The sequence below is a fragment of the Telopea speciosissima genome, chromosome 9 (genome assembly GCF_018873765.1).
Source record: "Telopea speciosissima isolate NSW1024214 ecotype Mountain lineage chromosome 9, Tspe_v1, whole genome shotgun sequence".
In the NCBI taxonomy this organism is placed as follows: Eukaryota; Viridiplantae; Streptophyta; class Magnoliopsida; order Proteales; family Proteaceae; genus Telopea; species Telopea speciosissima.
Window position 1 is genome coordinate 774912 of NC_057924.1, and position 141321 is coordinate 916232.

At 39.6% G+C, this 141321-nt stretch overlaps 13 protein-coding genes and 2 long non-coding RNA genes across 19 annotated transcripts in view; 5 read left to right on the top strand and 10 right to left on the bottom strand.

Moving 5' to 3' along the window:
• The window catches only part of LOC122640212 (flowering time control protein FPA), a 24635-nt gene extending 12848 nt beyond the window's left edge, over window positions 1-11787 (bottom strand). Inside the window, exons 1-2 of the mRNA XM_043833367.1 lie at window positions 11699-11787; window positions 11189-11506 (exon numbers count right to left, since the gene is read on the bottom strand). Of these exons, the coding sequence (XP_043689302.1) occupies window positions 11189-11506; window positions 11699-11701 (321 nt within the window). The 5' untranslated portion in view covers window positions 11702-11787. The remainder of the gene's footprint in view (window positions 1-11188; window positions 11507-11698) is intronic.
• On the bottom strand, window positions 3611-4611 carry LOC122640214. The gene is made up of 2 exons (XR_006329634.1): window positions 4385-4611; window positions 3611-4264 (listed from the first exon to the last, which is right to left on the bottom strand). It is a non-coding gene; the product is annotated as an uncharacterized LOC122640214 (long non-coding RNA).
• Window positions 11788-15227: 3440 nt separating the features above from the next.
• Window positions 15228-48866, top strand: LOC122639448 (proteasome activator subunit 4). The gene is made up of 35 exons (XM_043832309.1): window positions 15228-15541; window positions 17200-17302; window positions 17413-17525; window positions 18024-18146; window positions 28365-28466; window positions 28565-28730; window positions 33415-33531; window positions 33684-33751; window positions 33846-33947; window positions 34052-34268; window positions 34521-34754; window positions 34847-34974; window positions 35061-35178; window positions 35322-35540; window positions 35621-35776; window positions 35922-35998; window positions 36094-36302; window positions 36796-37012; window positions 37098-37177; window positions 37302-37419; window positions 37515-37685; window positions 38142-38310; window positions 38404-38447; window positions 38568-38610; window positions 38687-38832; window positions 41122-41216; window positions 41373-42262; window positions 44074-44355; window positions 44453-44548; window positions 45371-45549; window positions 46047-46128; window positions 46872-46993; window positions 47710-47802; window positions 48522-48675; window positions 48789-48866. Exons 1-35 carry the CDS (start codon window positions 15381-15383, stop codon window positions 48828-48830), a joined length of 5436 nt encoding a protein of 1811 aa, XP_043688244.1. The 5' UTR covers window positions 15228-15380; the 3' UTR covers window positions 48831-48866.
• A 4211-nt stretch (window positions 48867-53077) lies between these two features.
• LOC122640190 (F-box/kelch-repeat protein At3g06240-like) lies at window positions 53078-54211 on the bottom strand. The gene has a single exon (XM_043833344.1). The coding sequence runs from the start codon at window positions 54209-54211 to the stop codon at window positions 53078-53080; it is 1134 nt and encodes a 377-aa protein (XP_043689279.1).
• Window positions 54212-56164: 1953 nt separating this feature from the next.
• Window positions 56165-59536, bottom strand: LOC122638572 (probable amino acid permease 7). 3 transcript variants are annotated; one of them, XM_043831432.1, is made up of 8 exons: window positions 59018-59532; window positions 58894-58968; window positions 58564-58797; window positions 58328-58421; window positions 57872-58086; window positions 57181-57314; window positions 56824-57051; window positions 56165-56682 (listed from the first exon to the last, which is right to left on the bottom strand). In XM_043831432.1, exons 2-8 carry the CDS (start codon window positions 58961-58963, stop codon window positions 56281-56283), a joined length of 1377 nt encoding a protein of 458 aa, XP_043687367.1. In that variant the 5' UTR covers window positions 58964-58968; window positions 59018-59532; the 3' UTR covers window positions 56165-56280. The 3 variants fall into 3 exon arrangements, with proteins under 3 accessions (XP_043687367.1, XP_043687366.1, XP_043687368.1); XM_043831431.1 differs by having other exon boundaries at window positions 58894-59531; XM_043831433.1 differs by lacking the exon at window positions 56824-57051 and having other exon boundaries at window positions 58894-59536.
• A 2220-nt stretch (window positions 59537-61756) lies between these two features.
• Window positions 61757-64588, bottom strand: LOC122640192 (F-box/kelch-repeat protein At3g23880-like). The gene is made up of 3 exons (XM_043833345.1): window positions 63468-64588; window positions 63020-63079; window positions 61757-61823 (listed from the first exon to the last, which is right to left on the bottom strand). The coding sequence occupies exons 1-3, from the start codon at window positions 64586-64588 to the stop codon at window positions 61757-61759; spliced, it is 1248 nt and encodes a 415-aa protein (XP_043689280.1).
• A 3978-nt stretch (window positions 64589-68566) lies between these two features.
• Window positions 68567-71232, top strand: LOC122640433 (disease resistance protein RPM1-like). The gene has a single exon (XM_043833626.1). It carries the CDS (start codon window positions 68624-68626, stop codon window positions 71171-71173), a length of 2550 nt encoding a protein of 849 aa, XP_043689561.1. The 5' UTR covers window positions 68567-68623; the 3' UTR covers window positions 71174-71232.
• A 1323-nt stretch (window positions 71233-72555) lies between these two features.
• LOC122640434 (vacuolar cation/proton exchanger 3) lies at window positions 72556-84650 on the bottom strand. 3 transcript variants are annotated; one of them, XM_043833629.1, is made up of 14 exons: window positions 84549-84650; window positions 83183-83255; window positions 82959-83062; window positions 82355-82615; window positions 82202-82269; window positions 82051-82079; window positions 78151-78347; window positions 77824-78036; window positions 77510-77641; window positions 76949-77065; window positions 76806-76859; window positions 74989-75105; window positions 73822-73918; window positions 72556-72776 (listed from the first exon to the last, which is right to left on the bottom strand). In XM_043833629.1, exons 3-14 carry the CDS (start codon window positions 82983-82985, stop codon window positions 72745-72747), a joined length of 1344 nt encoding a protein of 447 aa, XP_043689564.1. In that variant the 5' UTR covers window positions 82986-83062; window positions 83183-83255; window positions 84549-84650; the 3' UTR covers window positions 72556-72744. The 3 variants fall into 3 exon arrangements, with proteins under 3 accessions (XP_043689564.1, XP_043689562.1, XP_043689563.1); XM_043833627.1 differs by lacking the exon at window positions 83183-83255 and having other exon boundaries at window positions 82959-83094; window positions 84549-84643; XM_043833628.1 differs by lacking the exons at window positions 83183-83255; window positions 84549-84650 and having other exon boundaries at window positions 82959-83136.
• A 5333-nt stretch (window positions 84651-89983) lies between these two features.
• On the top strand, window positions 89984-94846 carry LOC122640466 (glucose-1-phosphate adenylyltransferase small subunit, chloroplastic/amyloplastic-like). The gene is made up of 9 exons (XM_043833672.1): window positions 89984-90256; window positions 90897-91193; window positions 91535-91804; window positions 91946-92125; window positions 93000-93103; window positions 93170-93281; window positions 93481-93579; window positions 93767-93886; window positions 94655-94846. Exons 1-9 carry the CDS (start codon window positions 90005-90007, stop codon window positions 94769-94771), a joined length of 1551 nt encoding a protein of 516 aa, XP_043689607.1. The 5' UTR covers window positions 89984-90004; the 3' UTR covers window positions 94772-94846.
• A 1336-nt stretch (window positions 94847-96182) lies between these two features.
• LOC122640472 lies at window positions 96183-101771 on the bottom strand. The gene is made up of 3 exons (XR_006329665.1): window positions 101695-101771; window positions 98963-99180; window positions 96183-96196 (listed from the first exon to the last, which is right to left on the bottom strand). It is a non-coding gene; the product is annotated as an uncharacterized LOC122640472 (long non-coding RNA).
• Window positions 96270-98155, top strand: LOC122640468. Its single transcript, XM_043833674.1, has 4 exons — window positions 96270-96745; window positions 96965-97152; window positions 97253-97325; window positions 97851-98155. The coding sequence occupies exons 1-4, from the start codon at window positions 96571-96573 to the stop codon at window positions 98018-98020; spliced, it is 606 nt and encodes a 201-aa protein (XP_043689609.1). The 5' UTR covers window positions 96270-96570; the 3' UTR covers window positions 98021-98155.
• Window positions 101772-106047: 4276 nt separating the features above from the next.
• Window positions 106048-110737, bottom strand: LOC122640471 (probable galacturonosyltransferase 4). The gene is made up of 9 exons (XM_043833676.1): window positions 110306-110737; window positions 110176-110210; window positions 110028-110069; window positions 109803-109926; window positions 109487-109671; window positions 108346-108617; window positions 107693-108050; window positions 107038-107613; window positions 106048-106589 (listed from the first exon to the last, which is right to left on the bottom strand). Exons 1-9 carry the CDS (start codon window positions 110403-110405, stop codon window positions 106314-106316), a joined length of 1968 nt encoding a protein of 655 aa, XP_043689611.1. The 5' UTR covers window positions 110406-110737; the 3' UTR covers window positions 106048-106313.
• Window positions 110738-114241: 3504 nt separating this feature from the next.
• Window positions 114242-114688, bottom strand: LOC122640193 (oleosin 5-like). The gene has a single exon (XM_043833346.1). It carries the CDS (start codon window positions 114686-114688, stop codon window positions 114242-114244), a length of 447 nt encoding a protein of 148 aa, XP_043689281.1.
• A 14443-nt stretch (window positions 114689-129131) lies between these two features.
• LOC122640470 (small nuclear ribonucleoprotein SmD1a) lies at window positions 129132-135196 on the top strand. Its single transcript, XM_043833675.1, has 5 exons — window positions 129132-129243; window positions 129354-129430; window positions 134572-134763; window positions 134868-135017; window positions 135056-135196. The coding sequence occupies exons 1-4, from the start codon at window positions 129230-129232 to the stop codon at window positions 134927-134929; spliced, it is 345 nt and encodes a 114-aa protein (XP_043689610.1). The 5' UTR covers window positions 129132-129229; the 3' UTR covers window positions 134930-135017; window positions 135056-135196.
• A 1488-nt stretch (window positions 135197-136684) lies between these two features.
• Window positions 136685-141321, bottom strand: part of LOC122640467 (UDP-glucose 4-epimerase GEPI48) — a 6151-nt gene continuing 1514 nt past the window's right edge. Inside the window, exons 3-9 of the mRNA XM_043833673.1 lie at window positions 140735-140870; window positions 140388-140489; window positions 139954-140181; window positions 138637-138715; window positions 137487-137569; window positions 137148-137239; window positions 136685-136837 (exon numbers count right to left, since the gene is read on the bottom strand). Of these exons, the coding sequence (XP_043689608.1) occupies window positions 136744-136837; window positions 137148-137239; window positions 137487-137569; window positions 138637-138715; window positions 139954-140181; window positions 140388-140489; window positions 140735-140870 (814 nt within the window). The 3' untranslated portion in view covers window positions 136685-136743. The remainder of the gene's footprint in view (window positions 136838-137147; window positions 137240-137486; window positions 137570-138636; window positions 138716-139953; window positions 140182-140387; window positions 140490-140734; window positions 140871-141321) is intronic.

The window sequence follows — 141321 nt, forward strand, 5'->3', positions numbered from 1 at the left end:
CATATTTTTTCATTATTTTTTAAACTTAAAACTCATATTTTTCCTTTTTTATTTCTATTTTTTTTATTTTTTTTTATATTTTTCTTAATTTTCGAAAATTAAAAGAATTATTTAAGAGCAGAAAAATAAATCCGACACTGTGAAGCCGTAGATCGGTCATTGGTGTCTAACATATATTTAATTCATTACCATCTAAGTCATATAACCCCTAATTATTTCCTATTTTAGTTGTAGGAAAATGAATTTTTAAAACCAGAAAAAAAATAAAAAAAATACATATGGGAAAAAAATTTCGACACCTTGAGGCTGTAGATCGGCCTCTGGTGTCTAACATATATTAATATCATCAACATCCAACAACATTTGTACAAAATTTTTTTTAAAAAAATAGTTTTAGAGAAATAGAATTTACCTTAAATAATGAAAATAGGCTTGGATGATGAGCTTAGATGACCCTCCGACGTCTTCCCGGCGACAAGGAGCTTCAACAATGCTTGGATGAGGCTTGGAAGGGAGGAAGAAGAGAGAAAATTTGAATTTCAGCAGCTCTCGGTCGAAATATCGACCAAGAGCTGCGAAATATGGAATTATAAGGCTCTTAATGTGACACTATTTGTCACTTTTACAATATCTCGCGATATATCGTGAGATCCACGATATATCGACGAGATATTGTATTTTTATGTTTCGGAAGTGTTTCGTATCTCGGACATATCGAGATTCACGAAATAAGGCGATATATCGCCGATATTTCGCGAGATTTTATACCATGCCAAAGAGCCAATTTATCACAAATCTAAAATAGAACAGAGCTACTATCACTGATCTGCACCTCAGTGACAACTTTTCTCAACACCATTACCATTTACTATTCTCCAACTCCATAAGGCAACATTTAGTAATTAGTATACTTCATCTAAACTTATAACAGAAAAAAGCCACTCCAATACATACACACAGACAGCAAGGAACACTCTTATACTGTTATACAAAGCGAACTTAACATGTAAAGACGACCTTAATATGCAACCACTACATATATATTGCCTGTTTCATTAATTGTTCTAAATGGCAATAAGAAATCTTAGAACTTCCAATTATTCAACAATTATTGGGTGTAAGAGGTAATCAAATACAAAAAGGACCAGATTGAGGAAACTAGATGTTTATTAGAATCTAAAATTCAGAATACAAATGAACCAATAATAAGTGAGAGAATTCCATATTCAAAAGCTTCTATACAATCACAAAAGCTAATGACTAGGAACTATGATAGTTAAAAGGAGAGAATGAAAGTATTCCCAAATCATTGACCCAAAATTTATTACTATAGGAATTTACCCACAAAAAAATATTCCCAAATCAAAATCTTCTATCCTATCAGATAAACTAATGAGTAGGAACTATCATATTGGGGGAGGGGTGGGGAAGAGAATTAAAAAAACGACAAGGTTGGATCATCATTCATCATGGCATCAGTGCCAATCAAAAGAAAGATAATATAGCATCCTGTGTTGAGGTAAGACAGCATAACTAGATCCCATTAGAACACTGGCATTACAGTTATAGCTGCCACCAATCATACTTCTTAAGCAACACTGATCCACACAAGGTTTTGCTTCTAAAGAAAACCTAGTAGTCACATCTGCATCTTTATCATCAGGAGCTCAAGTATCAAAATCGAGTAATAAAAGGCGTAGAAAAATTAAGCAATGAGGATAACCTTGCATGTTGCATTTGCATATGCACATATTAGTACTTGGGAACTTAGACTCTTAGAATTCCAACAGACTCACTGACACCATGCATCATCCCAAGGGGGGGGGGGGGCTTTAGAAAAGCTGATCAAGGGTAGGCACTGAACTTGTGGTCTTTAGTTCTGTATAGAAGTTCAATTCAGTTTATTGATTCAGTTCCAGACTGAATATCGATTTTGAGCCCATGGAGTTTCTCTTACAAAATGTACGCTGCTTCATCGCATAAAAGGTAAAAGCAAATCAATGCTTCTGATCAAGTTGGTGTGCCTGAACCTTGAAGATACTTGGATTCAGAAGAATATAACTTTTTAGAGAAATTGGCATGCGTGGATTAATTATTTGATATAGAATGTCCCAGAAATGGAACACATGGAGCATCTCCATCAAAATGGTTTCTAGAATAATGTAACCCCATAAATAATTGCTCCTATTTTTGGCAACAGCAAATTGACGCCTTACTTCCAGCACGAACACATGGAACATCTCCATCAATGACCATGAACCCATGTACAGTAATAAAGGTAACATCGAAAAAATCTCAAAACAGATATTCACAATCAGGTTAACCAGAGGAAAATGCTTCTAGAAATTCCATTCACCATGCAGAGATAGGTAATCCGTAACCACTTGCTGCATGCAATCATTTCATGGTAACGGAGGTAAGCCATGAAATAACCACTCAGACAACACACAGTTTAAACATAAGATAATGAGAACCTAAGAATGATATTTTCTTCGTTTACACTCATCCATACAGATATGATATTCCTCAATATTTTGTAGCTTGTAAATAGTGAAAGCACCTTTCCAGAATGTTACTGAAATAATTTAATTACTAGGAGTATAGATAAAAAAAAGGTAATGTAAAACCTTAAGCAAGTGACAAGAAAAACAAGCATATCCTAGATTAGTATAATCCTGTTTATTTTAAGCCAGCTTTCAGACAAATTGAATGTTTGCACGGATCTTTTAACGTAATAATTGATTGTTTTGCAAAGGAATTGGCAGGCACAGATATTGCCCATGCCCCTTAATTAGAGATGGTGAAAAGCAGACAGAAAATCAAAAAGAAATTTAATCTGTAAGTAAATAAGTCTCAGACCTCTTGGTTGACAACTTTCTTTCCATAAGTATGATTTCATTCTAGGCATTTGAGAACTCATAATCTATAGGGACATTAAAATCCAGATTTCTGATTTTCCACAACTGTTTTAATCTTGAGTAAAAAGCTCTAGAATGTGCATCATGCTTGTTTTGAATAGTCCCTCTCAAAATCATTACTCGAACAATGGGAAGCTGTTACATAATGATTGTTACTTGCTTTCTCTCAACTTACTGATTTAAATTAAGGCTGCTGGTAATAGGATGATGATTAAAGTGAGAGTCATGAAGCATCTTTCTAAATTTAAAATTGCATGTTATAATTGGATGGACTTCTGCATCTCACATTTGGCTAAGGGCACATGATTTTGAATATTTTGAACCTCTGGCTTCAAAAGATCAATTTGGCATGCCTGAAACAAGAGAAAGCCTGTTCCTTTAGGTATTATTGAGTTCTCAACCAAGATATATTAAATCATTTTCAAATGCATTCTGGTACTCAAGCCTGCAGTCAGTTTTGGATGAAGGACACTCAGCATGATGCAATAAGATCTTAAAAGAAATTGTGTGTTTTCTACTGTACATAAATTTCTGAAGTGCAAAAAGGACACAATCCATTGGTTGCAAACATGGAGTAGGACCACTTCAGATGCAGGTAAGGTATTTTGTCATTGGGTAATTCACATTTTAGAGAAAGATGATTCATGTCTTTCATATGTCTTGACATACTCTATCATTACTGATAACATCAATCAAAGAATGCTGTTAGATTATTGTACTTTAAAACATCAACTGACAAGATTGATTTATTCCATTGCAGGTCAACTAGCCAACAAATAACACCAGTTTAACAGAGAGAAATAAAACTAATAGACCAATAATATTTAGTTGGTAATATTTATTCCAATTGAAATTCTAAACAAAAAAAACATGATCTGGACTCTTTCCACATGTGCAACGTTGCTCCATAGTAGGCCGTTTGGGGCTAGTCATTTTAATTTCACTCACCCTACATCATCATAAGGGATATTTCAGAAAGGATGTAGACTCAAAGAACATAACAAGTTTAGTGGTTGGTTGCATCAATTTCTTTTCATGCTGTGCAAAAAGCTCATGTGATAACTTTCAGATCACGGTGCTCATCTAATGGCATTCAGCATTTGCAGCTCATTAATAACTTCAAATATCTGACAGTAAGCTTGAAAAGGTTCTTTGAACAAATCATCAATCATCAGTAAGAAGCAATCCTGACCTCAAATGCCACACATTTAGTGATGGCTCCACCGACAACAGAAACCCTCAGGTCTTCGGCATATGGTAGATACACCCACAAGAAGCCCATTTTAATCTTCATGGCTTACTATTGAATGATACACTCATAACCCACGTGGTAAGGCCAGTACTGTCTTAGCCACCCTCTCCAGTACTGATATCAGAGAAATTACTGGAGATGTTAAACCCCACTATAGGAGGTCCATATTTGTCATCTGATCTCTTCAAGGCTGCTGCTCCACCAAAATGAAAACTTATGAAGGGCCTTGAATATTGCACTGCAGTAGGTTGTGTCTTGCATGTTACAGCTCAATTAGATTATGGCATTGTCGACAAGCCCAGTGACCACAAGACAGCATGGCTCATAGGAATAATGTGTTTCAGTGGAGGGAGTTCAATGGGCATAGTAAAGGGCAATGAGAAGGTTGGGATCTTTGTTCTCTTTTTCTTTGCAAGTCTCTAACACTTTAACCTTTTGTTCAGTCCAATGACTGAAAGAAAGCAGGATTGTCACTGACATTATACTACCAACGGTTTTTTATTTTGAGGAAGAAGAAAGTACACTGGATGAGGGGTCCATCTCCAGGTAAACTGTTTTAGTTGTTGGAGATACATACGTAAGGTGATAGGCTTAGCCAAGTAAATTGGGATTTAATTGTTTTTCTTTCCTAATATAGTCATGTTTCAGTTTCCTACTGTAACTAGGTTCTAGGCTTAGCTAGGTAAGAGGTGTTAGAGTTATATTCCCTTTGTAACTCTTATTTGGTTTTCTATATATAAGGCTGGTACGATACACACACATTATCTATTGGCCAGCCCTCTTCTCATCTTCTCATCTCTCTCTCTTCTCAGTTCTCTTCTTCTTCTTCTATAGATTCTGGTTTGTTTTCTCTTTGGCTTTGTTACATGGTATCAAAGCAATGACAAAGAAGAAAGGAGAAAAAAAAAAAAAGAGTCAGCAAGTCTGAGAAGAGGGAAGGTTTCTTCAAGTCTTTAAAAAAAATGAGTTTTACTGTTTTAGTCGTACCTTGCTGTTTTTTTTTTTTCCCTGGTTGCGAGTCTCAGCCCATGGGCAAAACTGGTTACCGTGTGTTACTGCTGATTTTCTTAATCGAAAGTTGATGTTGCTAGAAATTCTCAGACAAGGGAAGGTCAGGTTTCCGCTTTTTTATCATACAAGCTACTTGGAGTCTTGTTGATTGGATGAGCTCATAGGCTAATAGCGATCCAAGCCAGGTTTTGGAATCCCGGATTACATAATTTGGTACATTTGCTTGGGTGGTCCCATAAGTGTGGCTAATATTTGAGTTTCAACCCTGGATTACATGTATTATTTATATAATTGTCATTGGTCATATATTTGCAATTTTATCGCTTTGGTGGACCCCAATTTGCATCAGTTTGGAATATGAATTTTTTTGGAGATTGGTATTTGCATGGAGATTATTTGCTACTATTAGGGGAAAATTGGAGATAACTTTATCGACTGCTCTTGATAATGCTGATTATTATATGATAGTTCCATATTATTTATTGCAACTGATGCATATTTGTCCACGTGTCATGCTACACGTGAGGGGGAGATTGGAGATTTTATCTGCTTAAGATTATTTCTATTGAAGATAATTATTCATTTGTTCGTGCCCTCAGCAACAATTTTAACTGCGAAGTATGATATTTAGCAACAAAGCAAATTTATTTGGTCTACAACAAGAAGTCTGATGCTGAGTTATTTGGTCTATGACAAACTTATGTTGTCTGGTCTCCAACAACTTGATAAAGCTACTTGGTTTGCAGTAACCTAGCCTGCCTATTTATCAGTAGAATTTTATTTGAGACCTTTGTTTGGGGCTCAAGAGTGAGTCCGATATTTACTAATCAGATCTCTAACCATGTGATCTTTGTTAATCACATCAATGTTACCATGTTGTTGAAGGGCCTTCTTTGAGAAGGGTTTATGTGTAGCTGTTGGATGTTGTACTTTTATCTGTCTTTGTTTGAGCAGGTTACTATTTACTACTTGCCTTCATCGGAAAAGGCTTATGATGTAACTGTTGGATGCTGCATTTTTATCTTTCTTTGGGAAGATTACTACTTACTACCTGCATGTTTATAATGTAGTTGCTGGATGTTGCATTTTTTTATCTTTGAGAAGATTACTACCTATTACCGGCCTTCTTTGAGAAGTGCCTTTGATATTGCTGATGCTGCTATGATATTATGGATTGCAGTTCGTGTTCACTACCGCTTATTTTGCTTGGTGTGAATTGGATTGATTCGACACAAGATGTTATCTATTGATGTTGCCGATGATTTGTGTGTTTTAGCTGATATTGTTACCTGAATGAAGTTCACTTTATGCTCATCGGCATCTCCAACTGCTATTCAATACCGGTGTTGTGTTTAGTTTCTATTCTTGTTGGTCCAAGCTAGAGCTTTCCCGACATACGTATACTCTAGATTGAGAGGGAGTGTTGGAGATACATATGTGGGGTGATAGGCTTAGCTAAGTAAATTGGGATTTAATTGTTCTCTTTCTTAGTATAGTTATGTTTCAGTTTCCTACTGTAACTAGGTACTAGGCTTAGCTAGGTAAGAGGTCTTAAGAGTTATATTCCCTTTGTAACTCCTATTTGGTTTTCTATATATAAAGACATGGAGGCTGGTACGATAGACACACTATCTATTGTCCAGCTCTCTTCCCATTTTTTCATCTCTCTCTCTCTCTCTCTCTTCTTATTCCTCTATAGATTCTGGTTTGTTTTCTCTTTGACTTCGTTACAGTGGTGATAGTTCAAAGGGATCACAAAAAGGGAAAAGATGACATATGATATCTTTATTTCTTCCCATTTCTCATCATACTAATTAGAACTTTAGAATTGAATTTTAGCCTCTCATAAGAAGCTCAATAAGCTTGTGAAATAACAGAAGTGCTCCTAATAGATGCAACAAAAGCATGGTGTCCAAAAGAATCCAAAAAACATTTACATTTTTATTCTTTTTAAGAAGTATATTTTACTGGTGATGAAGAAGGGGGACCCTGTGGAAAAGGAACTATCAACCATAGCCAGGTGAACTAGCATTTTCCAATTTGCCATGTTAAAAGTTAAATTACATAAGACATGATATTATTCTCACAAAAAGAAAACAGTGGAAACTGATAATAAGGTTGCTTGATTAACTGCTTGTATACCAATTTAGGTAGGTAAATTATACACTTATAACTGACTTAAGTGTTAATAGAGAATCCAATGGTGCAGTATTCCACGAACCTTTAGTGGAAACATTCGGTGCATTTAAGGAATAAGGGAGATAGATCGGTCATTGGTAACCTGTCCCACTTGGCTCAGTTCCACATCGACAACATTGTTAGAGCTATACCTGATGCAGGTGCACTCCCATGGATTGACCCAAAACCGTTTGAAAACCCAAACCAAGATGAACTGGGTCCCAATCTTGTTCTGGTTCAGTAGGATATTTAGGATTTATTTTATTTAGGAAAGATATGTAATCTTTTATTTTGGGTAGCTATTAGGGAAATTTCCAATTTGAGTTTAATTGAACTTCTATTTTTATTAGTCTAAGTTTTAGATTAGTATTCTTTATTTCTTCTTCAAATACAAGATTGCACCCTACGTAACACTCAGATTTGAGAATAATGAATGAGAATTTAGTTCGTTGGTTGTAGCCAAGAACCGGTGAGTGTGTGCTCCCTTCCCTCTCTCTCTTTACTTCTTCTCTTCTCTTCCTTCTCTCCCCTTCTTATTCCTGGTATTCTCTTATTTCTTCTTTCTTTATTTTCTGCCACTACCGAACCAGCAAGACTGATAGAGATTGATCCATCTCTGTCCCAAGTTCAATGTAGTGGTATTTACCCTTAGGGCGACCCACAGTCTGCAATATTGGCCCCAAACCTTCCCCTATTGTGGAGCATTCAACCTGAGATCAAATCTGATCTCTGTTCTATTGCCTGGACTGATTTCAGGAAGACCTTGTTGATTTCCAGATTGCTGTTTTGAATGATTCTTGCTTGGATATCGGATCTGCTATTTCATCTTGAATCTTGATTCGATCCGTGATCAAATGAGGGAGTTCTTTTGATTTTCCCCAAAACAGGATGTGTTTGTCTACCGAAGGTTAAAGAGGACCTCTTGTCTTTCCTCTTCCCTCATCCCACGATATCATATTTCATAACCTGTTTTGCCCCGCCCTTTTTAATTAAATTTTGTTCCAAGTATAACCTTTACCCATTAAGTGTCATCCCACTTCTTAGTTTGTTTTCTTTGTTAGGTTGAATCCCACTATTTACAGTATTGCCACCCTTTATTATAAACTTCAATTTATTTACATGTTAAGCAATCAATCCTTTTATTTGAGCCTTCTAATATTTAGGTGGGACCATAAGCAATCCAATTAGGGTTTCTGGACCCCGGATCCGCATCAATACCTTTAATGCAGTTCAAAACCAGTCCCTCCAGAATCCTCATAAGCATTCAGTCTCACACTTTAAACTTCTTTGAATTGCACTGGCTGTCTGGTTGTCAAAGAAGAATCTCAATAATCAAGAAGGTAACACAAGAACTTCCATTTCCCAAGTGATGCTACATGTTTGTGCTTTCTTTTTCTTGGTCAACGTTGACGCATCAAACATATCCAAAGTGAAAATAGCATCAGATGTCTTTAAGGTACCACAAGTATAATCCTTCTTTTTCTCAGCAAGCAAAAAGAAACATGACTCAGACAGCAAACTGTTTCCTACATGATCATTCATATTCGCCTCTTATGCTTCATTATTCTCAATAGAAGACATGGAAAAAAAATGCCATGTATGATTATTGATAAATAAGCCCAAGGGCAAGTATAATTAACCTAATAAATTTAGTCACCCCTGATCACCAACCCCCCCCCCCCCAAAAAAAAAGTACAAGGGGAAAAATAAGTGTACACAGGAAAATAGATTAAAGATGAGTGTTCATAGAATGTCGGTTTCTGCTTAACATAGTAAACATTCACCTGCTTAAAACCAAAAAAGGCTCTGAATTAAATTTCCATAATTGATGCAAACCATATAATGGACAGCCGGCAAAAGATTCACAATTTTTTTTATTATTTTCTTGACAGCTGCTTGATCTCAAGATCCTCTTAACAAATTTAAGCTACTCCTGATGATGGTCAACAAGTCCTCGATATTAAAAATGAAACAAGCTGTATGTCAGTTAGAACTGCGGCCCCTGAGTGGTATGACAGTTCTTTGGTGTGAATGGGCCACCCCAACTGCTTCTCCCTTTCTTCCCCATGTTTCATTTTCCAAGCATTTTGAAATACCAACTTTCCTAAGAAAGTTTTGTCTGCCCTATCCAGTATATATGTTAAACAAAATGATCTTTCTTTTATTGGCCATACTTTCCATTAATGTTTCAACGGTTTTCTCACTTAATGATGCAGGCAAATTAGATCAGATCAGATCAGATCTGCTTCTAGAACATATTCTGATCTGCAAACAGAATCAGGACAAGAGAAACAAAGAGAACTAAGGAGAGGAATTGGTAGGGGGAGAGAGAGAGAGAGAAAAACAAGAGGGGAGAGAATAACAGCCACGCAAGGCAGTTAGGACCAGGTCGAGTTTTCCGAGATCTCGGCGAGACAGTGCATTTTTTTTTTAAATGTTTCGGTGGGCATATGGCCATAGTTGGTTCCGAAACTTTAAGGTGCTTAATAAACATATTTAAAGGTTCAAATTGAAAAAAAAAAAAAAAACACTCAATTCTTAACTCCCAAGTCCCAACAATACAATACTATGACTCTATGAGTACTGAGGAGGTCGAGATTCTCGAAATATTCGAAATCTCAGTCGAGATTTTCGAGATTTGACTTTTTGTGTTTCGTATGCTATCTCGTCTCGACTAGCTCGGGTTTACCGAGATTTCTGAGATCTCAACAAGATTTTGAACTATGGTTAGGATGAGAGCCAAAAATCCATTCGACTCGATCTTGAAAGAATGTATTAAGAGAGGCTGAAAACATACGATGAGACGTAGAAAAGACATCATACGAAATAAGACGGCTATAAGGACATCGAGAAATACGAGAATGGTATGAAACAAACTTCTCAATGGGATACCTGCTTAAACGCCCTTATGAGAGCTGAATGGCATAAAAGAAACAGTGATAAAATTAGATTATGACTCTACTTTAGTAACGCTACAAACAAACTAACTTTACTTGGGTGTGACCCAGGACAACAACAAAAAAAAATATTTTTTAAAAGCTAAACTTCCTAATTAACACTAACTAGAAGGACCAGCTATGGACACCTTTTAAAATACAATGTTGCCCCCTGAAAAAAAAAATTTAAAAAAAATACCATTATGCTCCTGTATATAAAATCAGATCCATCAATCTGTGGAGCTAATCCTAGCCACCCTTTTGACATCTCGTATCACTCATGCATTACTTAAACTAATAATGGTTACTTCACTCAATTATCGGCCAAAGATGTGTAGTAATGAGTGCTTCCATGCATCCGATACTACATAGATACTATACCTACTCTGAGTAAAACCCCACTAAGGTGCACAGTAAGATAGAGAGCCCCATATCCCTCAAGCCAGAAACCAAAATCAAATGGAAGAACTTGTCTGATGTGTGATATCATACACATAGTATCAGCATTTAGAATGCAGGGGATATTTAAATTGAGCAACAGGACATTGATCTGTGCAGGTAATTATTAAGCATAATTGCAGAAATGCTATCGGTCTTTTGGTGTGGATGGCTGCCATAATTCAATAAGAGCCAATAACTTAGGGTAATGCATCAAGTTATTTAATACTGTTCAACCTTGTCACTGCTTTTCACGCTGGTTGCCATTTGTACTTTACGTTCAGAAAGTTAAGACTTTGAAGTAATGTGATGCGATAAAGGTTTTGAATGCTAGATTTGAAAGTACTCTAAACTCTATATGATTGGAGTTAAAAAAAAAACTTGCGTGAAGTACAAGAGGAATAAGAATAATTCATTGAAAACAAATTAGATAGAAGTCGTCGGCACGAACTAACCGCCTTCGCAAACTCGATTTTCAATGGCATGCCGGATACAACAAAACCTTGAAGTCCCCTTATTGCGAGGGTAGCATCTTCCTCTTTCCTGAAGGTAATGAAAGCATAACTACGACCCGGTTGAAAAGCTAGACCATCAAGCTCGCCAAACCGCAAAAACTGCTCTGAGAGAGCCTTCTCGGTTACGTGGTGAGATAAATTCCCCACCCAGAGGCATCGTGAAGGGGGGTTGGTGTTCTTCCCATGAAAACCCTTCTCTTCGAATCTCGGCAAGTAATCCCGGCGGAATCTATCCTTTCCTCCCCTACCAATCTGCGCCTACAGATGGCCAGAGGGATACACTCGTCACAACCAAAAAGATATGGGAAAACGAATCTCAAAACAAATAAGAAGAAAGGGAGGAAAAAATCAAATCCAATCCTTTAAAGCCAATAGACTCTAAATCAAAGCCCTAATCAATGAAACATATTTTACTAAAATTTCAGATATTTGAGACTTGACTGAACTAACCATCTCAGATTCGAAAGTATCGAGTGACCGAATAATGCGGCAGAGAAACTATTTTCGCACTTCGAAATCGCATCAAGAATTCAAGACAAGTATGCAACTATAAGTCTGGACTCTGTACTCTGCCGACTGCTTTCCGCTTTCCCTGAGAAGAGAGAATTTATTACTACTCTCCCACATCTATAATTACAGAACGAAGAAACACCCCCGCCCTCGTATTTTTGTTAAATCACTTTTTTGGGAACATTGAAAGCTGTCTGGTCGCATGAATCCTGTGCCAGACACAAGAGCATACGAAATTACCGCCCCAACCTCTTAAAATATAAAATCACCCATTATCCTTAAGTTACACCCTTATTTTAATGCAACCCCACTAAGTATCCAAATATTAAAATCAACCCAAAATCTATCAGGATTAACCTTTTAAATGTTAAGTAGTGATTTCAGCAGGTTAGGTTTTTTTAAAGACAATTCTACCCATATAATGACATGAAGTACCAATTCTACCCTTCTAGTTACAAGAATTAAACACCCATCTCTTCCTCACCTGACGAGATAAACGCCTTGTCAACCGACAAAGGTCTAGAAGACCCCAACCACCATGGTCCTCCGTCCAATGAGTATTGAAGACGCCCCACTACCTCCGTATACGCGTGAATGTAAGTGAACAAAACTTACGTTCGGGTGGCCAGACACTTGGGATGAAATTCTGCTGCTACACTAGTAGAAGGAATGTTCCTGCTACAAATACCCCCTTAAATTGCTCATTTGTACAAATACACCCCTAAAACTTTACTAATTCCAAACTCCCCTTACTTTCCAAACTTTGTAACACTTTAGTCAAATCCGTTAGTCTGGGACATTAGACGTTAGTTTTAGATAATCTAATGACCAAAATGCCCCCATGATAAAAATCCACCAAAATTATAGAGTAAAGTGCCCGAATTGCCCTCATCTTCCCCAAATCGTCTAGGGTTTGAAACTAAAAAATATATTTGAGGAAGATCCAGAAACGCACACTACTGTCGCTTTTCACTGAAACGAATTAAAACCCTACAAACACCACAGTAAACCCAATGGGACCCTAATGTTAGCTAACAAATGCGATAAACCCTTACTATGTACAAATCATCTGCAAGTTCCACTCCGATTTCTTGAATTTTCTTGAACAAATCCATTGGAAGCCAGCTTGGAATTTTCCATTCATGTCTTCTGACTAATTCCAAATCATTTTCCATTTATGAAAATCGTATAAACTTTACTGGATGATTTCATGTTTTATTTATGCAATTTTCCTGCATATCTTTTGGATGATTTTTCAGTTTCAAATCCTAAACGATTTGGAAAAGATGAGCGCAATTTGGTCACTTTACTCTTCAATTGTGGTGGTTTTTATCATGAGGGCATTTTGGTCATTAGATTACATAAAACTAAAGTCTAACGTCCCGGACTAACGGATTGGACTAAAGTGTTCCAAAGTTTGGAAAATAAGGGAGAGTTTAAAATTAGTAAAGTTTCAAAGGTGCATTTGTACAAATGGGCAATTTGAGGGGGGGCATTTAGGAAAAACCCATTTTTTTGTTTGGTAAATTATTGGGAAAATCTCACAGACACCCCTTGTAAATATTCAATATATCACGGACTTCCCAAACTTGGTCAAAATATCAACCTTCCCCCTGCCGTTAAGCAAGGTTAGTACCCAAAGGTGAAATATCCATTTTACCCCTTAGTTATTTAAATAAAAAAATTGTCATTTCATCTTTTTCCCTCTTCTTCCATGTTCTTTACGTTTTAGAGAACTGCTGCAAATCCATTTGGGCGACCATCACCTGCTCTGGCTCTGGCGACCATTACCAGAGGCAATTTCAACTCCAATGACCAGTACGACGGCCTTCCTGAGCCACATTGATTCCATCCCAAACCCATATGCCTTCCATTTTTCTAATCCAATCTATTATTCAGATTTCTTGATTTTCAAATGGAAAAAAAAAAATTGCAAACTTATATTAAATCATACACAACTTCGTCAGCAGAGCCAAGCACACCGAATCTCAACTAGCAACACCAGACAGTTGCAGCCATTGAAGCCTTCAAAGTTTCAAACCTCGGACTTTTGCAGAGGAATCTCTCCCTCTCTTTCTCTCACTTCCTCTCTTGAAATTTGACAGATCCATCGCGCCAATAGATCGTAAGGCCAAACAAAAGAAGTGAAACAAAACCAGGAATCCAAATCTTACCAAACGATTTGGGGGAAAGGATGTAATTAAAGAGACAAAAACCAGATTAATTAATGGGATCGATTTAGATTTTAGAAACATACTCTCTTAACATTTCCAATAAATCTTTCTTCTCAGATTGGCAACTGTTACAGTAAAATCGCCATGACCAATTCACTTCCTCCGTCGGAACCAAAGAGGGAAAAAGATAAAAAATCTACAATTTAAAAAAATAGAGAAGAAGAAAAACAGAAAGAATCGTAAATCTGTCTGTACAGGTATCGATCTTCGTTGTCCATCGATTTCCAACTTTATTCCTTCCTTCTTGGATGGTAGGAAAAATTGGGAGGGTTTTAACGGAACCACGACATTCATCTCACATGAAGGAAGGGGGTGAGAGGAGGAGACTCCTTGATCCTTCTTTCTTTGACAACTTCCATTTCTTGTCTAAGTAGAGCTGTGGAGCAGACGCTACAACTGCCATTTCTGTTCGCTCAAGAATTGAAGAGAACACAATAGAAGAGACACAGAGAGAGTAAGGTGAGAGGTTGCGAGATGGAAGAGGGAAGTGTGTTTCAGTTTTTGCATTTAGATGTAAGGGTATTATAGGGAGCGAACCCTGGGGTAAGGGTAATTTTGTCATTATAAAAAAACTAACAGCAACTTAACTGTCCAATGAATTAAGTAGAAATAAAAACATAAAATAAAGATAGTTTATGATATTTTTTCAAAATTTGGTATATATGTGATATTTCATATACTTATAGGGGGTGTCCGTAAAATTTTCCCTAAATTATTTGGATGTTTACTTATTGGGAGTTGGGAGTCCAAATATAGGATCCCACCCCAACAGGCTGTCCCACATCCATGAGAGTGGGCCATCTTTAAACAATCGGATGGATCCAATCTTCCTGGCCGTGCGTCTCTGATTACGTAATGCATTTCGGACTTTCCTATTGCCACTTGCAGTCTTGGATCATCCGTGTTGTATCAGACTGGTTTGCCCCTCAAAAGATAGATTACTTGGGGTTTTCTCGATATTGGGTACCGATCCGATACGATACAAATACCTTGAATCGTGCGATAAAGTTGAACATGAAGTCAGTAGAGTCACCTGAAACGTCCGATTCAATTTAGACCGCTAGATCGAGCGGTAGTTAAGTCATCGGACACCAAAGTCATCGTGCCGGTTGAAAATTCCCGCTTGCGGACGGGGGCATATGCCGCGTATCTCCCAAATCACTCTCTCTTTATTTCCCTCTGTACTGTATACACACAGTCTCTCTTGACTCTACCGGTCTTCCCTTCTATTTTCTTGTACGAAAAGAAAGCGAGGAGGTAACAAGGGAGGTATAAAAAATCACAGGCGCGGAAGTAGAAACAACAGCTGAGAAGAGGGCTTTCTTCATCTTCTCTCAGACCAGGCGCTCTATTTTCTTCGCGTTGGATTTCTAGCGGAGACTAGAGAAATGCATCTGTATAATGCTTGGCTTCCTCCACCAGTTGCCGAACAAACGAAGAAAGAGAAGGATTCATTCGCCTATGTTGTGAGGTCTGTGAAGGAATTATGGCGACCGGATGATCCCGACTCTGTGTATTCGACGCTCAAATGGATCTCAGTCATTGACCTGTGAGTTTCAAACACTTTCCTTTCCACTTTTAGCTGCCATTTTTGTTTCATTTCGGTTTTGAATTTTGCTGTCTTCACATTGTTCCAGCTTATTCTGTGGGGATGGTCCTGCTTCCGTCTTTGATTTTGTTAGCGAATTGGTTTAATTTGATTTCCTTCTCCTTTTCCTTTTAATTATGTGATCAATAATTTTGTTTGGGTAATTCTCCTTCAATGTTGGCTCTTTATTCTTATTAGCTTTTGTTTGTGTTTCACATCTTCGCAAGTTCGCAGTTGGTTGGTTTCGATTGTGTTATCTTACTTCTTCAAAGTCTAGGTTGATGTTCTTTCGCTTTGTTATCCATCTATAAATTTTTTTTTTGCTTTTATTTTGATTCTAGAAATCTTCAATATTTTTGAAGTAGCACCATCTTTCATATATAGTCAAAACTTAATCGAGTCTAAACTAGACCATATTCACGGAAGCTCCATAGAGTTAAAAAGCTCAGATTTATTCACTAACCCATCTGATGTCTTATTGCATTTGTAATCGAGTTGCCATTTGTCTAACTGAGTTTATGCTTTATATTTGGGGAAGGTCTTATATTTCATCCATTTCAGTGTATGAACTGTTGCAATTGGAGCTGGCCTACAGGCTCATGAGCTGCAACAAACGTTTAGAAACTCAGCCACCCACTTGAGGCTGGCTGCAAGGTCTTATATTTCTTTTAGGAGGGGGGTTGTTTGGGTGTGGGCAAGATGGTGATTTGTTAAAATAAAAGATTAAAAGAATGTAGAAGACAATCTGTCTAAGGCAGGAAACAAATTTCCTGTTCACAATTGCACTCTTAACAGGATTCATACTTGAACCTGATTCATTTTTGGCTTCCCCCTTGATCCGTTCATACTTAGATTGTTTCCGATGTCTCTTGAAACTAGGTCACGAAGGTCTTGGTAGCTATCTGGACATTCCACGTTGCTGTTTACTGTTACTTTTAGTTTGACTTGTATATGATGTCAATTCTGCTGCCATTTTCTTACTGTAGTTTATTTATTTCAGTGTTAGTCCATGTGTCAGCTTTATAGCTTTGGTGGATTTTCCATAATTAAAGTTTGATTATTTTCATTTTCCATTACACATCTGGTATGCAGAGGCGGAATATCAAAGTTCTCTTGTCATCTTTGTTGTTTTACTATCAAATGTGAGACATATTGTTCCAATGTCTGTTCCCAAGTTTGTATCCATTTTGTTTCGGGGTGATATTTAATCATCTTTTCCACTGCTTTGAGTATTGTGTTTTTATATTCTTTTTCTATTATCAAATAAAGGATTGTTTATCAGAAGAATGAAAAAAAAGAAAAATGTTATTGCAATGGCTTTATTTAGGAAACTAGGAGTCACTTCTTTTAAATAAATAGGATAAATGTAATGTGCATATTGCATGTATATATATCGATCATAATTCACAGTTGATTCCTTTTAGATTCATTGGTACAGTTCTATTATGCATGGGTGATGAATAAGTGCTATTCTGGATGATTAGGCTTCAATTGAACTGTATCATCCTCCTCTGAGACCTTATCACTCTCTGGGTTGATTTTGAATGGAATGGTAGCATACTAACTCTGCATATCATACGTACTAACTTATTTGTGGCCTCCCCACCCCTGAATTGCAGTTTCGTGAAGGCTAAAAGTGACTTGCCCTTAGAAGATGTGGGGATACTTGTGGATGTTGGTTTAGAACTGTTTCTTATATCACAAAGCAAGCTTTATGCCCAGGTAGGATTGAAATTTCATTTTATATATTAGACATATCACAGGTTCTGTTTCCTAAGTTTCTTTTATTGCTTTACCTGAGGAAGATTAAAAAACCCATTTACTTTGATTAGGTTAGATGGGGAAATATTCTTGTCAAATTACTGAATAAGTATGGAAAAAAATTGTCCTTGAAAGTTCAGTGGCGACCTTTCTACGATACATTAATACATACACACTTCACAAGGTGAGCTTTCATTTTTTTATCTTCCATTATTTTGCTTCAGATTCTTAAAAGATTAAATGCAGGTTTTCTATTTTCATCTGCACTCAACAGTGAAATATTTGTTTATTTTCTGCATTTAAAGCGTGACACCATCACCTGGTGGCCGGATTACTGAATGAAATATCAGTCAATGTGTATCTCTGCCACAGACACAGTTTGTCCTGACAAAATGCTTCACCCACAATTGGGCCTCCTGGATCTAGTACTCTAGAATCATAATGAGACCTTTATCTTTTCTCTTTTCTGTTCGTTTGTGGTGTTTTACTTATGAAATTTTGTTTCAAGAATTCACCTTGTTGTTATTGATGCACTACATATATCTAGTCTGTAGCAATGGTGCTGTTGTTCAAATGTACAAATGGTCATATCTTTAGGGTTTTTTTTTGGGGTGGGGGGTTGTGTGTGTTTCAGGAAGCCCTATATATGCTATTAACTTTGTTAGTTTCATCTGTGATACAGGGATACAGGTCCCGAAGGGTGGAGATTGAGACAACGACATTTTGAAACTGTGACTTCCCTGGTTAGAACATGCCGGAAGTTCTTTCCATCAGGCTCTGCAGCTGAAATATGGTCTGAGTTTAGGTCATATTCTCACTCCAGTTTCAATTAAATGCATTGTTGTGCAGGCATCAATTGTCAATTAGAATTTAGCAAGATCAGTTTGGAGGACTCTGATTTTATTTTTTCATCAGTTTTAGGGAATTATTTCTCATTTAATACTGCAGAAGAAAGTTTGGAGAAAGAATTTTGTTCTGCTGTATTTGTTTTTGGTCAGTTTTGGAGATTTATCCCCCCCCCCCTTTTCCTCATCATTGTCACATGGCTGAGATTACTTGTAGGGTTGGTGACAGTTTAGGTTCAATATGTTGGTCAGTAGGGGGGTGGGTCAGGAGATGGGAAAAAGGATCAGAGATATGAGATCTTAACCATTCAAAACTCTTTGAGAAAACCAAATGAAGCTACAGTTGGTTCTCCATCCAATACCTGAACTTGACTGAAAAGCCAAGTGAAGTTACAGGGTTTGGTGGTTAACCATTTAACTTGCTTCATTTCCATCCATGTTTCTTTGGTTTCCTTTTGATTCTGGTAGTCTTTGATCCCTTGAAGATCCATTGGAATATGTTTGGTTCCCTTCTTTATTCCATTGTGTATAGGGAGTTGTGTCAAAAGGGAAGGCCAAATGACTTATTATATGCCAACCTTCAGGTTGTTTTGATTTGTAAGGTTATGCTAATTTATAAGTTTGAATTTTTTCTTGCACTAATCATTAGCTGATATTATGTTATTTATTGTGAAAATCTAGCATAGTACTATTTCATATTTGTAGTCAAATGAATTACCATTTACCATTACATTTTTATGAGTTTGTCCTTGGACCACTCTCCATACCTGCACTTTAAGCTCTTTTTGTTCCCTGAACTTCAATTACAAGTTTGTTTTTGCCTTTAATTTTGCTACACCATTGTACTTTGGAATAACAGACGTGTCAATTCTCTTCTTTGTCCTCGACTCCTTGCACTAGCTTCCTGGTTGATTCCTCAAGTCTGTAGTTAACCTGATCTTCTCTTCTCTCAGAAATGTATCTTCTCTTTGCCCATCCTTACTCCATTCTGAAGCATGTACTTGTATTACGGTTAAACATTTCTGATTTCGGTGATTTCAACTCTAGTTGAAACCAAAATATTTTGGCCATTTGCCGAAAACCCACCGAAATTCGATTCTTTTCGGTGAAAATACAGAAATGGCTATTTCAGTGCCCAAAAAGTGGGATTTTGCCCTGAAACTTCAGTGAGTGCCTATTTAATCATGATTGCACATGTTTGAATCGTTAGATTGGGAAGAAGAAAAAAAAAAAACAACCAAAGTGGTAGTTTGGCTTCGGACCCTATAACATATGACGATCAAATCCTCTGCTTGAAGAATATCTCAAAATTCATCACAACAGCCCTATAGGTGGAAAAGTTGAAATTTGGGAAAATTTAGCCAATTGATGTTTCAAATCCACCCAAATGTTGAAGTGATGCTCCACAGTTGACCACCAAGTGTTGATTCAACAATAAAATGAAGGATTTTGCAAAAAACTGAGGGTTTCTAGCAATTTTAGAGCTCTTGGGTGAAAGTTCGAAATTTCATTGAAATCTTGCTTTTACATATGAGCAATATTTTAAAAATTTCACTGAAATTTGGAATTCCTTGTAAGCATGGAATAAGAACTCGGCGAGATCTTGCTAATATCTCGTTTTTTTGGAAAGGCGAGACGAGATAAGTGGCGAAATGGCTGGTTTACATTATCTCGTCTGAGATCTTGGTTCACTTAAGTTCTGGCCCATATAAAATGTGCAGATCTCGACTAAGACCGGTCGAGATTTCGCTACTCTCGACAGAGAACCCCCAGAAAACCCAATTTGCATGGTTTTGATTCCATTTTCCACCGAAAATTTGTCGGATTGCGCAAAGAAGCTTTATCCAACATAAAATTTGCTATATCTACAACAAATCCAAAGAAGCTCAGGACGAGGACATGAGTATCAAGACCATGCTTGAAAGTTTCGGAATCATGAGTATAGATACTACTAGTGAGCATTAGTCGTGGCATGCATCTCGACCTCAATATGACTATGAGTATGGCCATGAGACCACTGGTTCTGAATATAGTGGCTATGGTCAGTTTGGGCATTTGCAGTCAGTACACTCTGCATTTGAGTTCGACAATCGGAGCACTGAGTCAGGTTTTGTGGATGACATATTCACAATCCCAACCCAATCATACATGCCGATGGTAGTTCAACAGCCTGGTGGTAGTAGCAGTGGATCGATCTCATCGCAACGGCCTCTTCCATACTCTAGGGTAGGGTACCTTCCGTTAGTTGATGACAATACTTATATGAATTGTGTGGAAGACTATGTGCGATTCTTCAGTAGCACTATGACATGGGAATCCTATGTGGCACATTCAGAGGAATACTTGATTGGCAATATGGCTTGTATAGTTCGAGAACTCGCGAGATCTTGGCGAGTTTCTCGGTTTTTTGAGAAATCGAGACGAGATGGGGTACGATACAAAATAATACGATCTTGTCGAGGTCTCGGCGAGAACTCAGCAAGTTCGCAGATCTCGGGTCGAGATCTCGGGTTGACCCATGGAAATGACCCATCTACTATGTATTTACTTACCTAAGTCGTTTTATGTGATGATGGTTGTAACACTGTTAAACAGTTTGATGTATCACTTTAACATTTCTAATTCTTATTTAAGTTGTTTAGCTATTAATTGAATGTTTTGCTTGCTTTCTATTACTAAATTATGTGTAGAGTAGGGTATTTTAGTGCGTCATCGCCTATCAACCTATGGTCCAAATTGAAACTCATATTTGGACTTTGTTTTTACAAAATCTGATAATGCCATTGTGTTTAAATGGCCTAAAATAGGCTTAATACCAAGTTCAGACCCAAACTAGGTCTAAAACCCACCGAGTTGAGGCTTCGAGTCGGAAAAAAAAATGCACCAACTTGGCGAGATCTCGGCAAGATCTCGACTCGACTCGGTTTTCCCAAGGGCCGAGTTGGTACCGAGACCCGAGTTTTAGTACCTTGATGGCTTGGGATGATAGATGTATATGTTAAGATTGATGTATTTTACACTTTTACATTTCTAATGCTTATTTAAGTTGTTTTATATTAATTGTATGCTTTGATTGCTTTCTATTACTAAATTATGTGTAGAATAGGGCCTACTAGTATATCGTAGCCAACCAAACTAGGGTCTGAAGTCAAATTCCTATTTGGACAATCTGATAGTGCCATGTGTTTTAATGGCCCAAAATAGGCTGTGTACCAAGTTTCATGACCAAACTTGGTCAAAAACCCGCTGAAACCATCTATTGAGTTCAAAAAAAAAATAAATAAAAAAAATGCACCAACTCGTCGAGATCTCGGTCCAACTCAGTTTTCTGGCTGGGAGAAACCAGTACCGAAACCGAGTTCTCGAACATGGCTTATAAGTCGACTAGCATTTCATTTAGGTTTTTGTCGAAACTGAGATATTTTGGAAAATTTTGCGTAATATCGCCCAAATTTAGAACTATATGACTTGTCTAACCTTTTCTATTGGTGATAGGTAAATGGATCTGTCTCTCCTCCAGCCGTGGCGGGAGCTGGAGGGTCCAGTGCTCGAAAACCACCCCCAAAACAGGGGGGTGGTCATTTCACTGGTGGGCCCCAGGTGGACCCACCTGTGAAATGACCAGCCCACCCTTGTTTTTGCTGTTGTTTTGCGGGGCTGGATCCTCCAGCTCCCGCCACGGCTGGAGGAGAGCCAGATTCTAGGTAAATAAAGTTTTAACTAGTCTCACTTTGGTTAGTCATTGCCTCATATTCTACAGCTTCTGCATATAAAAGGCTGAGCCAACAATTGCCTAATTGTATATTGTTGTAAACAGCTTTGATATGAATGCTTGAGTGATTAGAATCGATTACCCAAGCCCCTTTATTTATAATAACTTGAAGTAAATCTGATCAAAGTACAAATAGGAATAATAACACCTTAGTCCTAGTCCTACTAGGAATTCCTAATACAACTAGGAATGCCAGAATAGGACTCGGCTGAGGGTAAAACAATAAAAATAAAATAAAAGAAAAGAATCTAATCTGACTAGTACTACTCCTAACATGACTAGGACTAATCCTAATCAACTAGGACTAGTAGGACTACTCCTAATCAAACTAGGACTGCTTACCTCAATCGTGTAAGCAGCCTATTTCAACACTCCCCCTCAAGTTGGAGCAAAGATGTCGATCATGCCCAACTTGACTAGATTGGGATGAAACAATTTTCCAAACAATCCCTTGGTGAAGATATCAACAAGTTGATCCGCAGATGTCACAAAGGGAATACAAATCAGCCCAGCTTCTAACTTCTCTTTGATGAAATGCCTATCCACCTCAACATGCTTGGTACGATCATGCTGTACTAGGTTGTGTACTATGCTGATGGCAGCCTTGTTGTCGCAGTACAACATCATAGGAAGACGAATAGGAACACCAAGATCTTGTAGCAAACCTTTAAGCCATAGTAACTCACAAATACCTTGTGCCATAGCTCGAAACTCAGCTTCGGCACTAGAACGAGCAACCACATTTTGCTTCTTGCTACGCCATGTGACAAGATTTCCACCTACAAAGGAGCAATACCCAGAAATAGACTTCCGATCTGCAGAACCAGTCCAATAAGCATCAGTGTATGCTTCTATCCGTAGATGACCATAAGTAGACAAAAGAATTCCTTTTCCAGGAGCTGACTTCAAATAGTGCAAGATACGAAGAACAGCCTGCATATGAGAAGAGTAGGGATCATGCATAAACTGGCTCACAGTACTCACGGTGACAGCAATGTCAGGACGCGTGTGTGAAAGATAAATCAGCTTCCCTACAAGTCTTTGGTATCGGCCTTTATCAACATGCTCACCCTCTTTCTCCTTGAGTCGAACAGTAGGGTCCATAGGAGTATCTGAAGGATGACAGCCTAGCAACCCGGTCTCAGCCAATAAGTCTAGGACATACTTCCTTTGGGAGAGAAAAATGCCTTTAGAAGATCTGGCTACTTCAATCCCAAGAAAGTATCGTATTTTCCCTAGATCTTTAATCTCAAATTCTTGTCCAAGGAAGGTCTTCAACAATCTGATCTCATCACCATCATTGCCAGTAACCACTATATCATCAACGTAGACTATAAGAACAGTGAGTTTTTCACCAACCCTCTTTATAAAGAGTGTGTGATCAGCATTACTTTGCTTATAGCCCACAGAAATCATGGCCTTGTGGAACCGGCCAAACCATGCTCGAGGTGACTGCTTAAGACCATAATGTGCACACTTCAGTCTACATACTTTTCCTTGGTTTCTGTCACAAGGGAACCCTGGTGGAATGTCCATATACACCTCCTCATCCAGTGTTCCATTTAGGAAGGCATTTTTTACATCTAGATGCTGCATATCCCATACAAGGTTGACTGCACAAGATAATAATACACGAACAGTATTTAACTTTGCAACAGGTGCAAAAGTTTCCTGGTAATCAATGCCGTATGTCGAGTGAACCCCTTGGCCACGAGTCGTGCCTTATACCTATCCACAGTGCCATCCACCCTTGTTTCACCACAAACACCCATTTACATCCAACGGTTTTCTTCCCAGGTGGAAGAACCACAAGCTCCCATGTGTTATTTTTCTTCAAGGCATCCATTTCTTCTAGCATAGCTGCCTTCCACTTTCCGTCTGATAAAGCTTCCTGCCAATTGTTAGGAATACGAACAGAAGAAAGAGAGGAAACAAAGGCACGAAAGGATGGGGAAAGGGAATCATAAGAAACAACATGAGATATGGGGTGCTGAGTGCAAGTTCTGACACCTTTGCGAAGAGCAATAGGTAAGTCAGGATCATTACCAGGTGGAGAGGCAGGTTCTGGATCCGGGTTCGGCAATTGGATGGGTACTGGAGTAACAGTTGATTGAATCTGCTTATGTTTCCTTGCATAGGTCTTCACATTACTGGCATCAATCCTCCTCTGAAATTCACTAATAGTCCTCTAGATAGGAGTCTGGACCGGGGTAGATTGCTCCCCCTGAATAGAAATGGTCTCCCCCTGTATAGGAACCTCTCCCACTGAATAGAAATGGTCTCCCCTTGTATAGGAACCTCTCCCCTTGACTCAGGGGGAGGACTAGGGGCAGGCTGAACTGGTTCAGACTCATGGTAAACAGACTGAAGTGGAGGTGGAGAGTCAATAGTCAGCACATCTTCACTAACACTCTCCCCCTGAAGAGGTGGGGACACATAATATGGAACATTTTTATGAAAGACAACATCCATGCTGACAAAAGTCCTGCGGGATGGAGGGTAGTAACATTTGTACCCCTTTTGGGTAGCAGAGTAACCCAAGAAAATGCAGCGGAGGCTACGTGGGTCAAGTTTACCAGGGCACCTTGTATCCCTAGCATAACAAACATAGCCAAACACCTTAGGTGGGACTATAAAGGAAAAAGAGCCAAGTAATAGCTCAATAGGGGCTTTTGAAAGAAGAACCCGACTAGGCAGTCTATTAATTAAATAGGTTGTAGTAAGGACAGCATCCCCCCAATAAAGGGAAGGGACATTGCGAGCAAACATAAGGGCCCTAGCCACCTCCAGGAGGTGGCGGTTTTTTGTCTCAGCCACACCATTTTGGGCTGGAGTGTCGACACAGCTTATCTGATGGAGGATTCCATGTGCAACTAGGTATTTTTGGAACTGACCTTCCATATACTCTTTCCCATTGTCACTCAAAATTTTAAGAGTGGCATTAAACTGGGTCTTAATCAGTTGATGAAAGTGTTGAAAACATAAAAAAACTTCACTCTTTGTGTGCATAAGGTATACCCAAGTGAACCTAGAATGGCAATCAATGAAAGTGACGTACCACCGATGGCCAATCAGGGAAGCTTTCCTACTAGGCCCCCACACATTAGTATGAACAATATGAAATAAGGAAAAGGATCTTTTATTAGAAATAGGATAAGTTGAACGCGTCTGTTTAGCCAAGACACAAGGCTCACAAAAAAATTCTTCCTTATTACAGTCTTTAACTAATGCTGGAAATAAATTTGATAAAGTACCTAAGGGGGGATGGCCTAGTCTAGAGTGCCATTTATGTAAATCAGAAGAGAAAGATGCCAAAGTTTAGCCCGAGTAGGATCGACATCAAGCAGGTACAATCCGCCATGCACTTTACCCGATCCAATTGTCTTCCTCGAGTCCAGTTCCTGAAAAACACAGTGAGTGGGAAAAAAGGTCACTTTACAATTCAGGGATTTAGTGATACTGCTAATGGAAAGAAGGTTAGTTGTAAATTTGGGAATATGCAACACAAATGACAGTGTAAGGGAAGGAGAACAACCAATGGATCCTTTCCCTGAGATGGAGGAGAGGGACCCATCAACAATTTTGACTTTATCCTTACCAGAGGCAGGAGAATATGTATTAAAAAGGCTAGAAGAACCTGTCATGTGATCGTAGCACGGAGTCTATGATCCATGGAGTGGATACTACCGATGCACAATGACCAAAGAAAAGAAATACATGACGGGCAAAGAAGGAACCTGAATTGGCAGCAGACGTAGTAGAGGCAGTTGATGTGTTCAACATACGACGCAAAGCCTGGAGTTCTTCCTGAGAGAAACCAATGTCAGCAGTGGGAGTTGGAGATACACTTTTAGTATGATTGGCTTTGCTTTTAGACTTAGCACGACCACGTTTGGCCTCAAAATCAGCTGGCTTTCCATGTAATTTCCAATACTGAGCCTTAGTGTGATATGGTTTGTGACCATGCTCACACTTAACAGGCTCTTTGGTAGTAGTAGTGGAAGCAGCAACACTATCATAAGAAGCAACAGGAGTGGGACCAGTAGTCTGTAAGGCTGATTTCTCAACTTTAGGAGTCATCATCATGGCAGCCCTTCGTGTCTCTTCACTGTGAACATAAGAAAAAGTCTCCTCTAAAGTGGGGAAAGGAACCCGTCCAAGGACTTGCACCCGAATAGGGTCATAGTCATCATTGAGGCCAGCCAGAAAATCATAGACACGGAATTGGTCTACATAGGTGTGGTAGGCAGTAATATCAACAGTAGTAGTAGGCTGGAATTGAGCATAATGATCCAATTGCTGCCATAAACACTTGAGGGCAGCATAGTATTTAGTAATAGACATCTCCTTCTGAGTAGTGGTTTGGAGTGTCTTCCTGATTTCATAAACCTGAGCACCACTTCCTGATCGACCATAAGTTCCCTTGACAGCAGTCCATATCTGAGTAGCAGTGTCAAGGAGGAGATATTGACTGGATAGATCAGTGGTCATAGAATTTAAAACAAATGACATCACCATAGCATCGTTCGCAGCCCATTTAGTACGGGCAGCACCTTCTTCAGCTGGTTGTTTGGTGGTGCCAGTAAGATGGTCAGTGAATCCCCTACCAGCCACAGTCAAGGATAGTGATCTGGCCTAGATTAAATAATTCGTATCATCAAGCTTGATGGCAGTAGCATAGGGAAGGAAGTAATTCCTAGTCTGACCATCCCCTCCAGAAGTAGCAGTAGTTGTCTCTGAATCTCCCATAGTTCAGGTAGAAACCGATCCACAAATTTGAACAAAAAAAAAATCTTCAAAAAACTGAATCAGATCTGAAGTATGGGTTTTGAAGTGGCAGCAATTGCAGCCGTCGGAATAGGCTGAAACTTGGATTGAATGCCCTGCAAGTGGTGGAGAATAAGCCTGCAAAAAATCAGAAAATTCTGATGATGCAATAAGAAACCCTAATAGGGCTGGTTATAGTATCGAGTGAAACCCTGGGTTTTGAAACTGTATGAGTTTCAGCCGTCAAAACAGGCTGAAACAAGGATCGAGTATCTCCCTTGTCGTGGAGAAGATTCCCTCCAAAACTTGGCCCCTTTGGATGAGCCAATAAAAAGCCCTAAATTTTTAAAAAATTTAGGTATATCTGAATATAGGTAATTGCAGGTTCGAATCAGATGTGGATTGGATTCAGATCTGCAATCTGAAATATGTAAGGTGTAGATCAGCAAGTGCAGGGATCAATCTCCAAAAAAAAAAACAGAAATCCAGCTTGAATAATATAGCAGCTTGATCTCGAAGGGTTGGAGGAAACCTGCGGCAGTTTCAGATCACACCAGTGTTTGTATAATCTTCAGTGAGGTGTCATTGAGGGCAGCAGCTAATTCTTCATTGAATCACCTCAAAGATGCTGCCCTGAATGAAATAGAGAGTCCGAGAGAGTTGGAGAAGAAGGAAACCAGTAGCCGAGAGAGTTGGAGAAGAAAACCAGAAAAAATCGAGGGGGAGGCTGCTCTTCAGATCAGAGATGGCTCTGATACCATGTAAACAGCTTTGATATGAATGCTTGAGTGATTAGAATCGATCACCCAAGCCCCTTTATTTATAATAACTTGAAGTAAATCTGATCAAAGTACAAATAGGAATAATAACACCGCAGTCCTAGTCCTACTAGGAATTCCTAATACAACTAGGAATGCCAGAATAGGACTCGGCTGAGGGTAAAACAATAAAAATAAAATAAAAGAAAAGAATCTAATCTGATTAGTACTACTCCTAACATGACTAGGACTAATCCTAATCAGCTAGGACTAGTAGGACTAATCCTAATCAAACTAGGACTGCTTACCCCAATCGTGTAAGCAGCCTATTTCAACAATTGTTGATCCATTTATGATGGGAACTTGAACAGGTTTAATGGCAAAGGAACTTTTGGGTTGTAAGAATACTTATTTTCATTGCATACATGCCTCGAGTATCTAATGGATGACATATCTTTTTGGCTACCAAATTTGTATATAATAGTGGTATGGATGCATTACAGCAACCAGATATAAGAAGCCTGATTATTTCTGCAGTCTTTCTGTAGCTGGATGTTGTTCTGTTTTTGTTCCCCTTCCCCTTTCTAATAACACCTTGCCCCTCCATATTTCTGATTTTTGTGAAGGCAAATTTTTGACTTTATTTGTTTTTTCGTTTGAGACTTCGCCCCCAAAAAAATAAATTAATAAATTAATTAAAAATAAAAATAAAAAGTTGGTGTTGAATTATAATGGGAATTGTTTTGTATTATATTCCAACCTTTGAACTATCATTTTGTAACTTTGTGCATTATTAAGAACTGAGTGTTGCTTGCATTAAACTTATGTAGTAGGTTGAATTGGTTTATATAGTTGACATCATTTAGTTAAAAACTTTGTAGATCACTGTTGGAAAATCCGTGGCATAACTCGTCCTTTGAAGGTGCTGGGTTTGTGAGATTGTTTCTTCCTACAAATTTGGACAACCAGGATTTCTTCACACAGTAAGAATATCAAACTTGTTCTTTTCAGGGAGTTGTTTTTCATTGTGAGTTTTGGTGTCTGAGTATCACTATCAACTGGCCTATGATTTCCATGACAGTGATTGGATCAAACAATGCATGGATCTGTGGGATTCCATACCAAATTGCCAATTCTGGGACAGCCAATGGGCTGCTGTTATTGCTCTTTGTATAAAGAACCACAACTTTATCAACTGGGAAAGTTTCTTACCAGTGCTTTTCACTCGATATTTGAATATGTTTGAGGTTAGTTTTATCTTCTTCCTTTGTACTCCACTATCATCACTTTACTTTGCCTGATCCAATTGGCTTTGTTTGATCTGCTGTATCATTGGTCTCAAAGCACATATGTTACACCTGACTTTATTCTTACTTATGATTAGAACCTTTTCATGTTGTCGATCTCTAGTGCCTTTATTTCTATCAGAACTTTTCATGTGGATACGTACCCTATGTGTTTGCGTGAGACGCCTTTTTCTGGCCCTCACGGATTTGCATCATGTTATGTGCTCTATTTAAAGTGCTGAGATTGTCTGTTTAATGCATTAAGTGCTCCTTTCATTTATTTATTTTTATTTTTATTATACACACACACACACACACACACACACACACACTCATAATTTTTTGGTCCGTCAGGTCGGCGGCCGGCACTGTAATATACTGAGCCAATCACCTTTTGTATGGATCCTATTTCTTGAGTACTTTAACTATTTTAGTATCATGTCCTATCGACCTTTTACTAGGGCGTCCCCTGTAAGCAACGCATTGCATCGTAGCCCAGATGCGGTGACAAGTAGGCAAGGGTTCTCATACAATGGACATGTGCGAGTTAAGAATATAGTCCATAAGCGTAGGATTAGATTAATATCTTGGAACATTGAATCCTTAACAGGCAAGAGTTTAGAGTTGATTGATGTTATGAGGAGAAGAAGGATTAACATAGCCTGTATCCAAGAGATTAGATGGAAGGGTAAAAAAGCTAAGGTGTTGGATGACTTTAAACTTTGGTATATGGGAAATCAAAGTAATAGAAGTGAAGTCAGTATAGTAGTGGACAAAGATCTAAAGAATGATGTGGTGGATGTTAAAAGAATTGTAGATAGGATTATATCCATCAAGCTTGTGTCCAAGAAAGAGGTTGTCAATATTAGTGCTTACGCACCTCAAGTAGGATTGGATGAAAGTAGTAAGTTACAATTTTGAAAGCACATGGATGGATTAGTACAAGGTTTTAGTTAGGGAGAAAGATTATTATAGGGGTGATTTGAGTAGACATGTTGGGAGAGATCGTAGAGGCTATGAAGGTGTACATGGAGGCTTTTGATTTGGAGAAAGGTATGAGGAGTGGGGGTCTCAGTTCTAGACTTTGTAGTAGCTTATGATTTATCCATTGTGAACACTTTCTTCGAAAAGAGAGAGGAGCATCTAGTTACTCACAAAAGTGGGCAGCATATCAGCCAAATAGACTTTTTCCTAACAAGAAAGTCCGACAAATTGTTTGTAAGGATTGTAAGGTTATACCTAGGGAGAGCCTAACCACTCAACATAGATTGGTGGTCCTGGATATGTGCCACATTGTGTAGAAGCGTAAGATGAGTGAGCCTATTTGCCTTGAGATAAGGTAGTGGAGATTAAAAGGAGACTCCTTGAATTCATTTACTGATAAAGTGGTCAAACAAGGAAAGTGGGACTTTGAGGCAGACACTAATACGATGTGGGATGAGATGACGATTTGTATTAAGAAGGCTGCTAAAGAGGTCCTAGAGGAATCAAAAGTTATACGTCATGCCCCTAGGAAGACTTGGTGGTGGGATAATGAAGTCCAAGCAGCCATTAAGACTAAGAAAGCTAGCTTAAGACATGGCAAAGGACTAAATAGGTGGAGGATCTAAAAAGATATACTGTCGCCAGAAACGATGCTAAGAAGATGATGGGGAAAACAAGGTTTAAGAAATATGAAGATCTTTATAATAATATGAACACAAAGGATGGGGAAAAAGCTATCTATAAGATAGCTAAACTGAGAGAAAGAAAGACTAGAGATTTCAACCATGTTGGATGTATTAAAAGTGAGGATGGTGGAGAACTAAAAAGAGATGATGACATTAAAGAGAGGTGGTAAAAGTATTTCTACGGTACTTCTCGAGTACTAGGGCTTTGGAAGGCTGCATTACTCACTATAACACCACATGACGTAGATATATATGCAAACTTAAGGTGCCAGAAGTAAAAAAAGCTTTAAGAAATATTAAGTAGGCAAGGCGCCAGGCCTAGACGGGGTACCTATAGAAGTGTGGAAGAGCGTAGGATTGTGTGGTTTATCTTGGCTAACCAAGATGTTTAACAAGATTATGATCACAAATAAAATGGCAGATGAATAGAGAAGCATTGTGGTCCTGATCATAAAAATAAAGGTGATATTCAGCGTTGTAATAACTATAGAGGCATAAAACTAATGAGTCATGAAGTTATGGGAGAGGGTCATTGAAAACCACCTAAGAAAGGAAACTACTATTTTGGAGAACCAATTTGTTTTTTTAATGCTAGGAAGATCCACGATGAAAGCTATTTCGTTACTTAGGAGACTCATGGAAAGATATAGAGAGGGCAAGGGGATCTCTGTATGATCTTTATTAACCTAGAAAAAGCCTATGACAGAGTCCCTAGAGAGTTAATCTAGAATTATACTGGAGAAGAGAAGGGTGTCATGTAAATATGTGGACATAATTAAAGATATGTATGATGGTGTGGTGACTAGCGTAAAAATTGTGGGGGGGGTCAAGGTAGTGAATTCCCAATTACAATTGGGTTACGTCAAGGATCAGCCTTAAGCCCTTATTTGTTTGTGTTTTTCATGGATGATTTAACTAGAGACATACAAGATGAGGTTCCTTGGTGTATGCTTTTTGCTGATGATATTGTTTTGGTGGATGAGACAAAAGCAAGGATTAACGCCAAGTTGGAGCTATGAAGATCAACATTGGAATCCAAAGGTTTTAAGATTAGTAGAACTAAGACGGAATATATGGTGCATAACTTTAGCCACACTAGGACTGATGCAGAAACAAGGGTGTATTCAAAGAAGAAGAAGAAGAAGGCTGCTGCCTACCTTGGCAGCCACCCACGATTTTGAGTAGGCTACTGTCCAGCAGTAGCCCACGATTTCACTGGGTTGTTTTATGTTTTAATTCTTGAGTCCTGTAATAAACCAGTGAACCGGTTGGTTCAGCTGGTCTAATTTAAGTGATGGTCACATAGACTAGTTAAGTCCTTTTATTTATTTAAGTTGTTAGTATAGAAGTCAGTCTCACATCAGCCATGAGTTATTTGGGTTGATAGTGTTTTGTAATTCAAGTAAGGTCCAAATTGGAAGTTTCTAATTTTGAGACTTTCCAATTTTGACCCCTTCCTCTTTTTGTTCTAGTTAATAAAAGCAACCCAGGAGGGCAATCAGCCCACAATTTTTGCCATTCAACATTGCTGTTAAGCTGCTGCTTCTTCTGAAGTAATTTCATGGTGTTCGATCCTTGGTGATGGAGCTAGTGTGTGATCCAAGTTGACTCCTTGTTGCGGTGGGAAGCCCAGGAGGTTACTCTTCAGTCATTTTTCTCATTCTTTTCAAGCGTTCCAGTCATTAGAAGACATCCCCACTCCAGCTGAGACTCACTGTTGCTGCCTGCTCTGCAATTCCTTGGTTAGTTTCTATTTTTGGATTACCTTCTAATTCCATTCCCTCTCTCTCCTGCCCTATCCAGCCATTAGTTTTCTTCAAGCTTTTCAGCAAATCTTCCCCCCTCTAAGACCTCCACTTGACCCCCCTTTTAGCCCCATCTGACCTGCAGATCACCTTCCTCAAGAAATCTCCCTAAAACCCATCAAAACCCACTTTCCCAGCCTGCAGACCAAATCGGCAGAGACAACTGCCCTGCTGCTAATCTGTTTGCCTAATCCCTTGACTTCCCTGTTATCCCAGACCTATTCCCTCTCCTTTACCTTTACCCTCAGCCTATCAATTAATACACCAATCCAACCCAACCTTAACCCCATCGAATTGAACCTTTTCCCTTGAATCAGATCCTGTTGTGGAACTAGTTGAACCTTCAATCCTGTCCTACATTAAGGGCGGATAATGAGGTGGTGAAAATCGATGAGAGGGAGATTCCACAAAGTGATTATTTTAGATAACTAGGCTCTATCGTAAATAAAGAAGATGACATAGATGATGGCGTTGCTCTAAAGATTAAAATAGGATGGATGTAGTGGAGAGGAGCATCCGTGTGTTATGTGATCAGTGTATTCCTTTAAAGCTTAAAGGAAATTTTGTAGAACTATCATATGACCGGCTATGATGTATGGTGCGGAATGTTGGGGAGTTAAGAAGTGTCATATGAATAAACTAAGTGTAGCGGAGATGAGGATGTTGAGATGGATGTGTGGCAAAAATAGGAAGGATAAAGTAAGGAATGATCATATTAGAGCTGGACTGGGATAGCTCCGATCCAAGATAAGCTTCAAGGGAGTCGTTTGAGGTGGCAATGTCATCAAATTTTTTTTTTGGGTTGAAATTTTACAGTATTTTGCAGCATTTACAGCCAACCAAACAGAGTCTTGGTGATAGTTTGGCATTCACCATGCTCAATCTGATGGTTGGAGACTAAGATCTTGATCAACATTGTATGACAAAATTCTGTGATACTTCACTTTTGTATAGAAGGAAATTTTTTTTTCGTTCAGTGGTGTGTTCTGGACCCCTGTTCCAGGCATATGGTATCACCATGTTTGTTTTTTCTTATTGTCTATGTTTTATATTATGGAGTCTCCCTATTGTTTTGATGATTCACTTTGTGGAGCCTCTCTTGGAATTGTCATCTGAATTCTCTTGAATATTTATTATAATAAGATACCAACCAGCCATCTTGTATTACAGGTTCCTGTTGCAAATGGAAGAGGTTCATACCCTTTCTCTGTTGATGTTCCAAGAAATACAAGGTTCTTATTTTCCAACAAAGCAGTTATTCCAGCCAAGGCCATTGCTAAATCAATTGTAAGAAAGATTGTTATCTGGTCTTTTCTATGCTTTCTAGTTTTTTTGTTCAGGAGAATTAAGAGGCTTGTAACTAGCTGTGTGTGCAATTATATGATACCTTAGATGGTTCTTGAGAAATTCATGATGGCTATAACTGGCAACTGCTACAGGTTTACTTACTAAAGCCCGGGAGTTCGGCACAAGAATATTTTGAGAAATTGGTCAACCTACTAGAACAGTTCGTCTCGCTGCATTTCTTCAGTTCTTGATTTCTTCCCAAAGCATTTGCATTTTCAATCAAGGTCATGTTTACTTCTGGTTTTATTGTGTAGGTATTACCATCCATCCAATGGTGGTCACTGGAGTTACTCATTAGAGCGTTTCTTGCGGTATTTAGTAATTACCTTCCAAAAACGTCTTACACATGAGCAACAGTGAGTACTTTATCTGGATAGAGAAATGAGATATGGGATGTTCAACATTCCTATGCTTTTTGGGAAAGTTTATGTTGTTCCTACTGAAGCATTAGTTGATACAGGAACATGGATGAAAAGAGACAGGCTGAACTGTATCTGGGAAGTTCAGAAAGAGCTTCTTTTGTTAAAGTGTTGTTGAAGTTAATTGATCGTGGTCAATACAGCAAAAATGAATCTCTTGCGGAGACTGTTGCTGCAGCAACATCTGTTTTATCATATGTAGAGCCCTCTTTGGTGCTGCCATTTATAGCATCTCGATTCCACATGGCCTTGGAGACAGTAAGTAGTATTGCTGCCTATGTTTTCTTACATTTATAATTGCTAGATTTTACTTTCATAAAAAAGATTTGATAGTATTTAATCTTATAAACTCTGGTTCTTCTGCATGGAGATTTAAGATTTTTACTCTTTTTCTTATTTTAGTACCACATATCTTGCTGGCACACCAATAAAACAACATGGTTTCATTTCTTTTTATTTTATTTGTCTTATTGCACCAACTCTTGTTCCTGTATTTTGTATGTTGGTCAGATGACAGCAACTCATCAGTTGAAGACTGCAGTCACATCAGTAGCATTTGCTGGGCGCGCACTGTTTCTTGCATCTTTTTCATCTTCTTCGTCAAAAACAGATGATCTTGGTAATATTGATATGTTCACTGATCTTCTACCGATTTCATTATCCAATGCCTTGCTTGGTATGGATGCTAATGATCCCCCGAAGACCTTGGCAACCATGCAATTGATAGGTTCTGTATTTTCCAATGTAAGTAAGGAGTAATATGATTGTCGCAAATGTATATTGCTCGTAATATGTAAGAAAGTTGTCTTCTTTTTATTACCTGTCTTATTTTGCAGATATATTCGCTGGATGATAATGAAAATGGGTCATCATTTATGTCAACGATCAGCTTTTCTGATTGGCTTGATGAGTTTTTGTGTCGTCTGTTTTCTTTACTTATGCACTTGGAGCCAGGCACTGTTCTGTAAGCAACATCGCTTTGGGGTTCTTCGTAGTTTCATTTACTGGGTTTATCTTCTCATTATTTCCGTTTTGTTCACCTGTATCCAGAACTGAAGGCATGCAGACATCGGCAACATCAGGAACCTTCTTGGTTGAAGATGGCCCCTCCTACTTTTGCATGCTAGAAATCTTACTTGGAAAACTTTCAAAGCCTTTATATAATCAGGTTTTGTCTTTTATCTGCTAGCCAATTCTTATACGTGATCACTAGGTTTTAGTTCTAAGACACTTCATCTCCCCCCTCCCAACTTCCCCTTTTCTTGGTTTTTGGACGCTCTTTGGCTGATCTTCCTGTCATAATATACACAGGCTTTAAAGAAAATTTCTAAGTTTGTGAAGACAAATATTCTTCCTGGAGCTATTTCAGAGGTTGGACTTCTTTGTTGTGCTTGTGTTCATGCGAACCCAGAAGAGGCAGCTATTCACCTTATTGAACCAATATTGGTGTCAATCATATCCTCTTTAAAAGGAACACCTGTTACAGGTTTTGGTGGAACAGGAATTTCTGATGCCTCAGTTTCGACCAAGGTTTATCTTCCAAACGTTGTTTGATCACCCACTTTCATGTCTTCCCTGGAATTCTTTAATGAACTTTAGATTATTTGCAGGCAAAACCTACACTTTCTCCAGCTCTGGAAACTGCTGTTGATTATCAATTAAAAATATTGTCAGTTGCCATCAGTTATGGAGGTCAGGTGCTTCTTCGATACAAGGATCAACTGAAAGAAGCAATTGTGTCTGCTTTTGAAGCACCATCTTGGAAGGTAGTGTACATGTGGCTATTTAGTGAAGTTAGAAGTCCTCTACATTCTTTCTCAGTAGGATACCTGCCAAATTGTAGCTGTTAAAATGATATTTTAGTTATTCTTGCACTTCATATTTCTGTAAGGATTTCATTTCATATTATAGGTTAATGGAGCTGGTGATCATGTTCTGCGGTCCCTCCTTGGAAGCCTGATCCTTTATTACCCAATTGACCAGTATAAGTATGTGCATCTCTTTCATATTATATTCTTCAGATTTCTTCATTCTCCTAGTTTTTTTAACTGCTTGTGTACCAAACAAATTCCTGGATTCCTAGGTGCATTTCACGTCATCCTGATGCTGCCATTTTAGAAGAATGGATCAGCACTAAAGGTTATCAGAATGAAGAACAGCTATTGAGCCCCCAGTGGCATGTCCCCAGTGATGATGAAATATTGTTTGCAAATGAACTCTTAAACCTGCATTTTCAATCAGCTTTAGATGATCTTCTTCAAATATGTCAGGCCAAAATTCATTCTGATCCAGGTGGAGGTCATATTTTCCCTTCTATTTGAGTTCCTTTTGTGGTAGAAACTGTTTCCTCATGAAAAGATGTAGTAATACTTGAATTTTGTGATGAAGTGATGTCTGATTTAGATGGGTATAGGTTCTAACAGAGTATGAAGACTGGGCCTATTATGAATTTGGTTTTTGGAATATAAATTTGCGTATAGGTTCTGATAGAGATCTGTGAAAGTTGAATACTCCAGAAGAACAGGGCCACATTTGACACACTGAGAAAATTTTGAGAAGTGTGGATAGATCAGACTGCATAACAGGATTCATGTAATCCTGTTGTTATGACTTGTCTTGATTTGATGTTGTTCTGTTATATGTGAGAAAAGACTTGAGGTAGAATGTGTTCTGAATAGGTTAATTTCCAATTTTTTTTTATTCCTATGGATATAATTTACTAGATATGGCTTTTCCCTCTTATGTAGTATCAGTATCTGATGATTAGATGGAACTTATTGTTCAGGAAATGAAAAAGAGCATTTGAAGGTGACTCTTCTACGTATTGATTCTTCACTGCAAGGTGTTGTGTCTTGCTTGCCTGATTTCTGCCCATCATTTAGGGATGGGGGGATTGAAGATCTAGGTTGTAGTTCTTTCTTAATTGCTGGAGCCTCAGGCTCAACTATTGGCAGCTCTGAACTTCGGGAGAAAGCTGCTGAGATAATACATGTGACTTGCAAGTAATGTTTAATGACCATCATCCTCTCTAGGTGACCTTCTGCCTCTTTTTACCAATTTACTGACATCATCCATGGATACTGGCAGATACTTATTGGAGGAAAGATCAGACGATAGCATTCTTTTGATACTCCTTATCCGTATAATGGATGCTTTGGGGAATTATGGTCTGTATACTGTATCTAAATAAAGTAGAATCATGGGTATAATGTCATACAGTTGCTGCTGATATTCAATGTGTTTCTCTTATTTTTCTTTCTCTTGTCATTCCTTTTGAAACCGATCATACAGGAAGCTTGGAATATGATGAATGGTCAAATCATAGGCAAGCCTGGAAATTGGAATCTGCTGCCATTATAGAGCCACCGACAAATTTTATTGTTTCATCACATTCTCAAGGAAAGAGAAGGTGAAGGGGCCCTTATACCATAATTTTGTATGTATAATTGAAGAACACATCAAATTCAATTGTTAACTCCTGCATGTGTTCCATCTCTTTTCCAGGCCAAGATGGGCACTTATTGACAAGACATACATGCATAATACATGGAGATCATCACAAGCATCATATCATCTGTATCGTACAAGAGGGAATATATCTCCATCAGATCATGTGGTTCTTCTGATGGATGATCTTCTGACTCTCTCATTGCATAGCTATGAAACTGTCCGGATGTGAGTTGACTAGTTCTCCTGTACCTGTTTTTTTTAACAAAATTTTTTTAGTGATAAGAAAGAGTATTCACTGACAAGGGGTATATCTTCTATGGGGTCAGGCATGGGTTGGGTGGTGCTCTTTTCTTGTTTTTTTTTTCTCTCTCCTTTTATGTTCCTTTTTCTTTTAAATATTATTAATAAAATTTTAATGGCCTAATAAAAGGGAGGGGGGGGGGGGGGGGAGGGAGAGGGAACTGCACATTAGAAAATGAAAATTTTATCTATAAGGGTGTTATTATTGTTATTGAGCCAAGTGATTTGCCCCATTTTACATGTTGAAGATTTAAATGTCTTTATCCCATGATTTTAAACTTTTTAATGATGGTGTGTCTTCTGAAGATTACTTGGTGGCTGCTCTTAGTTCTTACTGTCATTTGTTGTTTGATCTAATATAGCAGTTGAATTTGTCTCCAGATTTGCCGGGAAATCTCTCCTAAAGATTCTCAAGCGTTGGCCATCTTTGATCTCAAAGTGTGTTCTCACCCTTATTGAGAGCTTACGCAATCCAAGCTCACCGGAACATGCAGTATTGGGTTCTTGTTCAATCCTGGCCACACAAACTGTTCTCAAGCATTTGACAATGGTAGTTTTTTTTATAGGAAAAGTAAATATTGAAAACAAAAATCTTTAAGGGAGTGAGTATTTCTTACATTTCTTCTTTCTGGTCATGTATCAGGATGCAAAGGCCTTCTCCTCATTTCTTCTAGGTATCCTTGCAAGGTAACATAAACTGTTTGCAATCTGTCAGCTTGACACCCGTTTTAACCTCAATATATATCTATATGATGCATGCCCACAAAATCTTGATATTACTAATCGATTTTTATATAATCTTTGAAGCTCCCATCATGAATCACTGAAATCTCAGAAATCAATCAATGAGGTAATTCTTGAATAGGAAGATTGGATGCTGTCTGTGTTACATTTTCTGTGTTGTCTGACAGTGTTGATTGCAACAGCTTTTTGTCAAATACAACATCCATTTTGCTGGAGTTTCCAGGAGCATTTTTAGGACACCAGACATTCATTCAAATGAACCAAACTTTGCAGATTTGGTTTCTCAGATTGTTTCAATGAGCTTTGACACCACTGGCTTGCATTGGCGGTAATGGTTATTTTGTATTTGCTTTATTAACTTTTAGTTGCATATTTTTGTTACAGTTTGGTTAGCTGTCACACCCATGTTAACGAGCCATAGTTGAAGGCTAAAATGGGTACAAGAACAAATACACATATGGTGTGCAGGCAATGCATTTTCTTTTATTGAATAATAAGTACCTGTGAACTTTATTAGAATAGTGAGATAAAATGGGTACAAGAACAAATATACAATAACTCTCCAGTTGACAATACCCAAGAAATCCTCTTCCTCCATTCCATCCCCACCCTAGAGGTTCATGAGCTAACGTAGGCTCTAAAATCACATAAAAGACCTCCAAGCTCTAGCTTGGCTTACTCATGCACCAAGGAATTTACCAATCTGGGCTTCCAGTGGAATGAGATGTTCATGGAGGTTTTGAGCATTCAGGACTACCTCATGAGAGGTAAGCTAGTTTCCGAGAGCCATCTTTCTCCAGCATTTTCATCCTTTCACCGTTACCATCGAGTACTGAATCCTTAAAGAAAATGCCTAAGTCCAATTGTAATGCACTAATATCTGCTTACATTGAATCCTTTTTCAATAAATGCAGAGAAGGCCCAAGTCGCTCTTGTTTGGTCTCTAAATGTACCCTCGATGCCTGATTGCCTTTAAATCTCCCAAAGAGCATTTGTAGAAATAGGGGATGAGGGCCATAGTCTCACCATCTGCACCTACTGGGGTAACAATCTGCTGATTGGACTCCATGTGGGAATGCCTGAATGCATAAAGATTCCATGGAAGATATCAGCTGTAATTTCACATTTGACTGCAGAATCTCTAGAATTACTAGTATTCTGAAACACCCATCTGTTCTACACCTATTGGATATACCATGTTCTGCCACCAAGGTTCAAAATCCAAATATTTCAGGCTGATTGAGAATATAATTCAGAAGTACCCTGGTAAAACCAGTCTTTAGAAGTGGCATGGGTGCCTTTTGCAAAATGACTATCAACTATTGAAGTAATGAACAAAAAAGCTGGTTGACAGATTCATAATCTACCGTGCACATCATGCTACTGTGACAGAAGACATCCGAGACACCCTAGTTTATCCTTGGCTCATTTTGTAGGCTATGCTTTCCTTCTCTTTTTTAACCTATATGAGTCCTCTTCTAAGCTGTGTGTCCCACTCTTCCCTTGATTAAGAATCATCAGACACATGGATATGATGGTTCCTTTATTTTTTCTTTTGAAAATATTTTAGGGATAATGTGAATAGATCAGGAAATCTAGAGTTAGGAGATCACCATTCCACATGTCCTCTGATAGTCTGATATCTTGATTTTTTTCACCCTTTGCCATATTTAGCTGCACATGGGAATACAGTTGCACACCTGTTTTCCTTGTGCTCTCTTCTACGCACATAAGTGTAACTGACTTTATCTCCAAAATCCCACCCATTTTATTGAATGCTCTAATTAGCATGAAATCACTCTGTATCAAAAGCACCAAAAAGTGGTTCCTGTCAATGCTCTTCAAATAACTTGGCTTGGTTACTGGATCTCAAAACTCTCTTTAGTTTCAGATTTTCACCTTGTGTGAGACCACTATATATGAGTGGCCTCCCCTCAATCTCACATTGTAAATTCCCGATACACCAACTAATGCAAGGTGTCTTCCTCATTTAGATTGATACGTTTTTAATAAATAATGAAATTTAATAGAAGAAAATCAGGATATATGAAGAGGGACCAATCACAACAAAGAAAGAAGGGAATACATACTCTGCCCTATACATAAACAAGGATGAACTACTCCCTGACTAGCTAAGTTGTTGGTGACGTTATTAGCAGACCTTGCTCCATTAGAATGCTGTATTTTCTTGGGAAGCAAAGTGGTGCATGTGTCTAATGGCCTGTAAGTGATATCATGACCAATCAGACTGTTCCCAGAACCAACCAATAACAGTATCTCCTTCAATAATATGATAATGAGCTCTCATTGAAAGAACGGAGTCAAAACTTGTTATTACTTATTAACACCACTACACCAGTGATTTGGATTGATTCTTGCCTAATTGGTCTATAATCCTTTTGAGCTGTGAATCCTTCCCTTTATGGCATCACTTATGAGCATGTTAAAAGCCTTTTGAAGGTCTTCCTTCACGGCTTCACCACATCCTAGTGTTCTCAGAAAAACGCTTAGAGAATCCTTTTGGACTATGGTATTTATCCTTCTCCATGAGCATGCATATATAAACCTCTTTGTTTTGGAGGATTTTAAGAAACTAGAACTTTTTCTTTTTTCCTAGGTACAATCTGATGGCCAACAGAGTATTGTTATTGTTAACTATGGCTTCTAGAAGTGATGCAAATCTGTCATCAAAAATCCCGAGTGAAACTGCTGGTTAGTGTCCATCATTGTTTGGTAATGCGTGTGGTTGTAAGGATTACTGTATGTTGCTTTCTTTTCTGTTATTTCCTATATTTATTGAATGCTTTCTTTATTTGTGCGTGAATCCTGTGTTTGACTGCTTTCTATTTTGATTTAAAATCTTTCCAGGTCACTTCTTAAAAAATCTAAAGAGTCAGCTTCCACAGACTCGGATACTTGCAATCTCAGCTCTGAATACCTTATTGAAAGAATCACCATACAAACTGGCTGCTACAGAAGTGCATCATTCTTCAAAGGGAAATAATAAATCTTCCCTTGAAGAGGCTTTGAGTCAAATATTTCAGGAAGAGGGATTTTTTTATGATACATTGAACAGTCTTTCTCATGTCCACATAATCAATGATGCTGAAAGTTCATCCTCACGAGGAAATCATGGAACTTCCTTCCAAAGCCTAGCAGATAAATCGATCACCCGTTTCTACTTTGAGTTTACAGCTTTATGGCCTCGGACTCCTAGTTGGATCTCTTTATTTGGAAGTGATACTTTTTACTCAAACTTTGCACGGATTTTTAAACGGTTGATTCAAGAATGTGGCATGCCAGTTTTATTAGCGCTCAAAACTTCGCTGGAGGAGTTTTCAAATTCTACAGAGAGGTCAAAGCAATGTGTTGCTGCTGAAGCATTGGCTGGAGTATTGCATTCTGATATCAATGGACTTTTGGAAGCATGGGACAGTTGGATAATGATCCAACTGCAGAAGATCATTCAAGCACCATCTGTGGAATCTCTTCCTGAGTGGGCAGCTTGCATACGTTATGCAGTTACTGGAAAAGGAAAATATGGAACAGGAATTCCACTTCTAAGGCAAAAGATCATGGATTGCTTAATGAGTCCTTTGCCTCAAATGGTAGCTACCAATGTAGTTGCTAAGCGGTATGCTTTCCTATCAGCTGTTCTAATAGAAATCTCCCCTCCAAGGATGCCAGTGGCTGAAGTCGAGTTTCATGATAAACTTTTGGAGGAGTTGCTTAACAATATGAGCCATTCATCTGCACAAGTAAGCATAGATTTTTTGTCCCAAATCTTGGCTGGTGTTGAAACGTTTAATTTTTGTACTCTTTTTTTTTTTGGTAAATAGAGATTCTATTAGAAACAATAAAAGGCTACACAGATATAGTGTACAGAAACAAAAGAAAGGTCTGGTCCAAAGAAACAATCTAATAATCCAGGTAGCAATCCAAGGTCTTAACTAAGGCCTGCTGGTATGGGCTCAATATCAATAGAATTCAAGGAAAAAAGGGTAAGCTGATAAATAGAACCGTATTTAAGAATTGAAATTAGGAGTATAACTGAGAAATCAGATAAAAAAAGAACTCTAATTTCAAGACTATGTTTCATAGACTGATAATGATAAATCAATCGCATATTCACTGGTAGTTGCAGAATACAACAACAAACACAGCCTTTTCCCAACTTAATGAGGGTCTGCTACATGAATCCAGAACAAAAAAGAAAAAGGGTAAAGAGGAGATGGAGAAAAGGGGAGTTGGAAATGAGATGAGACATGCAAAATGGCAAAAGACAAACGAGAGATGGAAACTAGAAAAGAAAAAGGAAGAAAGGAAGAAAGACAGATAAAATAATGTGAAATTTAAATCAAAATAGAGAATCTGAATCATTAACAGAATGAGAAGATAGATAGCAGAGGAAAGACCTAAAAAAATGACAGATCTAAATATCTAAGAATTACAGAAAGAAAGTAGATGAAAAACCTGTCAGCACTTGAAAGAAGGTCTGATCTTGTACTTACAGATCTGATAAGTTGTAAATTAATGTCTCTCTGCAGATCCTTAAAGGAGGAGAAAATAAAGAAGAAATGTTAGAGAGAGAGAGAGAGAGAGAGTTTCATGATAGTGGAGATAAAAGGGGAGGAGAGAAATCAGTATGGAATAGACTGAATTGATGGGGAAGAAAGGGGAGAGGAAAAAAGGTTGGATAGGGATCTTGATTGAAGCTTTCCAGGTACTGCTGGATGGGGTTGATAAGCAAGGCATTAACCTTCAAAGGCTAAAATTTAACACTATATTTGACTCTATAAGAGACAATTGAAGTAGACTACCTTAACTAACTGATTGGGACCACACAACTTTAATAAAAAAAGGAACCTCAAAGACTTTAAAGGACCACACATCCGGACCACTTCTGAAATATAATTACAAGATGGTCTTCGTCAATTCAGTAAATAATTCACTCGACAACAACTCACATGTGAGTGCTTCAAAGAGCTTGTTTTTGGACCAAAGAGGCGTGGTTCTTGGGTTGGATTGGGCTGGCTGAACCTAGCTACCTTGAGCCTGGGCTTCCATCTTGGATCCAATTCTCCTACCATTGAGAGTCACTGCATCACAGCCAGAAACGATGAGGGCCATTCAGATTGTGTGAAAGCAAAGGCATTATGTGGGCTGATTACTGTTCCAATTCGGAGCTTGATCTTTTGGGGGCAATGATTCAGTTTTCTTTTCGCTGTATTGACAACTGGTTAAGCCTTCCACATCTTTGGTGGGGCTTCTTAACCAACTATTTTTTCTGATAATAAGATCGTCTCGAATATTCCTAAAGAAATTTGTGTTTAAAGTTCTTGTTAAATCAGAAATCTAAGCTAATGCTACATCCAGTATTTATTCAAACATGGAGACAATTCAGAAGCCATATTTATGAATTTCAAGTGTTTATGGGCCTTGTATGTCCTGTTTTCCAGTAAGTTTCTATTTGTTCTTAATAAGGAAATAAAAAAAAGTATTTTGAGTGTGAAATCTCTGTTAGGTACCCGTTCTTAATCTAATTCTGATGCACATTTTGTGTGGGCAGGTAAGAGAAGCTATTGGAGTTGCACTTTCTGTGTTATGCTCTAACATTCGCCTTTGTGAATCCTTTACACCTCTTCAGACTCATGAAGAGGCAAAAAATAATGTGGATAACTCACCTAAAAGGGAAAGTTGGCATAAGCTTCTAACAGAAAAAGCATCTGAAGTGGCTGTAAACATCCAGAATGCCAGTCAGTTTGACAATTTGGAAAACTCAATAGAGATAACTTATGAAAATGGAATTTCAAATGACGATTCATGGGAAGACATAAAGTGGATGGAAACGGTACTCTATTTTACTTGGATTTTAAGCTGAAACTTCATCTCTTCTGGACATTTCTCTAATAAATCTACTTTTTTTTTCTTTTCTAAATTATATGCAGATGTTCCATTTTGTTATCTCATCTTTGAAGTCTGGAAGGTCTTCTTGTTTATTAGACATAATTGTGGGTCTTCTTTATCCTATTCTTTCTTTAAAGGTATGTAAAAATTTAGTTTGATTGTGCCTTAGTTGGTTTATTGGTTTCTAGGTTTTTATCACACTTTAACATCCTTTTAATGCATTTTGGGTTTCTTCCGCATGGTTTTAATAATTAGTGTTAGATTGGTTGGATCACCTGTTCTAGGTTAGTAACAGGCTCACACACATCAGCTACCAATATGGGGCATTTGCTTGTTGAAGTTGCAGATCTTTTTTGATTGTCTGATCAATACCCATCTGGATCGGCATCTTAGGCCCACTGAAGCTCCAGTTTGAGGCCTATGAGGAAGTCCGTTTTGAAGCTTGATCAAACCCCCAAATTCAGGCTCTAAATATCTGTACTAGTGTGGGTTACTGGTCTGTCTCCTGGCTGATTTGCATGCACCTCTCCTGCGTCAATTCTTGTTTCCCATTCACTGCCAGTTCTGTTGAAGCACTGGTTTCATTATTATTTCTTCCATATTTTTATTTATTTCTAGTTGTTTTTAATCATTCATTGCATTAGATTTATGCTTTGGATGGTCTTGCAAATGGAAGTCTTTGTTCATAGAATTGGAGTTACCACACATTGTTTGACATTTTAATAGTAACGGTCGTTTAAGTCTAGATTTTTCTTGAACTTGATAGCGCTTTCATGTCTGAAGCTTATTCTGGTGACCTTCAGCTTCTTGCCTATCATACTTGAATAAATTTAAATAAGTTGAGAAGAATATGGAAATTATTCCTTGAAGAGAACGTCATGTTTGCTGGGAATAATGTTTCTGCGAAATACTCAGGTATTATAGATCTGGGTCTAAGGAAATTTTGGTTCTTTTTGAAGGAAACATCGAATAAAGACTTGTCAACATTAGCAAAGGCAGCTTTTGAGTTACTGAAATGGAGGATTTTCCCTGAACCCCATCTCCAAAAAGTTGTAGCAGTTATCCTTTCTTCAGCCAATGATCCCAACTGGAGAACTAGATCTGCAACTCTGACATATTTACGAACTTTCATGTATAGGTATGGTACTTTATTGGGATTTTCACCTGATTACTTGGCAGATTTCTCTAACCATTGCAGCTTTATTTCCCAGAATTTATCTTTTTTTCCTCTGTTAAAGTAGTGTTGCATAACTGCATTTATTCAGAATAAAGTTTCAGGCATAGGACAGCAGCGTACACTATGTGAGGGCTTTTCAGTATTACTACTTAGTTTATATTGTTGGGATATGCCTGTATTTCTATTTAGCTGTTTTTCTCCATCAATAAAATTAAGGATGGACATTCGTCATGCCAACTAACTACTTGGGGTGGCTGCATGGATCTTGTATTTCATGTTCCACAGGTTTGTAGTATCTAGAGACATAATGGACATTTTTAATTTGTAGTTTACCGGTAAACTAGACTAGATGATATTGTTCTTTTGACCCATTCCTGGAGAATTTTTCATGGATGATCTCTGTGCCATCCACATGTCGCGTGAACTAAGGTTGTGGAATTTGTATCTTTTTGTGACAGGCACACTTATAATTTGTCTAGTGAGGATAAGCGCCAAATTTGGAAAACTATTGAGAAGCTACTTGTAGACAACCAAGTTGAGGTAAGTTTCAGGATTGAATATTTAACTGATATGGTACTTGTGCAGTGCGACAAGGGATGGGGTTCTCTTTTGTTGGATTCTGTCTTTAATTCCAAACCAGCAGATTTTAGGTGTTTGCCTACGTCCTTCCTCCTAGGAGTCAATGGTTTTTGGATCCCTGTTGGGTTACCGGGTTCTTCCGTTAGAAAGACTATTGGTTTGTGTTTTTCATGTGGAGTACTAATTGAGTGTCTTCTAACCTTATAAATAGGACTTTGTTGTTTGTTACCATCCTTTTGGTGCCAGGGTAGTGATGGCCTTGTGATTTTGAGAGTTTGTTGGTGAATTTTTCTTTCTGATAAATAATAACTTTATTATAACAAAATACATGGTTGTATGAAATCCAAAGCAAGATAGACCCAAAACCACCAACAACAGAGAAAGAAAAGACAGAGCTGTATTTTGGAAATAGGATTTGACTAGTTTGTCAAAGAAAAAGAGTGGCCTGAATATAATCTGGAGTGTACCAATCCCTTGTGTCTAATAGTTCAAATATTCCATTTTCTGGCCTGGACTTCGAATGGAATGAGAAGTTCACCAGTGAAGCAACTTTCTTTATGTGCCTAATGACATGTATGAACCTCCAATGGTTATCCTTGGAAGAGGATAACCAAGTGATTACAGTCACTGAATCTCCTTCCAGCTTAATATTATAGAAGCCCTCTTGAAAGAGTTTTTTCTTTACTGGTTCCTTGCTGGATCAGGTGAGGGAGCATGCTGCTGGAGTGCTTGCAGGCTTAATGAAAGGTGGAGATGAAGACCTAGCCAGGGACTTCCGTGATAGAGCATTCATAGAGGCACTTTCCATTCAAAAGCGACGGAAAAGGTCGATTTCTTTGTTTCTGATGATTTCTGTCTTCATGTATCTATGTTTTCCTATATGTATGCATATGTGTAGACATTCTGGTCTGCTTCTGTACTAACACTTCCAATACATACATATAGGCAAACATATAAATTGACAGCCACCTGTCTATGGTGCTAGAGTAACCTTTATATTGATGCTTTGGTAGTGATAGACATAGATTAATACCGTAGTTGGCTGCCCAGATGGTGCTTGTCATATTGCGACACATGCATGTAAATGCAGTTCAACTGACTACCCCCATCTCAATCACTTGGGGTTGGGTCCAACAATTTTGTTCCTCCTTGAACTCTATTTAAGTTTGACTGTTCAAGCACTCGTGCCTTTTCTCACCATAACTCAATATTTTTGGATTTCCCATCTTCCTTTAACATCTCTATATGCATCATTTCCCTTGTTCGTGATTGCATTTTTGGTGGGCAGCTGGCTGAACACATGAATACTTTTACAACTCACCCACCTCTACGCCTTCATATCAGCCATACTTGTTTTTCTATGTCTGTTACCTGCACCCATCCATCTGGATCTGCCAAATGACTATTTTTAGGATGATGTTGGTGCATTTGTAGATGGCAAAATGCATTGATGTATTTAGTAACAGAATATTTCTTATGCATGCTTTCCTGGAAATGGGTTAGTCCACATATGTTTTGATATTATTTTCTGTGAAATTGCAGAAATTTGAGCTCTGGTCAGTCCACAGCTTCTATACATGGTGCAGTCCTTGCTTTGGCGGCTTCTGTATTGTCTGTGCCTTATGACATGCCCAGGTATACAATATATTGATATTCAATCAGTGAATGTCAAAAACCATTATCAGTTTCTCAATATAGAACATTATGCGCATGTGTATGTGTGCATGTTTGTGTGTCTCTGTGTACATGCGGGAGTCCTGCATCCATGTATGGTCTATAGTCTATACAAATGCTTAACTCTTGGATGGCCATGACATGACAAATATACTGATAGAACGATCTTAACTGTGATAATATTTGATAGGCAGAACAACATTTTCAGGGAAGGTTTGCTGCTTAGTCTTTGGATCCATGTCAGCACTATACCTAATTGTTTTATCATATTGTTTTCCCAAATGGCCTTTCCTCTGTGACTGGTGCTAAAATTCATGTTTTAAAATATAAGATGGAGAAAAAGGAGCATTTCTTTCCATGTGGTGGGAGGTGTTTGAGCTGAAACTTGCTACATGAGGTGATGAGGTGGACAATAATTTGGCCATCACATCCATTTCCACTTTGAACATAAAAGTGTATGGGCTCCTCAGAATGATGTCCACAGGTTGAAAGGTGTCTATGAGAGAAGGGCCTCTTGAATGGTACATGGGATAAGACCCAAACATATTAGGTTGACTAGTCTGTACATAAGAAAATAATTTGTTCAGTCATATAGGTTTCAAATGTCAGGATTAGACAAAGATCCCTTTATAGCTGATGCTCTGTGGAGTGCCATTGAATTAGTTTATTGTTTGCTACAGTTGGCTGCCTGATCATGTAACCTTGCTGGCCCGTTTTATTGGGGAACCATCACCTGTGAAGTCAACAGTTACGAAGGCAGTTGCAGAGTTCCGGAGAACCCATGCAGATACATGGAATTTTCAGAAAGATTTTTTTAGTGAAGAGCAACTTGAGGTATATAGACATTAATTCCTTCCCTAACAGGCTAATCTTTATTCAATTGTTTTTCTTTCCCCTGATCCTTTCCTCTTTTTTACCCTCCTGTGGGGGATTGTCTGTACTGGCAGGTTTTGGCCGACACTTCCTCTTCATCTTCATATTTTGCTTGATTGCATCACATCCGCCAAAAAAAAGAGAAATAATGGGAAAAATAAAGAGTGAAGTTCGTCTTGTATTAGTATCCTCATTTGTAGTAGTCTGTGGGATGACTTTTATTTATAATTTGTGTATTTACTGTGTATACTGTTATTTATATATAAATAGAAGGGGAAACGCCATGAAAAAGTTATTCTTCCCCGTGAGGTGTTTACTTTCTTGCCAAATGTTTTCTTAATGCCCCTTTTACCATAATAGGGTTCATCAGATCATCAGATAAATCCCACAAGACGGATTCAGAATTGAATATGCCGGATCCTTTTCCCACAGTTTTTGTCAGTGGACTTTCCGAAGTAGCCAATTCTAGGGTTTTTGAGACCAGATCATTCAGTTTTTAGTTCTGAGAGTTGATTTGAAGGTTTTTCAGTTCGATTTTAACCGATCAAAATTGGCAGAGAACCAATTCCAATCAAAATTAGCAGGGATCGATTCCTTTGCTAGGAAGAGAGTTTCTTGTATTTTTCTTCGGGTTCAATAGACGAAAGCCAATAAAGTGGGTGAAGGATCAGAGTAGCAGACAGTTGACGTAGCCCAGAATATTTTGGCACTGTTGCTTCAGCTTTCTTCTGGCTTTTTATTAATTTCTGGAGAAGGAGCTTGTTTGTTTTGGCTGTGCTGATCGAAGAGAAGAAATGTGGGGTTGAGGTACAATTTTTTTGGGGGAGAGGGTTTCCTGAGCGAGCAGCGTAGAGGTGTGCACCGATGAGGTGAGCCAAAACGATATTGTATATTGGAGGAAAATAAGGTCATTTCATACGACAATGAGAGATAGATACAGAGTTGCAAAAGCATATCCTATCCTAGCGGCTCACAGAGACTTCTCCCCCTCCGCCAACCTGTTTTTCTCAATAGGAGAATGGGGTTAGACTAACAGAATTTCGCAAAGTGGTAAAACATAATTTTGAAAAGTCTAGACAATGGTAGAATGCATAGTAGTTGTTAAGAGTAAATTTATTGAATTTATCTGAAAGTTAAGAGACATGACTAATATAGACCATTTACTCTACCCAATTGTGGAAATAGAATCCAACTTTTGAACCATGGCCGCCAAACCCTTTACCACGTTTACAACACCATTGTCCATCTTGACGCAAAAACCTCATTTCTAAAATGAAACGATATCTTCAAAAAACCAGAAACTAAATGCCACGGCCAAACCCTCCTAACGGGAACCAGTAGCAGCTCCACCAGATCTTTGTTGATCCAAACCTCTACAATTTTCCACCCCAAGGTAGGTGCTTGTTTAAGATCTCGGAGGATGCTCTGCACTTGTGCTTCCAATTGCTGACCTGCCACCATGTAACTTAATGTTACCAAGGTAAAATGCCTTTTCATTCAAAATACCACAAGCCCATCTTGAAGTGTTCAAGAGAGGATTAGAAACTCTTGCACAAATTAAGATCGGATACTTCAAAGTGGGCAAAGAAAAGGAACACTTGGGAATGGGCATAAGGTTATCAGGAGCAGACAACAAAGGAGAGCTAGAAAGAAATATTCACCGGTTAACATTCTTAATAACCAATAAAGGATTAGGTTTAATATTATCAGCAACAATCCTATTCCTATGGGGCCATAGATATAAAGTAATGGTCAACACACAAAAGAACCAATGAAGATGAGCTTGACACACAGAACTAGTTGCCAAAAATGAGATACTGAATGCAAGGAAATAGGAGCCCAATAATAATTCGGTTCTTAGACGGTGAGAATGAGTTTTTTTTTTATTTATTAACATGATAATACAAAATATATATCTTAAACTAAAGATAAAAAAGTTTGTACAATATTATTTGAGAGCATTATCTACTCTTGGTTAATAGATATATAATTCATCAACACATTGAGGGTCAGGATTAAAACATCTGTAGTATGGGCAAAGAGAACTGATTTTGAAGTCATGTTGGCCTTGAGGAAATGTGAGAATGAGTTATTCCCTTATTATTGTTAGGGAAAAATATCCCCTTGCTGTTTGCTAACATACACCCTCTTACAAGGGATTTTTTTTTTGGTTCCTTCTTTCTCCTCTCTTACAATTGGGGGTCCCCATTGTGGATTTTTTTTGATAGAGAAAACAAAACAGAATTATTAACAAATTCAAAAGACTTCAAAAGTTCTGAAATGTAATAAAATAAAGTATAATTCTCGCATGACCATCCTGTTGTGGTTTCGGTGTCTTGACTTCTGATGATGGACTGCTGTGTGGACTCGCTTTGGACTATTGCGAGGTACGGAGGGGGTTAGGGGGCGGTAGCTCCCGAGGAAATTTTTTTTAAAGACTATATGGGTATTTCGGTAAATTTCCTATATAGGGTTTCACTACAAATCTGTAGCGAGAGTTCTTTCTTTGTATTGAAAATCTGAGAGAGGTATGAGGAACAAGCGACTGTAACCCTATTCTCCATTGATAGTGAAACAGGTCTCATCTCACCGTGGGCGTAGGCAACCTTGCCGAACCACGTAAATCTTTGTGCGCATTGTGTGATTGTGTTTGCGATTTCCATTCTTCTCTGCATCGTGTTAGGTTTTACACATTCTTTGTTCCTTGCAATAACAAATCAACCAACCTTGCCGAACCACGTAAATCTTTGTGCGCATGGTGTGATTGTGTTTGCGATTTCCATTCTTCTCTGCATCGTGTTAGGTTTTACACATCCTTTGTTCCTTGCAATAACAAATCAACCACCTCTTTGACAATCCATCCATACTTCTATGTGTGTCCATTCCTATTCCTTTGCTCCCAGCAAGCCCTAATACAATTCCTGTTTGTTCTGATGCTTGAGAGTTCCCTACAAAACCGTTATTCATATATGCCATCGAAAATAAAGAATTAAACAAAAACATAGACGCCCATCCTACAATTTCAGTCTTTGGATCATAGCTGCCATCACAAAACATTACACATGATATCCCATTTGATAACCTTTGATGGTCAAAGAGAGATAAGACAACATCACGATGTTGGCAACTAACTTGATAGGACAAATAAAGAGAATATTAAGATCCTTAACCCATCTATCAATTACCTTCACTAGCATTATCGGATTTGGCTCCACACGCTGGAAAGAGCATGGTATTGTGTGTCATCTATAGGAAATAAAATGAGATAGCAAGGATAGAGACAATGAAATGTTTTTCAGACTTCAAAATGGAAGAACTTTGAACACATGATTCAAACAAATTTTCAAGGGTTTAAGAACTTAAATTCTCAGTCCTCAAACCTAAAAACCTAAAGGTCCAACTACTAAGATTATTTTAGAAAAATCACAAGATAAAAAGAGATGCCATTCAGTTTCACTTTCCTTCTTACAAAACAGCTATAGGAGTCGATATCCAAAAAGAAAATTAACTTAGTTTTAACACATTCTGCGCCTATCAAAACTTTCTATAAAAACACAAAAATTAGGATGAATTCTTAAATGCCAAACAAAATTCCAAAGTTTCTTAGAAGGCCTTTCGAGAACCAAGTTCCCTCGTTGAATTAACCACTTAACAACATATTTTGTAGAAAAAGTTATAAATTAACAAATGGACAAAACCAAAAACTCTCCATAGGTGATGCGCATAATGAAATCCAAAGTATTGCATTTGCCACATTCATAGGAAACAAAGCATAAACTAAATTAGTATTCCAAGATCCATTGTGAATTAATTCACTAACACGCGAATAGAGAGGATTAACAGAGTTCACAGATGGAATTCTGAAATTATCTAGATTTAGTCCCTATTGTGGAGTGGCCAGCAACACAGATCTAGACTTGTTCATGTCCAGCAACTCACAAAAACTGAATTCCTGGGGGAACCCAACACCTGATATATTATTTGAAAGAGGAGGCATTAAATTGAAATCTTATATGTGAACTATACTTCCTTGAGGGATTGCCATATAAAGGCGACTCCATCTCCACCAGCCTATGCCTATTCATTGCTTCACATAGATTAAAAGAAGTTGAGTTGCCTCCACCTCCCAAATTCTACTAAATGAAAATGGAGAGTAGCCCTTTTAGTACTCAACATACACTTCCCCACCAAACAAGGGTTTATTATATTCAATATCAGATTAGTCCATTAGGCAAGAACCATTTAATTTCCCTAGGAAGCTCATTGGTATGCAGAAAGAAACACAGTTTAAATCTTTCAGTTTTAGGTACCATAGACCTAAGTTCAATTTCATCTTTAACTAATAAGCTAAAGAAAATCAACATTACCACCTGTAAAATTCTTTACTCCTTTTAATGAGTTCTGTTGAACCATCCACTCTGTCTTCAACGTTGAGCATTGCGAGGCCCTCGATATAGGAACAAACTTCGAAGGACATGGGATAACCGGGAAGATACAAAGCTTTAACATCACCGGTCACTGGGTCAAATAAAGCTGGGCCGTTATGCTGCAGTAAAACTTGACCATTCTTGAAGCCCCACACCACAGTTTTATCTGTGTATCCATTAAGGTATTCAGGTATGACTGAGTCATTAAAGGAGAGGTGTTTGGTCCAAGTATTCTCCAATCCATCATTCACCCTCACCCATAATTCATGACGTTTCAGGTCAGATACATAACAATATATAGAAAGACGGCCTCCCAATGCAGTCAAGTGTGATCTTGTTGTAGCAATGTCAATGGGGGGCATTGGAATATCCTTGAACTTCTCATTTCCAACACTAAATATAACAATGGACTTCAAACGAGTCATAATCCAATGGGGACAACCTTCAAACACCTGCCATTTTGACTCACTAAGAGCAAGAGGGTACTCAACTTCTCCAATGCTTCTCCAAGAACTTGTCCCCAATGTATATACAATGACTTTTGTACTTTTCGCTGCAAGATATGAAGATGCCAGCACCTTGAATTTACCAGAAATATGATCATAACCAAACCCTAAAACATGTATGTAGAGATTTTTATGGTTAATAAGTGCTGGCAATTGCTTGTAATCTCCTGTAGCAGGATTCCACAAATACACAATGTATCTGTCACGTGCCCAATGAGTGAAGCACAACAATCCATTACAAGAACCTAGCAATCGAATTGGGCATGCGGAGGTCGGATTCGGGAAAGGTAAATAGAGACGGATTGGGTAGCGAAATTCGCCAAGATCTACCATATATACATCATTAGCAGTAGTTGCAATGACGATAGTAGTAGAGGCATCATCGTGGATTTCAATCTGTCGATTCAAGTTCATTTTCATGAAATTAGGGTTATGGAATCGTGAGTAGTCTCTGATTACGCACCTGAATCGTAAGAGAGTCTTCACAGGTAGACTCAATAAGATTTTATCTTTGATTTCATCTGGGAGATTGGACAATTCCTTTCTACCAGAAATCCTCTTCATCTCTTCTTCTTCTCTCATCAGTTTCTTCTTATCTTGTTCCTGTTTCTTCATCTTCTTTTTTGTCTTTTGTTTTCTCCGATGGATGCTGATTGCGCTGCGCTAGAAAGTACGGCTGAGTGAACCGTTCGCCATCATCCATCAACGCATGTTTAGATTCATTGAAATTATTCTTTTAATTTAGACGTTTCCTGACGGTTTCGCATCTAATCCCTAATTCGTTCTGAATTTTCCCAATTTGCTTGGAAATATTCAAAATCTCTCTTTATGAGCTTTTGAGGACTTTATTAATTCTCCAAAGTTTCTGTTTATCTTCTTCTTCTTCTTCTTCTTTTTTCTTTCTTTCTTTCTTTCTTTCTTTCTTTCTTTTTTCTTTTTTTTTTTTTTTTTTTTTTTTTTTTTTTTTTTTTTCAGGTAGGGTGATTCAGCATCGATCAGTTTATTCTATTGTTTTTCTATAGGGCATTGTGAGGGGCACATGTCGGTAAGAACTAAAGAAGGTTAAAAATGTAGTTTTTTCCCCCGAAAAAGCATGTAGTTCAATATGCAGTATTTGCAACCTATCATCTTAGATAGACTTGCACCCTTAACAGCAAGAAAGGAGAAGCATCTCCACAGACAGCAAAAAATGGTTTCACAGGGGGGCTGGGCGGGGATGGGGTTGCAGGGAAGAGAAGGGTCAAGAACGAGTGGGAGGGAGGAGGTACATGGCAATGGTGATGTGGAGTTGTAGCGGAGGAAGAAGGGAGTGGTTACAGAAATGTTCACCGGAGGAGGGAGAAAAAGAACGAAAGATAGGATCAATAAAAAACTAAAAAATTAAAAGGTTAAATAAAAGAAAAAATTGAAAGAGAAGGATGTTAGGGGTAGTTTAGGATATTCATTTAGTTTTTTTTCTTATATGAGAAGTTGATAAATCTTTTCAACATTGTAACTTGTAAAGGTAAAACATAATTTACATCTATCAATTTTGCAAATATTTTTATTATCTAAGTACATCTACGCACTTTTTCCAATTTCTTTCTGGGTCTCTCCAATCTCCAACGATGATACGCTAGGGGATGGGGATTCCATTTTAAACTGTCTTGGAGGTTACGATTCCGGATAATCTCCGCACTAGACCACTGCCTCGTTGCCGCGTGTTCTAAATAATGACGCAGAATCGCAGATTAGGCGGGAGATAACACTGAGGATGAAACAGCAGAAATCAGGGGAATCTAACGTGAATATTCCGATTCAAAACACTAGAAATCGAAATCGCTCCCGGCCGATTTCCAATCCGATTCATGATTTTTTGAAACCCTGTTTAGTTTACTATACAAAGTACAAACCGGAGGTGGGGGAGGTGTTCCACCCGGGCTTTAAAAACCCGGATTTGGATCATATTTTATAGATTGATCCAAGTTTGAAAGCTAGATCAGGAATAGATGAGTAAGAATGCATACATGGAGATGTGATGGTTTTAACAGTCTCTTGAACGCTAATAGTTAGTTAAGGGTGTCAATCAGTCAGCTCGGTCCGATTTTGGTCCGGTTGAATTGGTTTTAAAGTGAAAATGGGTGAATCTAAAACCAAACCAATAAGGGAAAGCTCGATTTTAATCCAATTTGGATCCAGTTAATTATGTATATATATATGGGAAAAATTATGTGTTTTTTTATAATGATTTTTGGGGTGATATTGGTTTCATCTCGGTTCTGTTCCAGTTTCCAATGTTCGGCTTGGTTTCAGTCAGTTTGGTGCGGTTCCATAATACCCCAAATCAAAGACTGTCCAATAAGGATTTGGTTTGGTTTGATTTCAATCAGTTTGACCGGTTTGGTTCAGGCTTTGACACCCCCTAGTAATTATAGCCCACGTTTGGGCTGCTTTGGGGCATTCTGGTTTTTGTTGACAGATATAACTTTCAAAAGCTTTCTCTCCTCAAAGGGGGGGGGGGGGGTGTAGAGAAAATCAGATACAAAGATACCTTGTTCCTTTATATCTGTAAAAAGCTGTAATTACTAATAAAAGCATTCACTGAAATTCAAATAGCCACACCTTTCTGCATAATCAGAAGTGCGAGTAGTTTGTTAGCCTAACTTTGCACATATGAGTCCTTCAATTGACCCAACTAAAGTCACCAGACTCACAATCAAGCAGACAATGCTGAAAGACTGGAAAACAATCCACCTTCTTGTCCAAGGCTGTATCTTCTTCTGAATGAAATACATCTCCACAGGGAAATATACGGTCAACGGCCAAAAGTTCAGGGCACCCAACACACCCAAAATCTGGTTGAAGTAGGGGAAGACCATCGCAATTCCAGTTGTTGATATAACATAACAGGTTCTAAAGCACAACCTAAGAAGATTAATCCTGAGAACTGGCAATATTGGGCACTTGAAGGTGTAGAAATTATTCACAAACCCATTGTTGGGGAACTTCTCTGTAAACCACCTTTCAACAACTGCAAATACTGGCTGACAGAATACCTTTAGGAAGAAAAGCAAACAGAAGATATTTATATCACTTCATCATCAGAGCTAAATATATGTGCTAATCTCAACTTTTAAAAGAATATGCAAACTACATTTACTACCCCATTTTGATGCCACTGGAAGAGAGATAATTACCTGATATCCTCCTACTAGATGAAGAATTATGCAAGCATTAGCAAAGTCAATTAGCCAATATGGCTCGTAGAATCCGAAACCTGTTAAGAGGTTCCCAGGTGTCTGGTCCCCAAAGGCAGCATACCCAAAACATCCACAACAGAGATAGAAGAAGGTGGTAATGAGGATCGCAATCATTGATGCTTTCTTCATTGTCTGGTTCTCAGGTGGAGGAGACTTGATTGTGTCCTTCAATCTCGCAGATTTTGTGATTCATTCTTAGATTCTTCATTTACAAAATTTACAAACTAAATGCCCCAACTAATGAGTTTAACTCAAAATGACTAATGCTAATCAAAAGGAAACAAGCCTACCAACCTGTATCTCGATAAGAATTATGGAGTATGGGTATGCAAAAGCAATGTCTCCAAGTGCTTGAGTGACTTTCCATATTTTTTGAGGAGTTGTAGATGTGTGCACTCCGGAGATGCTCCCCTTAACCCTTCCGTTTCCTGTGATTAGAAAGAAGAGAAAGAAACTGAAATAAATAAATAAAAAAAACCAATGGTAGGAACAATTTTAACTATGAAAAATGATGATGAAAAGGTTAATACATCTGGTGAGAAGATTTGTTCTTATTATTAATGACGATCCCCGCCCCCTTCCCCCAAAAGAAAGAAAAAGAAACAAGGAAGGCAATCACATACGCAATTTGCATGTTACCCCAACTACTAGGTGAAGTCCATTTAAATTCTTATGTGTTTTTTTAATTGATTTCTAGAAGATTCTGATCTGCTGATTGAAGGGCAAGGATCCATGTAGCCAGCCCCATGTAGTTGGGACAAGGCTGAGTAGTTGTTGTGTTAGAGAAGATTTTGATCTGACTCTTGCCTATCAATTGATGGACCCAAAACGATAGAAGAATTCAGTTACTCTGTTTATCGGTAGATTATCCTTTTTACAAGAAAACTAAGCTCTACCATACTCCAGTCACCAAATTTTGTCACACATGCATACAAGTGATTACAGTGAACAAAGAACTCCAAGCCAAAAGAAAAAATACATATACCTATTACTTTGGCAAAGCCAAGGGCAAATCCAATGGAAGAGTAGGAGAAGGACATGACTGCTGCAAGAATGGAGAGAATTTCCATGTTATGGAAATTAGGTATCTGAGAAAAGCCAATCTGAATAGCTCCAAATAGTAGCATATAAAAGCTATCTCCATATGCACATGGAACCCGGTGTCCTTCTTTGTGGAAACAATCGGATCTCTGAATAGCTCTTCAGCAGCACAAAAATGAGAAAATAAATTAAAGACATGAATAATGAAATCAGTCAGAGGCAGTGGGAACTAAAGATAAAGAGCACAGGTTTTGCCATAGCCCGTTAATAAATATATTAGGGTTTAGTGTCTCATGGTGAAGAGGCATTCTGGTGACTTCACAAACATGTCAACTTTGTTAGATTACTGAAGTTAGTAAGAATCAAGTATACCAAACATGGGTTTCATCAATAGAAGTACCTCATACTGGTTGAAGTGGTAATTACATAAGCAACACCAACACCATACAAGTTCACAATTTGAAGCAAGCCACATATCCAAGTCTGCTTTCTACCTGAGCTTACACTAAACAAAATCAAGAGGCTAGGAAAAGGAAAAAAGAAAATAACTTGAAAGACAGGAATCCTACCAAGAAGGTAAATTGGATTCCAGAAAGAAAAAAATGAGAAGAAAAAGGTTGGTTGCTTAATTACTACCTAGGTAGGTTTTAACAGCATCCATGTAAGAGTGGTGTCTTGCTCCAGTTACTGGATCAGGGTACCTGTAGCAATCTGAAAGGAGGAAAGAAGAAACATAGGTGACCACGGCAAAACAAAACATGGAAAGTGGACCTGCTATCCATCCTAACTGTGCAACGCTCCATGCTAGAGATAGAACTCCAGAACCGATAACCGCGGTAATTATGTGAGCAATACCCGTCTTTAAGGTTCCTGTTAGAAGTCGATATTTTTGTCGCCCAGGAGACACTAAAATCAGGATTCAGTTTCAGAAAAAAGATAAATAAATCAAGAAAACAGCAGTTATACCAGTTCTTATTTGAAGCCCATCGTTGTCACAGGAATCATTAGATGGTTCATCAGAGGGTAGGACTGCCATGTATTCTCAATTCACAGTAGGCAATGAAGTTAGGGTGCTGTGTAGGTTCCGAACTCAATAAAAATGACCTAAGACCAATGTGATTGACTGGGGACAGAGACCAACATTCTACTAGTTAACAGAATTTTTAACTTTCCCCTGTGAGCTAAGGTGGAGAGATCCCAACATGCACTTCACTCATCCAAAATAATTAACTGAAACACTGAGTTTTCACTAGGTAAAGGTAGAATCCATGCTAGGCCTGCAACAGCAAAGAGATTGGATCAGCTTTACAACCCAAAACCACTATTATCAAGATTGGTCGTCATTCACAAGAGGGAGATATGTTTTTGGGTGGCCTTTGCAGTTTTCACTTGGTTGAGAGCTTAGACTGTTCCATTATATATAAGAACTGTATCAATTCAATGAGCTTGGTTTTGAGAGGATACCAAATGTTTCATATTCTAATTGATGACTTGAAAGTCAATAAAACTAGAGCTTTAAGTGATTCCTCCTTTATTGTGAACATGGTTTGGACCAGATTTGAAACCTATGAAAAGGAAAGGTATAGACTTTGGTTTTGAACTTATTGGCCATATGTGTTTGTTTTTTTACTTGATTTCTTACAAAAGCAGGATTCCCTACTGATATTTATTTTCTTTCCCTTGCATTCTTTAGCTTTTGGTATTTCCAACAAAAAGAAACGGACAAGAAGGATATTTGAATTGCAAAAAAAGGGGAAAAAAAAAAAAAGAAGACAATTTATCCCGGAATGCCACTGGAATAGAACCCATAAAAAAACTATTAAACAAAAATTATCCTGTGAAAGATACCTCGAATATGCAAAAATGGCTCGAGGATCTTGGTTCATACCTCCAATGCTAGTCAGTAGTTTCTTAAGTCAAGATTATGAAAGGTGGGAAGGAGAAAGTTACATAAAAAATGAGGAATATTGCTGCTACTGCTTGTTTCTTCTTTCTTCTTCTTCTACGGTCTCTCTTCCTTCTAACTTCTCACAAGCTTTACTTTTTCACCCTGTTCATCCCATGGTAGACCAAAGTGACTTAACTGAATCATCTACGAAGCCTAAAGATTTCCCAGCTGGGACTGAAGCATCAAAATCCTCTCTACCCATATCCCAGAAAAAAGGAACGAGGAAAAAAAAAGAGAGTGGTTGGGAGAAAGACGAAACTAGCAGCAGAGAGTGTTCTGGTTGGTAGTACTCAAGGTGCTCGACAAAGGCTCTGGGGAGTGACTTCGCATTGGTTGTCTTATGGTAGCCATACCAACAATGAAAATTACAGGCGAACGACCCTTCCATTATTAAACCTCCCCAGTCACCACCATCCATCTCCAACCATTAACACATAAGGAATAAATTTTTTTATTATTTATTTATTTTTTGTCTTTCTTCATGTTTGTTTGACAGTATTATTCAAAGTAGATCGCTATGACTATGTATAAAAATAGTTTCCAAAAATTCCACAGAAAAAAGTCTTGACAATTTCCTTATCAGTCCATGTGCATATTCTCTTATCTTTTGTCTTTTCTTTCTGATTAATTAATTAGTGTTAATCCATATGTAATCATGTATATATGAATCCAATTGTCACCAATTTAGAGATGGTTTTAATAATCACTCCTACTACCTCTATGTAGCTGAGCATTCTAAGCTCCATCATTGTGCATTCTATAATGCTCAGTTTGGCAAAGGATGAGAGGCAGAAAGGAATAATGGTTTCTTTTGCAAAATGATTTAATGAACAAATGGCAGTAGGATATAAATTTCTTGTAAATAATAGTTGCTTAACAACTAAAGAATTAGTAAAAATTGATTTTGGGATTTGAAAAATGGCTTTAGCTTTTGAAGTCGAAAACAAAGAATCAATAAGAGGTAAATTTCATTGCTTCGAAGGTTAATCATTTTAAAGTTGGATTAATCCAAAAGGCACCCCAAACGTCATTTTTCAAAAAATGAGTACCCCAAATGTCTTTTCTACAAAGATTGGACACCTCAAGTGTAATTTACCCTTAATAAAATTATATTTTTTTGAAGAAGTGCTTGTTTGTTTTGGCTGTGTTGATTGAAGAGAAAAATATATGGGGTTGAGGTACCATTATTTTTCGGGAGAGGGTTTTCCAAACAAGCAACATAGAGGAATGCACAAATTGAATTTTACAAAGTAAAAAAATATAATTTTGAAAAATCTAGCCAATGGGAGAGTGCATAGTAGTTGTTAAGAGTAAATTTATTGAAATTGTTTGAAAGTTGAGACATGGCCTAATATAGACCATTCACTCTACCCAATTGTGGAAATAGCCACATTTTCTGTTCATGTGGCACAATGAATCCAAATTTTGAACCATGGCCACCATACCCTTTACCACATTTACAACACCATTGTCCATCTTGACACAAAAACTTGAAACTAAATGCCAAGGCCAAAATCTCTTAACAGGAACCGGTAGTAGCTCCACCCAATCCTTTTTGTCGATCCAAACCTCTACAATTTTCCATACCAAAGTACCTATTTGTTTAAGACCTTGGAGGATGCCCTGCACTTCTGATTCCAATTGCTGTCATGCCACCATGTAACCTAATGCTACCAAAATAAAATGACCTTCATTCAAAATACCATAAGTCCATCCTGAAGCGTTCAAGAGAGGATTAGAAACTCCTGCGCAAATTAGGATAGGATACTTCTAAGTGGGTAAAAAAAAAAATGAACACCTGGGAAGGGGAATATGATTCTCCAAAGCAAACAACAAGGGAGAGCTAGACAAAGAAAAAGGAGATGAGTTCATATCAGCTATTCACCGGTTAGCATTCTTAATAACCAATAAAGGATCAGGTTTAATATTATCAGCAACAGTCCTGTTCCTATGGGACCATAGAAAATAGTAAGTATTAATCAACACACAAAAAAACCAATGAATATCAGCTTGACAGACAGAACTAGTTGCCAAAAAAAAAGAGATACTGAATGCAAGGAAAGAGGAGCTGGATAACAATTTGGTTCTTAAGCCCAATGGACTAAGGAAGGTGGACCACTTTAATAAGCTTATAAAAGTGCGATGGTAAGAATGAGTTCTTCCCTTATTATTGTTAGGGAAAAAGATAATAATGAACATACAAAATGTGTATCCATTCCTATTCCTTCACTCCTTATAAGCCCTGGTACAACCCCTGTAGTTTTGATGCATTTGCCATGTACACAAGCAACAAAACATAAACTAAATTGCAGTATTACAAGCTCCATTGTGAATTAATTCACTAACATGCAAACAGAGACGATTAACAGAGTTCACAAATGGAATTCTGAAATTATCTAGATTTAGTCCCTATTGTGGAGTTGCCTGCAACACAAATCTAGACTTGATCATGTCCAGCAATTCATAAAAAAACTGAAGACCTGAGGGAACCCAACAACTGATATATTATTTGGAAGATGAAGCGTAAGATTGAAATATTATATGTGAACTATACTTCCTTGAGGGATTGCCATATAAAGGCGACTCCATCTCCACCAGCCTATGCCTATTCATTGCTTCACATAGATTACAAGAAGTCGCCACTGTTGCCCTTGCATGGAGTTCCTCGTCTGCACTATTATGAGTTGCCTCCACCTCCTAAATTCTATTAAATGAAAATGGATAGTAGTCCTTTTAGCACTCAACATACACTGATTCTAGAATAAGAAATCCTACTTGGAAATTTGGATTAAGAGTTCATCTGTTTTACATAGTATGTCCTAATGATTTGTAACAAACACATATTTCAATGCAAATTGCAAAGTTTATAGTCAAGTTTTTTTTTTTTGAAGGACAAAAGGGAAAAAAATACCATTAAGAAAGCCAAAAAGATTATACATTTGGCACACAACAGAGTTTAACTTCCTAAGTCTAGCTCTCCTAGCCAGATCATGCTACCATTACTACAGTTCTATCTTGGTTCAAAATATTTAGACTTTATAGAAGTTAGTGTTTGTAAACCATAAAAAGGTCCCAAGTCTACCCTTTCTTGCTATTGTGTGAGAGCCAGACCACAATTTCTTTACAATCCATCCAAACTTCTACCTCCTCCCATCTCTTGTAGTCCTTGCAGTAGTCCCGTGAATTCCACATATTGTCTGTTCCCTGTAAAGACATGATTCATAAAAAGCCACAAGAAAACAGGAATTAGTTTACAGTCAAGTTAATTCAGTCTTTAGCTACTCTTTTTTTAACTGCTCATACTGACTTATGCAGTGTTTATCTCCTAGATAGAAATGATTTTGATCTGTTTCTTTCAAATCACTAAAGCACGCCAATGTAAGTGCGAAGGAGATAACCAGAAAGAAGCAAGCAAAAACATTAAGAGAAATGCAAAACTAACATCACAATCTGATTATGTTCAATATCAGATTTGTCCATGAGGCAGAAACCTTTTCATTTACATAGAAAAATCTTTCAGTTTTAGATACTATAGACCTAAGCTCAATTTCATCTTCGACTAATAACCTAAAAAAAAATCAACATTCCCCACCTGTAAGTCTTTACTCCATTTAACGAGTTCTGATGCACATCCACTCTATCTTCAACATTGAGCATTGCGAGGCTCTCGATATAGGAATAAACTTTAAAGTACTTTGGATGACCAGGAAGATACAGAGCTTTAACATCACCGGTCACTGGGTCAAATAAAGATGGTCCTTTATGTCCCAGTAAAAGTTGACCATTCTTGAAGCCCCACACCACAGTTTTATCTATGTATCCATTAAGATATCCAGGTATGACTGAGTCATTAAAGGAGAGGTGTTTGGTCCAAGTATGCTCCAATCCATCATTCACTCTCACCCATAATTCATGACGTTTCAGGTTAGATACATAACAATATATAGAAAGACGACCTCCCAATGCAGTCAAGTGGGATCTTGTTGTAGCAATGTCAATGGGGGGCATTGGAATATCCTTAAAATTCTCATTTCCAACACTAAATATAACAATGGACTTCAAACCAGTCATAATCCAATGGGGACAACCTTCAAACACCTGCCATGTTTGCCATGTTAACTCACGAGGGAACTGAAATTCTCCAATGCTTCTCCAAGAACTTGTCCCCAATGTGTATACAAAGACTTCTTTTGTATTCTTCACTGCATCATATGAAAATGCCAGAACCTTGAATTTACCAGAAGTATGATCATAACCAAACCCTAAAACGATGTAGTGCTTTTTATGGTTATTATGTCCTGGCAATTGCTTGTACTCTCCTGTAGCAGGATTCCACAAATACACAATGTATCTGTCACGTGCCCAATGAGTTAAGCATAACAACCCATTACAAGAACCTAGCAATCGAATTGGGCATGAGGAGGTCGGATTCAGGAAAGGTAAATCGATACGGATTGGGTTGCCAAGTGTGCCAAGATCTGCTTTATATACCTTATAAGCAGTTGCAATGACGATAGTAGTAGAGGCATCATCGTGGATTTCAATCTGTCGATTCAAGTGCATTTTAATGAAATTAGGGTTATGGAATCGCAAGTAGTCTCTGATTACGCACCTGAATCGCAAGACAGTCTTCACAGGTAGACTCAATAAGATTAAATCTTTGACTTCATCCGGAAGATTGGACAATTCCGTCCAACCAGAAATCCTCTTCATCTCTTCTTCTCTCTTCAGTTTTTTCTTTTTTTGTTTCTGTTTCTTCATCTTCTTTTTTGTCTTTGATTTTCTCCTATCTTGGTTGCGCTGGGAGAGGACCAAGGCGAAAAGATGAAAGCAAGTAAGAGAGGAAAAGTAGCTCTCTGCTCAGATTCCTTCCGCCCAATGCACTATACTAAAACTTCTTGGTGTAATGACGGTAGGGGCATTTTAAACGAGATTGAGCTCCTCTACCGCGCGGGACGATGTCCAGTGCAAATCGTCCGATCCACACGTCATTGCATCGTGATGGGTGGAATGACGTGTGGATCGAAGCCTCCCAGCCATACGATGTGTGCTGGAGAGGAATCGAATCCTTTTAAACAGTCTTGGGCGGGGTTATTTTGCATGTCACTCTGTCTAGGCATAGGGTCAGCGCATATAGCATTCTCTTTCCAGATATAAAATTTAGAATAAACTTCTCTTGAGGTTTGTTGGCCTTTCATGTAAACCCTAAGATTTTTAAAATCTTATTTACACACCCATAATCCTCAGGGTGGTGTTAATAATTAGGTATTAGTTTAACAAAATAAATTTAATAGATAATTTTACCCTTTTTTTAATAATGAAAGATTAAGAATCATAGAAGGAGAGAGGGCATAAGAGATAAATAGAGGAGAGGGCATAATGGGAAAACTAAAGAATAAAATAAAGGGGTTAAGAATCGGGGAAAGAAGACTTTCTTCTTCAACCTTCACTCACGAACAATAATACCCAGCGAAAAGGAGAACAACTCAGATCAGAGACTCTTACAACATTTGGGTATTGAGGTATACGTTCAGTTTTCTTTCCAATTTTATTTGTTTTAGTAGGTTAATTCCACTTCAACCGAATTTAAATTGAATTACTAAGACCTTGTATGAACCCAATGAAACTGAATTCAAAAATTGGATAAAACTGAAACTAGTCAGTAGTCACGGACCTAATCAGTTCCGTTTCGGTGTGGAGGATATAAAAATTATTAGATTTCGGTGTGTACATATTGTATCTTTAATTGAACTGAAGTCATTAAAGAGTTTGAGTTCAGGTCTGGGTTTTGGAGACAGAATTGAGTCTTCTTGGTGGTTTTGGAGGAACAGGGTTTGCCTGTTCTTTCTTGAGGTGGGGTTAGGGGTTTGGAATTGGAATAGAGAGAGAGAGAGAGAGCAACCGTGTTGGATTTTCTATAATCTGTACTTGCCAGGTTTGGATGTTGGAAGGGGAATTCAGGGGTTCCAATGGTAACCAAGAATGCTCAATGGTTGGCTAGGATCAAGGGTTTTGGATTCTGGATATTGTAAGAGCAAGGATCAGCTGATTGGGATTGTTAGGTTTGGCAAAAGAATTGGGTGTTCAGAAGGGTAGGAATGCTTGTGAACCTCTGCCCTTTATGCATAAGAGGTTACAGGCAACGAGATTTGGCAGGGAATTGCAGGAGCTCAACAATTAGCTGTGTGACATGAGGAGAAGATGAGGTGGGACTATGGGCTGCCTTTGCTCAAAAGGGGCCTCTAGCAATGAACCTGCAGAGGTTCATATAGAGAAAGAATCGAACAAGTCTTCCAATCAGCTGGTTACACCCTCTAAGAGAGAGGAAGTTGCAGTGGAGATTGATGGTATTGGTTATGGAGCTCCTGGTAGAACGGTATCGCATATACCGGTCTTGCTGTTGTTGCTTCTTCCACCTTCAGAGCATGGAAATCGAAGCAAAATGGCGCCTGCAGATCAATCTTCTCCTCTGTTCTTGCTTCTTCCGTCAACAGACCAACGGAGAATAGTTGTAATTTGGGATTTTACCCTTAAAGGTATTATGAGAAGTTGACGCTGTGGTAAGAGTAATTTTATTATTATAAGAGAGTTAATAACAATTTAACTACACGGACCTAACAGAGTGGACTAAATTGAAATAAAGTCACAAAATAAAAAGTGTCTGATATTTTAATAATGTTTGAGGTGTCCATGATATATGATATACTTATAGGGGGTGTCCTGGAGTTTTCTCTTTTCATTAATATTCTTTGGGTTGCATTGGATTCTATCTTGTGTTCTATCCCAAGTTATTCCTTTAGAGATTTCAGTAGCAATGGAATGTCAATTATTTGGAGGATCGGATGACTATAGGAAAGTTAGCTCTGTAGCTGACCTATTAGCAAAAAACAAAAAAAGGAGCGGCTCTGCATGCTTCATATTCTTGGGCTATCTATGCTCTCCTTTTGTGCCGTACAAGATCATCTAGGATGCTCAATATAGACCAGATTTATGGATTAATGGATGTATCTTTTTTTTTGTTTTACCTTGTTTCTAAGGTTTCTATCGATGACAATGTTGAAGGTGGATCTTAAAATTTTTTAATACGTTATAAACTCTATTTTTGTTAAAACATGACTTATGAACAAAGAAGAACTTAGGGTCAACTTGTCCATTAAATTTCAACCTCTTAAAAAAAAAAAGAAAAGAAAAGAAAAGAGAGACGTTTGTTTAACATAACTTTAATTTTAAAGTACGAATACACCCCCCTCCCCCCAAGATGAATGCTCAAGACTCAATTAACACCCTTTTCACTCATTAAGGTCTAGACAGATGAGTAAACCCTATCACTACTCTTACCACTTACAACTCTCTTATCAGTCTCACATTCTCAAATCCATGTAGATGAGGACATAATTATACCCAATACATATACGGCATTGATACGTATCAGTCATAGATACAGTCAGAAAATGGGTTTTTTTAAAGTAAAAAAGTTCTCTTTTGTACTGCAATTGATCTGATATAGACTAATACATTAGCTGTATCCGTATCAATGTCAATATGTATTAGTATGGGCAGCAACTGATTCTGCGCCGATCCCGTGAGTAATGATCACACGGCTTAAAGCCTTACACAATAACATAAACACAAACACAAACACTCGCACGCCCACACAACATGGGAGATGACTGAGGGGAGAGACTAGGACAAGACCAAATTGAAGATTGATTTTTAATCAAATGGGAAATGTTGCAATGCAATTTGGATACTCACCTAGATAAAACTTCACTGTTTCCATGTATAGTGCGATGCCTGATGAGCCCAGCTTCAGAGTGATCGAGGAGATCTATATATAGCACTAGCACTAGCACTAGCACTCGCAGAGGAGGAAGGCCGAAACCAAGGTTATCCCTGCGAAGACAAGCATGGCCAGAGGACCTCTACAATCTACCCCAGCTGTTCAATGCTCCACCCCACTGATAGTATTCCTGGGGTGGGTAGGGAGAACCTGAACCATTCTCGCCAAATTGGGGGGGTAGGAATCGAATCATCCAACATGAGTTTTAATGAGGAGAGAGAGAGTGCGTGTAGGATCCACAATAGAATGTGTACGAATCTCTACACACGGATGAATCGTGGCAAATTCTTTTCCGGTTAATGAAATGTTGGAAGCCGCTTAAGAGCCTTTTTTTATACCAAGTATGTCACGTCCATTATGGAATTTGATTCGTGGAGTGCCTACTAAGCAATTATCTAGTATTCCTTTCTTGGATAGCTCTTTGCTTCCACCCTTCAAAATCCTATAGAGAGAGAGAGAGAGAGAGAGAGAGAGGCTGGAAGGACTAATAAATAGGAGGAAAGACGATCATTCATGATCATCTTAGAGGGAAGAAGAAGAAGAAGAAGAAGAAGAAGATGGCTGAGGTTGATGTAGTGTATATCCTTCAAAAGCTGGTTAACTTGCTCCGCGAAGAAGAACACCTCTTCCGTGGGTTGCGAGATCATGTGAAGATCATCTTCAAACAAATGCAACGGCTGATGATGTTCTTGAACGACGTCGTCGGGTCCAACAAGTCAGATATCAGGGTCAGGTTATGGTTGCAGGATGTCAGAAACGTTGCTCGCTGCATTGAAGACCTCCTCGAAGCCTTCATCTCCCAAGTATCTCCACTCGCCACCAAGCCCCCACTCATCTGCACTTCATCAACATCAACAACAACAAGAACGAATTTCACGAGAGACTTGATTGCTAGGCTACGAATCGACATGGCTACTTGTCATCGGCTTCGCATGGAGATCCAACAAATCAAGATTAAAATCGACAAGATCGACCACCGTAAGCGGCGAGCCTACGGCATAGACGATATCGACTTGGGCTCCTTGACGTGGACCACGAGGACCTCCAGCTTGAAGGATTGGAACTCTATTTCGTATGCTTCTTTTCCTTCTGTGGTAGGCTTCAATGGCGACGCTAAGAAGCTGCTGGAGTTTTTGAACGACCCAGACCCACGACTCCAAGTAATTTCCATAGTCGGCATGGCCGGTTCAGGTAAGACTACACTTGCCAAGAAAGTCTACAATTCCACCAAAAGGAATCATCTCGTCCTTGATTTTGATTCCGCAAATTACAAATTTCACTTCCAACGTCACCTCTGGATAAATGCATGCCAAGGATGCGAACCATTCAGAATTCTGGAGGACATAGCAACCCAAATGCTGGGGAAGAAACCGCCGAAGAAGAAGACGACGAGTGTGGAAGATCTAGCCAACAACATCTCCGAGTGGCTTAGTAACAAGAGGTATCTAATGGTCATTGATGATGTTTGGGACATTGCAGTGTGGGTGGCCGTGAGAGCAGCCTTACCCTTAGATAGCATCAATGGTAGTAGGATACTAGTGACTACCCGTGATAGAGAAGTGGCCTCATTTCTGAACAATTGTAGTAGTTCCCACACCCATCGTCACCACAAGCTACAACTCTTGGATGAAAACAAGAGCTGGGAGCTGTTCTGTAACAAGGTCTTCCCAAGAAGCCATGAACATGATTGCCCAACTGAGCTGAAGAATTTGGGGAAACAGATCCTCCAGAGCTGTGGTGGCCTCCCTCTTGCTATTGAGGAAATTGGAAATTTCTTATGCAGAAGAAAGAAAACAGTGTGTGTGTGGTCTGCTACCGTTGAGAGTATCCAATCACAGCCCTTCACTCTTTTCAAGCAATGCTCTCAACTGCTAGCCTTGAGCTACCACAACTTGCCTTGCAACTTGAAATGGTGCTTCCTCTATTGCACCGTCTTCCCTCCGGAATTTGAAATTCATTCAGGGAAACTGATCCGAATGTGGGTTGCAGAAGGGTTCGTGCATCCAAGACGGGGAACATCGACGCCTGAGGAAATTGGGCAGGACTACCTGGACAGATTGATCAACAAGAATTTGATTCAACCCACCAGAAAAGGACCCAATGGGAGGATCAAAAGATGCCGTCTTCATCCACTGATGAGAAGCGTGGCCATATCAGAAGCCCGGCAAGTAGATTTCGTCTCCCTTTACACAGAAAACGATTTCGAATTCCCAATCAAATGCAGGAGACTCGCCATTCACTCTAGCAGTACTGGTAATTACATCCCACTGGTGGTACACAGTGCCGCACATCTCAGGACTTTGGTGTGCTTCAACCAGGATCAAACAGGTTATCTGCTTCCAAGTAAACATCTTGAATTTGTTTGTGGAGGTCTCAAGTTGCTTCGGATATTGGATCTGGAGTCTGTACAGATGTCAGAGCTACTTGATGTCATAGGTACTCTGGTTCATCTGAGGTACTTAGGATTGAAACGTGCAGGACTGAGAAAGCTTCCCTCGACCATATGTAGGCTTCACAACCTGCAAACCATGGATCTGAGGTATAATTCACTGGGAGGGCTCCCAAAAGAGATGGGCAAACTCCAAAACTTACGGAGTCTAGACATAAGGGATAACCTCATCACCTTCATACCCGATAGCATTTGCACCATTCGGGAACTAAGACATCTGAACATGGACGACGATGTGCAGAGCGGGCACTTGCAATTCCATACTATGAGAAACCTCGAAAGCTTATCAGTCGTAAGGGTCGGCACTTGGATCGAGAATGGCTTGCACAACTTAACCAGTCTCAAAAGACTGGGAATTTATGGGGGATTTCATGTCGATTTCGAACAACACTTATGGGCTACGATTCTCAACTTGGGTAACCTTTATTCCTTGAGGTTGGAGGGTTTTGGATCAATTCCATTGCCAGAAGGCTCAGCAGCAAAACCAAGAACATCACATGAGCATCTTTGTAAGCTTCACTTGTCCGGGCGGCTCAGGAAACTGCCCGATCTGAATTGGTTTCTCGCTGCTACGAATATCACTCAGCTATCGTTGTCATGGTCCAAGCTGAAGCAGGACCCCATGGCGACGCTTGAGAAGATGCCAAAGTTGAAGATTCTGAGATTGAAAATGCAGGCATTTGTGGGGAAGAGGATGGTTTGTTCTGCAGGTGGGTTTCCACGGCTTACAAATCTTGAACTTAAACATTTGATTAAACTGCGAGATTGGAAGATTGAGAAAGGATCGATGCCGAGGCTTGAGAGGTTGAGCATTGGTTGGTGCCTGAAACTGAAGATGATTCCGGAAGGATTGCAGCACCTGAGCAGTCTTAGGGAATTGGAGGTGCTTTGGATGCTCCCAAGATTCCGAGAAAGATTAGGAAGGGACGAGGGAGAGGATTGGTTCAAGATTCAACATGTGAACTCTGTGGTTGTTGAAGGAAATCCTATCAACCCTTCCCAACTTTAATAATTTCTCAGCCTCCATAGTTTATTTTGTCTTCTCTAAATTGTAAAAATAAATGCAATCTTATTCTTCGCTATTGAGGGAAATGTTTGTGACGCAAAATTTGTTACTGTCAAAGTTGATTCCTTTTTAACACTTTCAACTCTTCAACTGTTTTGCTCTTGCATTTATTTCTGAACCTTCTTATTTGTTTTAGGGTTAAAGATTTTCCCAAACCCCTTCCATATGGGATTGTATCAATAAGGTGCTACAAAATGGTATTGTATATTGGAGGACAACGAAATCATTTCATTTCAAATGAAAAGGAAAGAGATAGACACAAAGGTTGCCCCAGCGCCCCAAAAAATCTTTTCCCTTGCTGAAATCTTTGGCCGAAATGTGATCCTTGCCTCTGAGCCATTATAGAGATAGAGAGAGAGAGAGAGTGTCCAGTGACACGGATTAAAGAATCTGGATCGAATCGGAAAATTCAATTAGATTTGGCCAAGCCTAATCCTGGATCGAATCGGAAAATTCAATTAGAATTGGCCAAGCCTAATCCTGATTCCTGTTGTTCTGGGGTGGGCAATCCATACAGCGTTTCTAAGGTTCAGTCAGAATCTGGTCAATTTCAACACATTTGAAATAGAATTGGCCATACCGATTCAAGTACCGATTCCTTGTTTTAAAACCCTGGTCATTTCCCAGAGTAAATGATCACTGAGAAGCCTAATTTTCAAGCAGGAAGGCATACTCGAGATGATGAGAGCTAATCTCAAAACTAATAAGTCGACAGATTGCATGATCAACTAGCATCATTGATCATTTCTCTTTTATGATTCGTCTCATAAGTAAATAACAGGACTGTTTGAATGACACTTCTATATGTGTATTTAGAACATGTAACCTCCTTAATTGGATTTTTCCTGGTCTTATCTACACATTCTTCAAGTAGGCACGTGAAATGGTAGGATTTTACCTTTACAAAAAGAACAAATATATTATAATAATAGGGAAGAAAAATAAGTTTACAAATTATTTAACACCTGATGGGGTGTCAATAAGAGAATCCCATACAAAACGCCATAGACTCCATTCTCAAAAGAATTTATTATTTCCATAATGTACTTCCCTAGTTGGCAATCATTCCCTAATAATGAGGTGACAATACGAACATCATTTTTTTTCTCAGAAGATCGGAGCCAGCTCACCTGAATATGCTAACAACTAACAAGAATGCATCTTGTTGTCCAAAGGGGATCAGGATCTAGGGAAGATCTATTGCAAGGGCAATCCCAAAAGGCAACAGAAAACAATGATCCTTGAAATATGAAGTCTTCAAAAAAGTAAAGAAAAACACCAAACATTTCAAGCATATGAACAGGAAAACTAATCAAAGGCAAAAATTGATTCAAAGATTACATTGAATTTGAACACTCATTATCAATAAGCATATGGATAAGAACTGAACAGTTGCTTGTGAAAAAGAAATATGATTGACCAACAAGAAACTGGTGAAAATCAATGGCTGAATAAATATACAATGGAAATGAACCAGAAACTTTGAGAAGCACCTTGTGAATCCTTCCATGGCTCTACCTTTCACTAAAATTGGGAGGCTTATCCACTGAAAAAAAAAAAAAAAAAAACTCATTTTCAGTTTCCAATGGAATTATCTAACTGAAAGACACACAGCCCAATCTTTCAAGCAGATACACAGGGAACCATTGAAACACGCATCATACAATAGGAAACAGAAACATGGAAAAAGCCAATATTTGAAGCAGATACACAGGGAATCATGAAAAAGTATCACACTATTAACAAGAATAGCAAACAAGGAAAAATCCTAATTCCATTTTATGCACAGGTTACAACAGCAATCAAGTTATCATTAACTTGAGATAATTCCATCATGCTGAAAGAATCTTCTACACAACATTACGATTAAACAGAGTGGTACAAAGACAAGAAGAACGGAAACTTGAAAGTATATGAGTGCATTCATGTTTTTGAATGAGTGAATGATCACACACCACATGGGCCATTTCAACCAATCCTAAAAACACAGACTGCATTTCACCCAAATGTGAGCTAATGGTAGTCGTAAGGAACAACCCAAATGAAAAACTTAAAATGGTAGTGGCACCTACTGGCACCAATAGTTCACCAACCCCCCCCCCCCCCAAACAAAAAAAATAAAAAAAATCTTCATCCATCCCAAATCATCTGATTTTTTCAGAGAAACCCAAAAATCAAATCAGTGCTCAACAATGCAATCAATCCAACTGCACAAGAATTTAGTACTCAGATGGCAACAAGAAATGTTCAGCCAATTTTGGATCAGAATAGGGATTCGGCAATCAATCAATGAATCAAGTTCTAGTTTCTTCAATATAAGCATCTGTCAGATTGTAACTATAATAATGTTAATGAATTACTATATTCGTTCTCTGCTACATGGTTCAGAACACATAATCAACATGAACACTCTATTCAACCATCTGTCAGACTGTAACTGAACAGGTAAATATAATATCAGACATACAGATCAGTAGATATTCAGTCGTTAATTTTTGTACAGGAATTTAAGAAGAATGAAATGCAAGAGTTATAATCAAATCCTGGATTCAAAGCAGTCTAGCAAGAAATAGCAAGAGAAATGAACTCACCAACTGAACTAGGATCTACATGTACAAAGAAACTAGCTGCAACTATTAGATAGCAAAGAATGAGCATTAGTCCTTTAAAGTAGTTAGAAGTTCCCTCCTGCAAGTAAGAAAGTGAAGCAAATAGTCCAAGAGCCCAGTAAACATCCTTGAAGTTTAGGGGAGAACGGGGGAAAAAGAAGAAAAAACACGACATTTTGGAGATCTGTCTATCCAATCTGCAATCATACCAATATTTCACTTTTTGCAAATATGCCCCTGCAACATATCCTAAAAGTCTCACCCTAACCTCACCCATACTATGAACAATAACTGGCATCAGAACACCACTATTAGCATCTATTCATTGAGAAGGAAATATTTCCTTTGATCTTCTCCCTATTTCCATCCACAGCTACAATGGAATCAAAAGACCATTATTACCATTTAAGTCTATTGAGCACTTTGTGTGAACATCAAAAGACCACGTCATCAAGTACTTACTGTGTTTCTACTTAGCGTCCCTTTTTTTTTTTTTGGTAAAAACAAGTGCAATATTGGTATTTTGATTAGAAAAGAAGGGTCTTTTGCTTTTGTACTCACATGTATATATAATATTTTTTCCCATACAATTATTCTTCCATTCTGACCATAGATATTTATAGCACTGTTTTTATTGCAACAAATTTGGGGCATAAATAGAAGCTGTTAAATGCAGTTGGCAAGTACATAAAGATCGAAGAAATAAATGTGGGATCACAAAAGAACACAAATAGGAATGCTACTTAATCATTATTAATAAAATTCATAACCAGTGACTGCAGCAGTGTTGGGTGCTATGGTGCAAATTGAAAGGCTTTAAAAGGAGAAGGGAAGACCAAACTCGAGTAAGTTCAATGAAATTATACAAGATCTAAGATTTTATCATTCAAAAGAAAATAGCAACCCAGAAAGAGTAGTTGCGAAACTGACCACAAGTAGTTGGGTTAACATTTTGTTGGGTTGTGTTGAGCGACCAATAAAAAGAGCAAAGAATCAGCTCAGACATTGAACTTTTAAGGTTGGGTCATTTACAGCTAGAAAAGTTCTAGACTGTGACAATACTCAATAAGAAATGCTTAAGTTTCCCGACAATGTGCAGTTACTATCAATCTAAAGAAAAATTTATTTTCTTAATCAGCACCGACAAACCTGCAGCAAGAAGGCTACAACTAAGACTGTTATGAAAAGTGTGGCTGTCTCAAAAAGTTGAAAGTTCAAATCCATAGGACACCCCATGATCCATCCTATAACCACACAAAAGGGAATCTGCAGAGATAATAAAATCAAAGTGAATTTTAAAGATATTTTGATAAAAAGATCAAAACAATGAACTACACAATGCAAATAAAAATAAATACACAAAATTTAAGTTAAAAATAAACAAAGGAACTATAGGTTATCATTTCTTAAATTTCATAGATGCATCACATATCCCAGTTTGGACTGCTGTGTAGATGTCATATGTATGCATTACCACCAAGGATGTATTCTATACTATCTAAATTGGGTTCAAAGCGACCATTTTTATGGGAGTAGTTTTGGTTTTTGCACAGGCAATTTATACTCGGTCTAAAATTTATGTTTTAGTTATCAGCCTAGGAATTGGTCCAGGCCAGTTATATTCAGTCCAACCCAATATTATAAATAAGTGTACAGGCATAAGCCTACCATATGATGATGAAGAGGAGATATCAAATAAGTTCTTGAGCCGGTTGGACCAGCAAAAGTCCACCCGGACTGGTCGGAGGTATGAGGGCGAAATAGGGTGAATTATATATTAAATCGAAGATCTCGACAAGCTCTTCAGGGAGCAGGCCTATGGCACTGATGTATGCGTTTTTGGCCGTTTGGGCACATTTCGAAGGCAAAAAAGACCGTCGAAGTTTTGAATTTTGACTTTTGGCACAATATTTGAATTTTGAATTTGACGCATTTTTTGAATTTCAAATTGTATTTGACCTATTATAAGGTCTCTTTAGGGTTTGTAATCTTCAATTTGACCATTTCGTCTTTATCTTCGACCTTGTGGATTCGAGGGTCGTTTTGTGCTAAAACGATATCTAGCCCACCTATCTTCTACTGTGTCACATGATCACTATAAATGAGAAGCTTTTTTGCTCTGCCGGTCGGTGGATTTCAGACATGGTCGGTTGTGGATTCAAGACGGATTGATCAGTGAATTCCAGGTGAGAATCTGGCAGATTCCAGACCTTTAGTTTAGGTGGATTAATGAACCGAATCTTCTTTCCCTTTTATCTCAAAAATTTTAGCTCAGAAATCTGATTTCTCTTAACCTGCAATTTCTTGTTCTGGTGGTGTTTCTTATCTTCTAGTTAATGCTTATTTGACGTTCAGTTTCAGTTTGATTCTTGGATAAACCCTGATGTCGATTTGCCTAATTATGACTAGAATCAGATTCCATTCTAAGCCAGTTTTCCAATCGATTTCAAGTAACCTAGTTCAATTCAACCTCTTCAATTCTGAGTTTTCTGGACTAAATCTGTCATATTACTAATCTGGTTATGATTACAGTTTAATCATTGGTTGGAATCATCATTGCATTCTGTTTTGAACCTTAAAACCATTCTATCGATTTTTGTGTTTTGTCAGGGTTTTGGTTTCCAAGTTATGGTAGGATTCTTCAAGATCTGAAAATCTGATCATTTAATTTCTGTCAAACTTTGCTTGTCTGCTCACCTTTCTTGATAGACTACTTGAGGGGGCAGGCCTATCAGACCTGTAAAATTCAACTTATAGATTTCTCCTATCCTGAACTTGGTTCCTTATCCCCGAAATTCTGGATTCTTCTTGGAATTCTAAACCATAATCCCATAGGTGATTAGTAATCCCATTAATATCATATCAGTAGGATGGAAAATGTGTACATATTAGGTTGTATACAGGATTTACATCAATTCTTTAGACCAGACTTCCAGCATGGTCAGGCTCTAATGTTTAGTACCTACCCCAAACATGGATATCTGTGTTGACGACCCTATTGCCACTCCCAAGGAAATGTCCTACACACAAAAAAAAAAGAGAAAGAAATTATGAGAAACTTATAGTAAGATGAAGGAGTTCAAAGATTTTCATCCATACAAGAACTTACAAGCTTGTCTTTCATAGCAAACATAATTGCACTTGCATGCTCTGCAGCATTCCCTACGATAGGGAGTACGATGACACAAATAAATGCAACTGGAATTTTCCACGCAACAGATGCACCCTGCAAAAACTCAACCAGAATAGCACACAATCAAGAATAAGAGAGATGCTAAAGAAAAGTAACTTCTATTAAACTAATAATCGTAACTAAAAGTTTCCTTGTTTCCAAAAAAAAATAGAAGAGTTAAAACCAGTAAATGAAATTGTTCCCACAAATTTGTTGGAAATCTGCAAGTTACAAAAAGAAAGAAACTAATTGCTCTCATTCCAACGAAGAAGATAGGGACATAAAACAGAAGAATAGAGCGACATTCGTCACAGTTTATGTCCTAGGAACTTTTACTAGAAGGAAACTATACCAGGAACATAGTGTTTAAACAGATTCGATATGAAGTAGTATGAAGATAACTCATGTGAAAAGGAAATATAAGGTTGCTTTTCACAGGATTTAATTAATCAATCAAGGAGTAGGGGGTTAGAATCTAAAGTGAACAAGGGTTGTTACCTCTATAGTATCAACAAGATACTCTGAGAGGACTGAAATCCAAACAGTCAAAATTGAAAGCCATATTATTGACTCCCACTTTGAGATCTCAGGGACTTCATCATCAGAGCTTCCCTCAGTTGGACTTTCTCCCTATGTCCATCACATTTATCGAATTGAAGTCCACCCAGCAATAACATAAACAAGTAAGAATAGATAAGTAGGGAACAGTCAAATTATTATGACAAATAAATTGTTAACCTACATAAACATACCAAACATTTAGAAGGGAACAAGAACACAGCATACTTCTGGGGAACATTGAAGAGACTAACCTCATCAACTGGCATGTACAGATTCGTGTGACTCTTCAACTGAAAAACAAGATAGGCAGCATATGCCACAAGCATAACACAGCTGCTAAACCTTGAAAGGGCTAACTCTGACTTTCCAAACTGTATCTCAGTGTGTGTGTAGTGGAGGACAGCTGGAAACATTAGGCCCATAACTGCCATCAACAGCAACCCCGAGTTCACGACAGCAGCTGCCTGCTCATTATTAAATATTAAAGGTATAATCATAACACCTTTCATAAATCACTACATGAACTCCTGAAAAATACTCGAGAAAATAGGACTGTGGATAGAATTTTGATATGTTACCTTGTTAAACACCTGTTCCTTCTTATAGAAAACGATTCCACCACTGAAGAATGCACAACCAAGCACCAGCAACATGTTTGACAAAATTGAACCTAGTAATGACTGTTGAACCACACGCATCATTCCATTTTTCAGTGCATAAATCGATATTATCAATTCGGTTGCATTTCCAAATGTTGCATTTAAAAGACCCCCAACTGCACGTTCCAACTCAATAGATTAAAAGCAACCTTAGAGATATCACAGTTGATGTCCTTGGATACTTAATAATAAAAAAAGTCATAGGTGTAAGTAGAAAGAAAGGCATGAGCACATGCACCATTATCAAACAAGGTGTAATCCTATGGTAAACAGAACAAGGATAGATCATTTATATCAGTTTTCTCCAAGAAAATTGTTTCCAAACACCTAGTAAACCGACATTATTCACAAGCTTCTTTTATCATTTTAGGAGTAATACTATCTATAGTTCTATACTACCAATTAATGACAAGAAGGCTTACACATGTGTCGAACAAAAAATGACTAGTCACTTAAACAAATGTGGGCTTAAAGTTCATCATTAGGGGGGATAAAATCACCAATTTGAAGCCAATTTGGGTCAGAAAAACTGCTAAAATGGCCAGAAAATGTGGTTTAGTATTGCTCTGATCTCCAATCAGAACAGAAAACTTCCAACTTACAAAAAGAAGGAAGCAAATCTAAAGTATGCACAGACTCTGAGCTCCATTAAATTGCAATCAGTTTGTAATTTTTTCCACCAAGTGGTCACAGGGTCGAGTCTGAAAACAGTATCTCTGCAAAAGCAAGGGGTAAGGCTGCGTACATTATGACCCTCCCCAGACCCCACAGTGGTGGGAGCCCCGTGCACTGGGTATGTCCTTTATTAATAAAAAATTTACTAAACATGCCCAGCATCCTGAAAGCATTCTGGGTTTAAAAGGAAGGAGAAAAGAAAAGTCAGCACCGTGCACTGGGTATGTCCTTTATTAATAAAAAATTTACTAAACATGCCCAGCATCCTGAAAGCATTCTGGGTTTAAAAGGAAGGAGAAAAGAAAAGTCAGCACTATCTGGAAATAAAATATTCACTCCCTCTAACAAATTTTTGTTCTATTTTGTGGAATGCTTTGAATTATTCACCAGATTCTTGTGCTTTACAACATGTTTCGCTGATATGATTAAGGCCATTTTAGTATGGCCAATCTATTTTGTAAGTTCTAGAGGTACTTCAATGGTTGAACAAGGTAGACTAATGTACCTCTACAACCTCTACAATACTTGCATTGTATTTTTCAACTCCATTAATAATCATGGGTGCACGTGTTGCGCCATGCGCTACTTATCTAAGGCACACTTTTGTGCTCCTTTGGTACATCTTTGTGACAGGGAAGCTCTATTTGACAAATAAAGCATAACAACTGCTCAAACCATTGCACCCCTAGAGTGCTTGCTATGGTTAAGCAAACAACCTGCTTTATAACTTTGCACTAAAACTTATGAGCAATCATTTCACATAATGGTTAATGCTTTAAAACACAGGCTTTGTTACCATCCATATTGGTTATGTACCTCTTATGGTTGCTTGCAATTTTGTGCAATTAGTTGATTACTGTCCTAGTGTGTTAATTTCCATAGACTGTCTCATACTATCTTCTAATTTATATATACATAATATTTCAATTTTCAAATATTTCAAAAAAAGAAGTATCACGCTTGACTAGTCATGCACACGCCTTATCTTGCATGCGCATTAGAGGCCTTGGCATCTTGCATGCACCTCTTGCCTCAACAACACTAGCTTGACATAGATGAGTCACAAACTATGGAAAGACAAATTCCCTCATTATTCCCATAGAGAACATACTGTTGTTGTAATCAACAACAACTCAGTCTTATCCCAACTAAATGGGGTCGGCTACATGGATCCTTGCAACGCAAAATATTAATGATAATAGTAACAAGAAAAGAACACAACATTATCCCACCTAAATAGGGTCTGCTACATGGATCCTTGCCCTCCAATCAGCTCTATTCGAGGTCATACTTGAGACAAGGCCTAAACTATGCATGTCTTTCCTCACTACTTCTCCTAGGGTCATTTTAGGCCAGACCCTAGCTCTTTTAGTTCCTTCAATTTGAATCAAATCACTCCTCTATACTGGTGCATCCCAAGGCCTCCATTGAACATGGCCATGCCACCTCAAATGACTTTCACGGAGCTTATCATGTATCGGTGCAACTCCCAAATCAGCTCTATTATGATCATTCCTTACTTTAACCTTCCTAGTTTCTCCGCACATCCATTCAACATCCTCATCTCTACTACACTTAGTTTATCTATATGACGCTTCTTAACTGCCCCACATTCTGCCCCATACATCATAGCCGGTCGTACGACTGTTCTATAGAATTTTCCTTTAAGCTTCAAAGGAAAATATCGATCACACAACATTTTGGACACACCTCTCCACTTCATCCATCCCGCTTTAATTCTATGTGCGACACCATCCTCTATATCGCCATATTTATTTATGATTGACCACAAATATCTAAAATAATCACTTTGCAGTATCTCTCTCTCCTCAATTTTCACCACTTCGTTATCCATCTTAGTGTAACTAAGGTTACACACCATATACTCCATCTTCGTTCTACTTATCTTGTCAAACAGTTTTGTTAACCAAGATAAACCACATAATCCTAAGCTCTTCTAGATATGTGTGGTGGAAGTTGTATGTAGGCAGATGAATACCATGATGAGATTCTCCTCAAACAATAAAACAATATTATCCACGTAATTTGTCTTGAAAATAGGATTAAATATAACTACAATAAATTGCAGTGAAGACTGCCTTCCATGTTCTTATTAAACATGACAGACTGCTGTTGGTATCTGTTACAGGCTTTCAACTGATTGGGAAATGGAAGATTGCTTCTTTATATATATATTTTTAAAGCTCTTCAGATAAAAAATTGATCCCAGGACGATATTTTTAGTTCCCAAACAAAGAGATGATCCTTGAAAAGATACAAAACTGAGTAGCCACACTTGCTATAATGAGCTTGGGCCACCCAATGAGCATCTGGGACGAGAACTGTTAGGACAAACAAAGAGAAGAAGCAGTTCCCCAGGAAAAACACAAAAGAAGTCCACCATGTTTCTGTAAGATGTATTGGTTATTAGCCAGAATGAGGTCACAATGTGAGATGTTGTACTTTGCTAAAAAGGTTTTATAAAATGAGTGCAAACCATATGCCAACTGAGCACATAGTGATTATCCCAGGTGTAATAATGCTGCAGCATTGATGTCTATCTTATAAGTAATCATACAAGCCAAGGAAATACAGTTTCGAGTACACTAAGAAACATATTGAATACGACCATGAATAATCTATTTATGAGAAACCTTATAAGCAATATAGATACTTAAATGGAAACTGAAGTTCTCATAAAGTGTCTATAAATTTAAAAACAACCGAATAAATTTCTTGAGATTAAGATTAGAATTGGATGATAATTGTCAATGCAAGTCATCTCTTCCTGACCATCCTATATCCCATTTCCGCAGCTTTATTAGCTATGACAATTAATATTTCCCAGGAAGTTCCTTCTATTTATTTGCTCCCTTTGCCTATGACATTTCTTCTTCCTCGGTAAAAAATAAAACAAAATAAAATCAAGAAAACAAAAATGAATAAGAAAATGCAGAAAAAATGCAAAATACAATATATGTCATCATGCCACTTCTACAATGTACCCAGAGATGCACAACAATAATAATTTCACTAGGATGTTATAACAAGAATTGGAAAGAAGCAACAAGAGAGAGAAGATGTGCAGTAAAGTGGAATAATTCTATAGTTCATCCTCTGAATCCACACTAAAAGAAAGCTTACTGGTAGCTCCAGTGAAGAATGCTAGCTGCCTGCATCAGAGAGAAAATCGAGCTTTTAGGAACTTGCCCCTTATCAAGTTGCATTATGGAAAAATTCCACACCAGCGAAATCTAATACTAGATTGTAATAGGGATACTGCATGAATCCTTACTCCGTAGCATAACCCAAACGTTCAGCCAAAGGCATAATACCCAGTAAGCTTAGAAAGAAAACCCAACCCTACAATGCATTTGAAGAAATGTATCAAAACAAATAATATGTATGAAACCTACTACGCACACCAATATAGTGAAGTGCAACTCACATGATGACCAGTCAAACTATGAACAATAACTGCCAGAGGGCCAAAAGGCATAAGTAAATTGATTTTGGGCTTGAATACTACAATCTTTAGGCTTCTGAACACTCTATCCCCTATAGACCCAACACTATAAACTTGCGGACCTCCTGAAAATGATGCATGCTGAGTTGCACCCAGAGAATGGGCCCTTTTTTCAAGTGAAGCTGGGCTAACAAGGGTTGCATCCTCGAACTCAAGCACCGATCTTTCATCTAGTGATTCCATCTGTCTCATCAACATCCTTACATTAGAAACCATCATCACAAAACAACAGACTACAGAAAGCTTCTGAAAAAGAAAGAGGGGGAGGGGGAAGGGATTGAGGGCAAGAGTCTTACAACCTATAACCTATATGTTATAGTATTAAACTAGATCACAATTTACAAGTTTGTGTCTCGTTTGTTGGTTTAGTATCCTTTTCTTTTATTTGCATAAAAGGTGCAGTCAAGGGAAACAAGTGGAATGTTCATCCTAATGGAGTGCTATAGTAATTAAATGCTACTAGAAAAGATCAACTAACAAACTAGCTAAAAGCGAAAGAGAAACAGATTATGAGATGAGAGTGGACCTGGCTTGTCTCTGCCTTGTTATCCATCTGCTACACAAGTTCAATGAGTAACCCATCCCCAACCACGAGCATCAGTGAAAGGACACCCAGCATCAAAGGGAGGACTACAACAGAGTGGATTAACTCCAGCAAGTACCTATAACATTCAAAATATGAGAAAGAAGAATCAAATTAATAAATAAATTAAAAAAAAACTCAAATGGGTTGGGAGCTAGGATTTCTATCTTAAATGCTTTTACTTCTGTAAGTATTACAAAATCATAATTCACTAATGGACCATTGCTTTGTATCTCCAACCTAAAAACCAAAAAGAGGGGGGGGGGGGGGTTACTTAACTGAAGATTAATAATTAAAAAAAAAACTCAAAATATCAGCAGCGCCACTCCCCAAATGTTTATGGAAAAATCAATGAAAGATATAAAGGCCCAAACTTCAAATCAAGGTTTTCTAACAATGTCTAAATTATCAAGGTGCCAAGATATTGTCAACAAAGTTCTCATCAAAGTGATGACTAATTCAAGGGTGAAGCCTATTATTGTATTAATCTCACCTATAAAATAAAATAAGATAAAAAATCAATTTGAAAGACCTTGCAGAATAAATAAAACTAACAATGAAACAGAAGTGTGGTCAATCAAAAATAGGATTTAACTATGAGCAAGGAGTATAAGAAATGTCGTAGGAAATAATCCAATCAAAAACAAATTGCAACTGATATAAGATTATGTTCATTGTGAATAATTTAAGGTTATAGATGAGAAGTAGAAGAAAGTACAAATGAAGCAATAAAATATATTCATCAAAATATTTTTAAGAGAAAGAAATACACAAGATGAAGAGAAGTATATAGTTTAAAGAAACTGAATCCAGCTAACTAAATAGCTCGAATTCAAGAATGGATGATATGGTAGACTAATAAGGAGATAGAAAAGAAGAATAAGGCAAACTTACATAGTTTTAATTAACTCCAAATTCATAAAAACCTCAAAAGATATCAGGAGAAAGTTAGAAATTCCATTGACATTGGTAGGACATAAATCAAATTGGGAGGGCAGAAACATCCAAAGAACATGTAAAATATAAATGTCAGAGCAATGATAATGGCGTCCAACCCAAAAGCCTGAGTTTCAGGGTGGAGAAGCCCTTCCAAGGTAAAAAACTAAACTACAAAACACTACCCAACCAATGTGGGACTAAATTCCCCTCCCATTCCTAACCATGGAGCGCATTCAGTGCATCAAATGAGATCTTAGAAATTCCATTGACTAGAATCTTCTTGCGAAAAAAGGAAGTGGTGATAAAATATGCATAATTTCAACAATTATAAAAAGCCTCTCACAGATAAACCTGCAAGCTTATCAAAATGACAAAAATTGAGTTTTCTCATGTTATCTCACTCTCGCTTTTCATATCATTTGAATACGTAATTAGAGCTTCCAAGATGGAGTCAATGTAATGAACCTTGACAATTTAAAAAAAGGGGAAAGAAAGAATGATATAAATGAGATGGTTTCTTAAAAAACTCTCTATTTCTGAGTGACATTTTGGAAATAATTGAGAAGTTTGCATTAAAAATTGTCAGAAGAAGACCTGTGCTTTCAAATGCTGCTGCAAAACCAGAAAGGAACGATTTGGTTCAACTTAGTTCCATTGGAAATGATCAAAAAAGGCCCATACGTTCAAATGCTGCAGTAAAACCAATTCCACCATGAGAGAAAAGAGGGGAAGGGAGATAGATATGAAGAAAGTGGAAAGAGGAATGAGAGACCTTTTATTAGAGAGACGGCAGGTGGAGAGAATGGTTGGAAGGAAGAAGAGACATCAAAATCCTGCAAAAACGAAGCGTTCCTCTTCTTGTAGTTTTGTCTCCGCCTTCTTCGTTTACGACACATAGCATTTGTGTTGCTCTCTACCATCCGTTAGGTTTGGTTCGTTTTTCGGTTGCAGGCTAGTCGTGGCGGTTGTTGTTGAGTTTATTACCATTTGTTTATGGGAATTTATTTCCATTTATTTAATTTTTTATTATGGAATTATTTGATATATATAAATTGTTTTGGGAATTTAAAAGCTCCGTTCGCTTTGTAACGCCACAGTCTACCCGCCGTTGTCTACTATTAAAGAGAGAAGAGCAGGGTTTCAAAAAACGGTTCGGATTCCAGCTTAATCGGATTGGATCGGCCTCCCTAAATCCGACCCGAATCGATTCTGTACCATGGTTTAAGAGTTGAAAATTGGATTGGGGAATCAGCCAATTTGGATCGGAATTAGTCGTGATCGATCTCGATTCTAATCAATTTGATATGACCGATTCACACCTAACAACCTTAGAATCATTGTATCTTTTTATCTCATGATTGATTTTAGGGTTCTTGGGACCGATTCCATCTTTTAAAACCTTGTTCTACATAAATATAGATAGCTGAAATATATTGATTCTGGGGCTGAACCATACCAATCCAGGCAGATATCGATCAAGAGAGAGAGAGAAAAAGAGATCAGCAATGAGTTGCAACCAAAAGTGGGTTCAACATGAAATTGGTCGAGGAATTCATTTGAGTGAGTTCAAGGGGAGAAAAAAATACTACAATGCTTTCTGAGCATGGTTTTAAGTAAGGGTGTCAATTTGGGATCGGAATCGGGAACCGTCCCAATACCGTCCCGCTAAAACCTGGTACTGTACCGTTCCATTAGTAAATGGGACGGTACTGGTATCTGATTTTGGTACCGAATGATAAATGAGACGGGATGGTTTTGGGACGGGATTCCCAACGGTACCAGTACCAAAATACCAATAAGGTACCGGAATGGTACCGGACATACTAGTACCCTTTAAAAAAGAAAAAATATATAAGATCTTTTTTTTTTTGGGAGAAAAAATAAGGTATAAGAATTATATTTATGATGCATTAGGGACGGGACAACCGCAGCTCTTGAAGTCTCGCCTCTCAAAATCCTGGTTCAGTGCTACTCTCTCTTCCTGCAAGCAACTTCATGTACCAAGTTTTTCTTTTTTCCACTCAGTAGTACCATGTGACAGTAACATGTGTGATAATAAGGTTTTGTTTGGGAAATCAAAGAGGAAAACACAATCGGATTTTTCCATTAGGAACAATTAAACTTTTTCCTTTTTCTACAGTGCCTAGAACCGTTTAGGAACCGGTACCGTCCCGTCCCGCTAGTAATCGGTACTGGGATCTAGGTTTGGTCCCGTTAAGTAAATGGAACGGTACTGGGATTGACACTTTTGATACTGGTACCGATACCATCCCGTCCCAAGTACCGGGAACCATCCCAATTAACACCCTTAGTTTTAAGGTATCGAAAGCGGATATCAATACAATACTAATCCAGATTGTCTTGAATCGATCCAGATCGGATGGAATTACCCTTGTTTTTTAAGAAAAATTGATTTTGTTATGCACAAGTCGAGTTGGAAACAATATTTAAAAAATGGGATCCCAATTCCATATTTTTTAAACCCTGGTTTGAATGCCTTTCTTCGACCATTTTTTGTGATTTGGTAAGGTCTACTTGGCTTCAAAATTGAAACCAAGGCCAAATCCCTATGATCTCGTTCAACCAAAAAAAAAATCCCTATATGTTATATCCACGGACCTGGCTCTCCTCTAGCCATGGTAGGAATTGGAGGATCCAGCCCAACAAAAACGGGGCGTTTTGATTATTTCTTAGTGGGCCTGCCTATGAAATAACCCAAACACCCCCCTGTTTTTTGTTGGACTGAATCTTTCAACTCCCGCCACAACTAGAGGAGAACCGAATACATACATCCAATAGTTAAAAGTTTCACGTTAGCCTTCCGTTAGTTGATGGTATAAAACTTGAAATAAAAGGTTGAATAGATCCACATCATCCTCTTTTTTTTGTTTTTATTCTTCTTTGATGAGTATTCACCTACCCAAAAAAAAACAAAAAACAAATCCAAGTCATCCCTTTCTCTCCTTTCATTTTTCGCTGTTTAGACAAGTATCCACCTACGACATTCATGGCTTTAAAAAATTGCAAAGGTTTAGGGCCTCAATCGATACCGATATCCATTCTGTCCTAGGTTGAATCGGACAGTTTTACCCTTTAGTTAGAACTGTTCTACTAATGATACAAATAAGATAAGTTTTTGTAACAGGCACAACTGATACTGATACAAATCGATTAATACGTCCGATCTGATACTTATTTTTTTATAAACCATGATCACTGTTGCTTCTTAACTATCTGCTAGTTGATCTTTATTTTCGTGCCGGCTAACACAAATTTCAGGGGACAAGTTAGCATGCTGAAAGACAAAAAAATTCCTAGATTTCTAAATTTACCGCAGCAATGAATCCCATTAATTTTTATATTTTTTTTTTGGAATTGGGAGCTTTTATATATATATTTCGTATTAGGGGGGGGGGAGGACTAGGGAGGGGGAAGGTAACAACTAGGAGACTCGAACTCGAAGCGCACCACACAGCTCACCAACTAGGCAGATCAGGCCAAAGGATACAAATCAATTTTTTTATAAAAACATGCTGAGACCAAAACCAATTGAAACCAAAAATTTCCTTTTAATTAACAGCTTGATTTCAGATTAACCTAATACCATATCAAAAATCGATTCAACTTGACTCAAACCAGACCGAACCAATTACCTACCATCTGAACATATCATTGTCATAAAAACAGGGGCGGTTTACAAAAAAAAAAAGGAGAAAGAATGCTAACGGATTTTGTGCCTAAGCGTGTACCTGTGCCCAAACACAGCCCAATGCAAAAGACTAACACTGCCCTTGGCCCTTTCTGTCTTTCCAGGGGGTAGTGCCGGTCTTTTTGCACTAGGTTGTGTCTGACACGTACACGCACAAGCACATCATCGAATAGCGTTCTTTTTCCCCAAAAAATAAAAAAAACAGGGGGGATACCAAACCAGTATAGGGTAAACAACCAATTCATGCTCAATAATTCTGATCACGATTTTAGGAATAGGTATGGGAATGATCTCAGCCAATACCAATCCTATTTCGATCCACATAGATCATATTGGACAGATTTACCTTTGGTTTCTATAAAAATCAAGCACAAGGGCAATGAGAATGCACACAAGAGCATCAACGTAAGTGTCATTTTTTATTTCATAGTTGGGAGGGTGAAATGTCCATGCCCAGGAGCCATGCGACCAGGTAGTGTTTTGGTTACTTTTTTTACCCTTGTTTGTACCAAACCACTATTCGTATCATTTTATAAATAAGGAATCAGATCGGTGAATCGGTTGACACGGATCCCAATTTCTACCGCTCCCAATTGTTGCTTCCTGAATGAAAATCGAATCCAAATCGGCCGATTCCTAGTCATTTTCTTTATAATCCATCTTGAATGGACCGATTCACAATGCTTCAACTAATTTGATTTTCACCATAAAATAGCTTAGATTCTCGATTCTTGAATCGATTCAGGTCTGATTCATATTGGAATCCTCTTTGACCAGTTCCGTTACTGATTCTAAAATTTAAAACCGGCCCTGTTTATTCAGAGAGAAGGTGGTGTGGGATTGTTGGGAAGATGAGACCCACATGTGATGGAGTTTTGTTAGGGGTGGAAATGTTGAGGTAAAGTCAATTTTTTCATAATTAATAATTAAAATCTCACAATGTTATTGGGCAGTCAGGAACAAGGTTGTTATTGGGTCAGGAAATCTTGATCCAATTTGGATAATGAATCAGGTCAAACAGTGCTTAGTAGATTTAAATTTATCCCCCCCCCACCTCTCACTTTCGTCGCATGATGTACATTTTAGTAATGATGAGGAATTCTTAGTTCCATCTTTTTCTTCCTTACCAAATTTCAATTTTCTTGTTTTAATTTGTGCAGTATACCAAACACCTGGACTAAGTTTGGCAAGATGGTCTTTTATCTTTTTGCTAGATGGCAAGTTTATCTTTTTTGCCGCAAGATATATAACTTCCACTACTTATATGGAACCTGAACTAATTAGTATCCGGACATGCCTCAACTATGCTGCCAGTGTGGGGTTGAAGATAAAAGAAGTGTGGTGTTTAAATCAACAAATCATTGATGTTCTTCCATCTTCAACCAAATCTCTTTGGCATTGATATTTTATAAAAGACTTAATATATATCACTAATATATTCCAAGATATCTACTTTGACAAATAAGGAGATACTTTTTGTATAGTTTTGGCTTTTAACCTATCTAGGCATGCTCAATCTAAAAACTTTGTATATCTTTCGGTTCTCTAGTTTAATATATTTCTTTTTACCATTAAAAGAAAAAAAAAAAATCAAAATCTCATCAAATATTTTGGATCGGATATGAGTGAGATTCCAAAGTATCACATAGACAAAACTATAGGCTGATGGATAGTAATCAATGTTCCTTTAACTTTTGTAAGTTCACCCGCATAGAATAACCAAACAAGATTGAGGTGGAATTTTGAAATGCCTTATCAGCATTTTTCCATCCATCTAGGTCCATCTAAATAAACGGGGTGTGAGAACTGAGAGTCTGTTCATTGTACTGCGCCCTGTTAGTATGCGGCTACGGGCAGCACGCCGTAATAGACGATCTGAATTGGGTGACCTTCACGACTATTTCTTCATTGAGACACATGGCGAGACATGGAATGGCTGAGTTGTACTTGAGTTTTTCTTTCCTCTGAAAATTTAACCCAAAATTTCATAGCGTATCATGCGCAAAAGGCAACGACCCGAGAAATTCTCCATTTTTTCCTGATTTCACTGCTCAGTCCTTCACTCTAGAGCTTGGACTGACTGACTTGTTCACTTGTTCTTATAACTAACTTCCTACTCTGTTTATTAAAAAAAAAAAAAAAAAAACCTTCCTAGAAGATCTTCACAGTCATTATTCTGCGAGGCTAATTACATCTGTGTCCGTCCATCCATCAGGATGTTCGAATAAAACGCAATTATTTCTTTGTCTTCTTCAATCACAGTTCACACACACACACACACGCTCTGTCCCTTCTCCTTCTATAGTTGGAAGGAGAACAAAAAACATAAAATTAAGCTTCAATGGCGACAGCCGCGATCGGAGTCTCGAGTCTTCCCTCCTGGAACCACTTGAATCTCAACGACAAACCCGACACATATTTGTTCAAACCGGAGAACCAAATTCTCTTCTCTTCTTCATCTCACCTCGCCGGTCATAAACTTCCGCTCAAAGCCAACGCCTCAAATTTAGCCAGAATTCCCATCGTGCTTTCTCCTAGAGCGGTTTCCGATTCAAAGAATTCTCATGCATGTCTCGACCCTGATGCTAGCAGCGTAAGTCTTCATGCAGTTCCTTTCTTGTTTAATACAATTTTTCTTCTCTTTTTTTCACGTTTTAGTTTCAAGGTTATTGGCGTTAATTAGTACATTAAATGCTTCATCTTTGATTATCTTTTTCGTTCGTCTTAAAATTCTACGAGCAGCTGAGGAACCGTTTGATGATCTGTTCTTTTTTTATTTTTTATTTACACGAACACCGTAGATATATGGAAATGTTAGTTCGGAAAAAGACTATTATGTGCCTAATGGTTCTATGTAGTATATTGGTCTATATAGTATATGAGCGCTAACCTAGTATGGGATAGATTAAAGAGTTTGATTTTAAGCTTTTGACATAAAAGACTTAGGCAGTGTTTGGTATGCCTTCTTAGAATGCATTCTAGGTCAATTTTGCATTTTCGTATGATAAAAACTTCTTATTTTTATCATCCGAGAATGCAAAATAGATGTAGTGAATTTCTGTTTCATTTTTTTGATGTAATATACTCTGATTCCTGTAACTAGCCTATTTGGATCATATGCTTTCCTTCTTCTCGTTAACTATTCTTATTTTTGTACAAGTTTATACGTCATAATTTTCATAATTTAAGGTGGATGGAGATCTGATCAGCTCTGTTCATGTGATTCTCTTCAGAGTGTTCTGGGAATTATTCTTGGAGGTGGAGCTGGGACCCGTCTATATCCTCTTACCAAGAAGAGAGCAAAGCCTGCTGTTCCACTTGGAGGAAACTACAGGCTGATTGATATTCCTGTCAGCAATTGCTTAAACAGTAGAATTACAAAAATCTATGTTCTCACCCAGTTCAATTCTGCATCTCTCAATCGCCATCTTTCAATGGCTTATGCCAGTAACATGCGCGGGTACAAGAATGAAGGTTTTGTTGAAGTTCTTGCCGCTCAGCAGAGCCCCGAGAATCCCAATTGGTTCCAGGTAATAAAACTGTACATTCTGAGACTCTGTGCTAGTTTTTCCTGTGTTTCAGTACGAGCTCATCAGGGTCAAAACTAATTATTAACAAGTGTAATGTGTATAGATCGATTTGCAAGCTTGGCTTGGCTTGCAATGTCCTTTAATTTTGCTTCCAATGAGCTCATTTTCTCAATGATTGTTTTTGTTTTTTTTTTTCTGTGGATGAGTTAAATTGAAGGAAACATTGTTGAGATCGAGCACAGGAAGAGAGACAAAATGAAAAAAAAATCTGATGATACAGGTTGGATTTGGCCGCCTCCTCTATGTAGATGGCTCTCTCATTGAATCTTCATAAATTGCAGGGTACTGCTGATGCTGTGAGACAGTATTTATGGCTATTTGAGGAACATAATGTAATGGAATTTCTGATTCTTGCTGGAGATCATTTATACCGAATGGATTATGAGAGGTTCATTCAAGCGCACAGAGAAACTGAAGCTGATATTACTGTGGCTGCAATTCCAATGGATGAAAAACGTGCCACTGCATTTGGCCTCATGAAGATTAATGAGGAAGGACAAATAATTGAATTTGCAGAGAAACCAAAAGGAGAACAATTGAAGGCAATGAAGGTAAGATTTTATGAGATGGATTTATATAAATTTTGCTATATGTTACTTTGTGTTCTCAATGACATAAAGTCTTGTATTTTTTTAGCATATTAATGATGCATTTGCCTTCTGGACTTGACTTTTTTGTCAAATTTACTTCAGGTTGATACTACCATCTTAGGCCTTGATGAAAAGAAAGCAAAAGAGATGCCTTACATCGCTAGTATGGGTATATATGTTATCAAGAAAGATGTCATGTTGAAGCTACTCCGTAAGAAGTTCCCTGGAGCCAATGATTTTGGAAGTGAAGTCATTCCAGGTGCAACTTCCATTGGAATGAGGGTATGTCTTATTTCCATTCACTTTTTCCCTTTGATTTAAATCATGCATTAGACTAATTCTCAAGGGTGTGTTTCTGTTTGTATATGTTGTTGTTTATGACTTTGTAATGTTTTCCTTTTTCTTTTTGATTTCTGGACCATTGCCTTTTAACTGTTTGCCACATCTTTTCCTTACTGTCCTAAAGTACACAAAAGGTTAAATGCATATGATCATTTTCTATGGTCAGTAGTTATTAGCCTCTGAGATCACCTTGTTGAGTTGAATAGAAATAGAATGATTAGGTCCAAACCCATCTTCTGCTCCACAGGCTACAACAAGGATTACCTGATCTTGTACTGTTTAACTATGGATATCATTCTTAGGTCAATATTTGGCGTTTGAGATTAACTTGGTGGGAGGTATACAATGGGTAGGTCCCAACCCATCTTCTGGTACAGAGGTGTGGTTATAAGGATCACAGGCTCATATTGGGCCTTGTCCTGCTTAATTATGAACCATTCTTAGGTTAGTAATTGGCTTTTGAGATCACGTTGGCAGGATTTACAAGTCTTCTGCTCCACTGGTATGGCTACAACAATTGATTACCAACTCATCGTTGGTCTCATCCTGTTCGACTATGAATCACGAAATAATTTCCTACATAATGCTAGAAGTTTCAATATACATGTATCTGGAGCCCAATTTAAAATATATTTTAGTTCATTTCATGACTTTCAACTTCTACAGAAATAGATTTAATTCAATCGAAGTCACTTAAACCTCCAAAAATCTTAGTTACAGTTTGATACTTCATTTACGATATTCATTTATTATTCCCCTGCATTCACATGTTCAAAGTCTCTGATTTTGACACATCGTAATGGTACTTCTTCAGGTGCAAGCTTACTTGTATGATGGCTACTGGGAAGACATTGGTACCATTGAAGCATTTTATAATGCAAATTTAGGAATTACCAAAAAGCCAGTGCCAGATTTCAGGTAATTTTGATGCCAGCAGCTTTTATTCCATACCTCGTTTCTATTTAAAATGTACTTTTAATGCAGCTTCTATGATCGTTCTTCACCAATTTATACACAACCACGATATTTGCCACCTTCCAAGATGCTTGATGCTGATGTTACGGATAGTGTTATTGGCGAAGGTTGTGTTATTAAAGTAAGTTACCAAAGACAGAGGAACCATCTTTATGTGTTATGTAGTTGGCTTGAACATGCTTGCCTCAATTGAATCGTTATATCCTTTGTGTTTCAACATCAAAAGTTACATTTCTTCCTAACTTCCTGGTTATGGAAATCAAGGCGTAGATAATGAAATTGTGTTATGATCCTTCACTTTTTCTCATTCTCTCTGTCAGAACTGCAAGATTCACCATTCTGTTGTTGGGCTCCGTTCATGCATTTCAGAGGGTTCAATAATAGAAGATACACTACTAATGGGAGCGGATTATTATGAGGTAAATTTTCCGTGGGAGACATCAATGATTTATTTCTGTTTTCTTGACTTAATAGTGGTAATCTGGTTTCAATTTTTTGAAGATGTGGGAAGTTTTATACATTAGCTATATAGAGGATTACTAATTTACTTTTTCTGGTAATGCATGAACCATGAATTATACTGGTTTTTATTTTGCTTTCCACCAGACGGAAGCTGACAGGAGGTTCTTGGCTGCAAAAGGTAGTGTGCCAATTGGTATTGGGAAGAACTCTCACATCAAGAGGGCAATTATTGACAAGAATGCTCGCATTGGAGACAATGTGAAGGTTTGCACTTAATACTTCATCATGATTTGAATTATTCCATATTGATACACCAAACAGGTAGCTGGGAACAGCCCAACTCTGTGTGTAGGGATTGTGGATTCATTGAGTTGATCTAATATGTAACATTTAGTGACAAAAATAATCTCCCATCCTAAATCATATCCTGAGGTAGCTATAAGTTTTATACCTGCAAACCAGTATAGAGTGATGGATTTTCTGGTCAAGTTCCCTGGGGAAAAAAATGTCAGACTTGTGTATTGGACATGGGGTCTGGAGTTGCAGTCTGAAAGGGCTCCAAATGTTTGCCACATCATTGAAAACTCATGGAAATTGTTAACCCAAGAAGCCCTTCATCATGTGACAAAAGTGAGTCTATTGTTTTGTTTTAAATGGAAGATTAAAAGTTAACTGTTATCATCAGTGGGAAAGAGTCTACATGATGATAGATTCTAAATCTGGCATAGGCATCATCATCATTAATCATAGTTTCATGTATTGGAATAGGACAGGTGTATCAGCCATATGGATGCACTGGATCAGATTGGTTGATAGTGATCCATCCAATACTTGCCAATTGTTTGATAGATTTATTAGTCTCAGCCAGTTATATTCCACTGACATTAGTGGGTTTTGGGGATACAAAATTATTTGTTAGTATCAATGATGCTTCATTTTATACTCTGATATACTCACACCAAGTATGTATACATCTATGAATTTAAGGTTCTTGTAAGTCCTTCATGTTGAACTCTACTGTTTGTCATCCAGATCATTAACAGCAACAATGTGCAAGAAGCTGCAAGGGAAAAAGATGGTTACTTCATCAAGAGCGGAATCGTGACGGTGATTAAGGATGCTTTGATACCCAGTGGAACCATCATCTGAAACCACTTCAAATTCTTCTCACAAAGTTTAATGAGAAAACCCACATCTTTTTTTTTTTTTTTCTAGCTTTGGGCATGAGAATAAGAGTTCTTTCTAGTGTTGCAATAAGAAAACTAACGTAGGGCATGAAATCCAATGTAATAAGAGTTCTTTCATTCTTATAATCTCTGCTTTGGGGCCCAAGGGATAGTGTATATGTACTAGGTAGAGTTAGGTATTTTAGCAGTGACTGAGTACCTTAGCCTCAATTGTATTGTATATTATTTGACTGTTGCCTTTATGAAAAGAATCTTCAATGGCTGTGATGTCCATGTTTCTATTACCTATGGAATACCTAGAACATGTTTCATCAGAATTTACATTAATTATGAAGACTAATTCACTTGTATAGTGTGACAAATATAAGAGAGAGGTTTTCAGTGACGCCAAGAGTGCAATTTCCCACCAATAGGTGCTGTGGGAAACAGTTCGTGTACAAGGGGGCACTTAATATGAAGAGATCTAGAGTATGGGGTCCATCATCCATGACATGGAAGGTGAGAGGGCGTGGGATGGGATCTGCACACTGGCATTGTGAGGATCCTTTTTCCCAAATATATATATACACACGTACACACACGCGGAGATATCCAAGCTGGGCGGCTTCTGTAGCCTTGACTGGGCCAGGCTGGGTCTGATCGGAAGATGAGGTCTCTGGGGCCGTGTCCTTCCAAGAAATAGCCCGCAACATTCTTGGGGCTATTGGGGGCAAAGACAAACTTTTGGAGTGCACAGGAAGTGCTGGGGCTGAGTACTTGGCCCTTCCTAGTCCATAGTCTTAAGTATCTGGCTCTAGAAGCTTGTGCTGGCCTCTTGGAGTTGAATTGGACTTCCAATACCCCATAAGAATGTGCATAGAATATGTTTGAAATGAACTAAAGACAGATGAAAGACGAGGGATGAACATCCAACATTTGATGACTACTATTGGTTCGAGTCTGGAAACAGCCTCTTTGGGAAAGCAGGGTAAGGCTGCGTACATTATGACCCTCCCCTAACCCCGCAGTGGCGAGAGCCTCGTGCACTGGGTACATCCTTTTTTTATTGGGGTTTTTTTTAAACTGTTTATATGCATTCTATCCTTCCAGGGTGCTTTCACATTTTGCTCTGAGCCCCCTAGTGTTTTAAGTATCTTATGAATAATTGGTGACATGTATAACACATCTACAAAAGAGAGAGAAAAAAAAGGTTCTTGTGGTCCACAATCCAAATCCAAAATATACGTGCGGGGTCATGTACACGTGCCAGTAATTGTACCACCAGTTCCTTTTATTTTTTGGTCCGTTGGAAACCTGAGATATATGACTCTAAAAAATATAAAAAGAAAGAGAACAGAAATATAGGAAAAGTAAAAAATGCTAGAGGTATCAACCCATCAAATGAACACTAGATAGAGGATTGCCATCCAAAAAACAACCAAAGAGAGAACAACACTAGAGGATGGCGTTCCACTTGAATAAGACCATTTCATTGCCCACCACTCCTTGCCAATTAGTAGTACTAATTTCTAAGCCTTCCATGCTTCTAAAACAGGAAGAGAAGATTATCCATCTCTCCTTTGCTTCTTCACTGCCCAACTACCTCCACCAAAAATTTTCCGCACTGGTTATTGATCTGCTCAGAGGAAAGAGATTAATTCCATTGATACCCACCTAAAGATTCTGCCCAAGTGTTTCACTAATCACAGCCAAAGTAAAGTTCTGGTGAAAATCTGCATCTATTGCTGTTTCTGCCGCCACTACTGTTACAGAGACCACAACATGACTTCTCGTTCTATAAGCATGAATTGCCCTCTAACCAAATCCATCAAACTTGGTGCCTCTCCAGTATTTTCTTCAGTCTTGCCTGCAAGGGACCAGAGATGGGAAGTTGGCAAGTTAACAGTTTCAAGAAGATATGTCGTGTGCTCTACTGTGCAGGAATCCACTTCCACAGGTTTCTGCCTTTCTGTCCTTTGATTCTACTTCCACTGGATTGTTATAATGCTAATATTAGTTTGCAATTTTCTATATCCTCTGATCTTGTTTGAGTTTCTGGGTGGTCATGGTATTGTAATTCTTGAGTGGGAAATTCAAGACTATCCACTGTTTAATAATCATTTTTTCCCCTTTTCTTTTTTTCTTTTGGTTCCATATTATCTTTAACTACCACTAGTTGCTGCTGAAACAAAGGAGACAAAGGCTGTGTCAAAAGAAGCTCCAGCAAAGCCAAAGCCCCCAGCAAAAGCTCCAGCTAAGCCATTGCCTCAACTGATGGAAGAGGATGTGATCCCTGCATTGAAAATGATTCTTGAAGCTCAAGATGATCTGTCAGAAATTGAGTTATCCTTCACTGATAACGGGGTGAGTCATTTGAGTAATAGTGTTTCTATGTCATTGAAACTCTGCTTTATTGCCATCTAATGCACTAAAAACATCCCCTACCTGCCATTGTGACTCACAGTTGGAAGGATCCTTTAAAAAGCAGGGAATTCCCCACTCATTTTGGGCCTTCTTCCCGGATGGAGTCCTCACAGGTACTAGTAGATGACACTACGCCATGTTTTCAAAAATCAGAATCGGCAGTGACTGATCCCGATTCTAGGGTCTTTGGGATCAGATTGTTCGGTTTAAAATCTGAGGGGCCGATTCCAGCTGATTTGACCCTCAATTCCAAGTTAAAAATCCTTGCACTACACCCACCGATAGTTGCATTCACATCAGTATTTTAAGCATCAAGATCCTTACTGGATTTCTAGGGTTAGGTCGATTCCTGACTGATAAGAAAACGTCCCAGTGCATGAGACTCCCACTACTGCAGGGTCTGGAAAGGGCAAATGTACGCAGCCTTACCCCCTGCTTCAAGCTTCGCGGGAGAGGCTGTTTCTAAGTTTCGAATCCTTAACCAACAGGTTGCGATTTCTGAATGAACCAAACCGATTTTGATCTGGCCGGACAGATTTGGATCCCAATTCTGTTCTTTTAAACCCTAATCCACATACGTCTCTCTTGATTTTCATTCGTATTAAAACTTTCTTTTTTGCTGTTTCTAAAACGGACAGGACCAAAGGGATTTGCATTGTCCTCGTATGGTTCGGAAGTGAGCACTGTTGAACCCTTTCTCATTGATGAAAAGAAAATCACAGGAAAACATGTAGTTTTTTGGGTTGAGAAACGTTTGGCGGCTCAGGGAATATTCCTGTGTGGAAAGAATGATCACCATCGGATTTGAAGATTTGGACTTTTCACTAAATGACCTAATACCTACACATTGCACTTATTTTTCTTCCACTAGCATTTCTGTACTTTATGGAAAAATGCTGTAATATTTGTTCATTAAAGTAAATCAAAATTATCAATTGGAATGTACCCACCACCTTTGATTAACTGTTGATTTATCTTAGCCTTTTTTAAGAATCTTCAATATCTTCAAGGCTACAAAGACATTAGCTTTTTGCATTCAGTCAAGAGATTAGATCATCCAATCAACCAATTCCACATAATATAACTCCATATCTCATCAAGGGAAGTGTATGAGTTGTTCACTGGCTTAATCTGAAAAAGTGACACGTATAGGAATTAGACCCTTCTAACATTAGAATTATAAACAATAATGTGGCAAAACATTTATAACCTTACATGGTAATTACTCTTTTTCTCCCCTGTAAACACGACAAAGGCCAAATTATTCGTCTTGATCAGATCAAGTTGCTCAATTTGCCAGCTAACCACAAATCTTCTGCTGCCTCTCAAGCCCCTTAAAGCTTAGCATGCAAAAAATAATAATAATAAAAAAAAAAAAGAGCAGAACAGGTCCTCTCCTTCACTTCTTGTGGATCATAAGTTTCAGGCTCTGAGCAAAAAAAAGCTTGTAGATACAGGTATGAACAGATCAAAGACATAAGACAAGTTTCATAATACCCCATGTCACCAAAAATACAGGGAGTCACTGAAACTGCCCAACAACCCCACCCCCACCCTCAAAGAGGACAAAAAAAAAACTCTCTTTGATGTCAACTGGATTACAAGTTACTTGAGATACCCAGTAACCATATAGCTTCAACTAACCTTTCCCAGCTTGAAGTTGCAACATCTCTATCGCCAAACCCAAACTTTCTTCCCATTGATTCTTTGGTCACCACAAAGCCAAAATGGTTCAAATTACATGGAACACCCCCATCCCTGGTCCATTTAAAATCTCCTTCCACTCAAAATAGGAAACTGAAATTACTTCGGTTTTTCTATGGTACCTTCTTTAACCAATATTTTCCTCCATTTATTCTTGAGGTCAGCTGGGGTGCGAGTTTCATCAAAGACATGACGACCATGCTCCAATATCTTCCTCCATGGGAGATTTTTTGCTACTGTACCAGAAAACTTCTGCACTCCCTCCTAAAACAATATATAATATTCAGTATATACGTAATAATCAAAGGTAACACATGTAAGAGATTGTGGTCAAACGTTTGTAAGCTTTGTCTTTCACTAGGTATTTGCTCCCTTGTCATCTAGCAAACATGGGTAAGTCCCTGGTAGAGGAACGCAAACCCATCTCTGGTCAAGTTTCGGCCCCAAACAAGTAGTGTCTTAAAGAGAGTCCATTAATGATAAAATTAAAAGAATACCACCACTGATTCCATTATTATAAAAATGGATTCTCGTAATTTTATGAAATTCCAAACTCATTTTTTTAATAAATAAAATTTAAACTCAGTTTCTTTCTTTCTATGTAACAAATATTACTGAAAAACAGGAAGAGGAAAATACGCCTAACGTATGACAAACACCACCATCACCAACCTAGAAATGTTGGGAACCCTCAACAGAATCTAACCAACAGGGAAAGGATAAAAGTACTAAGCAACTTCAAACTCGGTTTTTAATCACTTCCAATGTATGGTTCACGCTGAAATATGACCAGTGAGATTGGTTTACACCAGGGGGAGACATGAGTGTTTTTCTATGAAGATAATTAATCTATACTATGAATCAGCATTGCCTTGTTACTTGAAATGGGACATTAGGCATATACAGGAGGTCCCACAAAATTTTCATTGGTTTTCTGATAAAATATGGCTGTTTTGTTATCTAGGTTCAATCACCCATAACAAGGAAAGAAATAATGCCTATAAAATCAAAATGGGGTGGATGAAAGGGAAATTACTTTTAAGTTCTACGGCACTAGCTCCATATTCAAATTCAAGGGAAAATTAAGAAGACCAGAGGGCTACGGTTTACTGCAGAGTGTTGGGCAAGTAAGAAACAACAAAGTCATAAAATAATGTAGCTGAGATGCAAAAGGAGAAAAGAACAAGTACAAGACTAAAAAGGACTAAAAAGGACTAAAAAGGACTAAAAAGGACAGAAGTAGAACTGGATGCATTCATTATAACTTAGAAGTAGCACTAACATGTGGCAAGCTTAGAGGAGGTCAATTGAGATATAGTTATCAAGGCGACGCCTAGGCGTCCAGACTCCTTGGTCGCCTTGGGCGCCATGGACGCCTTGGTCCGCCTTGTTAGCATCTCCTTGCTTTTGGACCCTCTCCACCGCCTTGTTGCCTTGCCGCCTTGATAACTATTTGAGATGGTTTTAATTATTTATAATGAAGACAAATAACTATGTCAGTGAAAAAGAGTGATATGGTCTTGCCAAAAAAAAAAAAAAAAGAGTGATATGGCACAGCTTGAATGCATTAGGGAGAGGGGAAACTAAGCACTCCTTTCCAAACGGTTGTGGATATTTAGCATGGTTCCCTTTCAATATGTATGTGAAGAGCATTCTTTCCAAATATGATTTAGGCTAGTTTTGTTTTTTCTTTTTGGCAGAGAGGGGGGGGGATAATTTAGGATATCTAATGGGTTGGGGATTCCAAAAAACATAAAGAAGTTGAACGATGTACTTGGGGGTCAGGTTTGGGTCTAAAATGGTAATGAGATGATGAAGTTTGGAAGGATTAATGGATGTTACTGTGGAAGCTAATATAAAAAGGCCCTAAGAGGGGACTGTATGGAATATTAAACAGAGAAATCAAGCAGTTGATGCCTTCTAGGAAAAGAATACATAATTGAGGTGGATGACTCATTGATGCTGACTCCAAAACTTGCTGATTTTGTATTTTATCCAGAAAACTCTAATTTAGAAATTTAAAGATTGTCTAAAAGGACTGTTTTCGGTTAAGTCCAATTTTAGGTTACTTACTGAAAGGTTGGGGGTTGGATAGGATGCAAGAAGAATTTGTGAGAAAGACACTTCCAAGAGTAAGTATTATCTTGGATATTATTGACAGAATTTATATTGGTCATGTTATGTGTTTTATTAGGAGGAAGAACATATAGCATATAGCATGGGGGATTTGGAAGAGAGAAATAGAATGACTTTGATGATTAAAGCAGATCAATTACAAGATCATAGACTAATATTTGATCTTTTCTTGTGGATTGGTTGTGTACTCGCCCTGAATTTGAGATACGACAAGAGAAGGCTTTGGAAAAGCTGTAAGACATCAATCTACTCAGTAGCTTGTATCTTGGTTATGTTACATGTTTCTATGGCCATCCTGTACATGGCTGCATCTATTTTAGATGCACAGTTTGTAAAAAAAAGAAAGAATATAGCTTTGTTTTGAATTAATTTGATTGTAAATGCATCAAAAACAGTTTCTCTACATAATGGAAGTCTATAGTTCTGCTTTGCCAAAAATAAAAGACATTGTCGCAAGTACTGAAAAAAGACAGAATGCTGATGGTTCAATAGATGACATAGCAATAGATAGACCATAATGGTGGAGAAGAATTCAATTACCCGACCCCAAGTAACTGTATAAGGCTATGTTTTGCTTTAGTTTAGTTCAGTTGCAAAATTTCCTTAAAATATGCAATCACCAGTATATAGAAGAACTAATACCTTCAGAATTTCCTCCTCTTCAGCTGTCCAAAAGCGTTTCTTACGCAACACCCTGGAACCTGCTGGGCTTGACCTGAAAGTCAGGAAAGTTTACAGGTCAATCAACAAGGTCCGAAGCATGTCCACAGGAAATCTTTGCTTTCTTCCTACAAGCTCTTGTAACTAGATTAAAAAAATAAATAAATAAGGGAACACTGTAAATAAATGTTCTTAAAGTATCTTAAGTAAGAGGAGCTCACGATTGTTCAGTTGCCCGTTGGGGTTTTATTGACTTTTCAATGGCAACGTACCCTTTGTTCTCGTCTGCAGCATTTTCATCTCCTCTGATATTTAGTTCAATATCTGAATTATGTGATGAGTTAACAACCTGTGGTAGAACAGTTGTTTCCTGAGTTCTTTCTCCTACATGCCTTTGACTGATTAAAACATCGGCATCTCTGCTGGGTGAGTTACTTGTTTCTAACCTATTCATTGTTTCACAGAGTACAATTGCATTCTCTTTACAGGGTACTCTTTCTTCATTGCTGACTTGGTGTGTAAGTTCTACAGTGGTTGGGGTTACATTGCTTTCACATCCAATGCCACATTGTGCTTGCATTTGTTCTTCCCCACTTCTGCATTGGCTCTTGTCAAATGTTTTTGCTGGAACATCTTTTCCTTTGGTTATGGAATTATGAATTGCATGACCATCTAAGGCTGTTTCTTCTTCTCTACAGGCAATAGATGGGTCTGCTTGCCTCTGACATCCAGATTGTCTTTCTGCCACATCAGTACCCAAAAATACAGATAGAGCATTTTTTACAGAATCTAACTTTTTCTTTGCTCCCTGATATTCAGCAATTGCAAGTTGGTATGAGCAAAAGGGGCAATAGAAGTTCCCCATATTGTCAAAGCTAGCTTCACAGCCCAAGCAACTCTGATGAACAACTAATAGGCAGTTATTACCATTACAACTCAACAGCTGACCACTTCCATCACATTTTATACAAAGTTCTTCCCCTGGACAATCTTCCAAATCCAAAGAAACCTGACCACCTGTGTTTTGAGAATTCAAGAGACAATGCTCATTCGTAGAAGCAACAAACTTATCTCTTGAGTCAGGTCTATAACGATATCTATCAATGCGGATCAATGTTTCTGGTGCAATACCATAATTACCGTCATTTTCGGCTTCATCGTTCAAAATACCATGGTGGGGCCCACCTTTATTTGCTTCTTTAACACTATTCTTGCTTGTTTTGCACCTCTTTGTAGCTATACATCGATCAGGGCTGTCTGCACCTGCATGTGGATTATCACCATCAGGCCTGTCTTCATTTCCTTCTTGAACACCATCCTTGCTCCTTTTACACCTTTTAGCAGTTACACATTGATCTAGAGAGTTTGCACCTGCAAATGTATCATCTTTATGAGGCCTGTCTGCATATGTTTATTGAACACCATTCTTGTTGGTCTGACACCCATTAGCAGCTGTAAATTGGTCCGAAATTTTTGTACCTGTACTAGGATAATCACCATCTCTATTCACATGAACTTCAGTTTGGTCATCTGCACGTTGTCTAGCCAATCCACTCGTCTCCATCAAGGATTCCACAGTTGGATGGCAATCCTTAGAAGTCTGAATGTGTAAACAAGCAATAGGGATTAAGTCAACACCGTGACCTATGAAGTAAAGACCATTTATAATCTCCGGGGTAAAACACAAGCAGCGGATTCACCTTCTCTGGTACACAACCGACCAAAGAATCTCTTTTTTGAAGAAATAACTGTTCATTGTTGTGATTTAACTGCTCTTGTGTTGACATTGTAGAATCAGGTTTTGTCACCTGTAGGTAGACAAATAAAACATATAAGATTGATGACAATCATCGATTTGTGCCCAAATATTTCAAATTTCTCAAAAAAGAAGCGGCTTTTTTGGTTTTCGAGAGGGGGGGAGGGTTGCTGTAGCTGGAGAAACAGCTTTCCCTATTAATTAATTGAAGGTAGCGCCATGGAGTAAAAAGATGCTGAAGCGAGATGAAAAAACTAACTAAACAGAAATTTAAGTTATTAGGAAAAAAAAAATGAAGAAGAAACTGTAAAGTAGTAAATGAAGATTTATACAGAATTTCCAGTAGGAGATAAAAAGGAAAATAAGAGAAGATAAGGAAACGATCAGGAGAAAACCTCATTGAGAACAAGCGTGGACAATGAACTCAAAACCTTTAAATGAGGAATTTTGGAGATCACAGCCCTACTTCCACGGTTCTTCGTTTTCATTTAAAAAACTCGGGAGGCGAAAGAGGTATTCTGGATTCCAGATTATTCAAGCTTTAATCATGTCGTCGTTTGAGGAATTTTGGAAACCCCAAGCCTTCTACTAAACTGGAGAAGATTCTTCTTAATTTGTCAGGAGAGGAGAGTTCGCCATTTTATTCGAATCTGATCCAAAACTTGGAAAAAGCCAGCAGCCCGCTTATGTATCCAGGCGGGCCCAACTTTAATCTAATGAAACTTATCCCGACCCGAAGTCAGCCCCGCTTCCCTGTGAACAATTAACTCATGGATTTGAGTTCATGTCCTTAGTTCGTGATCACTCACATGGAGTGCTTCGTTGTCGCCGGTTGGGTTTTCGACTTGCGCGAAAAGGAGGAGACGATGATGGTAATGGGGCTGAACCAATCCGGTTGAACTAGTCCCACGTGGCTGTGTTCATGGTCAGGGATGAGCTGGTCTCGACGGGGGCCATGGCCTCCAAGGGCTCCATCATGCTGGTGTTGATGAGTGGCGCGCATGTTCTGTGGATTACTAGGGTTTTTTGCCATTGGCCAAAAGGTGTAGTTTTTGTGCCTCAAGGATTTGTTTTAGTATCTAGACTCCTTGTCAAGGGCGGTCTTTCTTTTTTCTTGTTTTGTGTGTTTATAGGTATTGTCGACCTAGGTGCTTTAGGTATCAAGGTTAACGTCGGCTCTGAAGCTCCAACCATCGGTCTTTTTTCACCAACACTCTCCTGCTGTTAATTGAAGCTCTACTCGCTAATCCAGCAGACTGTTGCCGATCCGACAAGTTTATTTGAAAGTAAGCGGTGGCAGTGTGTCGGCACACGTGGTCAGTGTGGCTTTAGCCTGTTTGGCACATTTGAGGTCAGGGGCCCCAGTTTGTTCTATTGGCACGTCTGTGCATGCACTTAAATATAGTAATGGCTACAACCTATTATCTAGGGAAATGGTAGTAACCCAACCCCTAGCCTGGATGACCCAGTCAATAGCATGTGCGACAGGGTCAGTTTCCGCTCCTTGGTTTTGGATAGCGAATATCCTTACCTTGTGCTTATCATGCTCTCTATCTTTTTTATGTATTTCTGTTTCTTTTGTTTGGCATTGAGCGCACATAAATGAATAGCCTTGTTTTCTACCCAAAAAAAAATCATTAGTTTGTGATCTTGGTAGAAATGAATAGCGAAAATTAAGGAACTTAATTTTTAAGTCAAATTTCGTGACCTATCTTGACTATATGAGATGAAGGATCAGGACCTTTTAAATTATGGACCATTGTATTGAATCTATTTCTTAACCATCTAAATATTGACTATGAATATTGACCCATTCTCAATATGGCATCATTTCTTTAAGTTATCAAAAAAAAAAAAAAGAGCAACCCAGAGCACAAGGCTCCCGCTACTACGGGTCTGGGAGGGGCAAATGTACACAATCTTACCCCTGCTATGCAAAAGAGTCTATTTCCAAGTTTTTAAGTTATCAAATAATAGAGGATAAATGTGGCAATTCCAAACTTTCGATAGATGTCAACTTTAAAAAAAAAAACATAAAAAAATCATATGGTCTTAGCATGCATTGAATTGTTTCCCTCACCATCTAAAAATGTTCAAGAGTGATGTGGAGACCCATCATGTGGCAAAAACATCTCCTCTTTTTTAACTTGCTTGTGAATTTAGTACTCATAAACCCTTGTTGCAGACCCATTTTTGCCATTTGCTACAAGCTCAAGGATAACAAACCCCTTATCTAGTAACCAGGAGATCCTTACCCAATAGATCAACGCCTGCTTAGATGCATCTGTTACTTAAGAAACCCTGTTCTTGTTCAAATGAACACAAAAGTTCCTTATAGAAGCAATTGATAGAACAAAGTTCACTGGCTCTCTTGAGAATGCAAACTGCTTTACACAACCAGCACCCAAAAAACTCATTAGTCATGGTCCTTCCGGAAATGCTTTTGTTTAATGTTTCCAAAGAAATTGTAAATTCTTTTCAGAGTCCCTGTCCGACTGTCAATTGAAGACAACAAAATGCTAACAAATTGGAAATTCACAATCTATCAGATGTACATGAACTTAAGACTAGATGAATATCTGTGACTCTTAATCTCTACTCTCTAACAGTTGACAAATGTACAAATAGATGTACACTTCTGCTGAGGTGGTAACAATGGCGGCAAGATGAAAGATATCATGAACTAACACTGCTATTACACGCTTCAGAAGGCGAGCACAGAAAGAATCAAACTAAGAGGGCTTTTGATTCCAACAAGAACCCAAAAGTAACACATCTGCAAAAAACCATGTCACATTGATGTGGGAAAAGGCCGGAATGTACTATAATGGAGCCATTTAGTCAATTATGGATTGATGTTGCATTCTCTCAAAAATACTTGATCATAATCAACGAATTTGATCCAGTAGCTTCGGTATTTAGGCATGCCAATCTCAAGCCATGGTTTCATGTTTCCATTGTAGTGTATGACAGCCGCTTGCTCAATATCCTTCTGGTCGACATTTGGGTCGTAGCCAAGGCCAAGAACATGCCATGACCGGTCAAGGGAAAATGTGCGGTTCCAAAATGTAATCAGTCCAGGTGGCAGCGTTCCTAATTTCCACAGCTGTCTGTTCTGATTCTGCATAAAAGATAAACATGCTTCAGAATTTGAATTTTCACATACTTCAATGAACAAGACGGATTTGAATTTTGATGTGTGATCATTCAAAATAAATTTAGGCCAGATTGTTAATGATACATTGTAGCATTCTAGCGAACATGAATCAATTACTTGATGCCTGCTCCAGTACTAATGCAAATTATCAAGCATTTTAGAGAAAGACTTGAGAGAATTACCAATAATCAACATTTCAATGATGATGAGGTCTGATAGCTACAAATTGTTGCTATGAGATGCTGGGGTAGTTAACATCGGTTTTTTTTTCACTTGATGTTTTACAATTAATAGGGACTCAGTTCCGACGGTGATTGAAGTATTTGAAACCAAAAACCAGGTGCCTAGAAGGTCTATTTGGAAAAGAATCCACAAAGTAAGACTCACTGGCAAAAATTCATAGATTTCTTACCAGTTTTTGCCACGTGTGGTACACTTCTGTTATGTTCTGCCTTTTCCATTCCTCCAGATCAAAGATATTCATTCCATATGCCCAGCCACAAGCATGGGGATCAAATTTTTTTGAAATGAGAGGATTTGAGAAGTTGAGATAGTGATCAAACTGGTGGAAACTTTCTTCACAAGTATCAACCGCACCATTAACCTTTCCTTTCAGATCAAGTGACCACAGGGCAGTGAGGTCCTTCTTCACTACTATGTCATCATCTAAGAACAGTACTTTGTTGAGCTTTGGAAAGACCTCTGGCAGATAGAAACGGAGATGGTTTAGGATGGATAGGTATTTTGGATTCCGAAATTTCAAGTTTGAATCAGATTTTGCACTGTGAGCCCTGAAGTAATAATCGATCATGGATGGAGAACCAAGTTGCTTGAGAACTGGACTGTAGCTTGAATTTAACCATGTAAATTCTTCAATGTTCTGAACTTGGATAGTAGCTTTGCCTGGTGGATTAGCTAGAAACCACATCCTCATCGCTGCATAATTAAGCCGATCAGTTACAATGTGGAAAACATGGTTTTCTGGTTCCTGCCAAAAAAATAACTCATTATTATTAACCATAAAAATGTTTCATTAACTACTACTCCTCACAGATGACTTGCTTTACCTTGGCATTTGAAATGGTCGAGTTTACAACCACTGCTGCTGCCAATATGTTGTCTGAAAACAAGGCATAGTGGTACAACCTTGGGTCTTCCAGTTTCTCTTGATCCAGAAATTGCTGTAGGCTAGAATTCAAGGAATAGTACTCAGTTGAAAGGAGAAGTGGAAGACAGTGAAGACCTTTAGGGAGTGTCTTTGCAGCAAGCTGTGTCAGGAACATGGTCTGCTTCTTGTATGCTTTGAGCTGCTCTTCTGTCGAGTACAGTATAGCACGTAGTTTCTTTATTACTGCAGCAGAGTCATCTTGAATTTGCTTCCCTCTAGCTAATGTTTGTTCCATTGCCTTCAACTTGCCATAGGCACTGGATTCATTAAACCAAAGACATAGTTTAGATAGTAATGAACAAGAACTTAAACTGGAGACAATAACTAACAGTTCCATCTTTCTTTCTATCTTTCTTTTTTTTTTTTTTTTTTTTGGGGGGGGGGGGGAGGGGAGGGGAGGTCAGAAACAGTTCCATTTAGTGATTAGATAAGAAATTTAAAAAAAAAAAAGAAATCTAACCAGAAGATATTGTACACAAAACAACACTCCAGCAATTTCACACACAAACAAGCACAGATCCATCTAAGTATCCAATTAAGAAGAAGACTTACTTTCTACGTAATTCAGAATCCTTGGATGCAACACCAAGTACTCGACGAATTTCTTTCATCCGTAACTGGAGCTCCTTTCTGAAATGGTGGTTGTTTTGGGTGGCACTCAGTTCAAGGTACACCTTCGCCCTAATCAGTTGATCTTTAAGATGCCGAACTCGAGCATCTAGCATAACTGCCTGGTTACTTTGTCCCACAGTATTGGTCCTTATATTTTCTTCTATATCAACTTTGCTGGAAGCTTTACCAGAATTCTGCTCAGTTTTATATCCCTGAGAACACCAAAAGAAAAAGGGTTGGGAGGATTCACTTTTGGGTCTCACGTTTAACTGGTCTTTTACTCAATTTCAATTTAGAGAGTTAACAAGAGTTTTCTTTTGCTTGTCCTACAAATTAAATGATGTCCGAATTCCAAAATATGGAAGGTAATTGTGCAATATTTTTCATGAAGTTGGGAATCTGTCCAACAAATCCAATTCTAATCACAAAGAGTTTATGCCACAAGGAAGTTTCACAAAACTGAGGATTTAGTAAACAAAAGCCCAGACAAGAATCACATCAAATGCTCCTATTACCTTTTGATTACTGTTCATCTGTTGATTTAAAAACTCTACAACACCTTCAGCATAATCAATTTAATCCAAGGGTATACCCACCTCTTTGCAGACTTAATGAATCATACTCAACCAATATATATAGGGCATGTATACAAAAGATGCAAGGTAGAAAATAAAATAACTGCTACCGTCTAATTTAGGAGTCTGTTTATTTTCTTCCATGAATCAAATACCACTGATTAAGTTGTTTTCAAATCCACATCCCAGTACTTGATTTTGAGAAACCGCAGAAACAATTCTAACCCATTAGAAAGGTCATTTTCATCACAAGCGTTTCAAAAGACTCTGGAGCTTGGATAAATTGAACCAGGCTACCCAGATGGAGGCTGGAGTCAAACATCTTTAGGAGAGAAAGACCATGAAAAATGACCATTTCCGGGGAAATAGAAACCCCTATTATATTTTAATAAAATCATCATACCAAGCCATGAAATACTTCATCATTAACAATTGACATGTTTCCAGGGGTAAAATTGGGAAAAGTAATCAACTGAAAAGAAAACAACCACCACAAGAAAATTTACCATTTTTTCAGAGAAATTATCGGGCATCTGCCGAGATATAGTGAATTTAACCTCAATTTCTTCTCTTCTTTCCTTTCCCCCAGCCATTTCAGGATTCTGCAAGCTGCCGTTCTCCTTTCCATCTTGAAGTCCAACAGTCACCTGTCTGATGGTCTGATGCTCCCCCGAATGAACCACTTGCGACCCTGTAGCAAACAAAATAGGGAAAAAGTTTCACCAAAATTAAGAAACGAAGAATATGTACGTAATGTTGAGCTACTTCGTATTTGAGAAACCAAAAGGCCCAGAACCAGTGTTCATTTTCTGAAAAGATCACCTCTTGAGGATTCTACAGTTGGGTCGGAAGGCTTTGCCCTGGATCCATCAGAATTCGAAACAGAAGTGCTGGCATTAACCGAATAAACGATGCCAATCGGTTCTTGCAAGTTAATCGATGATTCCTAGATAATTTAAAGAAAAGGGACATCAATAAAAGTGTTAAGATTAGGGATTTTCATTACTTGTATCTCTCTAAATTCGATGTCTAGAAACAGAAGATTACCTGCGGAAGCAGATTCAATTTCCTTATCTCGCCACCAAGAGACTGAAAAAGAAAAAACAAGAAACCAACTTCAATCACTTCCACCAAGGGGAGGGTGGGGGATGCAAAGTCAAAACCCAAATATCCACCAAAAAAAAAAAAAACTCACTAGAGCAGAAACATCTTCAGTGAATCCATTTAAAGCTGCGAAAAAACGAGAGAATAGATAGAATTAGCGCGATAATTGAATCTTTCTCTGGCAATGTTTGTGATAATTACGTAATAAAGAAAAAACTCACAGGACAGATTCCTGAAGCTTGCAAGTCTATCGGTGTAGAGAACAATAGGAGCAAAAACAGTAACGACCAGCAAGAACAAAACGGGCTTTCTTAACCTCATATTATCTCTTGCCGTAACCGAAAGCAAAACCAGAAAACCACCACTTCAACGATTCTGGTTCCACTAAACAGCAATCTCCCACTATTGCTTAAAGAAAATCACCCATTGCTGACAGCCAAGAAACGCAACCAGAGACACGGCAGGTTCCCCAATAAAACCCACGCGTCCGTACAAACTCCATCAGATATCTGCAATTGCAAAACCTGCAACCCATTAACTGGGTTTTGTTATGTCGATGGAAACTACACTGATCGAATTCCGCCAACACCTTATACCTAAAGAAACAAGCTAAAAAGACAGGGAAACAGAGAACGGAGAACACCTTTCTCGGAAGTCGAAAATGTGATACTCTTTTCTAGGGCAGAACCCGAGAGAAATTGCATTACAGAAACCCTCCCCGAAGAGGATTAAAAAAAAATGCGATAACTGCTTTCTATCTTCTTAGAGAGAGAAGAAGAAGAAAGAAAGAAAAGCGGCTCAGGGATCCCCTCCGTGCCGGCCTGTAAGTAAAGTAAAAGTTGCTGCTCAGCCAGCTTTACTCCTCCAATTTGTGAACTTAATTACTTAACCAAGAAAGCCTCCGTCAGTCCGTTTTCTCTGGGTCAACATCACATTCCCGCCTCTAGAGACACACGATACGGATTTCGTAAAGATTTTTTTTTTTTTTTTTTTTTCTCTCTCCCACTAAGTACCGTGATGACCTGGACTGCCACGTATGGATCGATGGTGACTGTTAGACGACAGCACCGCAACCACCTCAACCACAGAAAAACCGTTCTCTGTTTCTCCGAATCTACACAGATTTACAGTTGGATCCTATATGACATCACATCATCCTCTTTTGTCTTCTTGAGTGCGCGTCCCTAATCTGGGTAAAAAGATCATTTCGTATGTACAGAAGAGAGAAAGTTTTTCTTCACGGCCGGGTGAAGTAATCTATTGTAATCATATGGTGATCAATGGTTATGAATATCTAGCACCCTATTTTAGAATGATAAATGGATTCCTACAAATAGAGACTTTAAGATCTCTAGACAATGTATGTACTCTTGCAATATTCATTTGGTGGCTGATTTAATAGACTAAGATAACTGAACTTGGGACACTAATTTATTGAACTCTCTATTCTTGTTTTTCTGATGTGGAAAACATTTTGAAGATACAACTTCCACGTACTCTTTTCTTTATTCAACAATCTTGAATAGAGGGGTTCAAATAATGGAATTTTTTCGATGAAAAGTACATACCATTTGCTTAAATTATATTTAATGGCTAATAGAAACTTGGTAGCATCTTCATCTTGGTCCTATTCTTGGTCATGTATACTAGGTGATGTATTGAAGAAGATTTGGTACTCAAAAACCTTACCAAAGATTCAATGTTTTCTACAACAGAACATACAAGTGGATGGTTGTTGTAACTTGTAACAGATGTGGTTGTAAGGAAATAATCTCTCATATTTTATTGGGTTGTTTTTTTGCAAGAACGGTCTGGCTTGGAAGTAACCTAGGATTGTTTATGCCACTGGGAGAAGATCCTTCACTTTCTCAATGGATCCAAGACTGAGATCATATTGCAGCACATGATGAGGTAACTCGTCGGTTGTTAATTAGCCATTGTACTTTCATTTGTTGGATGCTTTGGAAGGCAAGAAATGATGTTGTCATTGGCCAACGTGTTTGGACATCGGAGAAGATGATGCAAGTGTCAATTTCAGCCTTTCTAGAATATCAAGATGCACAATCTGCTACTTCCATGGAACATGTTTCTAACATTTTCTCATATTCAAATGTCACTAGTTGGACAGCCCCATCTCTTGGTATGGTGAAAATAAATTGTGATGATTTACCAAAAAAATAAGAAAAGAAATTGTGATGCAAGTTTACCTTCCAACTCAAATCATGGGGGACTTGGTCTTATTTGTTGGGATTGTAATGACAATCCATTACATGCTATTCTTTTCTTATAAGTTTAATGATGCTACAATTGGAGAGGCCTTAGCTATTCGTTCCTCCATGAAAGAAGCAATTTTGGAAGGGAATGAGTGTGTGTTTATTGAGTTGGACAACAGGAGTGTGATTTCCTATCTACAAAAAGGAATTACGACGTCCCCTCTTCATTTGAGATCTATCCTAGAAGATGTTGTTTGTCTTACTTCTTATTTTGAATGTTGTAATTTTACTTTAATTCCAATGAAGTACAATAATATGACTGATTCCCTGGCAATGAAGGCCCTATTGGTAACGTGTACGATAGTATGGCTTAGTTTCAATCCATGGCTTCTTGAGTTATGTAATTCACAACCATGAGCGTTCACGTTTCTTCAATAAATGATTTCCTTTTAAAAAAAAAAAAATTGAAATTACCCCATCCTCCTCTATGATATCCTCTCAACATCCATCAATCGATCAACCAATATTACCATTGCATCTCTCTCTCTCCACCATCATTGCACAGTTTACAACCCATTCTCTCTCTCTTTGTCTCTCCAATGGGGTGGATGCAAGTAGACACCTTATTGGAGAGAGAGAGAGAGAGAGATGGATTGAACTGCTCAGATGAAAAGGGTAGGATCCAACAATCAATAAGGTGGAGGGGGAATGGAAAAATAGCAAATTCCATCCCATCTCATCGGCTAGAGAACCTTTTCACTAAAAAAATCTAAGCAATCTTATGTTGTGTTAGGTATTGCATTAGATAAATACTCCTCGAGTATACAAAGGTATCAAAGACATGCACGATTATAACTCTCCAAGTTTTAGTGCACAATATTGATACCTGATCGATATTGATGACAATACAGTTTGATCATACCAAGCCAAATCGAAACAATTAACCTCACAAAATACCAATATGATTTTTTTTTTACCATTTCACCTTCTCCTATTATGATACCACAACTACGATATCGGTCAAATATTCATTTCGGCCACGATTGATCGATCCCAATGCTTGAAACCATGATAATTGATAACTCTATAACTCCCAACATCTCTACAAACATGTAATTAATGAAATTTTTGTAGACCACTCTCTCTCTCTCTCTCTCTCTCTCTCTTCCTCCCCCCCCCCTTATTTGGATCCTCTACTGTCAAGCTGCCCAGTAGGACCGTGCTATCTAGACACAGCGAGACGTGCAATGACTGCCTTATCCCTGCCCAAGCTCCTTGCTCGAGTGGGAGTAAGGCGGTCATTGTGCGCCTCACCATGTCTGAGTAGCTCGACAGTAGAGGATCTGAATCCCCCCCACCTCCCACCCCCCTCCCCCACGGAACGATAAAACCCATCCTACCAAGAGATCTTTGGTTCATGTCTCTTGGTTCACACTTTCCTTCCTCTCTTATAAAATAGTATAGTGTAGGACCTATAAAATAAAATCCATTAGGATCATCACAATAATGTAAATCATTTCTCCCTTTGAACACTAGCTAGTTCGTCCTTAAAACTTGCCAAGTTAAAAGAAAAAAGTATATAGAACAAACTAAACAGATATAAGTAGTAGTTAATAAACTAGTAAGTAACAAGTAACAACAGGTCAGGGACTCTGGCATTTCTCTAATCTCTTCTCAGTTTTTCTCTGTCCCGTATGGGACTGCACAGGAGAGTACATATATCATGTCGCTACAATGGACATGTTATATATACTACTACTACGTACTACTACTCATTCATTCAAACTCGATTGACCTTTTATTCTTTTCAGGTGGCCTTACATCCACTTTGTGCTGCAAATTCCCACCAGAATCCTTTCCTTTCTTTTCCTTCACTCTCTGTCCCGACTCCGTCACCTCCTCCTCCTCCTCCTCCTCCTCCTCCTCCGTCGCCGTCGTCACCTCCTACTCTATCATCCTACCATCCACCGTCGGATTTGGATTTTCCGTGGACACAATCCCCACGGGACTCCCATCACCGTCGGATGAGGGTACAGATCCAATAGTGGTGCTTTTCGCTCGAATCATAAAACGGAACATCCAGATTCCAGCTAAACCCAAGGTGGCCGCAGCAGCGAAACCTGCCATGGCAGCTACGAGGACAAAAGCTGCGGAGATCAAGAGAGGACTGAAGATGAAGAGCAGTGGAGAGGTTATAAGAAGTATCGCAGCCGACGCAGTAAAGCTGAACCCCATCATACACAGAAGCGGACATCCAATCATTATGCCTGCGAGCGTTGCGTAAAGGGCCGTCGATGTCCCTCTGGTGCCGGTTCGGGTCCCTTTGACATGTTCTGCTGCTTCGTCATAGGGCACTATAAGTGAGGATATCTCCTGATCCTGAACGGACATTCTTTTTTGTTCCTTCTTCAATTCCCCTTTCCCCTGTTTCTTTCCTCTCTATAGGTTCGTTCGTTCGTTCGTTCTGTTTCTCACTCTGCGTTCGATTTTATTGCAGAAATGGAGCGATCCCTAATGTTTATCTCTGGCACGGGCGCACAGCTGCGTAAGATGACACGTGGATATAACGTGGCAATGTTGAGTCCTCGACCCTCTCAGTGGGTGAAGACGATAACTATGGGAAAATGAATAGGGAAGGTATGTTGATTTTAATTACACTACAGATCCTTACCGTCAGATTGGCATAGATTTTGGATTCTGAAATCAATCTAGAATGCATTCCAAGAAGGATCAGGATCATCTCCAGGGAGCCCAGCACCCAGGGTGCTATCAGGGGGCATCTAGCGGCTGAGCTGTACCGCACACATCTCGACGCATGCCTAGGGATGTGTGCGGCACAGTCCAACGGCTGGCAGCATCCTGGGCGTGCTGGGCTCCCTGGAGACGAGCTAAATTCTTCTAAGAATGCATATCAAACACAGTCTTACTGACATTCAGCATTCCACTTTTGACTTCCATATGCACGCCTAGGGATGTGTGCGGCACAACCCAACGGCTGATATCACCTTAGGCGTGCTGGGTTCCCTAGAGACGAGCTAAATTCTTCCAAGAATGCATATCAAACACAGCCTTACTAACATTTAGCATTCCACTTTTCACTTTCATATAAAAGCATCGTTTCATAAATTGGAATCGGGCAGTGGAATCCATCGTTATGATTCTTCATCCAAATGTTAGAATAGTTGAATTTCACATTTGAGGGGCAGATTCTAAGGTTTTTGAAACAAAGAATCGAATCACAATTGTTAGCGACCAATTCAATTCTCGATTATTTGTTTTGAATTCTTAGTAAATTTACCCCCCAAAAAAAATTTCGTAGTTAATATTGAACTGAAATAAAAATCAAGTTAAAGTTACATTCGTTCAATTTTGGTTATGAATGTAAAATTTTGATTTTGTTCCAATTGTATTGGGAAAGAGAATGCTACTTGGTCATGTGTGCGGTGCACGGCTGCTGTGCCTAGACATAGGATCGTATAAAAAGATTGTCATGCCCTAGGGATTTCTACTTTTCCATGGAGGCACGACGGTCATTTCGCGTGGCACTGTTCGATCAAGTAACATTCTTTCTCCCATTGAAAATAGTTGATTTCAAATCAATTAAAAATGATAAATCGATTTAATCCAACAAAACTAAATAAATTGATAAATTTGATAGCAACCAAATCAAACCTTGGTTAAACCAACCCAAAACCATTAGACCTTACAACAGTACCCAAAAAAAAAAAACATTTTGATATTTAGAGGATATTGTTCCTCTTTTTCGTCTATTTGGCTCTTCCTTCTTCAATCGTGCGTTGAAAGTTTTTAAGATGATCGTGGTGTTTGTAAAATTTTTAGATTTTATGGGTTTTTTTTTTATAGATTTAATTTGTCTAATAGTTTAAGATGCTTTGAAGTTTATATCTTGTACCAAATTTGGTTATTTGTTTGATCTCCATAAATATATGATATGTTTCTTATGCAATCAACAAACACTCTTGGGATGCATCCTACATCAAGAACACATTCTAATAAAAATATTTTTAGAGATGTTAGAGAATGCAAACCATTATGGAACACACATCTATTTCATTACACATTCTAGTTGAGAACAAGAGAAGCCTACTAGTCCTTTTCAAATGGCATTCTCATTCTATGTGAAGAATGTATTTTATAATTTGAGAATGAAAGGTATTCCAAATATACACACTAAACACAATCTTAGATTTCTAATGTGTTTATATGATGTTGCATATGTTAATTTGTTGCGTCAAGAAATCGTCGAGCGGTCCTGCGAGTGCCGTCACCTGCAAGTGGACCAAAGGGGTCAACAGAGAGAACCGGTGTGGTTCCGGCCTAGGGTTCTCCGATGCCAAAGTTAGATCTCCTGGCGCAAATAGATGAATAGTGATTATTCAGTATGAGTTTTGATGTCCCCTATGGGGTTGTGTACCTTTGCCTTTTATAGTAGCATATGGCGGTGTGGAGAGTCCTCGTTTGATTGACGATTGTGCCGTTGAGTGGATAGAGGCCCTGGGTAGCGGGGCTCTATCACGATTAGCCATCTCCCGCGGGAGGGAGTGTCTGGTGGCATCGGGATCCTTGGTGGATAGATATCCGCGTGTGGTGATAACGTCCTTGGTGCTTGAATCCGTCTGGATGACGTGACCTCTAAGGGTCTAGAGTCCTGGTAGTGACATGAGTCTTAGCGATACGATCGGGGTCGTAGATGGGTGGCCCCCACCTCGGTGCCCATGATCTTTGCTGGGTGAGGCCGCTCGTGAGGAGGCCGCGCTGGTGAGGCCGCGCCTGGTGAGGCTGTGAGGAGGCCGCGCCCCTGGTGAGGAGGCCGCGCCTGGGTGAGGCCGCGCCTAGGTGAGGCCGTGAGGAGGCCGAGCCTGGGTGAGGCCGCGCCTGGGTGAGGCCGCGCCTGGGTGAGGGTGAGGAGGCCGCGCCTGGGTGAGGCCGCGCCCCTGGTGAGGAGGCCGCGCCTGGGTGAGGCCGCGCCTAGGTGAGGCCGTGAGGAGGCCGCGCCTGGGTGAGGAGGCCGCGCCCCGGATGTGTGGCCGCGCCCGAGTAGTGGCCGCCCCTGAATGGTGCTGGGACTCCGATTCATTCCCCTTGGCTATGGGGCGGGTCGTCTATGACACGTGGCGGTCGTTGATTGGCCCTGTGAATATTGGATGTATCATTTGCCCCCCACTCTCTTGGGATAGGATGTCCAAGAGAGTAGGTGTCTTTGCATAGTGAGGGGTCCGCTGCGAATAAACTTTCCTGTGGGGTTTGCCCGTAAATCCACTAATGAGGTAGGAGAGGTTGGGGGTTCAAACCTTACCTCCTACACTTTTTATTTTTTGTGGGTATATGTTCCTTCCTCTCCCTTCTTCTTTCACTTCTCATTTCTCTTTCTTACTTTTTGTCTCCCCTTTTGTTCTCCTTTAATTCCCCCTTTTTGTCTTTTGTCCTCTTTTTGGTGCCCTTGGTGCCTTGGTTTGCTTGGAAAGCTTGAGTGGTGCTTGGCTTGAGTGCCTTGGCTCTTGTGACCTCTATCCCTTGATTGTGCCTCGTGGTGTGGCTACGTCATCGCCGTGTGCTTGTCCTTCCGTGCGGTCACTTTTTTTTCTGAGGTAAATCGATCCCCACCCCTTTTTTTTTTTTTTTTTTTTTTTTTTGGTAGGGTGTCTCCTCGAGGCCGCGCTTGCGGGGCGTGGCCGCGGTGAGGCTGCGCCCTGCGGATGTGGCCGCGGTGAGGCCGCGCCTACGGGTGTGGCCGTGGTGAGGCCGCGCCTGCGGGGGTGCCCGCGCCTCGGTGAGGCCACGCCTGCGGGTGTGGCCGCGCCTTGCGAGGGTGGCCGCCTGGCTGGCCGCGCCTGGGTGGCCATGCCTGGGTGAGGCCCGCGCCTTGCCGGTGATGCCACGCCTATGGTGGCCGCGGCGTGGGTGTGATGGACCCTCGCTCTTCTTCCCTGTTCTTCCTCTTGTATGTGATGGATCTGCTGTTTATATTTTGTAGGTGACATTCCTTTCATTTTTCTTGCCAGCTTCGGGGAGATTGCTTTCTCGAGTAAGTAGTTCGTTCCCCTCTTGTCCTTCATGTCGTTCCCGGGTGACCTTGGCCCTGCTTCAGTCGGGGTTGGATCTTCAGAGGAGCGTTCCCCCGGATCGCCTTCTTCTGTGGGTACTCCCCCCTCTATACCCTCCCCTAGTGATACTGATGGACGAGTGGGACCTTCTAGTGTCTCCGGTCCCCGTAGGGATCGTCGACCCTGCGGGCGGCATCCTCATTGCCGGTCCTGGCGATAGGTTAGGCCCTGTTGCTAGCATCTTGTCACCCTCTCGACTTGGTTTCCCTCCGTGAGGAGTTTCATATTCCCGCCGAGGTCATGTTGCGTGCCCCTGGGCCTAGCGAGTATGCCTTCTCTCATCGTGCGGGGGAGATCTGCCTCTACCGTTCATTTTTCCTCCAGGGCCTTCGCCTTCCTATCCCTCGCTTTGTCGAGTTGGTGTTAGAGCATTGGCACCTCACCCCTGGGCAGGTGTTGCCCAACTCTTGGAGGGTGATCTTGGGTTTCTATGTCTTCTTCGCCCACCTGGGGCGTGCTACCACTGTTCCCCTGTTCTCCCACTTTTATCTGTTGAAGAAGGGGAACCATGGATGTTATCACTTTGCTCGCCGCGTGCTCAAGGGGCCCTATGCCTCTGTGGAGCTTCTCACGGGGATCACTAGCAACGTGAAGTATTGGAGGGATCGCTTCTTTTTTGCCACGGTCCCCCGATGCCCACTACGGACTGTTAGGGAAGTTATTGACCTCAAGAGGGTCAATCAGGGGCTTGAGCTGAGTGATTTTGAGGGTGACTCCCTCAAGCTGTGCCTGGGTCGCGATCCGTTCCATGTCCAGGAGTTGGACTCGGAGGCCTTCTGTCTCTCTGGAAGTGAGTCTGGTAAGAGCATTGTCTTTTGTACTTGATTGGCATGTTGGTATTTGAATGTATGTGTCATCGATTGGTTGGTCGATCTATACGGTGGATACGCGTCAGGACTTGATTTGCTCGCGGCAATCTGCGGAGGGAAGGCCGCTTCTCAGGGTGGTCCATCTGTTGGAGTGACCGATGTTAGTGGTGCTTCTGCGCCTGTGGTTGTTGGAGCGAAGCGGAAGGGTGGACCAGGACATGCCCGCGTGACGAGCTCTGGCGTGCGGGTCCTCCTTCCCCGTACTTCTCCTGGTGACGATGGCGTTCCCGGCTCTGTGCCTCTGCCTCCCTCTGTTGTTCCTTCGGATCTTACGTGTGCCCCTTTCCAAGGGGAAAGGTGTGGGTTCCTCGGCGGTGCGCCCTGATCTTCCCCTTGGGTGAGTCCTGGTGATCACCTTGGGCGTCTGGAGGGCTCGACCTTGGCCGAGCCGGCGTGTCGCGGGAGTGGGTGGATAGGGGCGGGCTCCCTACCGCGAGGATGGCCTTGCAGAGGCTTAGAGATGCTTGTGCAGCTCGGACCCTCTACCATGACATGGCCGGTGAGTTATTCCTTTCTTGTCTCCTCATGTCCATTGCTCCATTTATTTTTACATTATTTTATCGCTTGCCATGTTGATTGTAGGTCCATCAAGTATTCTTTGAGGCGGTGCTTGCTGAGGGTCACGCTTCTCGTGAGGTGCGGATCTGCGCACCTGCGTGACGTGGAGAGGGAGCTCCGAGGGTGGTCGATTCCGTGAGAGGGCCGAGGTGCCGCCGAGAGGGTGTCGGGGAGCTGTTGTGGCGTCGGGAAGCTCCTAGAGGTGTACGAGGAGGCTGCGTGTGACTGGCTTTGGTGCGGCCGAGAGCTCGGCTAGGGTTACGGCTTTGGAGGAGGAGCTTCATTCATTGAGGGAAGGCATGAGGTGGAGTGGCATCTGCGGTGAGCGGGCGTGGCTGAGTTCGAGGCATCCTCTGCGTTCTCGGACATGTATCGGCGCAGCTTCAGCCCGCCTATGAGGAGGGGTCGGGACTTAGCCGCTTGTGTCTGGAGGTGACCCACGACTATGACTCTCTGTCTTGGGGTTCTACGAGTTTCTTGCGGCGCTTCGGGTGTAGGCTGTGGTGGAGAGCGCTCGGTGTCGAGGTGGAGGCTGCCTACTGCTGAGGGGAGTCTGCTGCGTGTCCTCTGAGGCGGACATGATGTCTCCAGCTGGGTCGGAGGTGACCCACCACTCTGTGATCCCTTGACCTTACGGTCGTCCCGATCCTGTAGACGTCTCAACCTTTTTCCTTTTTTGAACTTGAGTTGTAACTACTATGACTTTTCTATGTGATCGCTTTTGCTTTTCTTTGCTTACCTTGTCTCTTGGTGATTATTTGCGCGTTGATGCTCTCTGACCCTTGATAGTCCTCGAATTTTGGTAGTGACGTCGTGCCTTGGTGATCCTCTGACCTTGGTGTTGGCATGTCGCCTTAGGCATGAAGCCTCAATGTTGGCATGTTGCCTTAGGCTTGAAGCCTCGGTGTTGGCATGTCGCCTTAGGCACGAAGCCTCGGTGTTGGCATATCGCCTTAGGCACAAAGCCTCAGTGTTGGCATGTCGCCTTAGGCATGAAGCCTCAATGTTGGCATGTCGCCTTAGGCATAAAGCCTCAATGTTGGCATATCGCCTTAGGCACGAAGCCTCAGTGTTGGCATATCGCCTTAGGCACGAAGCCTCAATGTTGGCATATCGCCTTAGGCACGAAGCCTCAGTGTTGGCATATCGCCTTAGGCATGAAGCCTCAATATTGGCATGTCGCCTTAGGCACGAAGCCTCAGTGTTGGCATATCGCCTTAGGCACGAAGCCTCAGTGTTGGCATCTCGCCTTAGGCATGAAGCCTCGATGTTGGCATATCGCCTTAGGCACGAAGCCTCAGTGTTGGCATATCGCCTTAGGCACGAAGCCTCAATGTTGGCATATCGCCTTAGGCACGAAGCCTCAGTGTTGGCATATCGCCTTAGGCATGAAGCCTCAATATTGGCATGTCGCCTTAGGCACGAAGCCTCAGTGTTGGCATATCGCCTTAGGCACGAAGCCTCGATGTTGGCATGTTGCCTTAATGTAGTGGCCGTGATTCGATTGAGTGGTAGGAGAAGACAAGTATTCTTGCAACATTTTTTTATTTTGATTGAAATTCACATTGTCCTTGATGTCGTCTCTTTGCTACTCCTACGCTACTCATTATCACTACCACTCTTGCTATGCTTCTCTGGTAGTACTTCTTCGGATGTTACGAGTTCCAGTACGGTCTACCTTCTTGCCCCACAGAGTCTTCAAGCGGTAAGTCCACAGGCGTATTTGCTTGGAGACTATGTAGGGTCCTTCCCGGTTGGGTGTGACTTCCGCCCATATGCGGGCTGCGATGCACTTGCCCTCCGTAGTACTAAATCTCCCTGGTGGAATAGCCTTTCCTTGACCCTGGCGTTATAGTACGGCGATGCGTTGTCTTGGTAGGCGACGTTCCTTAGTAGTGCTCTTTCGCGGACCTCATCTATAAAGTCTAGGTTTGCCCATGATCGTCGACATAGGTGCGTTCATTAAAGTGCGGAACCCTATGGGACATAGCGCAAACCTCTACGGCGCCAATGCTTGATGCCATATGCTAGGCGGAATGGGCTCTCTCCTGTGGGCGTCCGTCTTGTAGTTCGGTATGCCACGGGACGCTTGGTAGTTCTTCTACCCACTTGCCTTTGGCTCCTTCTAGCCTTTTCTTGACTCCTTCCGATGGCGTTACGTTGGTGACCTCCACGACCATTGGCCGTGGGTATGCTACCGACACAGGCCGATAGTCGATGTTGTAGCGGTGATGAGAATGCTTGGAATTTAGGGTTGTTGAATTGTTTTCCATTATCGAGATGAGGATCCGTGGTACCCGAACCTGTAGATGCGTCGTCGCGGACGAACTTCTCCATCTCTGTCTCTGTTATCTTGGCCAAGGGTTTAGCTTCAACCCACTTGGTGAAGTAGTCGATCGCGACGACCCGGTACTTTCTGTTTTCTGGTGCTGCGGTGAAGTTGCCTAAGATGTCTAGTCCCCACATGGCAAAAGGTATGGGGTTGAGGATTGATGTCGGCTTGGTGGCGGGTAGATGGGGTCTGGGCGAACAAGCGACATTGCTCGCACTTCTTGGCATATTGGATGGCCTCCTCTTGCATTCGTGGCCGAGTATAGTCCACAGCGGAGGATTTTGTAGGCTAGGGCTCGTCCCCCATGTGGCTTCCACATATCCCCTCGTGGACTTCGGCTAGGGCGTACTCTGCCCCCTTGGGTCCTAGGCACCGGAGTAGTGGTCTTGTTGCCCCCGCTTGTACGATCCGTCTAGGACGGTGTACTTTGCAGCTCTCATCCCGATCTTCCTTGCTTCGGCCTTGTCTTACGGTAAGACATCGTTCGGAGGTAGTTGAGTAGAGGGTCCATCCGCTAGGTCCCTCCGTGATCTCGTTAACTGCTTTTCCTTATACGTTGGCTCATGCGAGATCTCAACATAGTGCGCTAGCCAAATTTCGGAGTTCCTCATTGGCTAGCACAGACGGGGCATCGGCGGGCGTTCTCCTCCCTGGGAACTCGAACCATCTCAAACTTCTCGAAACCCTCGATCAATGCTTGAGCGCGTGCTAGGTATGATGCCATCCTCTCATCTTTTGCCTCATACTCCCCATTCACACTGATTCACCACAGTGGGAGTCGCTCCGGGTGGATAGGTGTGTGACTTGGATGGCTTTGGCCACGAGTCCACTAGTAATGCCTCGTACTCTGCTTCATTATTGGATGCTTGGAAGGTGAACCGGAGAGCATATTGGATACGAAATCCCTCGGGGCTGGTTAATATGAGCCAGGCCGCTTCTCGCCGCATTGCTCGACCCGTCCCACGAACATGTCCCACGATCCGTGATCCTTCTCTTCGGGCTCCCTGTTTGTGACTCGATCTCGGGGTACACTCGCAATGAAATCTGCAAGAGCCTGGCCTTTGATGGCTGTCCTTGGTTGGAACCTGATGTCATGCTCACTTAACTCCACCGCCCATGCTATCAATCGTCCGGAGACGTCCAGCTTGTGCAATATCTTCTTCAAGGGTAGGTCTGTGAGGACTGTGATGGTATGGGCTTGGAAGTATGGTCGTAGCTTCCTGGCTGCCATTACCAATGCATAGGCTACCTTCTCGATCCTAGTGTACCTGGTCTCTGCATCGATCGGGACATGGCTGACGTAGTAGATCGGCCTCTGGACTTTGTCTTCTTCCTTTAGCGATGCTGCCTGACCGCGACAGGGTGGCGGCCGAGGTAGAGCTGCAACTCTTCGTTAGGTTCCGGTCGCCCAAGCAAGGGTGGGCTCTCTAGGTACTCCTTCAATTCTCCGAACGCCTTTTGGCACTCTTCCGTCCATGTGAAGTCCTTAGGGCTTCGGAGGTTCTTCAATGTTTTGAAGAATGGTAAGCACTTATCACCTGATCGTGACACGAACCTGGAAAGGGCGGCAACCCTTCCATTCAACCTCTGCACTTCCCTGACCGTTCGAGGAGGTGCCATCTCTTGGATGGCCTTGATCTTGGATGGGTTGGCTTCTATTCCACGGGCTGAGACCATGAACCCCAGGAATTTTTCCTGACGTTACACCGAAGGCGCACTTTGCGGGGTTTAGCTTCATCTGGTTCCTCCTCGATCTCGTGAATGCTTCCTCTAGGTCGGTCGGTGTTGGTTGGTGTGGACACTTTTCACGAGCATGTCATCCACATATACCTCCATGTTGCGCCCGATCTGCTCCTCGAACATCTTGTTGACCATTCTCTGATAGGTGGCCCCTGCGTTCTTTAACCCGAACGGCATGACGTTGTAGCAATAGTTCTCTTTGTCCGTCCAGGAATGCGGTGTAAGACTCATCATCCTCATACATGAGGATCGGTTGTATCCGGAGTAGGCGTCCATGAAACTCGGCATCTCATGGCGGCGGTGGCGTCGATCGTAGGTCGATCCGGGCAGTGGGTACTCATCTTTTGGGCATGCCTTGTTCAGGTCGGTGTAGTCGACACACATCCTCCACTTCCCACTTGGCTTTGGTACCATGACCACGTTGGCGAGCCAGGTTGGGAACTTCTTCTTCTACGATGAACCCGATCGGCTTAACTTCTCGACGTCCTCCTTGATTCTTGCTTATCGATCGAGGGCGAGTTACGCCGCTCGTTGAACAGGCTTCTGGTTGGGTCGACATGTAGTCGGTGTTTCGCTATGGAGCGTGGTATTCCTGGCATGTCGGAGGTCGACCATGCGAAGACATCTATGTTCGCTTGGAGGAGGTGTCCAAGCTCTTCTTTTCTTCCTTGCTTAGCGGCGAGCCGACTGAACGACCTTGGAGGGGTCATCTGGCTGAGTGGCCATGGGATGAGGTCTTCCACTGGCCTTCCCCTTCTCTCTGTCAGTTCATCTCTCTGGTCACCGATCATGCTCTCTAGGCGAGTGCCATTCCACGGGTGTTGCCATTATTCTTTTTCATGAAGGTGGCGTAGCACTCCCTTGCTTTCTTCGATCTCCTCGGACTTCGCCTACCCCGTTCTCGGTGGGGAACTTCATCTTGGTGAAGTGGTGATATGACTCCTCTAAGGGCGTCGTGATGGTCGCCCTAGGAGGCCGTTGAAGGACACCACGGACTTGACTACCATGAAATTTACCATGATGGTTACTTGTTGAGGGTGTACCCCGAAGGTGACGGGTAGCTCTATGGTACCTCGATGGAGGCGGTGGCACACGAGAATCCATGGAGATAAGTGGGCTCTGGTTTGAGCTGGTCATCCCCGAACCCGACGTCGATAGGCGTCCAAGGAGAGTACGTCAGCAGACGCCCCTGTGTCTATCGGTACCACTGTATGCAGTCGATTGGCTACCTCCACTGTACTACCAAGGCATCTTCATGCGGGAAGTTTAGTCCTTCCGGTCTTCATCCGAGAAGGAGATCACCGCCTCGGTCTTGGCTATCTTCTTTGGGCTTCTCTGCCACTCCCACGAACCTGGCATGGGTTTTAGCTTTTACGGTGGACTCTTGCCCTGGTCCTCCAAGTATGGTGAGGATAGGAGGTCCCTTGGTGCCACTAGGTTACGTGGCATCTCTCCGCTCTTACGGGCGGTCTCTCTCTCGATCTGTTCTTCTTTCTTCTCGTCTCGGCTCCACTCTGTCTCCGTTGCGACCTCTATCTCCTTGGCACGAGCGGTTGTCACGTCTCCCCTTCACATACTTGTTCAAGCTTCTGCTTTTACCAGTTGTTCTATCTCTCTCTTCAATTGATAGCACTCCTCGTGTCGTGCCCATTCTCTTTGTGGAAGAGACAATATTTGTTAGGGTTTCGCTTCTCGGCGCTGCTAGCATGGGTCGTGGCCAATGGAGTAGGTCACGGTCCTGGATCTGCATGAGTATCTGGGACCTGGTGGTGTTCAGTGGTGTGAACTCAGGGGTGCTTGCCCTCTCGCTTCTCTCTGGGCGGCGGTCTGTCCTCCTAGATGGGCGGTCGCTCTTCTCTTGTCGGCGCTCTGTCCTCGACCTCTTACTCTCGTTGCGGTCATCGAGTGCGACCTCTTGTTGTCTGTGGCTTGGCCTCGATTATTTTTGTTCTAGCTTGTAGTACCTCGGCCATATTTGCAAACTCGTTGCACCGCTCCAGGAGCTCTTTCATAGTCCTGGTCTCATGACGTGCCAGGTCCTTGATCAAGTCCAGGTCCCTAATACCTCCTGCTAGGGCTGCATGCTGTGTCTGGTCATCCAAGTCTCGAACCTCCAGGGACTCCTTGGTGAACCTGGTAACGTATTCCCTGAGAGATTCCCCAGGGTTACGTACCACGTTTAGTAGATTGACGGTGGTCTTCTTACGCTTGACGCTTTGGAAACGGGTGACGAAGCTGCTCGCATAGCTCTGCGAACGAGCCTATAGATCTCGGTCGTAGCACGGAGAACCATGATGTGGCTGCTCCCTTGAGGGACGCAGGGAATGCCCGACAGGATACCACGTCCGGCCCCCATACAGCGTCATCATGCCATTAAAGTAGTTGATGTGGTCATTAGGGTCGGTGGTACCTTTGTAGAGTTCAAAGGTGGGTAGTCGAAACACTGGAAGGTAGTGTGGTGACATGATCTCTGCCGAGAAGGGGTGTTGTCCAGGTATGGAATGTGTCTCGCCTTTGGTGCGCTTCTTCAACCCTTCCGACTTCTCATCCCGGTCGCGGAGTCTTTGATCGAGCTCCTCGTCCCGTGTACGCCCCCACGCCTAGCCGGACGTTCGCTGCGACCCGTTCACGTTCTCTCTGGATGTCCCCTCCCGCCTTGAGTGTTGGCGGGATGGTGAATGGTCATGCCGTGATGAACCCTGTCGTGAAGGTGAGGGGCTTTCTTCTCTGTAGGTCCGGCCGTCGTGGTATGTGACTTTCTTCCGATCGTCAGTCGAACACGGACCTCCGGACCGATCTCTGCGGGCTAGACACCCTCGCCTTGGGTGTTGGCGTCCTCCCACGTTCGGACCGTGGCGAGAGGTCTCTTGTTCTCTGGGATCTTGGGAAGGCTCCCCCGCTGCGGAGTGGGGGTTGCTGTCGCGCAAGTCTCTCGATCTCGCGCCCCGGGAGATGATCTCCTAGGGTTTGGCTCTTGTTGAGGTATGGACTCCACCCTTCTGCTGGTGAAGTCCTCCGACGGTGAGATGTCGACGCTGCGTCGGTATTCTCGAAAGAGTCGTTGTTCATCGAGGATGCGTCGTTGCAGGTCGTTGATCGACCCACGATGGGCTGGAGCATTGGGGTCGGTGTCACCTCTACCACCACATCGTTGGCCTCGTCATTGTTGGGCTCGCGATCACGGCCGGTCATTAAGGGGGATCTCCTCCTCCCGGAGGGACATGGTCTGGTCGTTGGCTCTGCGGCGAGCACTCGGGGTGGTGATCCATTCCTTGCTCCGTTGTTGGTGGTGGTAGTCTTCCTTCGTGCCATTGAATGAGTATGGAAGCGAGCTAGTAGCTGTAATGGCTAGCGTCGTTCCCACAGACGGCGCCAATCTGTTGCGTCAAGAAATCGTCGAGCGGTCCTGCGAGTGCCGTCACCTGCAAGTGGACCAAAGGGGTCAACAGAGAGAACCGGTGTGGTCCCGGCCTAGGGCTCTCCGATGCCAAAGTTAGATCTCCTGGCGCAAATAGATGAATAGTGATTATTCAGTATGAGTTTTGATGTCCCCTATGGGGTTGTGTACCTTTGCCTTTTATAGTAGCATATGGCGGTGTGGAGAGTCCCCGTTTGATTGACGATTGTGCCGTTGAGTGGATAGAGGCCCTGGGTAACGGGGCTCTATCCTGATTGGCCATCTCCCCGCGGGAGGGAGTGTCCTGGTGGCATCAGGATCCTTGGTGGATAGATATCCGCGTGTGGTGATAATGTCCTTGGTGCTTGAATCCGTCTGGATGACGTGACCTCTAAGGGTCTAGAGTCCTGGTAGTGACATGAGTCTTAGCGATACGATCGGGGTCGTAGATGGGTGGCCCCCACCTCGGTGCCCATGATGCTGCGCTGGGTGAGGCCGCGCCACGTGAGGAGGCCGCGCAGGTGAGGCCGCGCTGTGGTGTGAGGAGGCCGCGCTGGTGAGGCCGTGAGGAGGCCGCTCTGGGTGAGGCCGCGCTGGGTGAGGCTGTGAGGAGGCCGCGCCTGGGTGAGGCCGCGCCTAGGTGAGGCCGTGAGGAGGCCGAGCCTGGGTGAGGCCGCGCCTGGGTGAGGCTGTGAGGAGGCCGCGCCTGGGTGAGGCTGCGCCCCTGGTGAGGAGGCCGCGCCTGGGTGAGGCCGCGCCTAGGTGAGGCCGTGAGGAGGCCGCGCCCCGGATGTGTGGCCGCGCCCGAGTAGTGGCCGCCCCCGAATGGTGCTGGGACTCCGGTTCGTTCCCCTTGGCTATGGGGCGGGTCGTCTATGACACGTGGCGGTCGTTGATTGGCCCTGTGAATATTGGATGTATCATAATTATAGTTTAAACCTTCCACTCCCTAATGATTTTGTATATTTCATCTTTTTCGATGCTAATACAAAATTTATGGAACAAATCAGATAACCAAATCGAATAAAAATAGAAAAAGTAAAAAAAAAAAAAACAAATAAAATCCAAATAACAAAAACCAAATAGCAATCATTGTAGTTTGGAATTTTATAGTTTAGACATATTTCAACATGACAATCGAACCAATAAACACCCTTAAAGTTTGACCTAAATGGTTATCTATTTTCGTCATACATTGATTGTGCTTGGACTTCAGGTCAACATAAATGTATAGTCTAGATGTACAACTAACAGGCACCGGCAAAGCTGCACATTCTATCATATATAACTCCCTTTCTCAATTGTTAGTCGGAGGTAATAGCATGGTTTCAAAATTTGGAACCAGATTTTGATCGAATCTGTTGATTCAGATTCAATCTGTTTCAGAGCAATCGATTTTAGGGTTTTTGGGAACGATCTTGACATATTCCTATCAGATGAGGATTGAATTGGTTTTCAATTCAAAGTTTAAAAATCCTTAGGCTATGTTTGAATGCAAAGAAAATAAAAGAGAAAGAAAAGAATTTGGAGAGACAGTTAAACACATAAATCAATACATCATAATGATTTTTGTCTCATTCTGTTTTTTTTTTTCTTGGCATCCAAACATAGCCTCTCTGTATTCACTCTAATGTAGCGTGCATAGTTTAAAAACCGGATATTGAATCAGTGAATCAGTAGTGGCCAATACTTCCGATTCTGACCGATCGCAACCGATCTTCAAGTCAATGGATACTGACCGATTCTATCCCCGATTCCCTTTTTTTTTAAACCCGGGTAGCGAGTGTAAGGAATAGCAGTAAATTCAGAAGAGCTCCTTTTATAGCTCTTGAAAGCAGGAGTGCGACTCCCGCCCGCTCCTTACTGGCTTTTTTTAAGCCCTAAGTTTCCCTCCCCCGCCCATCGCCAAAGATGAAGCTCGTCAGGTGAGTTTCTAATCCTTTTCGCTTCAAATTTATTGTTCGTACCCACAGTAATCTAACATTATTGTTTCGTTGTTCTCTTTGCTTTGGATCTGGAAATCATAAAAAAAAAGGTTTCTCATGAAGCTGAACAACGAGACTGTCTCGATCGAGCTTAAGAACGGAACTGTTGTTCATGGCACCATCACAGGTTCCGTACGGCCTTTCTTTTTTCCTTTTTCATAGCTTGCGATTTATTTTTGATAATTTCTCCATATTTTTGTAGCTATCATTATGTTTCTTTTGTCGATTTCATATGCTTTACCGTACTGTTAGGGTTTTGCTAAATCTTTGGGTTCTTCTCCTTTTGTTTGTTTGTTTGTGAACCGAGTATGATTTGGGAACTGCACTGATTACTTGAAATGAAGCTCTTTAAATGGGTTAAAAAGCATGCACGGGTAACAATGATCGTTGTAGGAAATCAAATTAGTAGTACTTCTCTAATGTCCTCGACTGACCTCATGTCTTTTTGTTTTTTTGGGTTAAAAGAGTGATCTCATGTCATTCTATTTCCAGTTATTACTTATTCCTCAATAGCTTATGTTATTTATTCGGGGAATGCATAAATGTCGACCCCCAAGACATTTTTATCTTCTAGATGCCATATCCTGCCTGCCAAGTCCACTTAACACCCACTGTATTTAGGGCACATAGTAGTTAAATGTTTCACCCGGGCGATGGCATTCAACTCGATTAGCAAAGCCCTGACGAACTGGATTAAATTAGTTCTGGTTAATGTATACCATGTGTGTGAGTGTGTGTGTATTGATGAAATTTAATAAACAATATTTTGATAAGGTCATCTAGGCAAAACCATAGTTCTAAAACTCATTTTGTTTCGGTGTTTCGGTCAGACCAAAATTTCTGAGATACCAACATTTTGACGAAATTTCGTTGAAATATGGTATTTTTTCTGTGGGTGTAAAATGCCAAAAATGACCCAGATTTCCAAAACAAGATGACCAAAATTACCGAGATTTCCAAAATTTCCGAACCAAGATGACCGAAATTTCCGAAATATTGCATTATTCAATTCGATGTTGCATTTCGTTTCGACTCGACCGAGATACTCGAAATTCTCGAAATCTCGACTGAGATGAAACGAGTTTTAGTACTACGGGCAAAACCTTATCCCCTAGTGATTGTTTGCATTGGTAGTCTATGCCTTAGTTACTAGGGCAAAAAGAAAAAGTGAGAAGCCAGGAATGGGGGTTATCCAAAAATTAGTGGCTTTGAATAAGTGAGAAACGCAAAGAAGCAGCGGCTTCCTCACCATGTTCCAAGCTTCCTTCCAACTATGATGGCAGGCACCAGTCAGCACTTTGCTAACTTGACTACCCTGTTACAATTTTGAGTTCTATTGGAACTAAATCCCAAGATTAAATTTTTTTTTTTATTTCAGTCCTTTGGTTTTGTTCAGAAACATAATGTTTAACAAAATCTTGATAATTAAGTTGCCACAGTGTCATCAAGGACTTTTACTTTGAAAATGGAGCTGGTATCATGTTCAGTCGTTTTTTTCTGTCGGGTTAGCAGGGTCTGTATGTTTAGATCAGAATATATGTACGCATGTATGTATATATTTATATATTTTATTTCTTGGTATATGCACTGAACAGTTCTCTTGCCTTAATAAGTCATTCTGTTATCCTTTTACGCAGCAGTTTTTGTACTCTCATTTTCTCAATTATATGGGCTGTGTATAACCTCTTTATTGGAACAAAGAGAAAAAATACCAATATAACTCGTAAGCGGAGAATACAATGAGATGGTAGAAAATAGAGATATATTTGTACTCTTATTTACTCCAAGCCCCGAAAACTATCTTACCCATGGAAAAACATTATCTGGGATGGCATGGTTGGAAGGTGTCTACAGAACCAAAAATTGAAGGGCAGGACCAGGGATTGGATTGGCCTGAGTTAAGTTTACCTTAGAAAAGGCATTTCCTGATTGCCCGATCCAGATTTCAGGCAAGGATTGGCTGGTCTTTAAACCCTTGTGCAGAACCTCTCTTACAAAGATTTCAATTCATGGTTCTGGTTCTTAAATGTTAATAATGGAGACACAGTTAGATGACTTGAAACTTGCAATTTGAATTCACTCCTCAGGCCATAGTGGAAAATTTCAGAAATCACAGAAGAACTCATTCAAAATGGACTGATAGTTAAATCGTGCAACTCACAACTTAATTTGTTGATTGCATTGTTCAATGATTTTACTGGCAATGGAGAACTAAGTGAATGAAGGGAATGTCACTAAGCTTTTGAGTTTGAAACTCAAAATTTTTTCCATTTGCTTTCTTTGGTTTTCTTTGCTTCTGGGTATAAAAAATGTTGGTATATTGATCTTGAGGAATCTTTTAAGGTTTCAGTTGCAATGTGAGATTTGGGCATTTAAGATTCTCTCAATGTGATCAAACAACACAGTTGCTTTCACGGGTTCAACAACAACCCAAGTGTTTTGACTCACATTCAAATCTAGTGGTTTTCCTAGGTTTACCATTAACAACCCTTTACAACTTCACAATGTTAAGATGAAGGAAATAAGGCTCAAGTAGCCAAAGTATACAAATGAAAGAAGCTCAAAAGAATAACTTCTAGAAAAGTAGACATGCAAGATAGAAAGCACTAGGTGATTCTCAACTAAGGGTCACTTAATTAAGACACAATAAATGGTATTCAATTGGTGACACCAGTGTTGATGAATTGTCTTAATGAGGCTTATTTATAATGCTCATTAATGGCCCAAAAGAGTGGTTGAAGAGTAGGTCTAATGGTCATATTTTTCACCAACCGGCGAGCCGGTTTGATTAGTGTCCATTACTGTTTATAGCAGTTTTATAGATGTTGTACAGTAATCGGCCGCTCATTGGCAAGCCGGTACATTGACCGGTGAACAGCTGGTACTGTCTATCAGCCGGATGCACAAGCCGGTTTGTATGAGGACCTCTCTTGAGGTTTGCAGCCAGTTGCTATCGACAAGCCGGTTCAATTAACCAGTTGTCCTCAGGTGCGTTCAGGTAAGATCGGTCAGTTTCCAACCTGCGAGCCTGTTGTTGATTAAGCCAGATTTTTTTAAGTGATTTTTGACAACTCTTTTACAAATAGAATTCTAATATGCTATAAGGAAAAAATACTCCAATTTGGTAATGTGGCCACCTGAGACTGGTTTATCAAAAGTCTAAATATAGGTTTCCCATTTGTTCATAAGTTGGACTTTTGGTCGAAGGTATCCTGTGTGTAAGAACTCCTAATTGAGAATCACCTTACATGTGCTAGGAATTACATGTATGCAATGTTGCAACCATAAATTCCTAACACAAGAAATTATCTACACTTGATGGAGTCCCTTGATGATGCCATTCAAGTTCTTTACTCGCTTTTGACCCAATTGTGCTTGAAGTTGGTGTTGATGCAATCTTCAAAGACGGTGCTCTTCACATATACCAATTGTAGTGATACTAAACAAGTCAATATTAGATGGACTTAAACAAGGCAAAAGATAATTACATAAGGGTGTCACTTGATGCCAATTATGCACTTATAGAAGTGATGAACACTTCAAGCCAAATGGATGGGCTTACACTAGGCTTGTGATAACCAAGATGGTTGTCACTAGCAGCCACAAATTGGAAGGCCAAGATCACAAAGTGACTTGTCCAACTAAGAACATATTACACAAATAAACTGCACACTTACAAGTAGGTTTAGAGTATACAAATTTAATCAAGGCTTTTTCCTTTCAAAGACACTATTTGGTTATCACAAAAACAATGGATACAACCTATGGCTCAACAAGCTGGACTGAGAGTCTGAGAGGAAAGATTTTAGTTTTGACTATTGTAGAGGATCTGAGGAAGGTACTGTCTTAGTCGGAATATTATTTTCTAAAATCCAAGTGCTGACATGGTTTCATACTTTACTATTGTTTTGCCTTTTGTTCCCTTGTTTGCATCATGCACTGCATTCTATTCTTTGATTCCAAAACCCTCAAGAACTTCAGCTTTTACTTTAGATTCATTCACTGCAGGAAACTGCTGCTTCTTGCATTCAGCATCTGCAACAAAAGTTTGACAAACTGAGTGTTGTTGGCCGTTTCACTATAATACTCCTAAGTGCAATGTGTGATGTTTTTGGGTATTCCAGGTAAAGTTTTGGTCTAATTGTTGTGCCAATGGTTTGGTCTAGAATGCTCTTCCTAACAAATTTCGAATTTGTGCATGCGGGGGATTTCTCTTTGTTGGAAGATAAACCGATTCAGATATTCAGTGGATTCTTGATCTAGTTGACATCCTTATAGACACTTCCTTTTTGAAACCTAAAGCTGTAATATTTTCTCCCTACATCTATTAAGCTATAGTAGGAGCCATTGCTTAGAGCAATGGTAAAAGGTTTGGCTCCCAGGGCAAACGCCTGGGTTCGAAAATGTCAAAGGTTAGGACCGACTCCAAACTCACTTCTCCCGGGACTCTGCATAGGCGGGACCAGCATTCGGTAATGACCCTTTTTTATCTACTGTAAGCTACTGCTGGTTCACAGATCCCTCCAACCACTTGACTTTCTAGGATATTCTCATTTTGAGGAGTAGATGTATGATATTTTCTATCAACAGCTGCAATCAGGAGCCTAGATTTGCAGCTGAGCTTGCTAGTATGGTGTGATGGGGTATTCAACGTGTACTGTCTTGTAAAATGTGGCTTAGGATAGGTTGTCTTGAAGTTATGATTCAAAGCTGTATTGTTGTGGCATTCTGGGTTATTTGGCTCTACTCCTTTATCTTACAAATATATTTATTTAAAAAAAAAAGATGTAGACATTTAAAGTTAAGTTCCGTTGGATTCAAAACTAGGAGTTGAGAAGCTTCTTAATGGTTGCTCCATTGTGACCAAGTGATCACGTGTTCGAGTCTCTGGAAACAGCCTCTTTGCAAAGCAGGGGTAAGGCTGTGTACTTTATGACCCTCCCCAGACCCCGCAGTGGCGGGAGCTTCGTGCACTGGGTACGGGTACGCCCTTTCTTTTAGAGTAGATATGGTGCAGCAATACCCAAAAGTCCAAGAACCAGTAATGTGCCCCTGATGTTTTCACAGAATTAAGCCAGCGGACTTGATTGAGCATTGTCGTTGAAAAATAGCTGTCAGTGTTAAAAAAGGATCTAATGACTTTATCTCTGCATAGTACGAGTAAATCATCCACTTTTATTTGCTTGTTTGTTGGAACTGATTTCTGAAAACTGCAGTTTGATGAAATCTTTTATTGTGACTGGTGGTTTTATTGCGCCATTATTGCAGGAGTTGATATTAGCATGAATACACATTTGAAGACTGTAAAACTGACACTCAAGGGAAAGAATCCAGTAACACTAGATCATCTAAGCGTGCGAGGTAACAACATCCGATATTATATTCTTCCTGACAGTCTAAACCTCGAGACTTTACTGGTGGAGGAGACACCTAGGGTCAAGCCCAAAAAGCCAACTGCTGGTATTGTATATTTCACTTCAGTGCTTTGTTCATTCTACTTTGGTTCGCTTGTCTTTTGGTTTCTAAGCTTCTTCTTTCTTATCATCCCTTGAATTCTTCCTCAGGGAGACCTTTGGGACGTGGCAGGGGTCGTGGCCGTGGACGTGGACGTGGCAGAGGTCGCTAGTAGCATTGCACTCCCAATTTTTGCAACTAGTCTCTCATGTAGCTTTGTTGTTGCTTCCCTGATTTTGAGCGTGAGTTGTCCGTCGACCAAATGGACTGATTGTAACCGATATCCAAGATGGATGGCTTCTAGTTTGGACTTGCCTCAGAAATACCTTTTTTTTTTCGGGTTTATATGGTTTGTATATTGACATCCCTTCCTGGTCCGTCTGAAACCAGTGGTAAAATGACTAGCCAGTCTCCAACAGTGCCTATTCTGCAGTATTTCTGTGATATTCGGTTGGAGATAAGATTGTTAGATATGGATTTGATCTGGATCTTTCGAGCTGAGCTCATTATAGCATGTCAACTCAAAAAACATGATTCTCAACCAAGGTTTCAACACACCTGGCATTGAATCGATCCCAAAAAACCTTACAATCGACCTTAAGATCTGAAAACCCTAAAACTATTGGGATTTGACTCATGAATCGGCCAGTATTGGGATCTGTCATTGTCGAGTCTGATCTATTTACCCGTTCTTAAAACCTTGCTCCCAACTAATGCAGCTGCCTTTGGGATTTTTGGCCCCCTCTTTGTTGCACTTTAGTGCATACTGGAAACGTAATTTGAGATTAGATTAAAACATCTGTTTCACTGTCATAAATGCTACCTTTGTGGACACGAGGCCTTCCAAAGACAACCGTTGTATCTATTTTCTGCTACACTATGAAATCAACCGGAAACTGAACACAAACCACCACTACCGGTCTTTTGGGGGACATGTAGAATATGGGAAAAATATTAGCCCCTGACCAAGTTTCATCTAGTAATTGTAATGCAATGAGCTAAACTACTGAGTTTTGCATTTATTCACTTTTACAACTACAAATTTGTGATCTAATGAACTGAGGTCAGAGGTTTGACAGACTCCAAGGATAGCATTCGCACAGAATTGTTTAAAAGGATCATTAGTTTCAGTAATGTGAATGCTCAGGCTTGATTTGCAGTGAAAAAAAAAACTGGAACTTTTTTTGCATAACTATGATGGCTACAAATTAATCTGTTATTGTAAACAGATCATGATACTCACATAACATGGAAAAGACGGGGAAAAAAGAAAGAACCTTCTTTTCTAATGGATCGTCCTTTTCACACCCTTTGTCCCCCCCCCCCCCTGCACCCTGTAATTTTGGCTGGTTTAACTGCCCATTGATAAATCATCCTCACATTAGTTTTTTCAGTAATTGGTGTTGTTGAATTGCCAGAAGTGCTTCTGTTAAAGTACCTTTCAAAAAATGTTTTTCTTTAAAAACAATTCAGGTCCTGTTACCAAAAGCATTTCATTCCTGCAGGAGTATTCCCTGAGAACATAAATAAGAAAAAACACTTCTAGCTCATAAACACTTGTGCAGAACAGAAGTGTTACCAAACTGGAACCTTGGATGCCTAATTGAGAGAATAAATAACAGATAAACCCTCCAAAGTCTTAATCATGATCAGCAGATCTGAAATTCCTTTCATCTTAATAATGACATATGGTCGTAGAAAGCTTTTCTTGTATACAGTGTTACAGAACTACAATTCTCTTAACCAAGCAAAATAACAAGTAATAGTGCAGAGAGCTCATTACCCCATTAATCCAACAGAAGATATCGATGAAGCTCGTATTACAACTGCCTGCTACTCAGACCACATGGAAAAGCAAAGAGTTTGGGGGGGGGGGGGGGAGAGAGAGAGAGAAAGAAAAAGGAAAAAGATCATCCAATGCGAAGATAGAAAATAAGTAGACATGCTATAATATAAATACATATTGTTACAACCAAATTATTCTGATCAATTAGTAGAGTCAGGAGATTCAAAACCATAGGGGTTCTTGCTGGCCCAGTTCCACTGATCCCGGCACATCTCATCAATCCCATACTTTGCTCTGCAAGGCATTCATATTGATGAGTAAGACGCTGGCATTAGAAAAGAAACATCTACACATGTAGTGGAAGAACCTAGGTTCATAATCAGCATAGAAACACATCTACGTGGCTCACCCCTTAGCAGTAAAATTTGCTAGGAATGTTAAACCCTCTATTCAGTTCGAAATTTAGTTTTGATCCCATCAAGGAGACCAACCCAAAGAGCAGGAGTCCAACTTCCTCAAATCTATATATTCAGTATTTAAAGCATTGTATTACCAAAGAAGTGTTTATCTTCATATCAGTATGTGCATGGATCTTGAAACTTACTTCCAGTTTAGCTCACGCTCTGCCTTCTCCGTAGATGCAAAAACTATCTCCGCATCACCTGGTCGTCGCTCAGCCATAACCAGAGGGATTTTCTGAGATGGGCGTAGGATTTCATATCAGAACCAAGAAAAGGAAGAAAACCATGTGAAAACATGGCAATAACTATCCATCATAAAGGGGAAAAATCAAAGTTGAATAGGTGAATCTACAGCATTGTGCTTATTTGGCAGGATGAAACAAGTTGTAGAAATCTACAACTCTTCATTAGGAAGAACAAATTTCTTTCTCCCTTCTTTTTATGATAAATGATGTAAAAGTCATATTCTTTATAGAGGGTACCTTTCCAGAGGCCTTCTCAAATGCAGCAACCATCTCCAAGACAGATGTTCCCTTGCCTGTCCCTAAGTTATAGACTTCACAACCTGAAACATAAGGAGTCGGAGGCAAGGCCATTGTATCTTGACATTCAATTCATAGTTGACAGAAGGCAGATACTGATAGCTGTCAATGTTAATTTTCCATTTAAATTAAATTGCTTAAGATTTAACAGTTTATCTAATGTATTCAAGGATGATGGATGTTCTGACAATAATACTCTTAGCTTTGCTTGAGTGTTTCTTCTCTTGATTTACTTTTAGCTTCCCTCTTAGGTTTAGATGTCCTGTACCTCCTGCCTTTCCTTACTAAAATGGTTTTCTGGAGAATTGACTGGAAATGTTGCAAATGTGATGATGTGTGCACCGCAGGTCCCAAATCCAGAAAAAGGAAGATCTGATCAATGCCTCAGGTCAGAAGCTCGCATAACAAACCCCTTCTCTGGACATGGATCCTGAAACTTTGCAGTCTCTACCCATAAATAGAGAAATGATTATAATAGATTTATATAGCCAATTCGAGGATTTAGTTAGAGGTCAGTTAAGTTTTTTATGCATGATATCATGGGTAATATTCGAATTGGAGATTGCTGTATAATTTAATTTAACAGCTTGATGTAATGAGTCCCATAAGTGGGTTCTTTTCAATGTTCTTGAAGATCTTCTATTTTTGAGCTTTTCCTTTCAATTTCTGAATGTGTGAGGAGTTACTTGAGCAGGATACTGAGTTGCTACAGTTGGCATGAGTCCATAAATAGGCATAGATCTATCTTTTCTAGGAATCAAACAGAGAAGTACTCACAGTATACTCAATACTGGCTATAAGAAGAGAAATGCATAGTCAAGTGATATGTGATCGTCTCATATGTTAAAATTTTACTAGTAGCCTTCAACTGTTGCCATATCAGAATGATGCACAGATTTATGCCTCTGTGTGTAGAGATACATGTCGTCTCATATGTTAAAATTTTACTAGTAACCTTGATCGTCTCATATGTTAAATTTTTACTAGTAGCCTTCAACTGTTGCCATATCAGAATGGTGCACTCATTTTTGCCTGTGTGTGTGTGTGAAGAGAGAGAGAGAGAGAGAGAGAGAGAGAGAGAGAGAGACACCTATATTGGAATCAAAGAGCTTTTGCAATGCAGCAATATGTCCATCTGACAAGTCAACAACATGAATGTAATCTCGAACCTGAAAAGAGGAGCATCAAGATGGCATACTTTATATTGAAAACAGAAATAGAGAAAATAAAAGAAAACTGAAATGGATGAAAATATGCAGCAAGATCTAAACTTTTGTGTCTCAGTACCAATCCCACAGGTACACATTTTAGGCAAAAGGGTGTAGCCTTCAAAAGGGAAATGATTATAAGTCAACAAGTAAAGCAGCAAAAGAGGCCATCAAACGAATAAAAATCCAACTTCACTTACTGAATAAGATTGCAGCACAAACAGATCCCAGAAAAGTAATGGAACAACTGAAAACAAAGATAAGCTAGAACATAGCAAGACTCACAGAAGTTATATGGAGAAATTAATCCTCCAAATGCTTGAGGTTCACATGGCAAATCTTCGAAGCCGTTTACAAAGGAGAGCTGGTTCATAAGGATGATGCTTTTCAACCCTCAAGCATGTCACTCTATTGGGTTGGCAGACATCAACTCCATTTAACAAAGATTTTGAAAAGCATTATTCCATCTAGTCCAAAGAAATTCCCACATGAATTCTTCAATCCTCTTAGCAACAAAGATTGGAACACTTAACATGAACAGGAAATGGGCAGAAATACTTAAAAGGGGATGCCATAACAAGTGCAATCTTCCAAACTTTAGATAAGCAACAACTTTCCAATTGTCCCGCTTCCTCTTTTGATCTTTCAGTAACCAAACCAAAGTGAATCTATACAGGGAATGGTTAGGCAGTCCAATATAGGAAGAATGAGGCACACCAGTATCACTCTATACAGTGGTGATGAATTAAAGAATGGAACAAATACACTTTTCATGATCAAATGTAAAAAATCTACATGGAAATTTTAACCAAGAAACAATTCTTCACAGTTTTGAGACATGATTAGAAAACTATTTAATACAATATGGAAGTAAGAACTACTGGTCAAGCCAATTTAATATTCCCTCTAGAACAGAGAATGGCAATGTTTCTCCAGAACATTTGCTGTTTTTTCATTCTGTAGACGCAAGACATATCTCAATTGGAAACTTATTTGAGAACCTGAAAGAAATTACTTCTAAACCACCCTAATGTGCATGTGTGGATGAGCAAATTTATCCCTTTAGCTGTTTCTAGGGATCAGCCATACGAAGTTCAAGCAAACAAGAGGTAGACATCCATAAAAAGAAAGGAGAGGTAGACAAGTAAATGAAATAGAACACTTTCTCAGAAATAATAAGCTGCATATGGTAAACATACCCCAGTACCATCCTTTGTGTTATAGTCATTTCCAAATACAGTCAATGCAGGTCGCCTGCCTACAGCAACTTGCTGTACAAAAGGCATAAGATTGTTCGGAATTCCACGGGGATCTTCACCCATATAGCTACTCGGATGAGCTCCAACTGGATTGAAGTATCTAAGTAACATGATTTGCCATTCAGAGTCTGAACGATAGATATCACGGCATATTTCTTCAATGAAAAGCTGCAATGATCAACATCATAAAATGACTGTTAGAGAAAAGAAGATAAAATTGTGCAAGGAAACTGCATGGTGAGTGCATCAGCAGATAAAGAATCAGAAATGAGGTAATTGTCAGATGCTCTTTTACTCATGTATACACAGGGCTTGCCGAAAACTGTGTCCATTAAAGTTCCTGCAGCACTGTGCCATCATTGCCCAAAATATACCTTGGTTCGTCCGTATGGATTCAGTGCTTCTAGGGGAAACTCTTCTGTACATGGAACCTCCTTCGGCCATCCATAAACAGTGGCAGATGATGAAAACACAAGCTGGCATATTTTAAAAAGGCTATTCAATAAATAAAATTGTACACATGAAACATCAGAAAATGATTCAAAGAACAAGATCATAATTTGACCATTATCAAAAGCTGAATGCATTCTACTCAAGGGTTTTTGAGTCTCTACCACATTAACTCAATGTCATTTCAGATGAAAGTTTTAGGATATTCAGAATCTATATAGAGTTGTGCTACCTCACCTCTAAAACTTGATTTCAAATTAATAAGCATTACCTTTTTGCACCCATGTGCACCCATGACTTCTAAGAGATTAATTGTTCCAATAATGTTATTATTATAGTAAAGCAATGGCTTCTGAACACTCTCACCAACAGCTTTCAATCCAGCAAAGTGAATAACAGCATCGAATCTGCAGCAATAAAAAAAATATTAGGATAATTATCGCAATTATCAGACTAATAAACATATTAACTGATCCCTCTCTGTAAAGAAGATTCCTTAAGAGGAAAACAACTTGTTTGTTTTAAATGCATCTTACTCATATGCTCAACAATAAAAATGGAAATTGGTCAATAGAACTTCACTGAAGCTTTGCCAAGTGGGTGTGCCATGAAATTGATACTAAGTAACCTTCATTCAAGAAGGAAACTTTGCAGCCTAGAGAATTGAAATGCTTTGAGTGGTTTATTAGATATACAGGTAGAAATGATAAAAGCAAAGAGATCAATATCAGATAAATGAATAATTGAAATGATTGATCAGAAACTATAGAATTTGTACTATCAATCATCAAAATAAATGCACAATGTTATACAAAAGCAACATATTTCTCAGTCTAGAATGAAATTTACAAACAGAGA

Coding starts and splice junctions, on each gene's coding strand:
- LOC122640193 (XM_043833346.1), bottom strand. CDS start 114,688: ATGTCCGTTCAGGATCAGGAGATATCCTCACTTATAGTGCCCTATGAC.
- LOC122640434 (XM_043833629.1), bottom strand. CDS start 82,985: ATGGATAACAAGGCAGAGACAAGCCAG. Junction 75,106..76,805: donor CACAGATATCCATGTTTGGG/GTAGGTACTAAA, acceptor TTATCTCTGCAG/ATTCCCTTTTGTGTGGTTAT. Junction 73,919..74,988: donor TTGTAGCCTTCTTGCTGCAG/GTTTGTCGGTGC, acceptor TCTTACTTGCAG/GAGGGAACTTCTAACTACTT.
- LOC122639448 (XM_043832309.1), top strand. CDS start 15,381: ATGCATCTGTATAATGCTTGGCTTCCTCCACCAGTTGCCGAACAAACG. Junction 34,269..34,520: donor TCCACATGGCCTTGGAGACA/GTAAGTAGTATT, acceptor TATGTTGGTCAG/ATGACAGCAACTCATCAGTT. Junction 35,541..35,620: donor ATGCCTCAGTTTCGACCAAG/GTTTATCTTCCA, acceptor GATTATTTGCAG/GCAAAACCTACACTTTCTCC.
- LOC122640468 (XM_043833674.1), top strand. CDS start 96,571: ATGACTTCTCGTTCTATAAGCATGAATTGCCCTCTAACCAAATCCATC. Junction 96,746..96,964: donor GCAGGAATCCACTTCCACAG/GTTTCTGCCTTT, acceptor AACTACCACTAG/TTGCTGCTGAAACAAAGGAG. Junction 97,153..97,252: donor TATCCTTCACTGATAACGGG/GTGAGTCATTTG, acceptor TGTGACTCACAG/TTGGAAGGATCCTTTAAAAA.
- LOC122640466 (XM_043833672.1), top strand. CDS start 90,005: ATGGCGACAGCCGCGATCGGAGTCTCGAGTCTTCCCTCCTGGAACCAC. Junction 92,126..92,999: donor CAACTTCCATTGGAATGAGG/GTATGTCTTATT, acceptor GTACTTCTTCAG/GTGCAAGCTTACTTGTATGA. Junction 93,282..93,480: donor GCGAAGGTTGTGTTATTAAA/GTAAGTTACCAA, acceptor TCTCTCTGTCAG/AACTGCAAGATTCACCATTC.
- LOC122640471 (XM_043833676.1), bottom strand. CDS start 110,405: ATGAGGTTAAGAAAGCCCGTTTTGTTCTTGCTGGTCGTTACTGTTTTT. Junction 109,927..110,027: donor AATTGAATCTGCTTCCGCAG/GTAATCTTCTGT, acceptor TAAATTATCTAG/GAATCATCGATTAACTTGCA. Junction 107,614..107,692: donor CGACCATTTCAAATGCCAAG/GTAAAGCAAGTC, acceptor TTTTTTTGGCAG/GAACCAGAAAACCATGTTTT.
- LOC122640433 (XM_043833626.1), top strand. CDS start 68,624: ATGGCTACTTGTCATCGGCTTCGCATGGAGATCCAACAAATCAAGATT.
- LOC122640470 (XM_043833675.1), top strand. Junction 129,431..134,571: donor TGTTCATGGCACCATCACAG/GTTCCGTACGGC, acceptor CCATTATTGCAG/GAGTTGATATTAGCATGAAT. Junction 134,764..134,867: donor GCCCAAAAAGCCAACTGCTG/GTATTGTATATT, acceptor ATTCTTCCTCAG/GGAGACCTTTGGGACGTGGC.
- LOC122640190 (XM_043833344.1), bottom strand. CDS start 54,211: ATGAAGAGGATTTCTGGTAGAAAGGAATTGTCCAATCTCCCAGATGAA.
- LOC122638572 (XM_043831432.1), bottom strand. CDS start 58,963: ATGGCAGTCCTACCCTCTGATGAACCATCTAATGATTCCTGTGACAAC. Junction 58,798..58,893: donor TGGGCTTCAAATAAGAACTG/GTATAACTGCTG, acceptor GACTTCTAACAG/GAACCTTAAAGACGGGTATT. Junction 56,683..56,823: donor ATCTAGTAGGAGGATATCAG/GTAATTATCTCT, acceptor TTCTTCCTAAAG/GTATTCTGTCAGCCAGTATT.
- LOC122640192 (XM_043833345.1), bottom strand. CDS start 64,588: ATGAAGAGGATTTCTGGTTGGACGGAATTGTCCAATCTTCCGGATGAA. Junction 63,080..63,467: donor AATGGAGTAAAGACTTACAG/GTGGGGAATGTT, acceptor ATGTCTTTACAG/GGAACAGACAATATGTGGAA. Junction 61,824..63,019: donor ACTACAAGAGATGGGAGGAG/GTAGAAGTTTGG, acceptor ATGGTCCCATAG/GAACAGGACTGTTGCTGATA.